A 144,179-nucleotide genomic window follows, 5' to 3' on the forward strand; every position below is an offset into this window, starting at 1 on the left:
GGACTCGCCAGTCTAGGGGGCCCGCTGGAGCCCATGAGACTCGTTCCTTCTCGATCCAGCTACCCTCGGGTTCCGCTGACCCGACAGAGGAAAGACGAAGGAGAGACGGCTAGAAAGAAGTTTATTTTAGAGGCTCTGAAAAATGAGGTTCCCGTGCATCTTCACACACTCGTTCGCGCTCCCGGGTTAGGTTTCAGAATCTCAAGAGCTTGGATTTAAAACCACGTTCCTCCCCGGGTCCTGTCCCGCGGAGGGTCTGCCTGGCCGCGCTCCCCTGTCATTATAAGGGCCTATCAAGTGGCGGGACTGTGTGTTGGTTTTGTCTAAGTGAATAATTGAATCCTTTTGGCGAGTTGACGGGAGCAATACTTTCAAGGTCCGGTGGTGTATTTGGAGCACTCGCAGCCGTACCCTCCTCAGGCTGGGCAGCAGTCGCCCTCCGACCTGGCGGGGGCCGCCCCTATCCGAGCCCCAGGCGGCATTCCGCCGCCTGCCCGCGAGCCCGTGTCCCCAGGGGGGTTCCCCGAGACTCAGCCCGCGCCGGAGGCCATCTGAGTCCGACTCCTTTCCGTGTGGAGAGGTAGAGCGGCCACTTAGTGAATGACGGATTGCCTACGAGAGGGAGGCTATGGCTTTCACGGTAACTGATGGCTAGAGTATGACACTCTGCCATCTCTGTGAAGCCCGTGATTTGTATGGTCACTGGTTCGCTGGAACACCCAGACCCTGATCGTGCGTACAGTGTTTCCTTATAAGCATCACTTGCCAATTTAAAACCAGGTCCCGGGTGCCCTTTTGCTAATCCCTTGTCCCATTAGTCTGATTAAATCCTCTTTTTATCTCCTCTGCCTTTCCTTTCCTTTCTTCCTTCTCTCTCTCCCTCCCTTCCTCTTCTGAGCCTTTCCAGTCCCAAAGCCCAGTCCCGGGATGGGGGTAATCCCCACCCCACCCATCTCGCCAGTACCGCTTGCTACTTGCAGAATTTGGAGAGCTCAACTTTGGCCATAAAGCACTTTTGAATACTGAAGTTTCCAATTCAGAGCCCTCTATAAACGCCCAAAATCGGTACACATGGATTTCCTAATCCTGTCAGAAAGCAGTTCCTTTAATTTAGAATCGTTTTGGTGGTATGTGTTTGCTCCAACAAGAGACATGATGATCAGTAAGCTTAGTTTGTGGATACAGAAAGGTTTGTGTTTGTAGGTTTGTTGGTTTGTTTTAAGCAGTTATCCAGTTGCAGGCAACTAGTTCTTGATTCCCTCTCCTACCAAGGGAGTTTGTCACTTTGTGTCACTGTGACACATTCCACATTTTTTAGTTATAGGCTGAAGTCTTCCCCCAGGTCAGAGAGGATGTCATTGCATTACAGCTTTTGAGAAAACTTTTGGGGGCTTAAACACTGTCTTCCTATCGTTAACCAGAGTGAGGCCACCTGAGAGATTTTTAACTTCCTTAAGGCTGGGATTGAATAGATTCAATTGAAAAGATGTGTAAGGTTTATTTACCTTCAGCCACCTTAGAGTGCTCACTAATGCCTTCCTATATTACTCACTTAGATTCAGCCCCTAACCTCTCCCTTGGTGGAAAGAGGACAAGCAGTTCAGATTCTTCTTTCAGTTCATTATGAAAAGGAAAATGCTTTTAACAGGTTGGGGCATCTTTATAAGATATTCAGGAAAAATATGACAAGGGAAGTGGAAAAGACCATTCGGTTATTTCAGTGGATTACTTTTGTAGTGCAAGGTTATGAAACACTGGATTAAACATTTTACATTTGCCCTCTCCCACTCTGCCTTTAGTTGGAGGAAGTATTTCTACTATTGACTTTCAATTTTGCATAATGCACCCCCACCTTTCCAACAGTGGGGAAAGTAACACACTCCTCAGTCTGTTCTGTTAAAGGTCGCTCTTGATTTACACTCTCCACTCCCTCCCTCTCCCAACACATACTTATACAGAAGGCACATTTTTCTTGATCCAGAGAGAGTTGGGATATGCATAACTTTTTTAGTATTGCCCTGACTTTCATGCTTTTCAAACTGATATTAAAGTGTTCATCTTGAGATATAAAATGAAGTATTGAGAAATAACCACGTGAAGTATTGCTTAATTTTGTTTTAGTGTTTGTTGTTCAAGTTTTGTAGGAAAGACTTTAATTGGCAATAGCCTCTAAGAATCCCTTACTAGATTACTTCAGACCAGTTGTAAACCAATGACATTGTTGTTTCCAAAAGGGAACATGGAAGCTAAGATCAGTTCTGTTAAGGGATTCATCTGAGTATTTATCTTTCTTTTATTTTGAATGGTTTGTGGGAAGAAAAGGAGGACTAATGGGACAGAAGGCAGAGTTAGAGAACCCAGTGAAAACTTGTTTTTAAGATTAAAGCCATTTTCCCAGACTATTGTCTTGCCACAAGTGACAACACACAGAGCAGAAGTCATGAAAGTGGATTACTGTCACTCTAAGCTATTGGAGGCCCAGAGTACCCTAGCATTAATTCCTAAAGAAAGGTAGAGAAACCTAGCCCTCTTCCCTGTGTTTGCCTTGCAGCACTCTCATTGCTTAAATGTTCAGGGCTCAAAGTTGATACAGACCTCAGCTGGGTCTAGGTGGCAGGGCTTCCCCTTTGAGGGGAAGCAGATGTTCTCTGTGGAACTGAGGGGGGAAGCCAGGTGGCTAAAAGAAGAAGCCTGAGGGGATGGGACACTGTAGCAGGAGAGCTGTGGCCACCAGTCCCCTGGCAGGATAGCAATCAATGAGTCAAAGTTAACAGTGAATGCAAGAGAACCAGGAGTAGGACCTCTTGGGTGCAAGAGACTAACCTTGTAACTTGTTCCACTCCTCCCCCTGGGCTTCCATCTTAGGTTTTCTGGGATTGGAACCTAAGCAGAGAAGGGGAGTGTGGTAAGGAAACATGCCTAACCTCAGTCCAACATGCATACATGAGTGGAGCTTGCAGAGATCAGGAGACACATCCCAAGTCCTCAGTGATCTGTGTATCTGGCTTGTGCATTTATGCATGGCCAACAGGGGCGGGGAGGAAAGCCTGGTTTTCTCCAGTCACTCTCTCTGGGGTTGGTGTGTTTCCTCTCCCCCTAACCCTCCACCTCACCCCTTCAAGACCAAAAAGAATTGAAACTCCATTGCCTTTGCCTGCTCTGAGCCTAAAAACTCAGGATTTGATAAGGTTACTGCACCATTGATACAATTGCAGATTTTTTAAACCCTTCTCAAAGAGACAGATGTTTGGGCTGATTAAGAATTGAGGAGGAAACCTGCAGCTGCACCAAGGAATAATCTATTGGACAAATATTTTAATAAAAAAAATATGAAGAGATCAGCCCGACCTTGCAAGGTCTTCTGCTTTAAAAAAATCTTTATCAAACCCCTATTCTATGGCTTCAATAAACAGAACCCATTACCTCACGGCATCTTTTGTTGGCCCCATACAAGAGAGAACAAAATGGTTATTCAGGGGAACGCTTTCGATTTTTATTGTGGGTAGCCTGCACAAAGAGCCGTGTTATTGTATTTAAAAGAACCATCTGTAGCAGAAACAATGGCATCAAATTATCTTTGAATACCCACTGAAAAAACATAAAGCTTTTTTTTTTTATTCTTCTTCTGTACGGTGGGGGGGATAGAGCAGTGTTAGGATAACTGACTTTTTTGTTGTTCTCTGGGTGCATTCTTCTCACTCCCCCTCTCTCTCCCCCTCACCCTCTCTCTCCTCTCTCTCTCCCTCTCCCTCTCTCTCTCTCTTTTAAAAAATCAGCCATTTGGGGTTTTAAGCCATAAACGATTTTTCTTGTTGCAGGGGATTGCAGTGGCAAAGCTAGGCTAGGTCTTGGAGGCTGGTGTAAGGCGAAGCGGGTGAAGGCAGGAGGCTGATGGAGAGACTGAGGGGAATAAAAGCCGAAATGGATTCACGGTGCCTTGGATGGAGGACGAGAGGGGAATTGCAAGCTCCTTCAACTCGTTCTGTCCGGTGAGAAGTGATCAAGCTTGGGCTGACAAGAGGCTCAGGGAGCCCTCACGTTCTTTCGCTTTTTTACCTGCCAATCAAACTGCTACAAGACAACACCCTGATCTGGCATGGACATGTAAGTAGCTTGCAACCCAACTTTGACATTCACTGCTAGCTCACTCCTCTCCGCCCACCCCCCAACTCACTTTCTTCCCCTCTCATTCTATTTTTTTTCTTTTGACCTTTAAGAGATCTGGAAATACATCCTGTGTAGCAGTCATTTAACACAGACAGATTTAAGTCTGAAAGCGTTAACTTTTGGAATTAAACACTAATTTTGATTTCTTTAACAAACGCAGAAATGAAATGACATTATTTTATTCTCTTCTGAACAGTTTTAGGGCTGAGCATAATCAGTTGCCTTGCAGTGGTGTGTGTGTTTCCTTTTCTATTAAAAAATTTTTTTAAATCCGTGAGCCCCCAGAGAGAAATGCAAAAATGAAAAATTCAGGCTTCCATTTCAAAAATATTAAATTCTAGCATTTCATCCCTGCAAAGAACCTTCTCCATACCAAGGTTACATGGAGTAGAGTGAGTTGAGTCAAAAGGTACATGTTAAGGGGTTGCTACTGTTTCATCTTGCATCTTACTATTTTGGTGGTGATTGAGGGAAGGGATGTGAAAAAAGAGAAGGAAAGGGACATGGCGACATTTTGTTCTTTATAAGAGATTGATATTGAGGGGGCCAGAAAGGCAAGAGGACAGGATAAGCAGGAAATATTACCTGAGAGAAGGAATTACAGAGCATGGCGATGCTGGAAGCTAGGAAGGCTTCTGCGGGAAGTTGTGCGAGGGGGAGATAGGGGATTGCTCTCTGGCGCCCTCTAATGGCAATTTGAACCCATATTTTTACTTTCTCAATTCAGTACTGGGAAAAGCAGCTGGGTTTTTGTTGTTGCTTTTGGTTTTTTCCTCCACAGACTTAGAAACTAGAGACTATTAGCGGAGTAAATTGATTGTTTTCAACCCCGAAACTTATGTATATGCCTTAAAATTATCAATGGTTTTTCTTCAAACATTCCTGTTCTCCTGAAATTCGTTAGAGTAATAGAAGTAAGGCTAATGGCAAATTGATTTATAGAGGATGGCCCATGCCCAATTAGTAATTTGGGGAAAGGGATTCCTTTCCCACCTGAACAGCATTCTGACTCTTCTAATATACTCGAGAGGTGTGGCGGGGTGGAGTGGGGAGGGATGATTTGGAAATTGCAGATTCTGACACTGGCTCATTATAATACAATTTAAAGGGGGCTCTTAGGAACCTCTGTTATTTCGACATGTGGTGGTAAGGGGGCTTTACTTCCCGCCTCCTTTCTCTTTTTTTCTTTTTCTTCTTTCTTTCGTTCTTTTTTTTTTTTTAAATTTGGTAGATAAAGGTTAATCTTGGGCTGAATGATAGAGCTATGATTGACAAGAGAAAAGGTGTTGAGGGCAGGTCGCGCTGTCTTATTTACAGCCCACTGCTTGCTGTAGAGTCTTTGTTAGGACTGGAAAGCTAATTTAGTGCTGATCAAAAGCACCACAGAGTTAAAGGACTGGTAATGACTGCTAATTTCATTTCAGCCTCATGCATCCCCAACTGCTGTAATTAAAGACATGCTATTTAAATACAGGTGAAGGGTGTTTTTTTTTTTTTTTAAGTTAGGGTGGGGGTGAGTGGATTACAATTTTATGTAGATTTCATCTTATACTTGGGTATTATGTAGTCCAGCATTAAAAAAAATTTTTGTAGAGTCGCTTCTTGTCATTTATACCTGGCTTTGCAGAATACGCAATGTGAAACGTGTCAATCACATAAAAGTCTCTGTTTAAAGAAAGAAAGGGGGGAAAGGGATGCAGAGGAGTAACTGTTTGGGGGGATTTAAATATTTGGGTCTCTTTTTTTTTTTTTTCCCCTTCAAATTAATAGAAAGACCTTCGAAATAGCTAAGGTATTTGAAACTTGGGGCAGGGTGAACAGGCCAAAGAGATCAATGTCAGCTTTTTAAGTACTTCTAAAAAGATCATGTGAACAGATGGAAAAATATATTTTTAATTAAATAATTTCCCTCACACTGTAGCTGCAGTGTTGGCTCAGAAACCATGTAATTCCTCAACCGATAGGAGTTTCTTTATGAGAACATCAAAGGATAAAAAGCTCTACATTTTCGTAGTTGGTTAAAATTGATACCCCCCCACACACACACGCACACGCACGCACACACACTTGCACACACCCCAAAAAAGAATTTAGCCTTTAATCTCTTTTTATCCAAGAAGACTAAAGCTCTGTACTCGACCCCGCAAGCGGCTCTCGCCTTCCGGGGCTGGAACCCGGCTCAGATGTGAAGCGACGCTGAGCCGCCGCGCAGGTTCGTGCCCAGCGCCCCCTGTTGGACTCAGTAGGAGCTGCGCAGCGCCAGTCCTAGAAATAGCTAGAACTTTGCTCTGGGGTTAAATAAAACTCTTTATTACCCTCCAAAAAAGAGATAGGGTAAAGAAGCAAATTGTTATATCCTTAAAAGATAATATAAGTTTAATTCAATAAAAAGTTAAAAGGAGATAACACAATTTTAATTCAGTAAAAAATAAAGAAGTCTCTATTCCACCTCCTCATATCCTGGCAGCCATCCATCTACCCCCCATTCAGTGATAGTAAAACAGGCAAAAGAGGCGTGATTTTAAGAGAAAGAGAAAGAAAATTTTCCTCTGTAGCAGTGGAGAACCAAACAAAAGTTTTTTCTCCCGTTCTGTCCAGATTTGGAAAAATAAAATGGAAGATGGGGCTGCGTGCTGTTTTGACGTTGTCAGCAGCATCTTGAATGCCCTCAGAAATCCTTCAAGTAGAGTAACTGAGTCTCTGAGTAAACGAAACAACTTGATCCTTTTAAAATTTATTTTCAGAGTGTAATTAAAAGGCCGGTTTCTTCTTTAAATGTTTCCCATCCCTCAAACCAATTTGATCAAACTTTTCCTTCCCTGGCTAGCGATTAAATTCCAGATATCTGAAATTTCTTAAACAGTATCTAGTACCTGACATACACACCCTCTTTTTTTCTGAGCCATAGGATTTCAGGAAAGGAGTGTCAATGGTAAAAAAATTTTAAAAAAAAGTATTCTCTTTTGAAATTCAGCATTTTCATTGATCAGGAATCCAAATTATCCTAGGGGTAGAGGAGCATTTTTACACTTTCAAAAACTACCTGTCTACATATGAAAGAGCTTTGGCTTTTTCTTTGGTCAGCGAGTGAGGGCAAAAGTACACTTTGAATTCGTTCAGAAAGGCAATTATAAAAATGACACATCCACTAAATTTAAAACAGTGGGAAAATAGGGGTTTGTTTATGTGCTTAAAATCAGACTGAAACAATATGTGTGCTAAATGAACACATGATCTCAACAAGGTGTTATGATTTCTATCTTGAGGAATGTACTTACAATTTTAACTTTTATATAAAAACCTTAAGAAGTTGAGAGCTTGCTTATTGTTTTTTAAAGTTTGCCTACTGAAGAAAACTAGCTTAATTTTCATAGCAGAATTACTTTTTAAAATGTATAACACTGTGGCTACCGAAATTGTTTTTAATGTTGATCTTCCCCACCTCCCACAGTCATCGGACCTGAGATTGTGTTTTCAAGGAAGTTTCTATTTGGTAAGATGAGAGACGCTTTCTCCATCTGATTCCAGAATCGAGTCTCAGCTTAAGCTTCTCAATAAATGAGTTTGGATACAGTGGTAGGAAGAGAATTAAGGCATTTAATCATTTTTTACCTGGAATTCTATCCAAATGATGGGCAAACAGGATTCCCTGCTACAGACAACCGTTCCCCTACCCTTTGCTTCACCAAAGATGATTGCCCATTACACAAATATTAAGTCCTGGCCAAGTTTGGTGCCAACCCTGTTAAGGTAACAGTGTTTCTGACAAACACGGTCCAAGACTGCCTGCAGCATGGGGAGGCCAAAGCCAGCAGAATCTTGGAGGCAACCAGGTAAAGGAGATATACTTGCTTGCTGTTCGGAAGTGATGTAGAATTTGCAAAAGCAGAGGCCAGAGGTTTCATACCGTCTTCTTCCCCAGGCGGTCCGGCCTGTATGGAGGGGGCAAGGGGAGGAGCCTGCACCTGGCTGCGGGAAGAAGGCAGGCAGTGAGCCTCCAAATTCCCAGGGCCCAAGGAGAAAGCACAACCCCTAGTTTAGAAAAAAAGAACTGAACAAGTGGGTGGCCTAGGTCTGGAAATACCACCCAGCTCTCCCAGCACAAAGTCATTTCTGTGGTTTCAGGCAGCCTCAGCCCCTGCTGGAAACTCACGCCCCTCTTTGGCCAGCAGGAAGGCAGCCCTTCCACCTTGGGGGCTGGGGAGGGGGCAGCGAGTGACTGACTCCTTAGTAGCAGGCAAAGCTGCAACGCTGGCAACCTGCCGAGTTTCCTCCGCAGCAGCGAAGCGCCCTTTAGGGGCGGGGCGGGCATTTTTGGTTTCTTTACCAGCTTCCATGCCTGAGCCCACAACTGTTGGTTGAGCTCCCTGCTTTGTAAGTAGTCAGTCTTGCCCAGTTCTGAGGGCGATCCAGGAGGATGAGCCAGCCTGGCTTTGGATCCATTGAGCGCTATGTCTTCAGCCCCTCTCCCTACCATTCCCTCACACCTTTCCTGGTGAACCCAAGCCTCACTCTGAAAGCCAGTATGTAGGGCTTTGAGTTTGGGAGCTATTTGGAAGAGGAGAAAATCGTTGATTATTAAAACCAAGATTCAAGGATAAACTCTCAATTATTATTATTTGCCCTTTTACATTATCTTTAAACTTTGAAGATCCTCTAGTCCCATTGATCCAACCCTGAAACAGACAAGGCATCAGGGAGAAAGCCTAGCCTAGCTTGAAGGAGCTGGGGTATAGACAGATACTCATCTCTCCACCATTCAGCAGGCAGATAAGCACTTCTAGGCTGTGGGTCCTAATCCAGGGCACAGCTGCTATGTGGGTTGCTGAAGGGTGTTGAAACTACAAGTACAACTTGACACCATTGAGCCCACAGTGCTTGTCAATAATCTGTGAATTAGGTGCAGAGATTGTCACTGTAGATCATAACAGTTTCTGGAGGACTCATTACAGCCTATCGTGTAAATGATCTTCAAATTAAGGGGGGGAGGGGAAAGGAGTAGGGAGAGCCTACAAAAAGGGAAGAAGGGTGGGAGGGGAGATAAAAGTCAGAGCCTCAGCTCCTTAGGAGCCTTTAAAGATTATCAGGCTAGCGATCTGAGAATTCCACTGGGATGGGTTTGGAAGGCCAACTCTGTCTGAGCCGGGGCTGCAAAGGGGGCACTAGGGGTTGAGCAGAAGTGGGCCCCTGGGAAGGCAGACTTCTCAGACATGTCTTTTGACAGCAGAAGAGCTTTGGGGAGAGGGCTCCAGATGTCAATGGGAGGCCTAGAGGATGCCAGCCCGCCCAGGATGGGTGTACACTTTCATTTAGAGTAGCCTCCAAAGCTAGGTGATGCTGCAAATCTTGGAGAAAAAGTGGCTAATAGTTTTGTTTAGAGCTGATGGTAATTGTAGGTGTTTTGTTTTTTTTTTAAATAGTTTGCATTCAGTACTTTTTCATGAAAACAGGTGAAAGTCTTTCTTCCTTTTTCTTTAATAGTATTCCTGTCCCTCAGGCACAGGTTAAGCAGATCTTTCTTTCCCCACCTTGCTTTTGGGGGTGCCAAACCTCTCTGCCTTCTGAGGTAGTTGAGTTGTCACTTTTTGTGAGTTTGTATTATGTCTGATTGTATTTCCAAAAGGGGATTTTGCAAGTAACACAGGAGCAGTATGCACCATGAGATCTCCAGAAGGAAGAAAACTAAATCCCATTGCTGTAGCTTGGAAGGGACCAGGCTAAGGGAAAGATGCTCTCTCTGCTTGGTGTATTGCCAATGCAGTGTGTGTGGAGCCCAGCATGCACTGAGGTGTCATTCATGTGTCATTTAAAATGGTCTAGAAAAAGCTTAAGGAATGTTTGTTTTCCACTCAAAAGTTGTGGTCACAACTAAATGAAATAATCAGAGAATTTGAAACAATGATCTTTTTCCTGAAATGAGGATAACAATCCTAGTCAGTGGAAAATTAGGATTCTGAAGAAACCTTTTTCTTTTGGTATGATTAATTGCACAAGATAGTGCGATCAGTCAGGGAGGTATGTAGTAAGACTCCCAAGCTGCAGCAATGGTTTAGAGGTATGAAAAGGCCCAAGAATTTTTTGGGCCATTTGCAGTTCCTGGGGATCTGTTTGCTGGGTTTTTATTTTTGTTTTTCATTCCCTTCTCCTAAATTTTAATATCAAAATCATAGGTTCATTTTTTTCAATACAAATGAAAACCACTGGTGGCAGCTTTTTAAGTTTTCAGTTTGTCTCTTTAAAAGGGGAGTTTATATTTAAATAGATTATTTAATGGGCACACTGAATTTTTTCCCCTGCACAACAGCTGCAGTGCAGAGATGGAATCTTATGTTAAAACTGCTTGATAATTCAAAAAAGGAAATGAAATTGTGAAGTATGAATCCCCTTTTCCAGAAAATATTTGAGCTGGAATATATGAAGGATATACATATATAATACTATTAGCAATATGATTGTTATTGTATATAACCCTAAAGACGTACATAAGTGATTACGTATTACTTTTGTTGCTGTAATTTGAAAGACAAAATATAGTTAGTTTTCTAACTATTGAATTCTTTTAAAAATGTATTTATTTCATCAGTGGGAATTAGATGAAAGAGAATGAGTATAAAAAGGAGCTAAATGCAGAGCAGCCCTGCATTCCTTAGGTTTCAAGGGTCCTTACAGCTCTTGAGTGAAATTATTTGGTGAAATTGGGTCTGGACTGAAATAGCATTTGTTATCCCCTTGTTCATTTGTTATGTGTAATACCACTTCTGGAAATTAAAGGCAAGGTGCTGAAGGGACAGACAAGAAGAAAAAACATGATTAAGCAATTTTAAATTGTCAATCTACCATGCATCCATATGCACATCTATGTCTTAGTAAATAAGAAAGGATAGAGGTATATGCTTGTTCTTTTTATCGTCTAGAAACATTTATTATTTCTGTTCCTGTCAATAATCCTTCATGCTTCCAAAATCTGACAAGTTTGGCAATAGAAAGAAAGTGGGGGAAATGTAGATGAAGGAGTCATGTTAAAAATTGCTTTATAAAAATTTAAGTGTCTCCTCTAGGATTTTTTTGTGGGAGATCCTTCACAGTCTAAAGCAAATGGAGTTTGATAACAGTACAGTTCTAGTCTAATTTTTGTTCTTACTTTCAATATTCTAACGGTTTCCTGCTTTTTTTCTTTTTTTGATTATTTTTGGGAAATATATGGTGCTTTTGTAAGGAAAACAATTCCTCTAATACTTTTATTTACCTTCATTTATCTGTATTTGTCTATAAATCTTGGAGAATCAGGTGTTGATCATCTGGAAGTCTTGTGGCATGATCCAACTTGAAATGATTGAGGTTTTTTGCAGTTTAGAGGGGAGAAGGAAACAATTTAAAAATTGGCTTATACCATTTCTTTAGTCTGGAATTCTCAGTTTTCTTTTTTCTTATATTGAAGGATAAATATCAATAAAATCTCATCTTACCAGATTACACCGGCATGATCCTAAATGTTGAAATCTTCTTTTATTCTTGGCTTTTAAAATCAGGAACTTTTCTCATGTTGCCGTACTTCTCTTTTTAGTTTTGTTTCCCTCTTACCATATTACTGGTATGATCTCTTTCACTGCAGTATGATCACTGCTATGGTCACTTTCACTGGAGCTGTTTGGAAGGTTAGGATCCGAAGGAAATAAGACAAAAAGGGGAGGGAAAAAAAAAAAAAAAGCCTTCATTTGGCCAACTCCAACTCCTAATATATTTAACCAGTTCCAGAATTAGAAATCCATTCTGTACATTTTCTTCTATTTTTCTGTCTTTTTCTCTTACATAATGAAATTAAAACTTTTGGAGCCCACAGTTGACATTTTTCAGAAAATTGAGTTATCAAGGCAGTAATTATTTCACGGGGAGATAAAACTCTCATAGCCCTAACTGTCAAATAGGGCCCTTTTCAGATTTTAATTACAAAATAAAATTAGTCTGCTCTTCCTCGGAATGGTTTGTGAGTGGTTAAACAGAGCTTTCCCCCCAATACTGGTGGTCGTCAAACTCTGCTAATTAGCAATGCTGAGAAATTCCAGTTAACAAGGACATTCTCCAAGACTCTGCAGGTTCCCTGCCGTTTGCCTTCATTTCCATAAGAAGATTAAGAGAGGAGGGGAACACACTCAAATGCAGATGCAGAAAAGAAGCGTTTTTTAACAAGCATCATAATAGTAAGATGCTTGGCTAGTTCTCACCTAATTACTGCAAGTTAAACCTCTATTTGCCACTAAGAAGAAAAAATAAGTCTACAGTCCCCTATCTCCACAAAATTGTTAGTTGGCTTCAGATTTAATACTTGAGGAGGGATGAGGGGAGTTTAGGAGGAAAATATCAATGCAAAAGATTTTTAAATAAAATTGAGTTACACTTGTTAAGGATTTGAGGTTGAAGCCTATAGTAAAACAAACTCAAATCAGAATATCCTGGGCATTATGCGTTTTTTCCTTAATTTCTAATCTTACTCTGAAAGTGCAGTTTTTGCTGCCTAAAAAAGGGAAATATTACAGAGTCTTTAGATTAAGCACTTTCAATTTTCATAAATTGTGCCAATGGCAACATTTTAAATTCTCGGAGGATGAAGCACCCTCTTCCAAGTCTTATTTTGATTCCCCAGTAGTCAATGATGTATTGTTATTAGTACTGTAGCCGTCTGTTATAAACCTAAAACAGTGCTGCTTCTGTCATCTATGATGATTGTTATAGTTATTATTATATTTAGGGCCCAGTAATGGTGCTGGATTGAAATAGAGTGGCCGGTGATCTGATTTTTTAATGTATATGTTCTTAAAAATCTAATGAGAAAATTGTTCCTGCTATCATCATCTTCTTTAATCTTATTTTCATAGCACATTATTATGCATAAACACCAGCCACAGTTAGTTTATTGCTTTGATAAGTACAGCAGACTTAATTAAAATAAAGCTGTAAATAAATGCAACCAATGATAACACAATTGTAATGTATTTCCATAGCTTATTTATATGATAAAAGCAATTAACAAAAGACCTAGCCAGCCCCTTTAACCTCTTAAATGCATTATTGTAGAGTTCAGACACAAACACATGCATCTGAGAATGTATAAAAGCTTTCATATATCATACCAAGGAAAAACTTGTGCCTCTTATTACTACCCTTTAGAGAGAGATTAATATTTGCTTCTATAACCATCTGTTATTAATATTTACTTTAATGTATATATACTACCATTATCCACACCAACCCCTTGGTTTTTTGTTTTTTGGGGTTTTTTTTCCCCCTCAAACTTAATTATCCATAAGCTTTTAAAAAGTTTTTGGAATAATGCTATTAAGCGCGGACCAATGCATACACAATCATAAAATGAATTCTTGGTCTGTCTTTCATGGTGTCTGGACAATCATAATTCATTCATATGTTGAATCTCATAATTTGTACCTATTTTTTCCCATGGTTTAACCTCCCACTTATCTCGAGGTTATATGTACATTTCTAAGTTAAGCGAATTAAATCCGATTCTTGTGATTTGATTCCATAGCTTATATGTTAACTTTTCTTTTGTTTAGATTACGTGTAATTAGTTTGATCTTCTTCCCATCCCCCTCATTTTTTTTCTTTAATTACTTCCAAACACCTTTTGAAGATAAAAGCAATAGTCTTTGGAAAAGAGAATCCACCAGTAGGGGGCGCACCAGCCACATCCCTGAAACCAAACGCGCTGAAAAGCCGGTGGCCGCCTTCTCTTCTCCAGCTCAACTCAACCTTTTCTCTTTCCTAATCTCCAGATCCATGTTTAGCTTAATATTACACCTTGAATAAACAGAAGACACTGCTTTATTTTGAAGAGTACCATATATTTATGAGTTTCCAGAAGGCTAGCTTCATCCCTCCCTAGTTCCTAATAAGTAAAAAACAAACGAAAGTAACTTCAGAGCAAAAAAGAGAATTGCAGGGGGAGAGGCTGATGGGAAATAGCAATTTTTTTAAGAAAAGTCTGCAAGATTCTTTTTCACAACTTTTCTGGGTTTCCAGTGAGCATACCTATCGAGTTTGACAAGAACTGAAACGCCTGTGAGGTCAGGGAATGGAAAAGTTGGGAGGGAGTGGGGAGGATGGTTATGGGAAGGTTAGTAAGGAACAAAACAATGCACAGTTTGTAAAGATAATAAATGGAACGTGGCCTACGGATACTATTCAGTACATTTTCTTAGGGTGAGTAAGGGTAGATCAGGGGAGGAGGGGGGCGGAGAAGAGGGTTACAGAAGAAAGAAAATAAGTAACCCTGATGGTTTAAGCCCTTTATAAAAAAATAAATAGCATCAGGTTTTTTTTTTTTCTCCCCCCCCAGCCCCCGGCTTTGTAGTCAAGTGCATTTTAGCCACAAAGATCCCAACAAGAGAGTGGAAGGAAACTTAGACGGGGCTTTGTTTGACTCCATGTAGCGACAACAAGAGAAACAAAACTACCTATTTGTAACGGACATGCTGCCATTGCTCCGCGCATTGAGCGCCTACCTATTGAAATCTTTACATCGGGACAATGGGAAAGCGGCTAAAATTACCCTCATGGGTCCTGGGAGGGCAAGATTCCTGAGCCCCTACTCCCGCCCCCATCCCTTCCTCCTCCAGCCCGAGCCTTGAGGGGGCTTCCCCCCTTCCCCAGTCCTGGTCGCCTTCCTCCAGCCAGCCCGGCCTGCACCTGTGCCTGAAGAACACTCCCAAGCCTGGAGCCCCCTCCGAGCGCAGCCCCAGCCCCTGGCGGCAGGGGCAATGCGGCCGTGGCCGTAGCCGTGGAACTCAGTGGGGGGAATGCCAGGGCTGATTCTGGGGAACTCTGCGTGGGAGGTAGTTTGTAAGCTCAAAAGCCACCTCCAAGCTGTGCCCTGGGATGCCAGGAAGTTATTACCCTCCCCCTAGTCTTCTGAGCGTCCTTCTGTTGCTCTTTCTTCCCTCAGCCCCCTTTGGAAACCGGCACCACTGAGATCCCTCCTTTAGGAAGGCTCAGCAGAATGGGGAGAGAGAACGAGCATCCCCTTTGCACTGACAGAGTGGAAAAAGATGGGTAGGAGATGTGGCTGGGGTGAAGGCAAACCTCCCGGTTTCCTGCCCGGAGGGCTGAACTGGGCAGGAAAGAGCAGGGATTCGGCTGCTCACCCAGGCCCGGCCTGGCCTCAGCTCCAGTCCGAGCAGGATTTAGTTTTAAAACAGAGCAAATTACGTGGAAGCAAGGAGGATTTTGAGGACAGAGCTTTCAGTCTCTTAACTTCTCGTCGGGACAGTGTGACAAGGGGGTGAGCGAATGTCGACACCCTTGGAAGAAGAGGGGCAACCGGAAGAGCTAGGTTAGGGAGAAGAGCTGGAGCGGCTGGAGTTGGGGGGAAGTGTGCGGAGGAGTGGGAGAACAATGACACACCATCTCCAGCTCAGCCGGTTTCCTGAAATACTAGTAGGACAGTCGCCCAGAGCCACCCTCTCTGCCCTGCCCCACCCCCACCCCAGCTTCTCGTGCCCCTGCCTCATTTCAGCAGCTCGCACCAAAAAGTAAATCAAGATTAAACTTAAAGAAGAAAAAAATCATACTCTTAGTGCTGTTTACCCACTTCCTTCGAAAAGGCGTGTGGTGTGACCTGTTGCTGTGAGGGGGGATACAAAGGTTTCTCAGTGGCTGGCAGGCTGGCTGTGGGAGCCGCCTCCCCCTCCCTCTTCGCCGCGCCTCCCCTCGCCTCCCCCGCGCGGCCCGCGGCGCGGCAGGCCCCGCCCCCTTTCATGCAAAACCCGGCCGCGAGGCTGGGCTCGAGTGGAGGAGCCGCCGCGCGCTGATTGGTCGCTGGAAACCCATTTATTCCCTGACAGCCCCCGTCACATGGATGGTTGTCTATTAACTTGTTCAAAAAAGTATCAGGAGTTGTCAAGGCAGAGAAGAGAGTGTTTGCAAAAGGGGGAAAGTAGTTTGCTGCCTCTTTAAGACTAGGACTGAGAGAAAGAAGAGAGAGAGAAAGAAAGGGAGAGAAGTTTGAGCCCCAGGCTTAAGCCTTTCCAAAAAATAATAATAACAATCATCGGCGGCGGCAGGATCGGCCAGAAGAGGAGGGAAGCGCTTTTTTGATCCCGATTCCAGTTTGCCTTTCTTTTCTTCCCCCAAATTATTCTTCGTCTGATTTTCCTCGCGGAGCTCTGCGCTCCCGACACCCCCGCCCGCCTCTCCTCCTCTCCCCCCGCCCGCGGGCCCCCCAAAGTCCCGGCCGGGCAGAGGGTCGGCTGCTGCCGGCGGGCCGGGCCCGCGCACAGCGCCCGCATGTACAACATGATGGAGACGGAGCTGAAGCCGCCCGGCCCGCAGCAAACTTCAGGGGGCGGCGGCGGCGGTGGCAACTCTACTGCTGCGGCGGCGGGCGGCAACCAGAAGAACAGCCCAGACCGAGTTAAGCGGCCCATGAACGCTTTCATGGTGTGGTCCCGAGGGCAGCGGCGCAAGATGGCCCAAGAGAACCCCAAGATGCACAACTCGGAGATCAGCAAACGGCTGGGCGCCGAGTGGAAACTTTTGTCGGAGACGGAGAAGCGGCCGTTCATCGACGAGGCCAAGCGGCTGCGAGCGCTGCACATGAAGGAGCACCCGGATTATAAATACCGGCCCCGGCGGAAAACCAAGACGCTCATGAAGAAGGATAAGTACACACTGCCCGGAGGGCTGCTGGCCCCGGGAGGCAACAGCATGGCGAGCGGGGTCGGGGTGGGCGCCGGCCTCGGCGCGGGCGTGAACCAGCGCATGGACAGCTACGCGCACATGAATGGCTGGAGCAACGGCAGCTACAGCATGATGCAGGACCAGCTGGGCTATCCGCAGCACCCGGGCCTCAATGCGCACAGCGCGGCTCAGATGCAGCCCATGCACCGCTACGACGTGAGCGCCCTGCAGTACAACTCCATGACCAGCTCGCAGACCTACATGAACGGCTCGCCCACCTACAGCATGTCCTACTCGCAGCAGGGCACCCCTGGCATGGCGCTCGGTTCCATGGGCTCAGTGGTCAAGTCCGAGGCGAGCTCCAGCCCCCCCGTGGTTACCTCTTCTTCCCACTCCAGGGCGCCCTGCCAGGCCGGGGACCTACGGGACATGATCAGCATGTACCTCCCCGGCGCTGAGGTGCCAGAGCCCGCCGCCCCCAGCAGACTTCACATGTCCCAGCACTACCAGAGCGGCCCGGTGCCCGGCACGGCCATCAACGGTACACTGCCTCTCTCTCACATGTGAGGGCCGGACAGTGAACTGGAGGGGGCGGGGGGAGAAAATTTTCAAAGAAAAAGAGGGAAATGGGAGGAGAGTAAGAAACAGTATGGAGAAAAACCCGGTACGCTTAAAAAAAAAAAAAATCATCACCCACAAAAAAAAATGACATCTGCAAAAGAGAACACCAATCCCATCCACACTCAAAAAACCGCGATGCCGGCAAGAAAACTTATGAGAGATCTTGGACTTCTTTTGGGGGGACTATTTTTGTACAGAGAAAACCAGGGGGTGGGGAGGGTGGGGAGGGCGAGGGAATGGACCTTGTATAGATCTGGAGGAAAGAAAACTACGCAAAACTTTTTAAAAGTTCTAGTGATACGGTAGGAGCTTTGCAGAAAGTTTGCAAAAGTCTTTACCAATAATATTTAGAGCTAGTCTCCAAGCGACGAAAAAAAAATGTTTTAATATTTGCAAGCAACTTTTGTACAGTATTTATCGAGATAAACATGGCAATCAAAATGTCCATTGTTTATAAGCTGAGAATTTGCCAATATTTTTCAAGGAGAGGCTTCTTGCTGAATTTTGATTCTGCAGCTGAAATTTAGGCCAGTTGCAAATGTGCAAAGAAGAAAATTATTCAGATTTGGACATTTTAATTGTTTAAAAATTGTACAAAAGGAAAAAACTAGAATAAGTACGGGCAAAACCATCTCCATGGTATTCTTTAAAGGGGCAAAAGTTTTAGATTGTACTAAATTTTTTAAACTTACTGTTAAAAGCAAAAATGGCCATGAGCAGGTTGACATCGTTGGTAATTTATAATAGCTTTTGTTTCCCAACTTTACATTTTGTTCAGATAAAAAGCAACATGAAATTACTGTGTTTGAAATATTTTCTTATGGTTTGTAATATTTCTGTAAATTTATTGTGATATTTTAAGGTTTTCCCCCTTTTATTTTCCGTAGTTGTATTTTAAAGATTCGGCTCTGTATTATTGAATCAGTCTGCCGAGAATCCATGTATATATTTGAACTAATACCATCCTTATAACAGGTACATTTTCAACTTAAGTTTTTACTCCATTATGCACAGTTTGAGATAAATAAATTTTTGAAATATGGACACTGAAATTATGCTTGAGTCTTTCATTTACTTGGATAACACTGTGTTTATACTCAACTCCTCGGGGAATATACTGTGCGCAGCCAAGAAAGCAAAGTACCTAAAACCTTGGTATTCTAGCCCAGTAGCATGTTTCAATGTGAAATGCAACAAATAAATGGCTAGATGATTAATTGAATAAGTACTCTTGAAAAATGGAAATGCTTATGTCATTTCCAAAATAGAAACGAGGGACATATATTGTAAATCCACCCCCTCCTTTTCTAAGCAGCATGAATAAGCATGATGGGGACTTAAACTGATTTATGCCACTTGTTGCCAGAAAGGAGTCAATTCTAAAAATTTTCATGTAGCTTAGCAGATGGGGTATTGAGCCAAATCAGAACCAGGTTGGCTGGTTTTGTTTTCATTTTCTTCACAGCACAATGGCCCTTTGGAACGTGGTTATAAGGGAAAATGATGCTTCTTGTATCGGAATAATTGCAAACTAGACTAGCAAAGTGCTCATCTGCTGGGTGGTTGTTTGGATTACTCTGGCCCTGCTATTGTCTGAGAAGAAATAAGTGGTTTGCTTTCTTTGTTCCTTGACTTCATAAACTTTCTCTTACATTTTTCTGTTTAGGGGCGAGGGAAATCAAAGAGCGTCTTGCAAATCTCCCTGACTTATCACGGCTATTATTACTATTATTATTATTTATTTTCTTTTTTCCTCTCTCTCCACGAATTCCATTTCTTAAATTGGCAGCGCGGTTCCAAGCCTGTAGCCCCAAATCGGATAATCTCTGCAGCTGATAACAAGCAAAAGAGAAGCCAGGCAACAGCCATAGTAAAGAAGAAAACAATCAACTCTGAGGTAGATATTTTACTTTGTCCGGTCTAATCACATTTGAAGATGATTGTGCTTTTGATCTGTTAACCATGTTTTACTACAGTGGTGGAGAAGTAGGGGGAGGAGGAAAGGGGTGGGGAAACAAGGTTGGATTTGTTTTCTTTTGCCCTAGGAAAGGTAAAGAAAGACTATAGTTGTCCTCAGTGGGAGCGGAAAAGTTGAGGAATCGACATGGTCTTTGAATTAGCGGTGTTTCTGTATCGCAACCGACGCGCACGCTTTGGCGCAGGCAGAGAATCTGTAAAACCGATTCTGAGACTTTTCTTTTTATTCGCTGCTTACCTCGCTCTTCTTCCCCCACCAACGGGGACCAGGAACCTAAAATCCGGCATTAAGAGCGTAGGTTTCCTTCCTACAATTTCAAGGGCTTGTTGTGTGAACTTGCTACAACTTTGGAGAAGTTGGAATCCAGCTGCACTTTCCACCTCTGAGTAAAGCACCGGCTGCAGCCACTAAGTTAGCTCATCCCGTTGGTTTGCATCTTCTCGTTTCCAAGAAATTATTTCTTTCTTGTGGTGTTGTTAATGTTAGTTTTGGACTCAACTGGGGATATATCGCATTTTCTGTATTTTTATTTCATGTGGATTACTTTATTTTAGGTGCTTGTTGGGTTTTATTTATTCCTTTTTTTAATCCTCATTTTTAGGGTAATATTGTACTGGGAAAGGACAATTATTATGCCAGTTCCCAATTCTAAGTGAGGCATTTCCCCCCCTAATTAATGCAGAGACTCTAAAAGAATTTCCCCCAGCCTGGCCAGCCATTGTAATGCATATACGGATTATTCACGTGGTAATGAGCACATTCGCCAGTTCTTGCTCACACATACGAATAAAAGAAACTTTGAATAAAGATCCAAGATCCAAATGATCTTGTTGGGGGGGTGGGGAGAATATTCCCGGAATTTAAGCCAATCAACTATATGGTGTGTATATATTTGAAAAATAAAAATAGAAATATATTAGAAATGTATATTGGTATTCAGAGTAATTGCACTGTGCTAACCTCCTAACCTCCTTTTTAAAAAAAAGAGCCCACAAAATCAGACTAAAAACAACAACTTTTTGGCAAAATACTCAGGTTCAAATATTTTGCAAGAGGAAAGAGCAATATCATGAAAAGTTGAACTAGTTTTGAATGATTATTACTGTCTGCATAGAATGAGAGAACTACTGTTCCCCTCCTAGTCTTCTATCTCCTAACCAAATGAAAGCCAAAATATTTTGTTTGCAAATATAAACCATTTTGATAAACTGCATTTGAGGAAAATCACTAATTTGATTGGGTTAAATGGTTCCCCAAGATGTGTAGTTTCATGTCAAGATTAATATTGAACATACAATATTTTAATTATGACATGATTTCCAAGAAGAGGGTAAACCTATAACATTGCCCAGAGATGATTATCTTCCAGTGCTGTTAGAGTGTTCAGTTCCTTCCTCGGAATATTATCCTGCTGACTAAAACCATTCAATTTGCAGTCAAAAGAGTGAATTTAATGTTTTGTTAACCTTATACACAGAATAGAAATGTGCAGAAAGATGAGATTATAGTTTGTTCCCTCTGCAATTTTTTTCTTTCCCTGCACCACCCCCTCCCATACTTTAAATAAAGAGTGTTAAAATATTTTGCTGAGCTGTAGTAGATTAGCAAGGTTTCTTGCCAATGCTGGGAAGCTGGTATTACAGACGGTCCCAGGGGAAAATGGCTCACATTAACCACTAAATGAATATTTGACAAGGGCTCATTCGGAGGTATTATTACTATAAACGTGTCCCTACTGGACTTTTCAAGGGTCAAAGAGCAACGCTTCAATTAATTATTTAGTCTGCTAGTAGATTTGGTTGTAATAGCTGTACTTATTTCTAGAACCGACACATTCTTACAGTAGGAAATCTCAGGAGAATCTTCTCCATCAGCAATGCCTTGGATTGAAATACACACAGAGCCCTGGAATTCTAAAGCTGACTTTTTCATAAAATCTTTTCCTGGACTGGGAGTGTGTGTGTGGGGGGGGGGGGGTATAGTCTCTTTTCCAATATTATTTACTGGTTTTGGCTTAAAAGAAAAAACAACATAATAAGTTATCTTAATTTTGACATCTTATCTGGTGTGGTCTTTTAGGGCCTTGTAATTTGGTGAGGGGAGGGATTTATTTATAACCTTTACCTTTTTAAAGTGGGGATGTCAGGATTTCAGAAATTCAGGCAGGCTTTGAATTTAGAAAGGGTACATCTTCCTGTTTCCCGGTAAACTTTGGGTTTTAAAACAGAAGGCTCATAGGCTGAGTACTAGCAGTCTGAGTAAACTGGGGTACAAAATAATCCCTCCTCCATTTCCTACCTATTGGGCTAAACACTTCCAGGTATAGTGGGGGCAAGTGTTCCATTTCTGCCATGTCATAAGTTCCTCCGTGGCCCCAGGTAAAATGGGAAGGGGATGATTTTGAGTTAGAGTCTTTGACAATAACACAAGGTGAATGAATAAGAGATAAGCTGAAAGGGGTGGGGGACGGGATGCAGTAATTACAAACCCAATTCATTCAGCTTTTCAGAACTTTTGTTGTGGGAGCTCCATTGACGGGTTTTGAGCTGCCACTTTTCTCACATTATAAAGAACTGATCAGCGCCTCAGGGGGACAAGAAATACCGCTTAACTGCATAGTGATGGGGTCTTCATTTAGAACCCTTACAAGAAGAAAATTAAACAGTGCCTTTGTGTGCACAAGGTTTACTTTTCAACTGCTAACAGTTTATAGCTAACTGCTCTGAGATTGAAGTTTGACTGTGGTTTGATCACCTGCTAGTTGGCACTGCTTATTTATTTATTTGTTGTAATTAAAAGAGGTTTTTTTATATTCCCCTCCCTTTTATTTATTGCTTTTGCAAAACAGGTGCTTATATTTTGCTTGGTGGAAGGAACTTCCTTTGCCATGAGCTTTAGCAGAGGCTTGCCTTAACATTCTCCAGCACTTCCCCCTCCCACTATTGCGTTAAAATAATTTGCATCTCACTGTTTTTTATGCTGCCTTTCCTTACTCTCAGAGCAAAGGCTGCTTTTCAGTACAGCCACAAGTGAGATTGAGAGTGGGTGTTGATTTATTTCTTTTTTGACCAAAGTAGGAAGATGACTGGATAAATTTCCTTAGGGACTTCATCTATGAAGTGACTCCCTTAAAGACTGGAGAAAGAGAAACTTCTTGACCTTTACTATGAAAATATGGATGAAGTCCAAAGGGACACAGCTTCCGGAGTTCTAGAGTAAGCAGCTGTGGAGGGAACTTTCCAAAGATAGGGAAATTGCCTAAACCAGAGAACTGGTTCTGGGTCTTTCATAGTTATTTTCTATTTAAAAAAAAAAACAAAACTTTCGTGGAAATATGACCTCTGATACCACCCAGGAAGACTTTATGACCTCTCTCACTTCTGCCAATGTGGTCCAGTTTTACACTTTTTGTTTTCAATTTTCGTATGTTTTGTTTATGCAGCCTTTAGGAAATAATGGGCTTGACTTTCTTATTTTGACTAAGAGACTTATCTTTGGGAGGGTGGGTTGCTAAGACAAGGTCAGGATTTCCTGTGGCATGGAGCTCTTTCTGTATATGGTTGTAGATGGATTTTACTTTCTAAATGGTGTAATGGTGATATTTCGGATTCCTTGAGCGGTGGACTCAGTTTTTCTTCAAAAACAAATAGACCGTCCTCCTCTCACTTCAGAATGCGAAGATATTTGCTACTTATGGGATTTTGGACATGAGATGCTTGCTCTACTTTGCAAAGAACTGTCAGGTGATTTAAAATCTACATAGAGTCACTCGTTTCGTTACCCTCGTCTGCCTGCATGTGTAGAATGAAGTGTGCACTGTTAGTAAAGATTTCGGTGCTTTGAACTATTTTTCGCCTCCCTCCCTGGGCTTCTGTGCTGGCGCAGCTCGGGGCTGGGAGCTTACCGGCCTCCCACCCTCCCGCCCCAGGGAGCGCTCCGCGCCCAGCGCCGGGAGCGGATGCGCGGGCAGATGGAAGCTGAGGCGGGCTAGCTCCTGGCCGGGGACTTGACGTCACCGCGGCACTGGCCACGGCCCCCGTGGGGCTCCTTGGGAAGTTGCCGCGTAGGGCTCGCGTTCTCCCTGCCCAGATTCTGCCCAAATGGCCCGATTTCCTCTCCCAGCCCTGGACACTGATGCGTGGGGCAAGTCTGAAAAGTCTCCGGAGGCGTCACAGGCCCTCGCCCCTCCAAAGTCCTCTACCTCCTGCACCCCAGCCTTCTCCACGTTGACTTCATGGTGCTGAAGATGGTTCAAGTCCCCAAACTTCCCAAATCAGAGGGTGACTGCCTCAAGTTCTGCCTTCCTCATGCCTCTTACCCCAGACCCTTACTTTAAAGGATTATTTGTCCCTGTTTGGTGCTGAGGCTCAGCATTATTTATCCCGCTCTTAGTGCTTCCCTAAGTCAGAGGCTTCGGATTGGCATGGCTGTGGGAAGCTACAGGAGCAATGTGGGCTCCCCGGAATATTGGGCCCCTCTAGGATCAGGGCAGGTAGGGATAGGATGCAGACATTTCACTTGTCCATTTGTAAAACAAGGATAATATATAGTTACCTCGTAGAAGGTGAGTACAAAGTCATCTTGACACAAAATACGATTAATTGATAGCTATTACTTTTCTCACTGTCCAGGGGAATTAGGTGATAAGAAAAGGCAAAGGGTTCTCATTTTAGACTCAGAGACCAATACAGAAATTTGGGGTCTTCCTCTCCTTTCTGTGAAATTATCCTTGTTCAAACCACACTTCTTCCTTTTCCAAGTGCCCTTCCTAGCTTAAGGTTCGCCTAGGAAGTTATCCTGCAAACTTGACGTCCCTGGGCATCTTCCTGAAGGGAGGGATACCAACATTCCAGGCAAGAACCGCCCCCACCCGCAGAAGGCAGAAAAATAATTACTGTATTAAAAGGAGCGGTGAATTCTTCCCGAGGGTTCTTATCGCTGGCGGCCAGGCCAGAAACGGGACTGCGCTCCCACCCCCACCTCGTGACGTCAGGGTCTGCAGGGCCTCGGGGATGGGATGATTCGTTTGAGTGTTCCAGAAAGGGCAATCCGAACACTTGGAGGGCGAGGCCAGTAGAGCTGGTCTCCCTCCCAGCACCCAGCTCCAGCGATTGAGGCTGCAGAGGCTCTTGCCCCTCAGAGCATAACTAAATACACAGATAGCCAGAATCTTTACCACACATACACCCAGGCACACAACACCAATCACTGTCGCTGTGGCACTCGAGCTTATATGTGTGCCCTTCATACATACACACATATATATAGTTATATATATTTATACATATAAAGTTACATAGTTATATAAAGTTACTTGATTTGCTAACTAGGTTTTTCTGAGGTCTGAATGAGTTGTTTTTGGTTTACATTTGCTTTGTTTTGAGATTCTCAATAATTTGCACCAAAGCCTTTACAAAGTACACCATAGCTTTATTTTATTTGGCTGTGTATAAGTTTCAGCAATGGATTAAGAATTAGCTTCCCAAAAGTTTTCTGGTTCTGATATGGAGCCATGGTTAGGGCGATTGCTTCTAGCTTCCATTTCCATTTTCTCCTTTCTTCTCTACTCCTAATTATATGTGTAGCTTCTAATATCTTTTTAGAATCAAGAAAGTATTGCCGAGAGAACTCCTTGGAACAGTGAATTAAACTGTAGACATTTGGACCATGCATCCATGTAAAATGGATAAAATTAGATGTTGGGTAAAAGCTCCTCTGCATTTCTCAACTTTTATTTAAAAACCAATTTAATTTATTGAATATCCTTGCGATGCAGGAGGGGTCTGGGAAACTAGGCCTTATGCTCTGATATTGGTTCAGACTAATGATTTTCTGAGAATTAGCCAATATTTCCCAGGCAGCCAATTTAGTATCAGCTCACATCCAGGTCGATTTGACTATCGCACTTAGCTTAAATCTGGGCTATTGCATAATATTACAGTTTAATAAGTCTGAAATACTAAATGGCAAATCTGTCTTCTGCTCAAAATCCTCTTCCCTTTCTTTGTCTCCCCTTTACCCCCACCTCCAAAGAAAACATCTTAAAATCAAGTTTCCCTTATGGGAATTTGTTTACTCCAACTTCTGTTAAACTAGACTAACACTTTCTCATCAGCTTTCTAAACACTCTCTCATCAGCTTTGTGAAATGGTGCAAAAACGTCTTGGAATCTAAAATGGCAAAATAAACCTGAGCATATGGGGGGAAGACTTCGTTGTTAGGAAATTAATTTAAATGTTTAGCTCACACTTCAGCCTTGATGCCTCCCTTACCACTTGCTTTGCTCACTGCCCACCCCTGGCTTTTGGGTAGCTCACCTCTATTAGCAAGCTGGTTCACCAGCATAAATTATGAATGCATTTCAAGCCACCCTCTGATAAGATAAATCAGGGGCTTTTCTCTTTTGCAAGTTTCTGTTTCCATTGCCTTTAAAACTCTTCTGTGTGCCATGCTGCAGTGTCTTTCTGCAAACTTACTATGCCCATGTAAACTATGGAGGTACATTTTCAATAGGAAAAATAAGGTAATCTTTTTTTCCAAGAAGCCTTACAAGTTAAGGATACAAAATATTTCACGGTTAGTTGTGTGAGCTTCCAAATTAGCTGCATATAAAGTATTTTAGGATTTTTTTGGCTGTCACTGGCTGGCAATACTCATTTTGTGTGTGTGTGTTGGTTTGAAAAGCAGGAAGAAATGTAATGAATTGAGTGCTGTCAGAGATGTCTTCTGTTTGAACAATCTGCGATGGGCTGAATGGCAGGGACTCCCTCATCCAGTGCAGGTGCAGTAGAGCTGGGGAAGGGGGGAGGGGGGCTCCCTCTGTTCAGTCAAAAAGCACCATTCTCCACAATAGACCACACACTGACAGCCAGCGTGACATCAACTCACACTTTCATACTTTTTCCCCCCATCCATAGTTCTGAGTTCACAAAGTGGCCATACAGTAGCCTTGGTTAGGTTCCTTTAATGAACATTTTGTGGCTACATGACCAACACTGAAATCTGCTGAGCCCTGGGAGGAACAAATAGATTTTTTAATCTCGAGTTCCAAATCAAAACGTATAGCCATAGATATTCAAAGTTAAGTTGGTTTCTCCACTCTCTCCCAATATCAATGCCTATGACAGCCCACAGATGATCTGAAAACTCTAAGTTAAAAGTTCTTCTACGACTTACTAGGTTCCAAGGCACTGTTTTCTGGTGTCTGGAGATAGACCAAACAGGAAAGGAGAGAAGGCACGAATTTCGTGTATTTATTTAAATTTAAAAGAACCTCTAGTATTTTATTATGCTTCGTGAGAGGGTTAATCCTGCAAATGAACGGACATTAATCTTGTGGAGTGGAGTCTGTCCCCCTTTGAATTGGTTTTACTAGGAGATAGAGAAGGGGGTTAGGAAAGGCGGCAACTGTTCGAAAACTCTCGACAAAGATGTGACCACCCTTTGGCTGCCCCACCGCTGTAAGGGCCGGACTTTCCGAAGATTTCATTTTCCATTTGTTTAAACTCAGGCCTTGTTGCCTCAAGTTTTAAATGGAATTATTCAAGGAGGGAATGCTACAAGGAAAGCTATTCTCCTCCACCCCTTTTCGCTGCCACCCCCTCCCGGTTCAAACTCCTCTCCGCCCCCACTCCCCCCCCCCCCCGCCACTTCTTAGTCTGGGATCCAAAAGAGTTTAGTAGAAAGAGGGAGGGGCGAGGAAAGGACCTTGCGGGCCAGGAAGGTTCCCCCACCGCCCCCGCCGCCGCTGCCGCCGCCGCACGGGGCGAGATCTCCACGGCCCTGCTACTGGCAGATTTCCCTCTGTGCCCGTACTTGCTGAAGCATCACGCCGAGGAAAACTGCTCTCCTTTTGCTTATTAAAAAAACCATGAAACCATATACATTTTTCATCACGGCAACAGAAATATCAACTTTCTAGCGCCTGGAGCAACACCTTTATCTTTCGCCTAAACATTGTTCATTGGATGGGGGCGGGAATAGGCAGACCTCTCGGGGCAGCGGACACAACTTTACCCAACTCCCGCCTTGGCGTGGAGGCAAGGAGTCGGGGGTCCGGCGAGGCAGGGCATAGGGCTAGGGGATTTGGTTGCAGGGTGAATAAGAGCCAAGTTCTTTACCTCAAAAAACACAGGAAGAGACGGGTCTTACATTTCTGTGGCACCCTCTGCTTGTAACTGCCATGAGTTCCTGGAGGACTGCATTAAGTATGCCTACGGCGCCTACTAAAGTCTGGGCCTTGGACGAGAGGCGTCTCCTTCCCCTCGACTCACTGCCCGCCGCTATTTGATAGCTGCCGCGTCTTCCGGCAGGTACACACCCACAATTAATCTTTCTTATTAAAGCTTCCATTCTGTACCCAAGGGGCGACTCAAACCTATTTAGATTTCCTTGGTTGGCTGCACAAATTTAAGTGGGCAAAGAGTTATAAACCTAATAACAGAGAGTGAAAGAGGGATTTGAGTGGAGAAGACGCAAGATTCACTAGGGGTGCAAGGATGCTGCAGGCCTTGCCGGCCCCGCCGCCTCGAGTGTACCCACAGACTCTGGGAAAGGCAGTGAACCTCCCGCGCACACACCGCACGCAACATCCGTACACACACCTACACTCCTACCATTCCCTTCGCGCACAGGTACACTTGCATTGAGATTGCGTCTTCCGGATTTCTTATAAACCCCTCCCAAAAAGGCGGCATTCTCAGAGCATCCCAAACCGGGGAACTTCCAGAGACCCAGGGAAGGTTTGCGCTGTTTGGGATTAATTGAGAATAATTAACACTGGAGACTGTTAATCACTACTTTGCTGCTCTCGTACTCCTTTCGGGTCTGCGGCGACTGCCTCTCTCGCTCCGGCAGCCGGCGCGGGTGGGTTCGCTGGTGAAAGTGAAGACGTAGCGGTAGCTGTCACCCAGTTCGGCTGTACTTTTTTAAACGCTTGCATATTGTTTGATTACTAATTCGAGTTAATATGATCTTTATGGCAACATAACAGTGGATAATTGGCCTTTTTTTCTGAACAACAATGTAAATCACAATCGCTTTATTATTTAATAACGTCAAACGCTTCGTTGGATTGGCCCCGACCGAGAAGACCTTTTCTTTCTAGACAGTGTTGTGGAGGAAGAACAATGAAGATCTAATTGTGGAGATTTCATAAGTTGGCTCCCGTAAATGAACAGCTTAGATATGGAAGTTCCAGCAGATGTGGGCACTATTCGCTGTGGAAACTCTACCCCCAACCCCCAATGCACACAGCCCAAACACTCTATTGGAGGTTTTTTGTGGCGGCGGTGGTGGTGGTGGTCCTCAGATCCTAGCAACCACCTAAATCTTGCAGTAACAATTAGAGCTTTTATCGGGCTTGCTCTTCAGCCCTTTATATTGCCGATTTAGCATTAAGGCATTGAGTCCACATACCAAATTAGCGCAACTCCCAAAGAGCCACAACCACTAATGCGCCCCTTAAGTTCCTGGTTGTTGGACACCTAGAGCACCGGCCTAGGGCTTTTTAAAAGTCTTACTTTGTTTTGATTTGATTTTTAAAACGGAATCACCCACGCAGTATCTAGGTCTAGTAATATACTTTTTCAGGAAGAGTTTTGCCAGGGGCACGAGCCATTATTTTTCTGACGCCTGTCAGAGCAGACACCTAGAGACCCCGCAAATGCAGACGGCAATGCTTGGAAGGAATAGGTCTCCGCTGCCCAAATGAAAGATGAATCACATTTGCCCCCAAAGCCTGAATTCTAACGGTTCTCTATGGCGGCTCTTGCCGTCGCTGGTGGACTGCTATCTCTGGGGTCTTAAGACTTCGGAGTTCTTCGCCAATGCGGAACCCTCAACACTTGGAATTCGGGTCAAGGAGAGAGACTCCGAGTCTACAGCAGGTTTTGTTTTTGCGTGTGCCCGCCTCTCCATTTTATTCAACTTCTCCTGCCCGTCGGGAGGCAGAACAATTCGCTCCCCCCAACCCCCCGCCTGCCTCACTTCAAAGATAAACACGAGGTGCGAAATGCTTCGCCTGCACACGCGTCCTCGGGGCCCCTCTCCCCTTACCCCTAGCGCACCGACTGTGCAGCTGTCCTCCGCCCAGACCTGGGTGGAGACACCCCCCTTCTCTTCCCACCCGCATTTTAAAGCCATCACATCGACGGTTCTAGAGTCACGTTCACATTTTCGGCTCCCTTCCAATTTCTTTCTGGCCCACTCTCCCCCTTTAAGACCTAAAAAGTCACAAGGGGGAAGAGTTGAGAAATTGAGAGGAAGGCAGTGGATTTTCAAAAGTTATCTCCACCCCACCTACATTCCCCCCCCCCCCCGCCCTGTTAAAAGTGTATTTTACCACAGGAGTGCATTAGGAAACTTTCCCTAACAGGACTTGGGCTCAGTGTTATTCTTCTCCAGGGGCCTGCTGGCCTCCCCGCCCCCGCTGGACAATGCGCGCTTTGAGGCTCGGTGGCCTGCAGGCAGCGGGAGACGAGGGGACTAGGCGGCCTTCCTCCAAGGGGCCCGCAGCTGGGGGAGCGTCGGGCAGGGAGCAGGGCCGGGGAGGCGGGCCACGCAGGAAGAAAAACCATAAAAGCACAATTTTCTTCCCCCTACCCCTCCACAGAGGCCGGCTTTGAGGATGTGGGGGGCAGGGCGGCTGGGGAGGGGGATGTGAGAGATTTTGCGTTTTGTTTCTTTCTTATCCTCCCCCCTCCCCAACCCAAATATTTTATTTCGACCTAGAATTATGCAGCCTAGGTTTGCCAACCCCCTCGCCTTCAGTCTTGGATACCTAGTCTCTGGTTAGTAGTATCTCACCCCGGGTCTTTAACGCTCACACAGACCCCGGCACTCACTTCTTGCCCAGCCTGGCTTCACAATTCCAACCAGCCCCTCCCTCCCCGCTCGGGGTGCCGAGCCCTAGACTGGGAAAAAACCCTGGCCAGGCACCCTGGGACGCTACTTTCTAGTTTGGGGGAGGGGGTAGGTTCTCCTAGAGAGAATATCACTACGCTCCCCTCCAGGCAGCCTCAGGGCAGGAGCTCTGGGATCAGCAGAAGCTCTCGGAGGGTCACCACACTGGTGGGAGCGTTTGTCTGATATTTTAAAACTTATACCAAAAGGGGCTCCAGGGCCACGTGCTGTGCCTTCGAAAAGCCGCCGCGGGCCCTGGCTTTCATAGCCACGGAAGCCGGGCTGGCCTGGAGCGGCTGCGGAAGTCACCGGCCGACGTTAGGGGCCCGCGCTGCGCCGCAGGTCTGGCCGTAGAGCTGAGTGAAGCGAATTATCTGGAGCGTGTTTGATCTCGGGCTGCGTAGTCAGCTTCCGCTTTATTTGTTTGTTTGTAATCTCATATTTAGCAAGCTGGGACTGTGGCAGCAACGGAGAAAGGAAGGGATGGAGGAGGGGGCTTCTCGGTAACCACACCCCTTCCTAATGAGTTAATTTCCATATTTGCGCCTCCCGCATCTAGCGCCCTCTTTTCCCCGACGCTACGGTGCTGTGGCGTCTTGCGCAGTGCGGACGCCTCCACTCTAGACTGAAGCGAAAAAGCTCGCAGTGGGAGCAGAAAATTGGTCTATTGATAACATTCGCTCTGAGTGTTGGTTGATCTTGGCATCACCGGCACGGGGTTGTTCCCCCCGCCCCAAATGGGGCGCACACGGATTGCCGAGGGCTCGAAGACACCCATGCAGGCAGCAAACAGAAAACGACTTTCCTGCCTTTTCCGCTGCTCCAGCTGTCCGATCCCCACTTCCCTTTCTTTTTACCCAACTCCAGGTTTTCTCCCTTCTCTCTCTCTCCTCTTCCTCGCTGGCGCGCGCGCGCGCTCGCTCTCTCTCTCTCTCTCTCTCTGTCTCGCGCGCGCGCGCTCTCTCTCTCTCGGTGAGGGCACTGAGGGTAGGGTCGCTTAGAAAGCGCGGGGGATGGGGAGGGGGCATGTAACCCCAAACGAATGAATCAAAAGTGGAAGTTTCAAAGTACATTCCCAGTCCTGAGAAATATAATGTTATCTTGCACTCGAGGGAGTGTGCCGGCCCGAGTATATGTACGTAAGAGAGAGAAGCAGAAAATCTGAGGTTGTGAGATTTGTCTGTAGTCTGAGTCGGTTAGAAGTTAGGGCGAAGACTGAACTTTTGGAGGACCCTCAGTAGAAAACTCCAGGCGGGTTTCAGCTGTTTCTAGCCTGGTTTCCTACACATTTCTGTGGTGATTCTGCTCAGGAAATTGGAGAAACAGGCTTTTACCATTGCTCACTCTCCCCTTACCCCTTCCACAACACCCTCCTCACTTTGCCGCGCGCGAACTAGGGTGTGGGCTCGGGCTTGAGCTCCAAAATAGCATGCTTGTCAATTGCGAGCTGAGGCAGTATCAAAGTGAACTGTCCCAAGTAACGCTTGTCTAGAAGCTGGGAAGAAGCTTAAGCAGCTCGCTTTAATGATGATTTGTAGCTCGGCGAGGGGCACGGACAGCAAACACCCCGCAGGTGTGTGCCGTAACACCACCATCCGGACTTGAATGTAGATTACTCTGGCGATCGTTTGATCGGCCCTTTGAAACCCTTTACAATTGCCTGTGACGAACGGCCAGTCTCAGTTTTTCTCTGAATAATGCCTGGAGGGTAAGTCCTCCGGGCTTTTAAAGAGCTCCAGTATTTTTTTTTTTTTTTTTTGTAGAAGAAAAAAAAGAAAAACGTTCGATTTTAGTTTAGACATTGTCAACTTTGAGTCGCTAACAGGCATCACTCAAGCTGTTCAGTACTTAATGACTGTTACCATTGCTGTCTTACATATGTGTAATAAAACACATATGAAAACAAAGTTATTAATTTCATTTTCTTTAGTTCCAAACTGCCCTGCCCATTTATGGATGTTTGTGTGTTTATTATAAACATGCGTCATCATTATTATTAATGTCATTGTTAATCTTTATGCCTTCTGTATTCTCTCTGAATTATATCTATTTGGGCAAGTGTGAGTTTAACTTAAACATTTAGGCTTTCCAAAGTAAAACTCTATAGTTTAACCCCCTCAACATGTTCCTACCAACCCCCACCACCAAAATGAAAAAGGTAGTGCTGTTGAACCTTTAATATTTACTTAGAATGTTTACATAAAGGGAGGAAAATGAACTTTTGTCTGAAATGTGCAACAAGCGGCACTTTGATTTCATAAAATAAGTGTCAACAATTGCAAGAGCTTATCAAACTAGGGCAGGGGGTGGAGGGTGGGAGTGCAGTTAAATTAAAGGCCCATTCCTGCCACTTCAGACTACAAAGGGTTACACATAAATAAGTACCACATTTGCCTACTGCAAAAGTTTTCTCCGTGCTTTCTAAGTCACAACAGGGGAGGGGGAAAGCTGTCGTTTATTATCCAGCTCTGGGCAGGAGCAGACCCCAGTACCACGAGGCTCTTAGCTTTGGCCAGCAGAAGAGGGGTAGCCTTTCAACAGCAGCCCCCTTTGTTCTCCCGATCTCTTTCCCAATTTCAAGCTTCACTTGCACATCCCAAGTTTGTGTGTTAATGACGCTATTACCATCTGGCTCGCCCTACTTTCCAAAAGATATAAATCTCCTAGCTCCATTGCCCGCATTATCATTTAAGTGCCACCATAGCCAGAAGAAAAAGATGCTTTCAAGACTCCAGATTCTCTTGCACTGACTACCCCTGGCATGACTCTTCCACTATATTTATAGACTATACATTGGGTGTGGGAGAGCTCCTTGAGAGACCTGATTTCTCAAGAGCTGTCCCTCCAAGCCAAGGAAGACATGCTACTGGGTGAAAGAAGGGCTTCAAATAAATTTTCCCTTAAAATATTTCTGTTTTGTTTGCAGCAGGCAGAGTGTATGCCTCAACATAGTTTTATGTGCCTGTGCCTTCCTTTCTCCCACTAAGCTTTGTAAAAAGTCATGGTGCAACTCCTAGACATTCAAGATGTGCCACTCTTCAAACCCTATTTTGAGCGGGAGAATAGATTGATCTCTTTATGGGAGTGGTGACAGGAGGGAAGGAGGGGAAAAAAAGCCCCTTGAGGCAACTTTTGGGAGCTGGGCCAACTGCATCCCTTCCCTAACCCCTCACTTTTATAGTGCCTGCATAGATGTGTAGGTGTTGTGGGATAGACACACTTTGAGCTCTAGCTCTAGATCCACCTCTTCTTTCCTGGGTAATTAGTGATTTGCGTGTTTTGAGCACAAAAGCTGAGAAACTATAACAAAAAGAGTTGGGCTGGCTTGTGAGTGGCTCTACAATGACTTCATTTATCTGGCCAGGTTTGAGTGAATAGAGCAGAGCAGAGTCTGCCTCTAAGCGTGTGGGGTTTATATTCAGGCCGCTAGCTGATTTGAATGGCTTATTTCCCTTTGAGGGCTTCTGCTATTTGTGGCCCTAGACGGCCACATCCAGGTGTATCTCTCTCCTTGCAACACTCTCTCCTTCCCAATGCTATCTTCACACGAGGCCAGTTCCACTAAGATAAACCAACCAACCCCACAGGTCGGAAGTGGAATTGGAAAGGTGAACTTCCCAGGTTCCTAAGACAAGTTCTTAAAATCATCAAGATTTAAGCAGACCCCTCTCTCTGACGCTTAAAAAAAAAAAAAAAAAAAAAAAAAAAAAAAATTTGTCAGAGATAGCATCTTTAATGAAATACATTCTTTTTAAGGGATGAAAAAAAATCACCTGTAGTATATTCCTAATACTTTGAGCCCAGAAGATGCCTAAAATAGTGATTAATTTATATCACACCAGTGTAGTTGTTCCTATGTAAAAGCCACTTTTTTAAAAAACCAGTTCACCTTCCTGCTTTTTCCCCCAAACTCAAAAAGATCTTGTTTAGAAATGTGTATCCCTATTTTTTCCTTTGAGAATATTATCAAGTTGATATGAACAAATTGCAGAGGATATACCATTTAAGTAAGATGCACTTTTAATCACTGATCATTAAAATGGTTATGTTAAATATACTCAATTACATGCATGACTTAACTCTAACAGTACTTTCTATTCTCCCAGCTGCTCACGTATTCCTTAACGATAGTCTGTGGTAGAAACTTGATTATGCTGAATTCATACATTTCGATGGATTTCATCAGCCTAATTAATGCCTCAGTGTGGTCCTGGGGTCTGAATGAACCTTTTACTATGTTTGAGGTTAAGGGCAGTGTTGGAATGTAGGTTTTTCTTTCTTAGTTACTCATGAGGTACTTTGGGATTCTACTAAGCAAGGTAGGTAGCAGTTCTTAAAGAGAAAGACAGCAAAACAAGAACACCTATCCTGATTGCGGTAAAACAAGGCTAATTCCTCATCCTTACTTCCACACCAGTATTTTTGAATTTGATAAACAATCTCCAAATATTTAGTAAAGAGGAAGTGACCACCCCTCTGGTATACCTTAAAAACTACACTAAAATGGAAACATTGAATGCAGATTTGTAACTGGCAGCTAAATAAATTTCCTTTAATTCATCAAGGCTTTCCCTGCTCCCAGTCCTTCTTCCTGCTCTCATAACTTTTAGACTACTTTCCCCCTCCATTTCAGCTTTCCCAAGGAAGCACTCAAGGCCCATGTTCATGAGAAACTCTAGTCACCCCCCATGTGGGTAACTGCATTCAATCTTTTCAGGTGTAAATTAACATTTGAATACATCTCAACCTTACTGACCCTTGCCACCACCACCACCATCCGCCTCAGCAGAGTCTCAGCTAATCTGCACCACCACAATTGGCAGGGCAGACTGAGGTCGGATTTCTCAACGCCCCCCCACAACAAAAGGACCAAAAAGTTCTTGTGTTGCCTATGAGAGCAGTACTGATATTTGTCCATGTCCAATGAGACACCTATGGAAGAATAGCATTTAAGACATATTTTCTTGGTGGTCAAGGAAAGAAGTATACAGAAGGAGAAAAAAGAGAGAGATGGAGGCATTTTTGTGTCCCAACTTGGGCAGGTGAAACTTGAAACTTTTACTTTTAGTTCATGACAGGAAAACTTCCCTACACGGAGTTCCCTGGTGGCACAGCAGGTTAAGGACCCAGTGCTGTCACTGCTACGGCTTGAGTTGGATCCCTGGCCCTAGAACAACTCTGCATGCTTTGGGCATGGCCAACAAAATAAAACAAACAACAAAACAAAACAAAAAACAGAAACAGAAGAAATTCCCTCCAGCAGGGGACTGACCCAGATCCCAGTGGCAGCAGGGTGACATCATACCTAAACATCAATCCGATGGAACAGGAAGGATTTGAGATCTATAACCAAATTACTACCTTGGAACTTTGTGCTTGTTATGCTAATATAAGGACTTCCGTACTACAAGTATGTTTTCAGAGCTGGAAATTAGCTTTTTAGAATGCTTTGTGTAATGACAGACATTGGACAGAGGAGACAAATGTGCCAGCAATGGTGGTACAATACTCCTGGCAAACACCCTGGACTATTTTAACAGATAAATGGACACCCAGATAGTATGTTCATAAAATTAATCTGAGAGCAAGCTCGGGGGACTGGGTGAGAAAACAGGTGCTGCCAGATCACTGCCGTGGTGAAGGTGCTCTTGCAACCCCCCACCTTTTCTTTCAGACTTAGTTGATTAGCACCATCCATTTCTTGTCCCTCCGGGTAGATAGATGCCTAGGGAGAAACATAAGAGAAAAGCATTTCTTTTTTCTTTCTCATGTGTCTTTTTAGGGCCGCACCTGTGGCATATGGAAGTTCCCAGGCTAGGGGTCAAATCTGAGCTGCAGCTGCCAGCCTGCACCACAGTCACAGTCACAGCCACAGCCACAGCCACAACAACACAGGATCAGAGTGAAGTCTGTGACCTACAGCACAGCTAATGTCAATGCAGGATCCTTAACCCACTGAGCTAGGCCAGGGATTGAGCCCGAAACCTCACAGATACTAGTCGGGTTCATTACTGCTGAGCCACATTGGGAACTAAATAGAGAAGTATTTCATAAATAGTACTGCAAACACACTGCTACCTCCAGCTAATGGTTTGTGTACTCTTAAACTTAGACTGAAGACAGTAAGGGAAAGAAATATTTTCAATGAGGGGTTGGAGGTGGAGTGGGGGGGTATGTAAGTATAGAGAGAAATTAACAACTTAAAATTTTAGAGCCGTGTATACATTGGGGTTGTCCAATATATCTCCTGTGTCCAGTGTATCATACTCTGCACTGTGATTAAGAATTCAGGCAAATCCTCAAAATTGTGGCATTGACCTCATGTGGTTTATGTCTTGAGAGTCAAGGCTAAGATATTGAAGGCACCATATTTCTAAATAATAATAATAATAATTATAACAATTAGTTCAGTGTATAAGGCTGGGATAAGAGCAATCATTTCTCATAATTGTAAATAAGGTAAATTCACACACTGAACAAGTACTCAAGAAGAGAACTCTTTTTTATCAGTTACCTGCTCTTTATAGACAGCTTGGTTATTGTGTGCCTATTTCTTCTCCTCCAGCTCCCCGCCTTCCCCCGCTGCTACCCACTATGACAGTTACTTTAGAAATAAGTGACTTGGTTCCTGGATGGATTTCCAGCCCTTCTGCATGACACAGGTTCCAAATGTCAAATTGCAACTATGGAGAAGCCTGTGAACTATGATAATGGATAAACTCGTGTGTGTTAACAGTCCTGTTTGGTGCTAGAGCAGGGTTGCCAAGACATAGTCTGAATGAGTTGGGGGTTTCTGAGATCTTGTAAAATGAGGCCAATTTGAAATGTTGGCACTGAATGCTGAGCTTTTTATAATAGCCCACGTTGTCCCATTTTCTTCTAGAGTTGAATAGGAACAAAATACCTGGCTTCATGCAGTGGTTCTCTGATGACAAATGAACTAATTAGAGGTGGTGTTTCTTAGTTCATCCCAAAGATCTTAGCCTAGCCGTGGAAGATGTGGGAAATGCAGGCTCTGATAGCTTTAGTTTTAGAAAAGACAACTTTTAACATCTGAAACTGTCTCCCCTAGCTCTCTACTATCTGATCCCCTCTAGCATTTTCTTTGTATAGATGGGTCCAGGTAGGCTAAGGGTAACTGTACTATTTAATACATTAACTCAATGACAGAGCAAATCTATTAAACAGATTACCTTTCACCTTTGGTGTGTAAAGAAGTCTTCGTATGCCAAGGTCATGAGGCCTCTTAGCAAAGTTCCTGTGAGAGAAATTAACATTTTTATCACATAATCTAATCTATCAAGTGGAGTAGATTCCAAGGTAAGTCCATCTAGTACTGCTTTTTTTTTTTTCCTTTAAAAAAGGCCAGCAGTGAAAGAAGTCATTGAATTAAAAGTGCTATATGAAAAATAAAAGGGGAGAGAATACAGATAAGGAAGGTTTACATCTTCATGCTCTTGTAGGATATGGCAGTATTTGTAGGTGGCAGATTGTAGAGAGAAGGCCATAAAGGCAACTACAGTGACATTGAGGCAGAGAAAAAGCTTGCTGGAGATTATGGGTTCCTGTTACTTATGATCAGATGCCTTTCAGTTACTTTTGAGGTGAAGGATTTATACACTGCAGAAATCCTGATCACATTGATGGGAATGATGTGGGACTTCAAAGGATAGGTTTTGAAGTTGTTGGACATTTAGTTTCAGATTTCCATCTCCAAAACTCAAATCTGAATTGCTCATTGGTTCAGAGAGGAAAATGCTTAATTTGAAATTCTGTCATAAACTCTGTGAGAGCAGACAAACTTAGATGAGCTTAGAAATAGCTTTGAATCCCAAATCTCAATACCGTTATACTACTTGATTATAGAAGAAAACGGGACCACCTGTCTCTAACAAGGAGAGACGCCTATTGGAAATATCTCAGCATGTGCGTTCTCAGCCCATCATAGAGAACATGACATTTAAGCCGTATGGATAGTTCTGGTCTCATGTCATCTAAACATCACATTTTTCAAACTCAGAAATGCCAGATCGTGTTATTTCTGCGGCAAGGCGTTGCTTAGGATCTGTGACAGATGAGTTTTCCCTATCGATTATGTGACAATGCAGTTCATTTATAGAGTTCAAGGAAATGAGAACAGCCTCCAGTTTAACAAGAAGACCCTTAATTCAAGGGCTGTGTTGTATTTAAATGCAGAAATCAAAATTCAAGTTGGAGAAAGTGGAAGAGTGAATTTAACTGTGAACGCGAACTTTTATAGCTCAGTCATCCTCCTTGGAGGGCTGCAACTGATCACTGAATCTGATGCCTTCTGATTAGGTGACTGATTTGTAAATAAACCATGCAAGAAATCATATCTTACATAGAGAATTCATCTTTACATCAATGTACACATTTAAAGTTGCTCCTAATGTAAAACATGTAGTGAATCCAAAATGTAAAAAACAAAGGGCACCCTAGCGAGTCTATGTGCATATGGGGAGGAGGGGCTGTTAATAGAGATACCAACCTGAAAACACTTTGAAAGAACTTTCCAGATTTATCTTAAATTCTGAAATGATTTAATATGCACATGTTCTTCCAATGTATCCACAGGTAAAAATATCATTATTATTTATCTTGAGCCTCAATTCCTAATATTTTCTCTGTCGCAGGGTACAGACAGGCATGCAGAAGTAACTAGACGTCCAACACATGCCAAGGTCTTGCGGGCCCAGGATTTCGAACAAAAGAAAACTCGGTAACGTGACTGTAAATCAAGGGCATTTGAGACCATAGACGCGCGCACCACTGCAAGGGTTAATTGGAGGAGAGGGAAGAGAGAGGCTCCACCTTGCAGTCTGTGTGAACTTCGGCCAGAAAAAGAGCTGGAGCTCCAGCCGCCGCCGGTGGGAGCCCTGCAGTCCGCGGCACGCGGTCCCTTGTTGTGGGGCAGGTGTGGCGCCGGGTAGAGGCGGGGCGCAACCTGGAAACTGCCGCCTGAGCTGTGGCCCGCGCCCTGCCTACCCTTTGGCGCATCTGTTTCTTTATTGCCTGAAAGCCATCCGACGCGTTGAAGGCGCGATTATCGACAATTTGTCAGCCCGATTTTGTCGCTTGCAATAACTTTTGGTGAAGTTTCACTCTCAGGCCCTTGAGTTTCGGGATGAGGAAATGTGGTATGAGAGCATTGTCCTGTGTTTGGCTTCTCATTTCCACAGGACCCAGGCAGGCAGAAGAAGGGAAAAGAAAGTTAATCCGACTGCAGTCACTCTGGCACACAAGCCATGGGGAAACGGGAGAGAAACTTGTTCCTTCTCCTACAAAACTCTCCCCTTCCCCCTCAAGCCCCTCCCCCCACCAGGTCCTTTTTAATAGATCAGTCCCTCATCTCCCCCCCCCTCCACACACGTATTCTTGGGCCCACAATTCTCTTGAGCAACCTAGGACTGAGTTTTTGTGTTTTGTTTGTTTTGCTTGCTTTTTCCTTTGTGTTTGTGGATGTGGATTGTTTTTCAGGGACCAGGGGCCAGGACCGCAGCTCTAAACCTGAACCGTTCACCTTCATGATCCCTTTCTTCCCCTCTTCTTGATTGGTGGCTGTCGTGGCCAAGACCATGCCCTTTCCTGAGCATGGAGCAGTGGGGCAGCTGCTCTGAAGCAGCTGCTGTGCCTTACCCCTCTTTTCTCAATCATTAAAATTCAATTTCAAAATTTCTGTCTTTAACAATTTCCTAAGGAGACTATGAAGAATGCCAAAAGAGTGGGCCTTTTTTCAAGTGGTCATGTTTCAGCAAAAGGCAGGCACAGTCCAAGTTGCCCTAGGTTGTGCCCTTATAGGAGCAGGGCAGTGGATGTTGTGTAAAATGGAGTGCTGTGCCCACCTTGAACGAGAGACGAGCTCTGGCAGGTCAAGAACCTGGGGAGAGCAACTCCAGCTTTTCCATCCACATCACCCCTGCAGCTTGATGGAGCACAGCACCAAGCAGGAAGTTCTCATTTTTTTTTTTTTTTTTAATGTCCACACCCATGACATACAGAAGTTTCTGGCCCAGGGATTGAATCTAAGTTTCAGCTATGACCTATGTGGCAGCTATAGCAATGCCAGATCCCTTAACCCGCTGCACCAAGCTGGGGATCAAACCCTCACCTCTGCAGCAACCCAAGCTGCTGCAGTTAGATTTTTAACCCACTGCACCACAGCTGGAACTCTGGGGAAGTTCTCTTTAATAGTTCCTCACTTTCTTCCTTGATCCAAAAAGAAAAATATTTGTATTCGGAAAGTTCTCTTCTGCTAAGAAGTTTCTATTAACATCTCTTTCTCCTTTCAGTGAAGTCTGTTTCTGGGTCAAGGGGAGTGTTTTAAGAAACAGAAAAATAGAGACACACACATAACTGCAATAGGTAGCTGAACTTCATCAGGAGCCTTGAGTAGCCAAGAAAACATTCTTCTGATGCAACTTCAGAGTTTCATCCCCTGCTCCAAAATTTATCATGTAATTAGTACCCAAAATGCCTCCTTTAACCAACACCCATTGCAACCTATGGAAAAGATGTAGCATTTTTTTTTTGAAATTCTAGATGGACCTAAGGATTACCTGACTCCTATTGCCATCACCTCTTAATCACACAAAACTGTTTTCCTAAACACCAACCTTTTTCCCTATAAAAACCACTGACCCCTCAGTATACCTAGTACCTTTTTTCCTCCCTTTAAATTATTATTCCTTACTCTTTTCCGTTCTGGGGCCCTGAGCCAGATTCTCAGAATTAATCCTGAGTTCTCCCAAATGCCATGACAAGTTAGAAGGGAAATTGGGGGACTGCACTGAAAATACATGGTATAGAGAGTAAATGTTACAGCTGTTGACAAGTGGCAGTTTGGGGTATCAGCAATGAATTCCACATTTTTCTATAGGCTTCTTTTTACTTCACTTTAGGATCCACTGATCCTAATAGAAACAAGTTAAAACTGCAGTTCCCTTCGTGGCGCAGTGGTTAACGAATCCGACTAGTAACCATGAGGTTGTGGGTTTGATCCCTGGCCTTGCTCAGTGGGTTAAGGATCCGGCGTTGCTGTGAGCTGTGGTGTAGGCCGGTGGCTGCAGCTCCGATTAGACCCCTAGCTTGGGAATCTCCATATGCCCCGGAGCAGCCATAGAAAAGGCAAAAAGACCAAAAAAAAAAAAAAAAGAGAAGAAAGAAACAAGTTAAAACTGAAGTAAATTAGAGAAATATTGAAGAAAGACCAGACTAAGCCCCTATGGACTGGCAGGCATTGTTTGGACAAACTTTCATACCACTGGAAGCTTAGACTAACACCCAAACCCTTGCTTTTCAATATTTAATTATAAACCTGGCAGAGTGGAGACTCTGTACCAATTAAAAGAAAATCAATCAGTGCCTATTAGCCAAAACAGTCAATAAAAACAATTGGCTGGAGAAATAATATAAACAACACACCTTTGTTACCATCAGATATAATAAGTTCCTGGGAATTTTGAAGCTTCCTATAGTACATATTACTGGATTTTTTCACTACCTGATTTTGCAGAATTTCTGCTTGTGTGGTACCTAAAACTGTCTCCTGGAAGTGTAACCTGAATGAGCTTTACAATTGTTTTATACCATGGCCCCAGAATAACTCTGTCTCCAAGGGCTCTGAATATGTCTCCTGGTATGGGCTTTCAGTATCCTTTCTGTCAGTGAAGAGGCTGCTCATTGCAGTGGAGAACACACCAGGGTAGAAATGCCAAATAGGATCTAAATTCCAGTTGAGGCATGTAACTAATAATGTGTATGTAAGACAGCAGTTCAGGTTCCTGGCTTCAGATTTTGCATATGGTAAAGAGGTAGGACTAGATAATCTCTTAAATCCCTCCCAGTTCCTGAATCCTGTAGTTCTAATGACAAATTGGTGAATTTTCAACATAAGAGAAAATCCAAGTCTATGAGTTACTGAATAAAATATCTATTTATCTCATTGTCATTTTAGTAGAAATTTATGCAGAAAACCAACAAATGATTTTTGGTTTTTTCTTGGGAGAGATATTAACTTTGACTTGAGGAAACCAAACTAAGACTTGGCACTGTTTTCCTGAGTACAAATGGTCCATTGTCTTACACTTTAACTTCTTTTCCTTTTCAGATCCAACTTAGAAATAATGTTTCACTCAAGATAAGGCTTGTGGTTTAGGAAGATTCTGGCCTGGCTTGCTTCACTTTAAGTCTTCTATCATCTCTTTTCAAAACCTGAGGAGGACCTCATTTCCTGTTTGATAGTTCTTCATGCTTTGCCAGCCTCCGGGTCTTTAAGGAAGCTTGCCAAGAGTTCCCGGCTGGGAAGGACAGTCTGAGTTCATCATAGAGAATGAGCTGGCACCAGAGTTGTAGTGACTCACCAACCTCATTGCCCACTCTGCAATAGCAAGCACCACACTCTCTAATTGAAAGACCTGTGTTTTAGTAAAGTGCAGTTGGATCACATGACAAAATCATCTCGAAATATATTGCCAGTCTTTCCTTTCACTGGGTGTTTTGAACACAAGACAAGAAAGGAAATTAAATTCTGAATTATATATATATATTTTTAAATTAAGATTAATTAACAGATACTTGGTTTTGTGTCCATTCTGTTCTAGGAATTTAGTGGTGATTACAAAGCAGTGAAAATAGGTCACAGCAAAGTGAACATTCAAGATTAGTTTAAAACATTCCTCTGAAATTTCAGTATTCATTTTTGGAGTGTCAGTTACTACATTTCTGTAATTCATCATTTTTCCTTACTTGGCTTAGAGTCAAGATGAGAAATGATATTTAGACCAAAGACATTGTTTTGTTATATAGCCACTGCTTTTTAAAATGCAAAACCACCCTCACCAGGGCTTAATTGTTTGTGAGTGCTTCTGTTCACACACACACACACACACACACACACACACACACACACACACACTCTGTATAAGGTCCTTTCAAGACTTCCAGGGCCTGGGTCATGTAAGAAGTAGATGAGAAAATTCAGGGAGGGCCAGAGTAGTAACAACACTACAAGTCAGAGATTTAACTTTACAAAAGGTTATACGTTACACAGGCATTTTTTTAAAGCAAGTATTAATATGATTAAAGAATATTTGACTTCTAAATTATTATGATTCTCATCTAATTTCAAGTCATATACAGGAGCCATTTAAAAGTATTTTGTATTACAATCTGTCACCAAAATTCAACTAGTGGAGTTTTATAATGTGATAGGTTTACCCCATGGGGAATTAAATTTTAATTCATAAGTCTTTCTATTGTTGTGGAACTTTAAGACAAGATAGCATTTGGTATTAACAGAAAAATATTCTGTGGCTTTTTTTTTTTTTTTTGAAGCTTTAAATTGCTCTAAAAAAAGTTGCACCTTGAATTTTTTCCTCTCAGCTTTCTTTTGTTAAGTGTATCTTCATGATATTGTTTTTAATGTACATATTATTTTACTAAGTCACTTGGTAAAAAAATTTAGAAACATGTAATAATGACCTCTTGCTTTTCTTCTAACTTTATTATTTCAAGTCAAGCAAAAATGGATACTTTTCTCCCAGAAAAAAAAATTGCATGTGTTTTTGATGCAAAAATGGTAATTTAGTTACACTATTTTAGATTAGCATTTATGATAGATCTTATTTCAAAGCTGATTCTCAAAGAAAATCATAGAGATATTAGAATATTCCAAGTACATTACATTGTTGAAAAAGTATTTTAATACATTATTCAAATTGTTGTCAGCTATTAATTTTTTAAAGTAGTATCTGCTCCAAATGTGAAATTTTGCTTTTTTGAAAGAACTTACAAATTCCAATTTTGTTAGGAACAGCAGTGGAAATTAATATAAAAGTCATAGACAATTTAGAGCTCCTTCAATTTCTCCCCCCCCCCCTTTTAAACTTTAACTGTGATAGGCATCTCTGCAAGGTAGGTTTTAACATATTTTTTCCTAATTTTTTTTTCCTCCTTTCAGTAAGAAGGATAAGCTTTTAGAGTACCCAGTCACCGTGGTAACTGCCAAAAAAATTCTCCTGAAGTTTGAAGAGGTCAGCTAGCAGGGTCAACAACTCTGGCCTCTCTCTGAGCTCGGTCTAGCATGCCCCAGCCTGCGGTTGGAGTGTCAGGCCAGATCTGACCCTGGGAGGTGGACTATTCCGGCTCTGATATAAATTTTTTGAGTCAGTTCATGGCCTGGACTCTCCAGGTGGCCTCTAAAATCGATTTTGACCCCCTGACCCTGTCTCACGGAGGCATAGCATCCACCCTAAGTAAGGATTTAGCCAGGAATGACAGCTTTCCACTGAGTGTTATTGGGGACAGTATAAACAGTTTGGAAAGCAAGGAAGGAGGTGTGAGTGCTAGAAATCATTAAAAGCACATTAAAAAACAATTAAATTTTTCTTTGCTTAAAATATTTAATATGTATATTTGTTATATAATTCTACGTGTTTTGTAAGATTTTTTAAATAAAAAAAGTGTTGAATATAAAAACTCAATGAACTACACATCTTCATCCTTTTATATACTTTGTTACAAATATGCAAATAAGATAGCCTGACTTGCAACAAAATAGGTTCAGCAGGGATGTAACATGTAGGGAAAAGAGAAGCTAGTTATTAAAATACATTAATAGATAAAGAGTTTCAAGTATTGTAAATATTACATTTCATGTGCTTCTGTCTTGAAATGTTTAAAATGGGAAAATATGGAATCTTAAAAAAAAAGTCTGGAATGAAGATAAACTTGCGCTTCACTTTAAGTGCCTTTCTACTTTGTAAAACAAATAGGCACTCATTTGGATACAATGAGATAAACATTATAAATAGAGGAAATAAGATCTTATAGAGCTAAAGAGGAAAAAGCAATAAATTAATAGTGTCTCCAAATCAACTTTAAGTATTTTCAATAGTTTAAGATATCAGAAGCTTGCAAAGTATAATAGTAATAATGTGTGTAAATCATCAGTGATTCTCCTCTTCCTTCTTCTTCTCCCTTGCCCCCTCCCCAAGATGCCAAACTGAAAGTTTTATTTTCTCCAGTAAAGTAGAGTTCCCTTTGAGCATGTACTCAGTATGTAAATGTGGTCATCAAGCAAGGCGGAACTGCCGAGAGGGAAGATTTTGAATGTTTCTTTCTCAAAACCTTTCACAGCATTCCTGCTTCCAGTGGTACTTTACGCAGTTTCCCCCATTTCCCAGCACTGTTGAAATGGCACTGAAGCAACGCTGCAGTAGATAAACCAATTGTACTGTGGAGTTGTTGAGATGACATTTCATCTGAATCCTTTGTAAAAGTTAGATTTTAAATAGGGGTGAATGTCCTTTCGGGAGAGGGGACAAGGGAGGGTGGAAGAAGAGGAGGAGGGGACTGAGCAGTTTATATACATATATACTCTTTGTGTTTGAAGGCCTCTGTGTCTTAGCTTCTCACTATGTTAAATCCCTATTATAAAACTTATCTTCACAAAGCCTATTATAGTATTCTGAGAACAAATTGGACCATGAATAACTTAGTTGGAAGTGTAGATTATTTTCTACTCAGGGAAAGTTAGAGATGACAACAGCTTAACTAAAAGAATAGTGATTAACCTTAAATAGATGGATTTCAAAGTTTCACTTTTGATAAAGAGTACCTTTGATATTTCCCCTCTTCAGATTCATATTTCCACTTTCTTTGTGTTAAGAATTGTCCTAGTGATTACACTGTCCACCTAATATAGCATGGCTCTAACTGTAGATCCTTTTCTTGCAGGTTGCTAATCTGAGAGGGGACCAGAAAGACACTCTACTTCCTATAGGTTAAATATATGGTTCTGAAGTGGTCCCGCGCTTAGACATCAAACTCACTGTTGGGAATGATATCTTGCATAAATCATAATTCCTCAGCTAGATAAAATTATTATTGAAAAACATCTTAGTTTTATTTAATGCCTTAGAGTTTACAAGGCACTTCTCAATTCATAATTTTGTTTGATCCATAGAATAATGTCATGAAATAAATATCATTAATGCCATTTTGCCAAGGAGACAGCTGAGTCATTTGCACACTCTGATCCACCTGATAAATGGAACTAGGATAGCTCTCTTTATGGCTTTCTATTTCAATTGATTAACCTATAGCAATAGGCTTTTTAATTTTTTAAAAGTTTTATTGGAGTATAGTTGATTTAGAATGTTGTGTTGTGTTATTTAGGCTTTTTTATTTTTATTTCTATATCTCTGAAAAATCAAGATTTTATATCAAAGAGCAAAGTTTTTATATGTCACAGACAAAAAGGTTAAAAGACCCAATTTTAAAAATTCTATTCACTGAGAAGTAAATTTTGCTAATTATTGTTTTTCTTTGTGTGTGTGTATCTGTCTGTCTATCTATCTACCTATCCATCTGTCAATGTATCGGTCTTTTAGAATGGAAAGTCTTAATCTTTAAAAATCAAACATGAACAGCCTTATATAAATTAAATAACTACCTTGAATTTTTTAAAATGTACAAGAAAACCGTAGATTGTATGTATATTTCAAAACAAAATGTAATAATAAATATGCTTTTAGAAGTAGGTTATGCATATTAAGTAATTATTTGAGAGCATACCATTGATTAAATTCTGCAGTGTTATAGGTAAGGTTTCCCTTCTAGATTTTTTTTTCAGCTCTATTGAAATATAATTTACAAAATTGTAAGATATTTAAAATGTACACCGTGATGATTTGATAGAAGCATACACTGTGAAAGTGTTTTTCCCATCTAGTTAATTAACACATCCATCACCTTCTGTATTTATCTTTTTTTTAAAAGAAGACATTTAAGTTCTGCTCTCTTAACAAATTTCGATTATTCATACAGTGTTATCAACTATAGTCACTATGTTACACATTACATTTTCAGACCTTATTCATCTTATAGCTGAAAGTTTGTACCATTTTATCAACCTCTCTCTAATTTCCTCACTCCCCAGCTCTGCCCTTTTTAGCATTTATAGACTGGTATCTTTTGATGTCTTAACAAGACTGAATAAACAAAGTTGTGAAGGGCTACTTTTTGCTTCTCTTGGATTTCTACTCTCCGTGTTAAAAAAAAAAAAAAGTTTACAAAATACTCTAAAAAACGACAAATAAAAAGTTTAGTTAATCGGATATTGATACAACCTCTCTAAACATACAGAAATTAAGGGGGAGTTCCCGATGTGGCACAGTGGTTAACGAATCTGACTAGGAACCAGAAAAAAAACCAAAACCCAAAAAAAAAACCAAAACCCCAAAAAATACAGAAATTAAGAAACACAAAAGGATTACACCATGTGACTCTAATTAGGTTATTAGTTAATTAAATTATTTTGTTTTAATTATGTAATGTATGCTTGTGGATGTTAACACGGAAATTTTTTTGGCGGTGGTGGGGGCACACCCGAGATATGAGGAAGTTCCCAGGCCAGAGATCAAACCCACCCCACAGCAGTGACCCAAGCTGCTGCAGTGACAATGCCAGATCCTTAAGCTGCTGAACCACAAGAGAACTCCCTGGAAATTATTATTTTTTATTTTTTTTTATTTATTTTATTTTTTTGTCTTTTTGCCATTTCTTTGGGCCGCTCCTGCGGCATATGGAGGTTCCCAGGCTAGGGGTCGGTCGAATTGGAGCTGTAGCCACCGGCCTACACCAGAGCCACAGCAACGCTGGATCCGAGCCGCGTCTGCGACCTACACCACAGCTCACGACAATGCCGGATCCTTAACCCACTGAGCAAGGGCAGGGATCGAACCCGAAACCTCATGGTTCCTAGTCAGATTCGTTAACCACTGCGCCACGACAGGAACTCCTATTTTTTAATTTCTTAAGTTGTATACACTTAAATTAGTAATTTTACATAAACTTAAATCAAGGCCTTTGCCCCTGAATTATGCAAGCATCCAAACAAATTCAGTCGTCTTTTTAGGATTAGAATACAATTTTAAATGTTTAAAAAAAAGGAGTTCCTGTCATGACTCAGTGGTTAACGAATCCGACTAGGCACCATGAGGTTGCGGGTTCGATCTCTGGCCTCCATCAGTGGGTTAATGATCCAGCGTTGCTGTGGCTGTGGCATAGGCCGGCAGCTATAGCTCCGATTAGACCCCTCACTTGGGAACCTCCATATGCCCCTGGAGCGGCCCTAGAAAAGGCAAAAAGACAAAAATAAATAAATAAATAAATAAATAAATACATTAAATAAAATAAATGTATATAAAAAAGAAAAGCTACTGTTTCTGGTTAGACGTTGCATATTGTATATAAAGAATGACGTATATTATAACCTTTCTTATGGCAAGGTTTTTCAATTAAAACATGACAGTTAGGAGTTCCCGTCGTGGCGCAGTGGTTAACGAATCCGACTAGGAACCATGAGGTTGCGGGTTCGGTCCCTGCCCTTGCTCAGTGGGTTAACGATCTGGCGTTGCCGTGAGCTGTGGTGTAGGTTGCAGACGCGGCTCGGATCCCGCGTTGCTGTGGCTCTGGCGTAGGCCGGTGGCTACAGCTCCGATTCAACCCCTAGCCTGGGAACCTCCATATGCCGCGGGAGCGGCCCAAGAAATAGCAACAACAACAACAGACGAAAGACAAAAAAAAAAAACAACAAAAACAAAAAAAAAAACATGACAGTTAAACTGAGAATTGTTTATTTTGATTTGGAAGTAGATGCTCAAGCCCCCAAAGTCAAACTTGGAGTGTCTTTTCTACAATTTGCAAATTAAGAAATGCAAAAATAAAGACTCATATTAACATTGAAATGTTTGTTTAGATACTCTGAAAAAAAATTTTTTTTTTCCTTTTTAGGGCTATACCTGCTCCATATGGAAGTTCCCAGGCTAGAGGTTGAATAAGAGCTGCAGCTGCAGGCCGATGCTACAGCCACAGCAACACAGGATCCTAGTGAGTCTGTGACCTATACTACAGCTCATGGCAACACCGGATCCTTGACCCACTGAGCAAGGCCAGGGATCGAACCTACATCCTCATGGATGCTAGGCAGATTTGTTTTCGCTGAGCCATGACGGGAAGTCTGGGAATCAACTTTTAGTATTATAGATTCTGGTAATGTCCCTCTTGCTGTCTTCGTAGTATTTCTAAGTAATCTAAGCTGTTGGTACACTTTCATGTAAACTTCCCATGTTGCAAAAGAAGAAGATGAAGAAGGAGGAGGAGAAGAAATTATTTTAGGAATACCAAAAGAAAATTTGTCAATTGCTACATAAAGTTTGCACATAGAAGGTACATAGAAGCACCACACACCACACGAGCACTGGGAAGCATAAATAAAGGTCAGAGATTCTTCATTTTTCTTTTAAATTACTCCTGCCCAACATATTGTGATATCAAAAATACATTTTCTTTCTCCCCACCTCCTTTTTCTTCTTTTTCTTTTCCTTCTCCTTTGCCTCCTCTTCCTCCTTTCCCTCTCTCCTGAAGCTGTTATCATTCTGGACAAATTCACATAATTTTGGCAAAATAGGATTTCCTTTTAAAATTTAAAAATATCCTAATGAGGTTTTTAAGCAAGTCAACCAGTCATAAAAATGTTTTGTATTCTTCCAAAAGGAATATTTTATATCTATGTAGTAGAAGATCACAATGTATAGTGAAAAATTCAGTCAATTATTTGAGTGTTTGTTTAATATCAGATTTTTTTCTCTCTCTCAAATTTGTGAATATATCTATACTTGAGTGCTGATAGATACAATTCCTGATTATGGAACTTAATTTAGTGGAGAAATCTATTTCAGTTGACTATCCTTGGGTGCCTGCTACCCACTGAATAAATGCCGTTGACTTCCTCTACAGTAGGTATAAGGTATTCCTCCAAGTTATTCAAAGATAACAAAAGACTAAATAAACTCCTGCCATCGTGAAATTTTGTGGAAATACGGATTATAATTTAAAAATACCAAAAAAGGTTGGGATTTGGGCCCAGCTATCGATCCAGGAAAAAGAAATTGGATACGTTTCCTCAGAATAAGTCACAGTAAAGGTATGAACTGCTATGAAAACAGAATATCCTGGAGAAGTTTGATAGAGAGCATGGGACTTGAAGAGTGGGCGGGCTGTGATAGACAGATATGGGACCATATTCTAGGTGGGGGGAAATGTATAGAAATGAAATTGTACAGTGTACAATAAAAATTATTTAATTGGTTTCAAATAAAGTTTTGAGAATAACACAAAGTGAGACCAAATGTTATCTGTTTTAATGGGCCATTTTATACCTTATTCATTCAGGAAATACTGTCATCATAAGTGCCATGAAAACATTTTACAGGTATTAAAAACATTTATTTTAAAGAGAGTTAAAATTCAGTGGTGAGGAATAAGTGTGAGAAATCTAGTGCTTGTCACACTAGCTCATCCCTGGATCTAGGTGCCTCTATGTTCCTCAGTATCCTCATGTAGATATGTATTTCTCATATTTGTGAAATAACATTTCAAAGAATAAATTGAAGACTCATGGAAAATCAATCATTCTTTCTCAAAGAAATTATGTGGGTCACTTCTTATGTGCCACTTGCTCTCAAAGTTTCATTATAGTTACGGATAAACACTGCATCTTTTTTTTTTTTTTTTTGTCTTTTTGCCTTTTCTAGGGCTGCTCCCCCAGCATGTGGAGGTTCCCAGGCTAGGGGGTCTAATCGGAGCTGTAGCCGCCGGCCTTTGCCAGAGCCACAGCAACTCGGGATCCAAGCCACGTCTGCGACCTAAACCACAGTCACGGCAATGCCAGATCCTTAACCCATTGAGCAAGGCTAGGGATTGAACCCACAACCTCGTGGTTCCTAATCAGATTCATTAACCACTGAGCCACGACAGGATCTCCTACACTGCATCTTAAAATGTGGTTTTTGTTTTTTGTGTTTTTTTTGTTTTTTAAGGCCTCACCCGTGACACATGGTGGTGTTCCCACCTAGCTGCTGGCCTAGGCCACAGCCACAGCAATGTCAGATCCGAGCCATGCTTTCACGCTACACCACAGCTCATGGCAATGCTGGATCCTTAACCCACTGAGCGAGGCCAGGGATCGAACCTGCATCCAAGTGGATACTAGTCAAATTCGTTTCCACTGAGCCACGATGGGAACTCCTTAACATGTGTTTTTAAGTGAACAAATCTTTAGCTTAAGAAAGGAAAAAATAATTTTTTAAATTCTGCCACCCAGATGTTCTTCATTTACACCTATGCAAGTGAATGAAAGTTTAGAAATACACTCAAATACATTTAAAAGGCCACAGGGATATCTTATAATCAGGAAGTATCAGCCAATTGTATGATCAACCTCAAAATCTTTGATAAAAAGATACTAACAGGCAAAGAAGCAAGGAATAAAGACACACTAAATACATTCTAGCAATATCATAATCATCTTGAAATCAAAATAGTAAACTAATACAAGTTTTTTAGTGAAGTAATGCACAACAGTCCAGTAATGTAATGTTTGTTATGTGTCGATCTTACTAATATGAAACTCAAGTAGAAACTAAGTCTCAGTTTAGTTTTCAAACTAAATTAACTAAAGCTTCCAGGCCCAAGAAATATTTTATAGGGGAAATGGTTTGAAACATATGGAACATCAAATTAGAATCAAATATGAGGCAAACAATGTGGATGGGTGCAAGGGTTTGTGACAGTAAAAGAAACACCCATTTTTATCTGTTGCTGGTTAATCATGTTGAATAAAGCACTGGTTAATTGTCTAGAATCATATATTTAATTTTGATTTGACTTTGCCCTGCCACATACCCTCAAATTATAACCCTCCTCTAACAGAAGTCTTTTACTTATAGGCTCCTTTCAGTCAGTACAAAACTTCTGAATGTTCATAGGGGAAACAAGGTGTTATGTAGGTGCTCTTGAATGAAAAAAATGTTGCAGTTAAAAGCAAAAGGTGTCAGAGTTCCCATTGTTGCTCAGCAGAAATGAATCTGACTAGTAACCATGAGGTTGCTGATTTGATCCCTGGACTCGCCCAGTGGGTTAAGGATCCAGTGTTGCTGTGAGCTGTAGTGTAGGTTGTAGATGCAATTCGGATATGGCATTTCTTTGGTTGTGGTGTAGGCTGGTAGCTGTAGCTCCGATTAGACCTCTAGCCTGGGAACCTCCAAACGCCAAGGGTGTGGCCCTAAAAAGAAAAAAAATGTAAAAGATGTCATACCACTTGCCCTAAAAGATACAGAACAATTTTCATATTTAAGGGGTGACTCAAAGAAAATTGTTAACATTGCTTTTAATACCCACTTAAGGACCACTTGTTTGTAAAGCTTTTCCTTAATAATTACTGCAACTTTTAATCAAATATACCCGGTATTATGCTTCTAAATTTTACTATGGCATGGCCAACAATACAGAAATTTATAGAAATGAAAGTGATAATGTAGAAAAAAGTGAAAGTGCCCTTCATCACTTCTCCAAGAGTGTGCATCCTTCCATATCTCAGGTATAAAGATGGATGGATGATGGATGAATGGTTGGAAAGATAGGCAGACAAATGATAGGTAGTTGATGGATAGATAGATAGATAGGTAGCCAGACAGATAGATAATAGTGAAGAACACAGACTCTGGATCTAGAGAATCAAGTTTTGGGTCCCAGCTCTATTGTTTACCACATGTATGATCTCAGTTTCCTCATCTGTAAAAGCGGGGATAGCAACAATACTATCACATTGAGTTATTATAAGGATTAAGTAAATTTTTATGTGAACTGCTTAGAACAGTGTTTGGCACACAGTAAGCATTATATAAGGGTTAGATACCCTTGTTCTTATGAATGCACACATATACTAAGCTTTTTTTTTAAACAAATGAGATTTTATTATGTGTTTTTCTCACTTCATAATATGTCAGGGAAGACCTTTTTTTTTGTCTTCTTATGGCCGCACCCACGGTATATGGAAGTTCCCAGGCTAGGAGTCGAATCAGAATTGGAACTGTAGCTGCTGGCCTACACCATAGCCACAGCAACACAGGATCCAAGCCGAGTCTATGACCCATACCACAACTCACAGCAACGCCATACCCTTAACCCACTGAGCGAGCCGAGGGATCAAACCTATGTCCTTGTGGATACTAGTTGGGTTTGTTACTGCTGAGCCATGATGGGAACTGCAGGGAAGACATTATTATAACACAGACATTGCTATAAAACATTTCACTCTTTGTAACTGTTGCCTAATATCCCACAGTACCCGAATTTCTTTAACCATTATCTTATTGATGGTCATTTAGGTTGTTTCCAGTTATTTCTGCTTTAAAGCAGCTACTTGTCCTTGAATATATAACAAGGAATGCAGAAGGGTCAAGTATATAAGATATCCCCATAGAATAAATGATCAAAGTGAGGCTTAGAGAAGTTTAGTAAATTGCATAAGGTCAAATAGCTAAAGTAACAGAGTTCAGAGGAGAACTAGTTTAACACAGTTTCACACTGTCTTACCTCACAATTTCCCATTTGATTTAGAATAGCTTCACACATACAGTGGTCACAAAAGACATTTCTGCTTTCTAAGACAAGTACCAGACTACTATAAGTTACTGTGCTGCCAAAGTGGACGTGAGCAGAGAGATATAAGGGAATATATTAAAAGACTGAATAAAATAGTAAGCCGGGCAATGTCCTAAGTAAATATTAAAGATAATATTAAATTTATGACACCAATTTTAAAAGCTCAAATGGTTTGATCAGGATAAATAAAACATGGTGGTGGGAGGCGGGGCTGAGAGGATGACTTGCTACTTGAACTATTTGAAGGATATTATTTGAAAAACTGCTACATTTACTTCTAATCTCAGATTGTAATCCTCAATTAACACTGATCTGACATTATTGTGATTGACCCCAGTACCCTCACACACAAACTCTATAACTTATAACACTCTATTAAATAATATTAAGATAATCAAACTTCATTAACTACAAATACATATTAAAGTCAATTGAAATGACTTTAATTCATTGTGATCCTAGAACATATAGTCCATTTGTAATACAATGAAGTCTCAGCCAAGTATAGTCCTCTCTTGCAGACAAGAGACTATTGTACAGTGACTTCAAAATATGCAGGGCTCATTGTGGAAATACCCTTCTAATAGCTTACTTTTCCTTTTTTTTTTTTTTTTTTTTTCTTTTGGCCACTCCTGCAGCATGTGTAAATTCCCAGGCCAGGGATTGAACTTGCACCATGGCAGTGACCCAGGCTGCTACAGTGACAAAACCAGATCCTCGACCTGCTGCACCACTACAGAACTCCATAGCCCACATTTCTAATTCCGGTAGTATTTAACTTTAGAATTTTATTCTAGGCTAAGTCATTCAATGTCTTTAGAACTGGGGCAAATGACTTCTCCAAATTGAAATTTCCTCTGATATAAAACAGGATTACTGTGTTTGTTTTGTTGGGAAATAGATGAATTTATTTTATTGATGTTTATCTGAAAGTTTGAGAAAGTCTAGGAGATGGCAACTGTGATGTTTCACTGCAGTAAAAACAATGCCAAAAGTTAGAAATGTGAAGAACAGGGTTCCCGTCGTGGTGCAGTGGTTAACGAATTTGACTAGGAACCATGAGGTTGCAGGTTCTGTCCCTGCCCTTGCTCAGTGGGTTAACGATCCGGCGTTGCCGTGAGCTGTGGTGTAGGTTGCAGATGCGGCTCGGATCCCACGTTGCTGTGGCTCTGGCGTAGGCCGGTGGCTACAGCTCCGATTCAACCCCTAGCCTGGGAACCTCCATAAGCCGAGGGAGCGGCCCAAGAAATAGCAACAACAACAACGACAAAAGACAAAAAAAAAAAAAAAAAAAAAAAAAAAAGAAATGTGAAGAACATAGTGTGACTTATGGTAGAGAATGGGGAAAAAATGAAGCACTATGGCCCTTTCCAGATATATTTCTTAGATAGCACTACATCAGTTTAATTAACAGTCTGTTGTTTACCTTCTGCCTCTGTTTCTGAGTTATGATAACACGTAAGAAGCTTCCAAAAATACTTATCAAAATCAGTTGGACACAATGCAACAATTTAAGTCCTAATGACAGCCACCTCTAACTATGAATGACGTATAATAAATTATGTTTGAACTGGATTTTCAGCTGCAGTTCCTTATTCTGCCACCCAGACAGCCCTATAAAGTTGCACTTGTGGCCTTAATCCCACTTGGATGTGTGCCCTACTGCCTCTACTTTCCATCATTCTGGTGCTTTAGTCTTCTTGAATAAGTGAACAATCTTTGTTTCTGTACCTTATTAGGCCAAAGACCATAACAGCTAGTGATGGCATCGGCAAGCCCTGCGGGCAGGATTCTCTGCAGACCCAGCCAACCTCCAACAAACCCCTTTTTATACTCCTGTTTCTAGGAAGAATTATGATGGCGGTGCCCTGCTGTTGATCAGTCAAATCTGTGGTGGGCCTAGAGATAAGTCCTGTAAGTGTGGTGTACTGTAAAACAGCGGCTCCCATTCATTAGTAGCTTGTGTGTAATAAACCACCAAACAAGGGGGGTGGGGTGGGGTGGCAGCTGCAGTGTGCAAGAGCAAACAACGCATCTCATTCTTGGGAGCCAAAACTTTGTAATTTGCTACTGGGCAGCCTGCTCTGGCTGACATTCTTTCTGATAACATAGTAGTGCCCTATCTATATTTATAGCTTGACTACTAACCTGAGAGATTCTGTTTGGTAACTACATGTACATATTATAATGATTGTTATTAAGGAAGAGATGAAGAATGCTATCAAACTGCCTCTGGCAAACAAAATTACTGGGTTAAAGGGACGTTTTCCTCTACCAGCTGAGATCCTTAAAGACATGTATGTTAGCCATTGTTTCATAGTATAGTTTTATAAGGATCACACTACAAAAGATACCAGCTGAAACGGACACAGAAGGGTTATTCCTTGGGAATGAGTTATGTTTCTTTGGTAATATATTTTTTAGACATAAAAATGCTCAATGAAAAAAAAAATCATCAAATAGAAAGGTATTTGTGGAGTTCCCGTTCGTGGCACAGTGGAAACGAATCCGACTAGGAACCATGAGTTTTCGGGTTTGATCCCTGGCCTCACTCAGTGGATTAAGGATTCGGTGTTGCTGTGAGCTGTGGTGTAAGTCACAGATGCATTTTGGATCCCAAGTTGCTGTGGTTGTGGTGTAGGCTGGCAGCTGTAGCTCTGATTTGACCGCTAGCTTGGGGACCTCCATATGCCTTGGGTGCAGCCCTAAAAAGCAAAATAAATAAGTAAATTAAGTAAGTAAATAAATAAATAAATAAATAAATAAAAGGTATTTGTGGGATGCTTGTCCTTTTAATATTTAAAAAATGTCTATAAAAGTGTAAACTACATTTTTTTGTTGTTGTGTCTAAGAAACACTGTTTTGCAACAGTACTACAAATGACTCATCTGCCCAAACCAAAAGGTAGGAGGCAATTTAATTGTGAAAGGAAGACAATATACCTGTTGGGGAAGAAAAGGAAAAAAAAACCTCTCAATAAGCCCTTTTAATTCAGGATGGGTTAACCTAATAAATGGGAGACACACTTGAATTTGCTCATGTCTACTTAATGAGAAGATGAAAAAAACGCTGCAGTTTCTGTAATAAACTCTTTCTTTTTACATCCAAAGCAGGTGCATGGCATTGTGACATCAACACTGTACTAGTTCCTCATCAGCCCCCCACTGCTCTTCCAAATAGGGTTGGAAGACTGTACATTCTAGGCATTTTTTCTTTACCACCCCGAACTCAGGGTCAAGAGAGTGGCTATGGCAGAGTGGAAGGCATGCCAGTTGTTTTGGAATCCTTGCAGGTGTTTAAAAAGCAAAGGATTCTTTTCAGAGGCACATCTGCATTTGTCATATGCCATTTGCACTAAAGCCTGTGGTGTTTTTGTTTGTTGGTTTGACAGATTGACATGTAATGGCCAGGACTGTTGGGTGGCTGCTCCCGACAAAGTCATTCTGATAGCTGGAGTTCTCTAGAAATCAACTGGCCCGAATTACCCATGATTTTTCTCTGCTCTTCAAAGGAAAATGTGTTGTTCTAATGTTCTTTTGGTTTTGTGTTTGCTTTGACAGTTCTTTCTTTCTTTTTTCTCGGTTTCATTGTTTTAAATTCTAAATTAAGATGAAATAAGGATTTCGATAGGATAATAATATCTAAAAAAAGTTTAACATTTACTTAGAAATGATTAAAGAGGTTTACGGACTTTAAATAAATATTGGGATATCATAAAATTGTAAAAATTAAGAGAACATCTGTATCAGTGATGGATAAGGGAACTTAAAGCAAAAACTGCAACTTTCAATTTTTTTGGCTGCACCTGCAGCATGTGGAAGTTCCCAGGCCAGGGTTCAAACCTGCATCTTAGTTTTGACCTGCGACACAGCTGTGGCAACACTGGATCCTTAACCTGCTGTGCCATGAGGGGACTTTCTTGAAATTTTTAAAAACATTTTTAAACACTAAAATAAAGTTATTTTTTTATTATTTATTTATTTTTTTTTTTTTTGTCTTTTTTTTTGCCATTTCTTGGGCCGCTCCCGCGGCATATGGAGACTCCCAGGCTAGGGGTCCAATCGGAGCTGTAGCCACCAGCCTACGCCAGAGCCACAGCAACGCAGGATCTGAGCCGCGTCTGCAGCCTACACCACAGCTCATGGCAACGCCAGATCGTTAACCCACTGAGCAAGGGCAGGGACCGAACCTACAACCTCATGGTTCCTAGTCAGATTCGTTAACCACTGCGCCACGATGGGAACTCCATAAAGTTATTTTTGAACCTTTTTTCATTTTTCATGTCAGTGGATAATATACCTGAATTTGTATGTAAGTATGTGTTTTATCAACCATGTTAATTAACCATGAAGCCAAGTAAATACATATGAAAGCAAAACTTAATATAGTGTCTTTTGTCAACAAAATTAAACCAGAAATCCTTATTACTACTCTCTGCACATAGGTAGTGTCTCACAGAATTTAGAGTACAAAGCTCATGCTTCAAGTATTAACTTCATTGTTGATGAAAGTTTCTGAATTCATTAAACTGTTGTAGGCCTTCACCCTGTCACCTTTTTGCAAAACATAAACTAACAAAGGAACACCAGGTGTTAATCTAGGAAATGCAAAATGTCATAGATATGTTCATAACATCCTTTTACATTTACTCCATTGATGTAAACATTTCCTGGACCTACATCTTCCCCTCCCTACATAGTACCACTTGACTGGAAAGGATCATTCCTTTTGACAAAGCATCTCAGTCTGGGTGTCTTATTTGTCAGTTTACTCTCAGCTCCACAGGTCTCTCTGCATAAGCAAGTTTCCATGGAGCCCAGCACTGGAGAAAGAGGAAAGGCAAAACAAAACAAAATTCAGAACTGGCCAAGGGAACCTAGAAACAGCACATTGCCATGGTTTAGGTGAGAGATTATTAAAAACCAAAAGCCACTTGCTAAACTCTAAAATGGAAAAACAGACATTGTTTCTCTTAATTGATAAGTTCTGAAAATTTGAAAAGTTTTAATTGTATAAATTTCATTTTTTAAATTTTTTTGACTTTCTGAAATAAGGTTTCCTTTCCTGGTACCTCTGCAGGGACATGGGCTAAAAAGTAGGAATTAAACAAACTAGGTCTCTACTGTTTGCAGTTAGGTTGCCACATTTGTTGAATAAAAAAAACAGGACAATCAGTTATATTTGAATTTTAGCTGAACAACAGGCAATATTTTAGTATAATAGTGCATGGGACATTCTTATACTAAAAATATCTGTTGTTCTGATACTAAAATTTAAGTGGGTGTGTTTTTTATCTGGAAACCCTGTTTGTAGCAAAGTTTGATTAATGACAATTTCATAATCAGAAGCTTCATGGAGTTCTGGTCATGGCACAGCAGAAACAAATCCGACTAGGAAACATGAGGTTGTGAGTTCGATCCTTGGCCTCACTCAGTGGTTTGAGGATCTGGCATTGCCGTGAGCTGTGGTGTAAGTCAAAGACAAGTCTCAGATCCAGCGTTGCTGTGGCTGTGGCATAGGCCGGCAGCTGTAGCTCCGATTGGACCCTTAGCCTGGGAACCTCCATATGCTGTGGGTGTGGCCCTAAAAAGCAAAATAAATAAATAAATAAAAATTAAAAATCGTTGCAATTATCAAAAAAAAAAAAAAAACAAAAAAAAACCCAAAACTCAGAAGCTTCATTGGTTTGAAGGGCTGAGTTTTCGTTTTTGTTTTTAATTAGGTTTTATTTCTCTGGGCTTCCTAATTTCCTTAAGACTTTCCGTTACCTATTTAGAGTAATGGGGTGAATGATAGTAGCTATTTTGATTGGGCACCTGCTCAAATAAATGCTTTCCATTTATTATCTTCTTTAATTCTCACAGAAACCTAGGTATGAAATGTTATACCCATTTTACAGATGAGAAAACTGAGGCCCAGAGGCATTGCTAGTCATCTGTGTATATGTGTTTGCCTTTCTTGCTTATCTCAAGGGCAGTGTCAGTGTCTCATACTCCCTTAGACAAGCAGTCATATAATTTTATGTCAGATTAAAAGAACATAATGTGGAGTTCCTGTTGTGGCTCAGCTGTAATGAGCTGGAATAGTATCCATGAGGACGCTGGTTCGATCCCTGATCTCCTTCAGTGGGTTAAGGATCCAGCGTTGCTGTGAGCTGTGGTGTAGATTGCAGCCGTGGCTCAGATCCTGCATTGCTGTGGCGTTGGGTGTAGGCAGGCAGCTACATCTCCGATTCGACCCCATGCCTGAGAACTTTAATACGCTTCAGGTAAGACCCTAAAAAAAAAAAAAAGGAATGTCATGCTATTTAAGATAATCAGAAATTTGGGAGTTCCCGTCGTGGCGCAGTGGTTAACGAATCCGACTAGGAACCATGAGATTGCGGGTTTGATCCCTGCCCTTGCTCAGTGGGTTAATGATCCGGCGTTGCCGTGAGCTGTGGTGTAGGTTGCAGACGCGGCTCGGATCCTGCGTTGCTGTGGCTCTGGTGTAGGCCGGTGGCCACAGCTCCGATTCAACCCCTAGCCTGGGAACCTCCATATGCGCGGGAGTGGCCCAAAGAAATAGCAAAAAGACAAAAAGACAAAAAAAAAAAAAAAAGAAATTTGTCTTTGTTTAAACCAAGAGTAATTTCATTACTATATAAAATTTAGAGCATCTTGTCCCAATACTCTCATCTAGTATACAACTTCTGATTCAGTTTGCCAATCGTTGGTATATTCTGTTGTTGCACTTCCAAAGTTTTAACTTGCTTTATAAACTGCTCACAAAACCTCAAAAAAAAAAAAAAAAAAAAAAAGAAAAAAGAAAAAAGAAAAGAAAAACAGCATTTCTCTTGCTAAAATACCAAAGTAGAAACAATTATTGGATTCAATTTTGGGCTCTAGTTCTGCAAATACTTCAACCCCTGGTTTACCTTTGCCTGCCGTGTCCTCTATGATGTAAATACTATTATACAATGATGTCCCTCCCCCTGGTCCTTTTCTGGGTCTTTGATATTACTTAGAAGGTGATTACATAGCTTCATTTATTTCTTTGAATGCACAGGTTTCATGGTCATTAAAATAATCACAGACTCATCAGTTTTCCCCAAGCTTAAATAAGATCAGTACAAACCAGAACAAGAGGCTTCACTCCTCCATTCATCAAGATTTCTCTTTTCCTTCTTTCTTTCACTTTCCCTCTTACCTCTATTTCTCTAATCCTTTCCCTTCTTTCCTACCTTCAAACAAGGCGTATAGGAGAATACAATGGTTTTTAAAATCATTCTCTCTATAATGAGTCAGAACATTTATTCAGATGTTATCCAAGACATAGTGAAGTATTGTATTTATATAAAAGGGTCAGAGGCAGCTGTAGCAATTTTAGTGTTTGCTAGGGAGAAAAACCCTGCTGGCCTAGTCTTAAAAACCAGTTCAGCACCGAAATGGTTAGTAGGATGAGTAAAGGCTATTTTTAAGTCTGGCTCCCCTTTCTGATACACTCTTGAAAATTCACCCTGTACTGCAGAAATCCTAAATTACAGTGCCCTGCACCCCACTGAAACTCTTCAGTCTGCTGTAAGTAAGCCTCAGCATGGGCAAGATTGGGGGTGAACAGCTGGAGGAGGGGCTCAAGCCCTGGGCCTTTGTAATGGAGGGGCGCTACACTGAGATCCCGTGGAGAAGGAACACAGAAACCCTCAAGGCCTAGAGAAATAGACCCAGACAAAAGCCCCGTTACATGGTTGCAAATCACCCCACTGCTGTTATTTTATTTACTGTGGTCTGCAGGAGGATTGTTTTCTCTTTGCAAAAATTTTAAGCTTCATGGGCTTTTCTCCTCTACAACAGCGGTCACTTATACCACAGTGCCACATAGAGACAGGCTTCACCTTCAGCTTTCTTAAGGAAAAGAAAAAAAAAAAAATCTTGCGTAGTCAGGAAGCAGGATTTCTAGTCTTCCAGTTCTTTTCCAGGGATAAAAAATTGAAGTATGTGTATTTAAAATCTTGACTTATATTGGTTCTGTTGATGTGGTTTTGTCCCACATTTTTCTGGCTTAATTTGATTATTTTTCTTAAAGATGACACCTACATTTATGTTTTCGGACATACATTTGCTTAGATGTGGGAAGGAAAGAAAAGATGCCATAATTTTGTATTGAATCAATTAGAGATATAGAAATGAATAAACATTTTCCCCCAGTCAATTTTTTTTCCAGTTTCAAAACTGGTAGAAATGTCATCCTATTACATGGACAAGACGTGTGTATATATACTATGAGTTTGAGGTTTTTTCGCTGGAGGGTTAGGAGAGGAAGAAGGCTGACAGAAACAGTTATTTAAAAATCTAAAGAGAAAGAACTGTGAGAGCAAGTCTCTTTAGTACTAGTTTCTTTGGATATTTGTGAAAAGGGGCTCTTGCCTCATTGCGGAGGGAGGGAGAGAGGCCAGGGGAGGTAAGAGCAGCTTACTGCTCTGTATAGAAATATGCTGCTGACTTGGGTAAACATTTCTCTACAATAGAGTCAGAGCTGCAAACTATGCCTTGGGGTAGCTGAGGAGGAGTGAGAGTCACTTCACAGTAACCAGAGCAGCAGAAGGCTCTTCCACTCAGAAGGCTTGTATTGTCATGACTAGGAAGTTGAAAGGGGAACTTGCAATAAGTGTGCTCAATTTAAGAAAAATAAAAAAGTGAAAATTTCCTATGACAAATTCATGGAGGTATTTACAAGGTGTTTGAGCAGGTAATTAGCACCCAAACCAGGTTTCAGGAAATAGTTCTAGTCACCTCAAATGAAGAATATATAATGAGCTGAAGAGCTTGATTTTCAATGGATGATTTACCCGGGACAATAGCCCAAACAGAACCGGGTAAAGGGTTTACAAACGGTAACTTGAGAAGCAGTGGGCTTCCTTCCCGGGAGCTTAATTCTGTCCCCTCTCCTACTCCCCTGTCCCTTCTCTTCAACCTCTCTCCTCTCTTCTAACATCAGTTTCAGAAAGTACATGCCTAACATGACTTTTCTTGAAAACTTGAACATAGTCTTTAAAAAAAAAAAAAAAAATTCTATCACAGAAACATAGGGAGAGTGCAAAGAAACAGAGTAAATGTGCCTGTTGGCATCTAGACCTAACTAGTTCTGGGTTATTTCAGGCTGAAACTTTTTTTGCTTACTTGCTGAGGCTCATTGTGGAGTCTTTCCTTATCAGAGTTTCTTGCACTGGATAACAAGCAATGCTGAAAAGATTACCCATTCTTTTTAAAGCCTATTCCAGAAGACTGACAACACAGAGAACCAAAGATGACTATATAAAAAATAGTTCAACATTTCCTAACTGACAATGTTACATGATTTTGTTGATTTAAGAAAGGATCCTTATCCATAGGCAGGATGGTTTGCTCTGCTGCAAGCATTAATAATTCCAGTAAAATAATATCCTCTGCCATAGTAATTCTAGTAGCAAAATGAATCACAGCAGTCAACGTTTAACTTTGCAGCCTCTTGTATTGAAAGATGGATTTTAGTTTATTATAATCTAAAATGCTTGAGTGATTCTTATTTTGCTCATTTATGGCTAAAGTCCTCCCCATTCTCCAACTGCTTTGGGTACACATTTAAAGCTAAGAGAAGGTAACTTAGACATCATTTTATAGACAAGGAAACAGGTTCAGAAAATTCAAATTACTGCGCAAGGTCACCTAGTGTCAGAGCTAAGACCAAACCTAAGATTTCCTAATTCCTAATTTTGACTGCTTTTCCTAGGGCATTAGACCATCTTCCTATGTAGTTAATAATATATGAATGCTGCCTAAGAATACCGATTTCTACTGAGGCATGCTCTCTGTCATTAAGTGCTCCAGCGAACTGTTAATTAAGATTGTTTTGAGCTGTTTACCAATTTAAGTGATGTCAGATACTTCTCTTGGATTCTGTTAGCCTCTTGGGAATGGCAGAAAATTCTGTGGATTCTGTTGCCTGTGGTTTGACCATCTGTTCTAAATCATGATTGTGGCTGCCATTTGGAAATCCATAATCTGACACTGTTACCAGAATTGTTCATTTAAAATGCATTAAGCTCTCTGTGGGTCACAGGCCCTTTATAAGCTCTCCTTAATTTTATAGGATATCCACAGAGAACACTAAATTTTGGAGCTGAAGGGTGTACATTAAAAGAGTGAAGCGGTACAATCCTTCCTCTCTTCCCTGGCATTATAGAACATATTTTGTTAAAGTCTGAGATAGGTGATAAAACACTGGAAGGTACATCTGATGACCAATCACAAAACAGGAAGTTTGGAAGTAGGAATGAAGTTGTAGATATTTCCAGTCATTCTTGCAAAGTCCCCCTGTGAGTCACACTGGGTGCTCACCTGGGAAATGATCAACACTACTTGTGTACATAGGACTACAGAAGACTTTCAAGAGGTATTCCATCTTAAAATAAATGTTAACTTAAAAAATTTAATTTGGAAGTTCCCTGGTGGCTCAGCGGGTAAAAGATCCATCATTGTCACTGCTATGGTCTGGGTCATTGCTATGGCATGGATTTGATCCCTGGCCCTGGAACCTCCACAAGCCATGGGTGCTGCAAAAAAAAAAAAAAAAAAAAATTACTTTGGCACCTTCCAGAGTTAATTCTTTGTATCTCATCTCCTTAGTATCCTTTAGCATTCAGGCTATTAGGCCCCTAGGGGTTAAATTTTTTTCTGAAATAAGGAGTTAATACACAAAAACCACATAGAACAATTCCTTGTCCATTGTAAGAGCTCTGTAAATGTTTGCCATCATCATTCGTGTGTTGATGTATCGTCACTGAATGCTGGCTCCAGCAATAAGTGTGAGGGTCACAGGTTCTGCCCTTAAGGATTTTACAGTCATATGAAGGAAACAGGTAAGTTGGTCATAACAGAGGTACCTGTAGAAGTATGCAGAAGATGTTGTGGGAATAGGAGGGGCCAACAGATTTCCTGGGCCCCACCCATTCCAGCATTAGGTGGCCCAGAAATCTGTATTTTCCAAAAGCTCCTCAGGCAATTCCAAAGTAGCCCTGCAGTGTTTGCCTCATCTAAATTAGTCTGGAGGAAACTTCTGGAGGGAAAGTCTTTTTGGAGGAGCTGATATTAGAGTTGGAATTTGAAAGAATGAAGGCTATACTAGGCTGAAGAAACACTGCTCAAAGAAAGGTATGAAAGAGCCTCTGCAGAGCTCCCACTGTGGCACAGCATATTATGATTCTGACTGCAGCAGCTCAGTTTGCTGCACAGGTTCGGGTTCGATCCCCAGTCCTGTGAAGTGGGTTAAGGATCTGGCGATGCTGTTAGCTGTGGTATAGGTCATGTTCAATCCCTGGCCCAGGAACTTCCATATGCCATGGGTGCATCCATTAGAAAAAAAGAAAAGAAAAGCTACATTCCCAAAGATAGAAGAATTATATCTCCTGTTATAGGCTGAATTGTGCCCCCTAAAAAAGAAAGAAATAAAGAAAGAGCGAGCCTCTGCTTTTAGGAGACCAAACAGTAGATGGGTCTGGTTGGAGTGAAGGTCTTGCAGAAAAGGTTTGTATAGGTAGGATGAACATATATATCATTACTCAAAACAGGACACTTTTGAGAGTGAAAGGAGAGGTTATGAATAATGATGTGGGGGAACAGGAGATGACGCTTAGGGAGCAGCAAGAGCTCTGAAGAGATTCGGAGGGTCTTTCTGCATGGAGGTCTTTAGGTATCGCTTAGGGCAATGGCAGCCTTTGAAGAATAAAGCAGACTGGTGACAAGATTAGACCTACATTTCGAATTTCCCCAGCTATGTTTTCTTTTTTTTTTTTGTCTTTTTTATGCTTTTTAGGACTGCACCTTCGGCATATGGAGGCTAGGGGTCGAATTGGAGCTATGGCTGCCGACCTACACCACAGCAACATGGGATCCAAGCCGTGTCTTAGACCTATACCACAGCTCACAGCAACGCTGGATCCCCAACCCACTGAGTGAGACCAGGGATCAAACCTGAGTCTTCATGGATACTAGTTGAATTCATTTCCACTGCACCAGGACGGTAACTCCCTACCCAGCTGTCTTGACCTTGGAACATTATTATAAGCGAAACGTGCCAATTTTAGAGAATGGAAATTTTCTATAGTTTCTCTGAGTATGTTATTTAGCTTCAATCTTTAAAAGAATCCTAATGTAATGCTGAAAATGAACTTAGTGATTAAAATCAGATTACATCAGATTAAAAAATAATCTGTCTGAGGAATCCAAAGTGCTAACAACTGGTCCGAGAATAACATTATTTCATTTATATAACAATATCATGTACATTCATTCATTATTTATTAAATAACTAAGGTTAACAATTTATTCCTCTGGGTACAGGGGAAACAGTGAATGAGGCAATGAGGTCCCTCTTTTTATGAGCACAATTTCTAGCAGGAGAGAGACAACAATTAAACAATTGTGCAATGTAATTTCAAGTATTGGTTAAGTGCTGAGGAAAAATCCAATGAAGATAATGGGTTGGGGGGTTGAAGAGTGAGTAGCAGGTAGGAAAACGTATTTTATTTTATTTTATTTTATATTTATGTATTTATGTATTTGTTTATTTATCTATCTATCTTTTTAGGGCTGTACCCATGGCATATGGAAGTTCCCAGGCCTAGGGGTCAAGTCAGAGCTACAGCAATACCAAATCTCAGCCACATCTGCGATCTATATCATGGCTCAAGGCAACGCTGGATCCTTAACCTACTGAGTAAGGCTAGGGATTGAACCTGTGTCCTCATGGATACTAGTTAGGTTCTTTGCCACTGAGACACCTTGGGAACTCCTATTTTTTTTTTTTCTGTTTTTTGGACATTTCTTGGGCCACTCCCACAGCATATGGAGGTTCCCAGGCTAGGGGTCTAATCAGAGCTATAGCCGCCGGCCTACACCAGAGCCACAGCAACTTGGGATCCAAGCTGTATGCAACCTACACCATAGCTCACGGCAACGCTGGATCCTCAACTCACTGAGCAAGGCCAGGGATCGAACCCACAACCTCGTGGTTCCTAGTCGGATTCATTAACCTCTGAGCCACAACGGGAACTCCTGAACTCCTATTTTTTTTTTTTGTCTTTTTTTTTGCTATTTCTTTGGGCCGCTCCCGCGGCATATGGAGGTTCCCAGGCTAGGGGTTGAATCGGAGCTGTAGCCGACAGCCTACACCAGAGCCATAGCAACGAGGGATCCGAGCCGCGTCAGCAACCTACACCACAGCTCACGGAAACGCCGGATCCTTAACCCACTGAGCAAGGGCAGGGACCGAACCCGCAACCTCATGGTTCCTAGTCGGATTCGTTAACCACTGCGCCACGACGGGAACTCCCTGAACTCCTATTTTTTAATTTTTATTATTTATTTATTTATTTATTTTTTTTGTGGTTGTGTCCACAGCATGCAGAAGTTCCCAGGCCAGGGACTGAATCTGAGCCACAGCAGTGACAATGCCAGGTCCTTAACTGCTAGGCCACCAGGGAACTCTAGGAAAATGATATTTTAATTAAGTCTGATAGAGGTAGCTTCCTTAAAGGAGTGGCATTGGATGCATTGAATGAGTGACCATCAGAGGTTCAAATGAAGAAACAGGAAATGCAAAGGCCCAGAAATAGGAACAAGCTTGGTGAGTTGGAGGAATAGAAAGAACCTCAAACTGCTTTCTGATCAGGCCACTCCTAACTCCATACCTTGGCCTGAAGGGCTTCACATGATCTAGTCTTTACCTATCTATGCTGCCTTCTATCTGGAGTTTTACAATTTGGGAGGAAGCTATGATTGGCTAGTGGAGTGTCCTTGAGGAGGGTGAGGGAAACCTAAGCTTTCCTTAATCTTCCTAACTGCTACTCTGACAGCTCTTCTCCAAGAAAAAAAATTCTAACATGTATTAATAACTACAATGTGTTTATTGAATATCTACAATTGACTAGTGGAGGGTTTTATAAATGTCATATTTTAAAGCCTTCTACCAGAGCTAGGAGATTGGCAATATTGTCACCATTTTGCAGGTAAAGAAACTAACTTGGGTTAAATAACTCTTTCATGATTATATTGTATTAAGAAGTGATCTCAGGGAGTTTCCGTTGTGGCTCAGCGGTTAACAAACCTGACTAGCATCCATGAGGACGTGAGTTCAATCCCTAGCCTTGCTCAGTGGGTTAAGGATCCGGCGTTGCCATGAGCCATGGTGTAGGTTGCAGACGCCAATCCAATCTTGGACAAGTCTTGGATCCCATGTTGCTGTGGCTGTGGCGTAGGCCGGCAGCTACAACTCTGATTGGACTTCTGCTTGGGACCTCCTTGTGTTATGGGCGCGGCCCTTAAAGAAAAAAAAAGAAAGAAGTGATTTCAGGTCTTTTCTCCAGAAGATGTCTTTCAATGCCTGGGAGCCGTAAGTCATGTTAAATAGGGTATGCCAATAGTACATTTTACTTAAAAGTCAGTTCCTGGAGTTCCTGTCATGGCGCAGTGGTTAATGAATCTGACTAGGAACCATGAGGTTTCGGGTTCGATCCCTGCTCTTGCTCAGTGGGTTACTGATCCGGCGTTGCCGTGAGCTGTGGTATAGGTCGCAGACGCAGCTCAGATCCTGCCTTGCTGTGGCTCCAATTGGACTCCTAGCCTGGGAACCTCCATATGGGCGGGAGTGGCCCAAGAAATGGCAAAAAGACAAAAAAAAAAAAAAAAAAGCCAGTTCCTGACAGCCGCTGCATGCACAATTTGTGGAATAGTACTTTTTTTTTCATGAAGAAATTAAACTTTGTATATAGTGTAATACCAAGAAAAAAAAAAAAGTCCGCAATAAAGAAAACCAGAATTCTGCTTATGGAAGTTCCCAGGCCTGGGGTCAAATTGGAGTTATAGCTGCTAGCCTACCCCACAGCCACAGCAACTCAGTATCCAAGCTGCGTCTATGGCCTACACCACTGCTCACTGCAATTCAGATCCCCAACCCACTGAACGAGGCCAGGGATGGAACCCGAATCCTCATGGGTACTAGTCAGATTCATTTCCCCTGAGCCATGACAGGAACTCCCGAAAACCAGGATTCTAATTCTGATGCTATAATTAATTAGCTCTTGGCATGCCCCTTGGTCCAACTGAGTCACATTTCCTGATCTGCAAAATGGATGTTATAATTTGAGTCTAGCTCAGGTACATGTGAAAGTGCTTTGAAAAGGAAAATGATATACATATAAAAGAAATTACTAAATTCCCAGATGATTTTTTTTTCTTTTTTTTTTTTAGGGCCTCACCCACAGCATATGGAGTTTCCCAGGCTAGGGGTCAAATTGGAGCTACAGCTGACAGCCTACACCACAGCCACAGCAATGCCAGATCCGAGCCACATCTGCGATCTACACCACAGCTCACTGCAACGCCGGATCCTTAACCCATTGAGTGAGGCCAGGGATCGAACCCGCAACCTCATGGTTCCTAGTCAGATTCGTTTCCCCTGTGCCATGATGGGAACTCCCAAATTCCCAGAGGTTTTTAATAAATATATTTATTTGGTCATTAGCAAAATGCCCTGGTAATGATTGGGTTCATTTTCTGAGGTTTGGAATATTAAAACACACACACGCAAACACACACATAAAACTATCAGAGTGACAAATAACTATAAACTCTGTTAGCTAAATAGGGTATATTCACCTTTCAGTCTTTTTCATCCTTGAACTTTAAAGACTACACTGAGAGGATAAGAAGCTGTTCAGGCTACTGCCAAGTAAGATGAACTGTGGGGTGCCTTCTTTTCAAGCACTAGAAAAAGAACAATTATTTCTAGAAACTGAAAAAGAGAGAAGGAAAGGAAGGAAAACTGGAGAGCAGGTAAGAAAGAAAAATTTCTATTTATGTATGCCATTTGGCCTTCTGTGGAGTGACATAGTTTTAATTAGCTGGTTTTGACCACTGTGGTCTAGCCATGCTATAGTTGAGGGTAGGCATGAAATAGAAGAACCCAACTCCTTAATACCCTTAAAGTCCTAAGAAACTGTCTATTGAGGCCTGCCTAGCAGAGAAGTCTTTAGCCTCTGTAGGCAGTTGGCCTCCTGAGTTGAGCTTGGTATAGGCCATCACTGGTGTTCCTACCGTCCAGGGAGGGGGGCCGACTGAGAGCCTGAAAAGTTCATTTAGGAAGAGCAGATGAAGAGCTGGTGTGGAAAGAGATCAGTTAACCTAGGGGGTGGCAATAGCCTTTCAAAACAGGGTCAATATGGTGTAACCTTCTTTCCTAACTTTTCCATTCACACTTTTAAACTTTTGTATGGTTTTCTTCCCCAGAAAAGCAGAAGTGCTATTGAAAGAAAGGAGAGGAGAATCAAAGTCTTCAAACATGTCCCTGTGAACAGTAATCTTTTAGAATTGAAAAAAAGGAAGGTTCTACCTAGAAGAGTTTAAATGGAAAGGAAGGAATCTCACTCTAACACTACTAGTCAGAAGATTGAGCAAGAAATTAATTATTGTAACATTTTTTCTTTTCTTTTCTTTTCTTTTCCTTTCTTTTCTTTTCCTTTCCTTTCCTTTCCTTTCCTTTCCTTTCCTTTCCTTTCCTTTCCTTTCCTTTCCTTTCCTTTCCTTTCCTTTCTTTTCTTTTCTTTTCTTTTCTTTTCTTTTTTGTCTTTTTGCCTTTTCTAGGGCTGCTCCTGTGGTTTATGGAGGTTCCCAGGCTAGGGGTCTAATCGGAGCTGTAGCCGCCATCCTACGCCAGAGCCACAGCAACGCAGGATCTGGGATCCGAGCTGTGTGTGCGACCTACACTACAGCTCACAATAACGCTGGATCCTTAACCCACTGAGCAAGGCTAGGGATCGAACCCGCAACCTCATGGTTCCTAGTCGGATTCGGTAACCACCGAGCCACGACGGGAACTCCAACATTTTTTCTTCTTGAAAATTCCCCCTACTACTTTAAGAAGGTCCCAAATAGCTCTTTTGTTTTCAGATAAGGATTCAAGATGACTCTCCTGGGCCTAGCGTGGAGAGGCAGCTGGCAATGCTAACTGAGAGCATGGGCTCTGAAATCTCATTTCCTAGTTTGAATTCCATCCTCTCCCTTCCTAGCTCTGTGACCATAGGGAGGTTCCTGATTCTCCTGGAGCCTCAATATCCCCACCTAGGCCATGAAACTATTCATGACTATCTATTAATTAGGATTTAATAAGATTTCAATGGGAAAAAAAAGATGCAAAATCATTGTGATCTCACATTTAGTGAGTCAGTAAGTGTTAATTCCTTTTCCCTTTCTTCCAAGTTTGGTAAAGCACCCACCTTTTTTAGTAAATTTTTCTAAAGGGCAATTGGTAGGAAAGTATTCTTTTTGTCTTTTCTAGGGCCGTACCCGCGGCATATGAAGGTTCCCAGGCTACGAGTCTGATCAGAGCTGTAGCCACCAGCCTAAGCCAGAGCCACAGGAACGCGGGATGCAAGCCACATCTGCGACCTACACCACAGCTCACGGCAACACTGGATCCTTAACCCACTGAGCAAGGCCAGGGATCGAACCCGAAACCTCGTGGTTCATAGTTGGATTCGGTAACCACTGAGCCACGATGGGAACTCTCCTGTAGGGAAGTATTTTGATCTGAGATTTGCATAGCTGAATCTTTGAAGCGTCCCAAACTTTAGGGTCAAAGACAAAAGAGAGAAGTTTTGAATAATAATTCATTAGACTGTAAATCCCTTAGCATTTGGGAATACTTCTTTCATATTTTCATATAAAGCTATTCATTCAATATTTATTATGTGCTAAGAACTGGTTTTAAGTGATTTGTATTTACTTTTCCACTTAATTATCACACACCCTGAAATAAAGAATTTCCATTTCCATTTTAGAGTGTGAAAACTAAAGCTTAAGCTCTTAAAAGCACTGTATGGTCTCCTTGGAACCTGATGCATAGTAAATACTCAATAACTAATTGATGGTTGAATGAATAAATTGGCCTGTTACATTTGTAGAGCCCTTTCAACTTATATATTCTCTTCACATACTGGATCTTATCCTTTTTTTCAGGCAATCAAATCATTCTCCCTTTCTCTTCTGAATTGGAAGGGACCTAACCATTTTTCAATACAACTTAAGTATCTTAAAGAATTGATGGTTTTGGGAGTTCCCGTCGTGGCTCAGTGGTTAACGAGCCTGACTAGCATCCATGAGGATGCAGGTTCGAGCCCTAGTCTCTCTCAGTGGGTTAAGGATCTGGCGTTGCCTTGATCTGTGGTGTAGGTTGCAGCCGAGGCTTGGATCCCATGTTACTGTTGCTGTGGCATAGGCCGGTGGCTACAGTTCCCATTGGATCCCTAGCTTGGGAACCTTCATATGCCTCGGGTGCTGCCCTAAAAAGACAAAAAAAAAAAAAAAAAAAAGAAAGAAAAAGAAATTGATGGTTTTGAATCAAGGAAGAAGCGTTTTCCATTTCAGTCATTCTGATTGGTAAAGCTTTCCAAAGGGAGGAGGAAGAAATCAGCTGGAGCAAGCCCAATTCTAAATAGCACAAACCCGCTGCTTACTATGCTCTATTCCTTGCTATGAGTGGAAAACCAAATGACAAGACAAAAGATGAAAGTCAGTTTTTGATGTTCAAGTCAGCTTTGGTGTCCTTGTAATCTTGTCATAGATCACTTATGTTAACATAATTACTTTAATAGTGGTGTGTATTATAAGTAGACTAATCATCTTGAGTGCAAACTGTAGAAATTAAACAAATTAAGTGTTTAACTCAAAGGTTTTTTTTTTTTCTTCTTCTCCTTATTCTCTTCTTCTTCCTCTCCTTCTGTGCCTCTTCCTGAACACAGGCAGCCAGAGAGCCAGAGATTCAGGCCCCCAGATTTCTCTCTGCAGAGTGTACTTTACCTTTTGGATGGGACTTTAAAGACTTTAAACAGCTTGAGACTTATAGTTTGCCACAGGAGCATATAGCAAATTCCTGTTTCTACTTTTTGAACCAGGAGCTGGAGTATAAGAGCCCTGAGCAGGAAGTCGCAGGTGGTGGGAAAGGGGAAACAAGGTCATTTTCAACCATGTACATTGAGGTTGTACCTTTAAAGTCAATTCTAAATTTAATTGAAAGCCGAGGGCAGAAAAGCCAAGATCGGAGCAATGTGGTGATTTATTCTGAAGCCTGTAAGAAGTCATGCGGCTGAATGTGGGATGAGCTGGAGCTTTAATAAAAATGGCACTGGGGAAGCCAGCGGGAAGAGGCACAAGAATGGAACTGGGTTAGATGAAGGATCTCCAGGCCTAAAAGGGAGCGGGGGTCTGAGAGAGCAGTGTTTGCCCAAACTCTGCTGTTTTTACCAGGATGGATACACGTAAGTAATTCGCATCAAAAGGAAAAACCAGGATCAGACAGAAGCCACCAAGACTTTTTACTTTTTAGACAGTGAATTTTGCATGAAATCATTAAGGTGTCCAAATTGCAGAAAGGCTATGGAATGAATGGCAATGAGAGCTCATCTAATATTATTTCTAGCTGAAATTTAGCTGAAGAAAAATGACATGTTCCTTTATTAAAACACTATGGGACTTGACAGCAAAGCTCCCACACATTTCTATGGGTGTTATTGTCTAGTAAATTATATTGGACCATTGCTACAGAAAATCCATAACATGTTCTCAAAATCAAATCTTCTCTGTTGACAAATGGTTTAGGAACAATCTTTCCAAGCTAAAAAAAAAAAAAAAAAAAAAAAAAAACCCAAACAGAAACAAGTTTGTTAGCAAATGCTGCATTAGAAAGAGAACTGGACTAGAAATCGTACTTCCTGGGTTCTAAGCTTTCTGATCTGAGGGAGGGGCTGGTTGTCCCTCCAGTGGTAGGAACTATATTTTCTGTATTCTTTTATACTTGCTTCTAATTTTTATACCCTCTTTTCTTTAGATCACATATTTTTCTGCATCACTATTACCTTCCATTTTAATCTTATTTAAAGCACAATGTATGTTCATTGCAGAAAGTTCAGATAATGCAAAAAAGATTCAAGATGAAAATAAACATCACTTGTAATCTCACCGTCCAGAGATAACCACTGTTAACATTTTGGTCAATATCATTCTGATTAAGGTAACATTCAAAGGACCAGGAAGGTTTTTACCTTAGAGAACCAGGCATTGCTTTCTGTTGAGGGATGATTGTCATAATCAGAATCTGGATCTGGTAGTGGTAGCTGTTTTAAAAATCCTTAGGAGTTCCCATTGTGGCTCAGTGGGTTAAGAAGCCAACTAGTATCCATGAGGATATGGGTTTGATCCCTGGCCTCAATCAGTGAGTTAAAGGATCTGGTGTTGCTATGAGCTGCCATGTAGGTCACAGACAAGGCTTGATCTGGCGGTTGCCATGGCTGTGGCTGTGACTAGGCTGGCAGCTGCAGCTCCGATTTGACCCCTAGCCCCGGGAACTTATGTGTGCCGCAGGTGCGGCCCTAAAAAGCAGAAAATAATAATAATAATAAATAAAAATCTTTAGATGAATGGTCACTAACTTTAAGTAAGCCCTTTCCTCATTGCTATCTCTTTCTTCTAGCTGCCTGCTTCATTATATGAAGATCTGTGTCATCTCAGAGGAAACTACGTGTAAGTCTCTCTCTGGATTCTGTGAATCACGTGCTTGTGACCACCAACTTATAGCCACCACCAAGTTTCAGATTTCCTAGAGGATCTTAAATATTTGCATGTATGTGTGTGTGTGTGTGCATGCACACTTTTTTGTGATATTTGCATAAGACTACATAGCAATAATAGAAATCTAAAAATAATGGATATTTTCGGGGTACTGAAATTATGAGTAAACTTCCTTCTATTTATTTCCCTTATTCTTATTACAGTATTTATGCAACAACTGAAAATAGTAAGGAAAAAAGGCGATAGTAGAAACAGGCGGGTAAGGAAGAGGAAGTGGGCATGAGCCAAATCTAGACACAAGCAATTCTGTAGGTGACAGATTTTCAACTCTCTAGTTCAAAAAACTCACAATAAAAATGCTTTTGCACTTTAATAGGTTAGAAGTTTAAGACCTGGGGTTGAATCCCTTTGCTACCTGTTGCTTAGATTCCCTGAGCTTTGATCTCCTCATCTATAAGTGGGATCATAATACTGCTCTTACCTACTGGACACCCTCCATCTGTCCCTCCAAATTCACCCTTCACTCACCCCATCTGCTCACGACTTAGGGGCTAACTGGTTATGTATCACATCCACAGGCTCCCTTGCCCTCCGGCTTCCAGTAGGCTTTGGTCAAGGGGGACACAGGGAAGGAATCTAAAGGAAGAAGACTAAGACTGGAGTATTTATTCCCTTGATAGAAGATCACAGTGTCTGTTGGGTGGCCTTCTCACACAGCTGTCTCTTCCTGGGGCGGGTGAGCACTCCCACAGAGACAAGGTGAAAGCACCTCACTGATACTGGCACCCAGGTATGTAACCATCTCTTATTCTTTAGAAAATATCCTTTCATTAAATCTCCCTAAATTAACCAACTTGAGGTACCAGGTGTTTCTGGCCAGGCCCCTGACTGGTACATGGCTTAAGTAATAAAAACTATGTGGGAGTTCCTGCTGTGGTGCAGTAGGTTGAGAATCTGACTGCAATGGCTTGGGTTGCTGGGGAGGATTGGGTTTGATCCCTGAGTGGCGCAGTGGGTTAAAGGATCCAGTGTTGCCACAGCTGTGGCTCAGATTCAGTCCCTGGCCTGGAAACTTCCATGTGCCATGGGGGAGCCATAAAAAAACCCCCAAAACCAATGTCTTTGTGGGGGAGGGCTAGGTCAGAGAGATCATGGTACCAAGGCCAAAAGACACGAAGTTCCAGAACAAATGATTTATATAAAGAGCAATGGTTTGTCCAGTTTTCTTTTGTGGTGCTAGTCTTGAACCACATGGTGACGTGGCATGTCTTCTTGGAGGGTGTTCTTAGGCTTGCCTTGTGACGTGATTGAGGGTGACACTTGATTGATGTTCCCAATCTCCATGGTGGACTGATTTCCAGAGGAAAGCCTTGAAATGAGCTGTTTCACATCAAGATTTCTCTTCTTATTTGGGTAGTTATGGAGATCAGAAGTGGGAATGGTTGTGGGTGACCTATGTGGCAGACTTATGGAAAAAGCTCCCTTTTTTGGCCTGTTTTTCCTTTGCAAGGAGTCAACAGAGTTTCTATTCACCATCCCCGCTCCTCATTTTACCCCAGGTATGTAGGAATCATCTACTCTCTCTCCTCCTACTCCTGTCCATCCTGTGCTCTGGGAAGCACCATTTAATTTTTACAGCTCTCCTCAGGGGGGTTGAATTTTGAAACTCGGTCTTAATTATGTAATGAAAAATATGTTTCCCATTACAAGAATTTTAGACAGCAGTGAGGAGGAGGAAGAGGGGGTGAGGCTGTGAGGAGAGAGAGGACTAAGTGACTTCCACTGAGCAGTAATTACAGTGGAGAGTAGAAGACCATTCTCAGCCCTCTGAGGCATAGCTGGAAACATTTCCTTCAACAGCCATTTAGTGTTGAGAGCCATGCCTGCAGGCCACTGCTAAGCTTTGGAGAAACACAAAGTGGAGTGGAGTAGAGATAGTGTGGGGAAAGGGATGGGACCTGTACACATATAGGTAAGTAGATGAAGGGACTGTGATGGGGCTTAGAAGTCAAAGAGACAAGTTAGGTTGTGGGAACTGGATCCTAGAGATAGAATTTGAATTGGATCTTGAAAAATGGGCAGAGGAGTTGCCAGTGTGGCATCTCTGGGGCACCAGGACACAGGTGCAATCCGGCACAATGGGTTAAGGATTGCCACAACCAATCCAGCTGTGGCAACACTGGATCCTTTAACCCCCTGAACCACTCAGGGATCGAACCCAAGTCTCCCCTAGCTGTGCCTTGTGTCACAACTGTGGCCAGGGAACTCCATATGCTGCAGGATGGGGAAAAAAAAGATGGGCAGATATGGAAGTAGCAGGAATTTCTGTGCCCTTCTTCCCCATTCTTGCCACCTCCCTTACCCCGCCCCCTCCAAGTACAGAATCTGCCTCAATGGATGTAGAGAACAATTTTAAATATTTGATGAATTATTAACATAGATAAAATTTACCCAGGATATGCTTCAGGGTGTTTATGGTCTAGGACAAATCTTATTTTGCATAGGTTACCTTCATCAACTCAACCACCTTAGCAATAAATAAATATTTGTTTCTGAAGTTCCCATCTTGGTGCAGCAGAAACAAATCCTACTAGGAACCATGAGGTTGAGGGTTCAATCCCTGGCTTCACTCAGTGGGTTAAGGATCCAGCGTTGCCGTGAGCTGTGGTGTAGGTCTCAGACGAGCCTTGGATCTGGTGTTGCTGTGGTTGTGGTGTAGGTCAGCAGCTACAGCTCTGACTAGACCCCTAGCCTGGGAACCTCCACATGCAGTGGGGGCAACCCTAAAAAGACAAAAGACAAAAAAATTAAAATAAAAATAAATATTTGTCTCTAATTACAGAATTAAAACACAAATAATTTTTGATTATAAAAAAGTTCAAACATTACAGAAATTCCCTTTGAAATCAACACTCCCAAACTCATATTTACTTCTAGAAATATATTTTTTCTGTATGTGGGTCTGTGGTTATGTAATAGTATCATACTGTGTGTTCATTCTATAGTTTGCATTTATCACTTGATATATCTTGGAGCTCCTTCTGAGTTGCTTTGCAGAGATCTACCCTCATTCTTTTTCAATCCTGCCAAGTATTTGCTTCCTTCTAGCTATAGTTTTGGTAGCACTTTTCATAATTCTTTTGAAAACTTTCCCAATCATAAAAATCACCTAGAAATATTCATGATCCTCCTCAAAAGAGTCTATTACCATAATAGAACTAGAAAGAGGGTTGGAGAAATTACTTTCAATCAATATTCCAGGTTATTTTATTTTTATCTTATTTTATTTTTTATCTCTTAGGGTTGCACCTGCAGCATATGGAGGTTCCCAGGCTAGTGGTAGAATCAGAGCTGTAGTTGCTGGCCTACACCACAGCCATAGCAACACAGGATCCGAGCCCTATCTGTGACCTATACCACAGTTCATGGCAATGCTGGATCCTTAACCCACTGAGCAAGGCCAGGGATCGAATCTGTGTCCTCATGGATGCTAGCAAGATTCATTTCTGCTGAGCCACGACGGGAATACCCCAGGTGATTTTATCATTCAGCAAATCTGGAAACAGTAACTTGGTCTATTTACCATTTCCCTGCGAAAGGACGTTTAAGTAATTTGGATTTTTTGTATCACAAAAAATGCTGTGATGCACATCCTTTTATTCCTAGTGCAAGTGTGTTTTTCTAAGGGTGATCCTGAGAAGTGGAATTGATGGGTCATGTGGTATGTGCATTTTAATATTATATTATATACTGCCACAATGCCTTGTATTATGAGTGTAGCAATGTATGGTGCCATCACTGTTTCAATATTATTTATCTGAGGAGTTCCTGTCGTGGCTCAGAGGAAACGAATCTGACTAGCATCCATGAGGACACAGGTTTGATCCTTGTCCTTAGTGGGTTAAGGGTATGGCATTGAGGTGAGCTGTAGTGTAGGATGCAGATGCAGCTTGATCCCCAGTTGATGTGGCTGTGGTGTAGGCTGGCAGCTACAGCTCTGATTTGACCCCTAGTCTGGGAACCTCCTTATTATGTCACTGGTTCGGTCCTAAAAAGACAAAAAAAAAAACCAAAAAACAAAACAAACTACTCTTCTGATATTAAAAAGATGAATTACATCTAATCTGTCATTATATCTCAACATCAAGTTCTACCAAAACTCATCATCATATTCTCCCTCTCTCAATCTACTCTTTACTATTCTTTTTTTTTTAAATTGTCTTTTTGCCTTTTCTAGGGCTGCTCCTGCAGCCTATGGAGGTTCCCAGTCTAGGGGTCTAATTGGAGCTGTAGCCACCAGCCTATGCCAGAGCCACAGCAAGGCAGGATCCGAGCTGCATCTGTGACCCACACCACAGCTCATGGCAACGCCGGATCCTTAACCCACCGAGCAAGGCCAGGGATCAAGCCCAAGTCCTCGTAGATATTAGTTGGGTTTGTAATCCGCTGAGCCACCACGAGAACTCCCTGTCTTGTTTCATTATTTTTTTTCATCTTAGACAATGTAATATACTCCCTGCTAAAATTTTTACATATTAATTGTATCAGCTCACTGATTACACCTCTTCAATGCCTATCAAGTGCCATGAAAATCAACTTCAGACAAGAATTTACATAGACTATAAAATCAATCACTTTTGCCCGTTTCTGTCCTGCCTGATAGAAATGTTATCTATGAAGGAATTGCTGGAAGGACATGCAGCCTCTCCATTCTTCTAGCTATTCTAGATTTTCTTCACTGAAAAACCATAACCAATATTTGGTCAATACTATTGTGATTCCAGAGTTCCCGTCTTGGCTCAGTGGAAATGGATCTGACTAGTATCTATGAGGACAAAGTTTCGATCCCTGGCCTCATTCAATGGGTTAAGGATCCAGCTGTGAGCTGTGGTGCAGCTCCATTCAACCCCTAGCCTGGGAACTTCCATAAGCCTCAGATGCGCCCCCCCAAAAAGGCAAAAAAGAAATACTATTGTGATTCCCTCTAGAATTGATTTCTGTGAGTTATTGTTTGCTTTGTGTATCTTCCTTTTAAGAAGCACTGCAAAAAACTCTCTCTCTATCCCCCAAATCTAGAACAATATTTTATTTACACAAATATTGTCATATATATGTGTATGCACATACACTCATATATCAGCCACACGTAGAAATACACACATACATCAAATCAAAAACAATAGGAAAAATCCAGATTTAATTATCTATCCAAGGATGTCTTTTCTGGCTTTTTTAAGAGCTACTATATATGCATTATGTGACCCTAGACCTACCTATTCTTCCCTGCATGTGCCAAGCTTCATTATGTCTCTGTGTGGTAGTCTCTGCCTGGACTCCTTCCCTGCCCCTCTTATTTTAAATTTATTTAAATTTATTTTTTGTTAAAGAAGAGTTGATTTGCAATGTTGTGCCAATTTCTGCTATACAGAAAAGTGACTCAATCATACATATTTATACATTCTTTTTAAAAACATATTATTTTCCTCCACCCTCTTCTTGTTGAGCTGAGGAACTCTTAACTTAGCCAGAAGACCAACTCAGGTGTTCCTGTTGTGGCTCAGCAGAAATGAATTCAACTAGTATCCACGAGGATATGAGTTGATCTCTTTCCTTGCTCAATAAGTTAAGGATCTGTGGTGTAGGTCACAGACGTGGCTTGGATCCTGCATTGTTGTGGCTGTGGCTGTATGGGCAGCTGTAGCTCTGATTCGACCCCTTGCCTGCAGCTCCGCCCCACCACAAAAAAAATCAACTGAGTCACTCCAGGCAAGCTGAGCTGCTTCTTCCTGTGCTCCTTAGTGTATTATCTATCAGTCTTATCCTGTTTTGTGGTTATTTATTTTTGAGCCTATCCCTCCTCTAGATGATATGTTTCTGTAGGACAGGGTAGATGTCTTCATCATCTTTATATCCTTCACATTGCCTAATAGAAACATGGAAGCCCACATAGCAGTTGTTTAATTGAACAACTGAATTTATAGCCCTAGGTCTTTCTGGCAACTTTGAACCTTCCTTCTATTCACTGCAGCAACCTGGAGCCCCTGAAATGGCCATGACGGCCCAAACATGCCCTAATTTTATGGACAGCTTGTGAAACAAAAAAGGGAAATCCTGAACAGTAAAGGACATTTCACCACAGCCTCTGGCACAGAACACATGTGTCTGGAAGGAGGTATGTGAACAGAGGACACAGCCTGTCATGTCTGAGGTTATCCTTCTGTCTCACAGCCTGGGTCGTGGGGTAAGAGCAGAGGCTGGATTAGAGAAGTTTGAATATGCTATATCTTTTTTTTCTTTTAACAGCACCACCTCTTTTTAGGAAAGTCTCCAAAACCTTGGAAATCAGGTTATTCTGCAAAGGAACAGTTTGCTGAGTTTGTGGGGTTTTTAAAATTGAATTATAGTTGATTTATATAATATTATATTCGTTTCAGGTGTACAACATTGTGATTCAATATTTTTACAGATTATAGTCTATTTGAAGTTATAATAAAATATTGACTATATTTTCAGTGCTGTAGAATATATCCTTGTAGCTTATTTATTTTACACGTGGTTGTTTGTACCTCACTGAGTTTGTTTTTAATACGTCAGAAACATATGTATTAAATTCCGTTAAAATACAGATTTTAAAAAATTTATTTGTTTGTTTATTTATTTATTTTGGCTACACTCATGGTGTGCAGAATTCTGGGGCCAGGGGTTAAACCTGTACCACAGCAGTGACCCAGACCACAGCAGTGGCAACGCTGGATCCTTAACCTGCCGAGCCATGTTAAGGCATCCTAGGAGATCTTAATTAACCACCAAGGAGTTTCACTCAAGGATTTTCTAGTTTTCCATGATGATTTTATTTTTATTTTTATTATTTTACTTTTTTTTAATAAGAGCCGAACCTACGGCATATCGAAGTTCCCAGGTTAGGATCTGAGCTATAGCTGCTGGCCTATGCCAGGGCCACAGCAACTCGGGATCCGAGCCACGTCTGCAACCTACACCACAGCTCACAGCAATGCCGGATCCTTAACTCACTGAGTAAGGCTAGGGATCAAACCCTCGTTCTCATGAATGCTAGTCAGGTTCGTTAACCTCTGAGACACGAAGGGAATGCCCCACGATGATTTTAAATTTAGAGTTTCTCTCTATCTGTGAGCCTGAGTTTATGTTTATGATTGAATTGGTGCCGAACTGTGTTACTTTCATTGTACCTGGTTAATAAAAAAAGATTACATAAGAGACACACTAGTACCAGGCAAAGCCTGAGGAGTTCCCCAGCCAGTTGTGGAAGGACTCACAGAAAAGCAGGGAGAAGTTGGGTCACTGGCCTGCTGGCCTACACCACAGCCACAGCAACACAGGATCCGAGCCGCGTCTGTCACCTACACCACAGCTCACCCCAATGCTGGATCCTTAACCCACTGAACGAAGCCAGGGATCGAACCTGCAACCTCATGGTTCCTAGTCCAATTCGTTTCTGCTGCACCATGACAGGAACTCCTTCTCATTGTATAATCTTTGATTTAAATTCTTATTTTCCACCCACTTGTTTTACACTCTTTTAACCTTAGAGGTCTTTTTGTCAATCTTGCCTGTCTGCTTGTATCTAAGTGATTGGGGGCTTGTAGACTGAGTTTCACTGAGAGGCCAAGTGGCTAAACCTTCTACTTGGGGAGACTCTAAGGTCAGTATCTTTAGATTTTTTTCCTTTTAGATTGTCAGAGAAGATGCTTCCATTTTTTGGTTAGTGGGTGAAGGCGTGGCAGGAGTTCAGTGTAGAAAGAACATGAGCTGGTATGATGTGCATGTGGGGTGCCTCGGTATCTTCACCCTTTGATCCACTACAGTATTTCTGTCCTCAGCTGCACCTGGTCTCTCCAGCCCAAAGACCCTCCGTTTTACAGAGAATAAGTCTCCAGCCTTTTGAAGGGATGGGGAGGAGTTGACACCCAGCTATGCAGAGTGGAGGGAGGAATATCCCTAGGAGATGTCCCCTAGGAGAAACAAAGCAGTCTTAAATGTATTTTAAAAAAATAACACTGAGGAGTTCCCGTTGTGACTCAGTGGTAACAAACCTAATATCCATAGGATGTGGGTTTGATCCCTGGCCTCACTCAGTGGGTTAAGGATCCGGCTTTGCCTTGAGCTGTGGTGTAGTTTGCAGATGTGGCTCAGATTCCGAGTTGCTGTGGCTGTGATGTAGGCCAGCAGCTACAGCTCCGATTTGACCCCTAGCCTGGGAACTTCCATATCCAACGGGTGCAGCCCTAAAAAAATTTAAAAAATAAAATAAAATAACACTGAGTGCTTGTTTCAGCAGCACATATACTAAAATTGGAATAATATAGAGAAGATTAGCACACCCTCTGAGCAAGAATGACATGCAAATGTGTGAAGTATTCCACATTTTTCTAAATATCCATCAACAGAGGAATGAATACAGATGTGTTGGAGTTCCAGTTGTGGCATAGCCAAAACAAATCCGACTAGTATCTATGAGGATGCGGGTTTGATCCGTGGCCTCCATCAATGGGTCGGGGATCTGGCATTGCCATGAGCTGTGGTGTAGGTCGTAGATGTGGCTCAGATCCTGAGTTGCTGTGGCTGTGGTGCAGGCTGGCAGCTATAGCTCTGATTTGATCCCTATCTTGGGAACCTACATATGCTTCAGGTGTGGCACTAAAAAAAAAAAAAAAAAAAAAAAAGTGTACATATATACAATGGAATATTACTCAGACACAAAAAAGAATGGAGTTCCTGTCGTGGCTCAGTGGTTAATGAATCCAACTAGGAACAATGAGCCTGCAGGTTCGATCCCTGGCCTCGATCAGTGGTTTAAGGATCCGGCGTTGCTGTGAGCTGTGGTGTAGGTCGCAGATGCGGCTTGGATCCCGTGTTGCTGTGGCTCTGGTGTAGGCCAGCGGCTACAGCTCTGATTAGACCCCTAGCTTGGGAACCTCCATATGCCACAGGAGCGGCCCTAGAAATGGCAAAGAAGAAAATACAATGTTGTAAGTCAACTATATGCCCATAAAATTTAAAAGAAAGAAAAAATAATGAGTATTTTTCCTTAAAAAGGCAAATATTTATTAAAAGCAGAAAAATTATAAGGTAGACCCAAGCAAAAAAGAAGAAAATAAAACTCTTCCAAATCTCAACACCCAAAGATAATCATTGCTAATTTTTGGTGTATTTCCTTCTAGTCTTTTTACCTGTGTATGCATTTACATGAATTTGCTTGTTTTATTTTTCTAAGCAAAATTGTGGTGATACAATGAATATTACTTCCTGTTGTTTTCTACTCACTAATATATGGTAGAAGACGTTTCAGGAATGGCTTTTAAAGAAGGTTATCATCTTTCTGTTGGTAAATGCCTCCTGGAATCTAATAGCAAACATGACTGAATTAGTAAGCCAGACCCTGAATTGAGAGGTCAAATTCTGTCCATGCCCCAAGTACACATTTTATCCTCTTAAGTTAGTAGGGAAATGGAAACATTCAGTGAAAAGAAGTAAAATGTCCTTAACTCCACCAGAGTTTTAGGAAATGCACCTGGTTGCATCTTTAATTCAACCCTCTTCACTAGTAAAAGCAATAGTCGAAAGTGTCAGGAACTATGAGAGGAAAAAAAGAATTAATTTGTTATCAAAAGTAATAGGATGACGCCTTGCTAACTCAACTCCATTGTTCTGCAGAATTAACTTCAGCAGGTCACATGCCACTTGCATTGAACAAAAGTCAAACAGGGTCAGAACAGATTGGGCATAAAAGAAATGCCTGCTTCCTAATACAAGGGCTCGGGGGGTGGGTTTTGACTTCTTTTTTGATTTGGCGAATTCTCTTTCTTCATTTAGGACTTCCCTCCCAACCTTGCACACCCCAAAAAGAACAAAACCTTATCTTGCTAATATGTCAGTAGAAGAAATCATTAAAATAAACCTTGCAGGTTAAAAATTCTTCTGGATGTTAGTCACATGAGCACAGCTACCCATTTGGGGGAAGTCTGCAGAACGAACTCACTTTTGAGGTGCTACTGTGGGGCAGTTGGCAGTACAATGCTAACATTCTTTGCTTTGTTACTGGGCCTTCTTCTTGCCATAGGACCATCCCTCCCTCTGTCTGGGATTTAAGAAAGTGAAGTTGTCCCCTGTCCTGCCTTTTACATGCTTCCTTTTCCTGGGCTGTGCATCACATACCACAGTGCACCACAGCCTTCCCCTGTGACCACCGGCTAGGCATGGAGAACCATCTACATCCTGGATGCTAGGCTTTTTCCCCATTGCCTCCACTGGACCAACCCCCTTCTCACCCTTGTATGTGGGTTTCCTCCACTCACTTCAGATGATTCCACACCTAATTGTGGGGCAATTATCCTGGCTCTGAAGAAAGGATTTTGTAGGAGGATAGCCAAAGAGAAGACATACTGAAGTGAAAAGGCTGCAAGTGAGCAGGTGGGGAAGGACAAGGGAAAACCATAGACGGAGGTAAGGCGGGAGACAAAGCTTCCACCAGTTCACATAGAAAAGTTAAAACAAAACAATGTTTGGAACTTTTAAAATTTAATTGAATTTAATTTTTAATTTTTATGTTTTAATTTTTTTGCTTTTTTAGGGCCACACCCTTGGCATAGGGAAGTTCCCAGGCTAAGTGTCGAATCAGAGCTGCAGCTGCTGGCCTACACCACAGCCACAGCAATGAGGGATCTGAGCTGCATCTGCAACCTACACCACAGCTCACAACAACGCTGGATCCTTAACCCACTGAGCAAGGCCAAGGATGGAACCCCCATCCTCATGGATACTAGTAGGATTCATTTCCACTGTGCCACACGGGAACTCCTGGCGCTCTTCATAAAGTTAAATGTATTTAATTATTTTATTCTGAGATTATGAACTCTCCATGGTTTTTGTGTTAGCATGTTCTTTTTTTTTTTTTTTTGTCTTTTTGTTGTTGTTGTTGTTGTTGTTGTTGCTATTTCTTGGGCCGCTCCCGCAGCATATGGAGGTTCCCAGGCTAGGGGTCGAATCGGAGCTGTAGCCACCGGCCTACGCCAGAGCCACAGCAACGCGGGATCCGAGCCGCGTCTGCAACCTACATCACAGCTCACGGCAACGCCGGATCGTTAACCCACTGAGCAAGGGCAGGGACCGAACCCGCAACCTCATGGTTCCTAGTCGGATTCGTTAACCACTGCGCCATGACGGGAACTCCAGCATGTTCTTTATTTTGAGTTAATGGCAGTGAAATAAAGAGTTGGTAAATTGGTTCATAATTTTATTATTATTTTTTAAATGAAATTGTATTGGTCTGGGAAATCCCAATTCAAGGCAGAGAGGTTAAAAACCCTTAATGGCTTTGAAGTCTAGGCTTAAACACTACTTTGTGTCCTTGGACAAGTGACTTAATTTTCTGGGTTTCAGTTTTCTCATCTGAAAATTATAATCTGTGCTTCACAGAGATTAAAGTCAATGAAAGGCATGTGCTTAACACAACATAGAAAATATAGAGCTCAACAGTATTAGCTTTCATTATTATTATTTGTGTTTTTGTCTTTTAGGGCTGCCCCCACGGCATATGCAGGTTCCTAGAGGTCCAATTGGAACTGTAGCCGCTGGCCTATACCACAGTTCACAATAACGCCAGATCCTTAACCCACCAAGAGAGGCCGGGGATCAAATCTGCATCCTCTTGGATACTGGTTGAGTTTGTTAACCACTGAGCCATGACGGGAACTCCACTTTTACTGTTATTAGTACAATGATAATAAGAGTTTACTTGCTTTTGGATACTTGTTAAGGTGACCAGAGCTGGCTTAATGTGTGGGAAAGTGTTTTAAGTGTTGGTGATCTGAAAAACATCTGGGAAGACTGGGTTGAATTTTCTCTACTATAATTGGAACAGCAATGGGCTTGGTGGAAGATGTGTATTCACGTCCCAGTTCTAAGGTGTACTAGCAAAGTGGCCATGGGCAGTTGATATCACAGCCTCACTGGCTCCTCGTCTATAAGATGAGGATATGATGCTTAACTCTGCAGTGTTCCTAAAGGGCACTGTGCTCAATCATTGGTAGTAGTAATGGCCCAGCAGAGTATGTAGTTGTTGGCATAAATAATCCCTATAACAACCCTTTAAGGCAGGTCCTATTATAAGAAAATAAGAAAACTTAGAATAAGAAGGTCAAGTAACTTGCTCAAGGTCACCTTAGGTGGCAGAGCTCAAATTTGGACCCACACTGGCTTTCAAGGCCACTCTCTTAACCACTAAGCAACACTCTAAGGATAAAGGTGCTGAGTAGAGATGTTCTGATCTATTCAGAGAGGGAAATATTTTTTCCTAGTGTGTATTTTCCTCATTTATATGTCAGAGGAACTGTAATTTGAATGTTAAAATTTTATATATACACATAGTAAGCATTTAATAAACATTTGCTTGCCGAGTCAGAATCCAATTTGGGATTAACATACACTCCTAAAATAAGGACTAAGGCACGATCTCTGCCCTTAGGAGGTGGGCAGCTACTAGGGGAGAGACAAATGATCCCACTGTAGGAAGATAAGCTTTGGAGGTGTGTGTCAGCACCCAGAGTTGGAGCACAAGACTAGGGGTAAAGGACAGGCTGAGGAGGAGGCGCCAAGAAACTTTTCCCCAAAGAACTGTCTCCAGAAGTGAGTATTGAAAGCTGAGTAAGAGTTAGCCTCATGAAGGTGAGATGATAAGATGAAGAGCCTTCCAGGCCAGAGATTGCAATCTGGCAGCTCGATTTTGGTTGGCAGGTGTGTTTCGATTATCACAATTGAATTACTTGCCAACATTTAGAAACTGGAAGATTTCACATAAATACAAAGATTCCTGGCTTCTCTTGAAAAATGGGAAGACCTAGACACCCTGGGCCCCCATTCCTGCCAGACCACAATCTCTGGACCTGGGTAAGGGATGTTCCTCTGAAAAGGACAGTTTACCAGTATTGTACCTGGCAAGACTTTCTAGCAAGAGGGCCCGAGAAACAAAGAATCAAGGTGTTTGTACTGATAGCTGTTCACAGTGGCTTAGATGTAAATTTTCTGACAGAGCCTCTGAAAAGGGGCCAAGTAAACTGATTAATCATCTTAATGGATTTATAGGTGGCCAGTTGATTATGTTAAATGACAATAGGCTAATTATGAGGAACACTGTAGTAAAAACTGTTTCCTCTTGTATTTTTTGGTGTTTTTTTTTGGAGTCATTTCGAGCTCAGATGAGGGGAAGCTTTTTTACCTTAATTTATCTGAGGGCTAAATGTGAAAATTGCATACTCTGAAACAGTAATCCTTAAGCTTTATTGCTTTTAAAAATACTGATGCTGGGGGGGGGGCGATAAAGCGTTCCTTGGTGGTGCAGTGGGTTAATTAAGTACCTCCATTGTTACTACTGTGGTGCTATCCCTGGTCCAGGAACTTCCACATGCTGAAGGCACGGCCAAAAATAAAAAAAAAAAAAAAAAGAAAAACTGAGGCTAATTATATCAAACCCAGGCATCCGAATAGCTTTTAAAAACTTGCCAGGTGACTCTGTTGAGCAGCTAATTTTGAGAACCAGAGGTCTAGTGTCTGCCTTTTCCTCTCAGTCTCCCTGAAGCCCTGGCTCACCTCCAAGGAGTGGCAGGTCAGTGACAGTGTTGTCTTTCACAATGTCCATTTCCAGATGGCAGGGAAGAAGCTCCAGCTTGAATTCTAAGTGTGTTTGTCCCTCTGATTCAGAAGAAAGCCCAGCTCTCAATCCTGGGGAGAAACAACTTTTCCACATGCTGAATAGACTTGCTGCTTTTTGGCACCTGAAGCTTTTTTACCTGAGGGTTCTGACAATTTAAATAATTGGTATGCTAACTATTCTAGCTGACAGAGTGTGGTTTAATGCTGATGAGTCTAAAACTGTGTAACAAACAGCCTTCAGGCTAAAGATATTTGAATTAAAAAAAAAGGAAAAGGAAAAGACAGAGGAAGGTGGAAGGAAGAAAGGAAGGGAGGAAGGAAAAGGAAAGGAAGCTTGGTCACTCATTTTATTCCACGGACTTTTTTAAACATTTTAATCAGGTCTCTTTCTTCAGGAAGAAACTTAATGAACATGGCCACGTTTCCAGATATCCCAGTTCTTTTGGATGACTAACTTATATAAAAGACTCGGTGTATACAATAAATTGTTTCAGCATAAACTAAAACAATTTTTCATAGCAGTATTTCTTTCTTTTTCCTTTTTTTTTTTTTTTTTGTCTTTTTGCCTTTTCTAGGGCCGCTCCCGCAGCATATGGAGGTTCCCAGGCTAGGGGTCAAATCGGAGCTGTAGCTGCCAGCCTACGCCAGAGCCACAGCAACATGGGATCCAAGCCGCATCTGCGACCTACACCACAGCTCACAGCAACGCCGGATCCTTAACCCGCTGAGCAAGGACAGGGATTGAACCCGCAACCTCATGGTTCCTAGTCAGATTCGTTAACCACTGAGCCACGATGAGAACTCCGCATAACAGCATTTCTGTGAAAAAGAATTCTTGAAAAATGCTCCCAATTATCTAAACACAATCTATATTTTGACCAAAGCACTGACTTCTCTAGTCCCTAAGAGGAAATATCAGTGAAAGTTGCAGCCTCTGCTTACATGCAGCAATTCACTGTAGCAATACTTTTTTGGCCAACATACAAGTGGATCATTGACTGAGAATGATGAAAAATGAAGACTTCTGAACTTTTTTTCCCCCCTCTTAATCATTTCATATCTTGGAGGTAAGGTATCTTTCTGTGAGATTTAAAATGAAAAATATATGAGTCACAAATTTAGCAGCTCTAAACAACTGATTTCAAGGGCAGATCACACACACTTGTTTGATCCTTGAAGAAAATGAGTGAGGATAATGGGCTTACACTGGGGAAACTTGGCAGTCGCTGCAGAACTTTTGGCACTAATCAGAATGTTGAATTGTCTTCAGCTTTAAAAATGATTTTGTTTTAACATATGTTAGCTGAAGCAAAAAATAATACAGTAGGGGCTATGCGTCTATCAGAGTGACTGACAGATTGAAATTCTCTAGAAAAATAGATTATTTTCCCTCAAAGAGAGTAAAGTTTTGGTTTTCAAAGTCAATCAGAAAACTAACAATTTGGACAGGAGAGGAATCAGCTTCTCTCTTTGAGACAGTATATTTCTAATGATTTTTATGGAGACTATAATAAGGATCAAGAAACAAAAGCTTGATATGGACATGTTTTTAGCTAGTAGATTGAAAAGAAATAATGGCATGAAATAAAGTGGATTTTTAGTACTGACAAAGTTCTCATTCTTTTATATTGTCTGAAATAAAATTGATAAGTGGAAAAAAATTTGTAACAGTTCAGTTCTCCAATACTAACTCTATTTTTCATGGTTAAAATTTTATCACAGATACAGTCCTATGTGTTTTTTCTTTTCTGTTTTAAAATTTTTATTACAGTTGATTTACAATGTTCCATCAATTTCTGCTGTACAGCAAAGTGTTCTAGTCATATACATATATATGTATATAGAGATATTCTTGTTCTCTCATTAACCTCCATTATGTTCAATCACAAGTGACTAGATATAGTTCCCTGTGCTATACAGCAGGATTCTTTCCTATGTATTTTTTTAAAATTTTGGGAAGATTCAAGTTTATATAGCCATTTTCCAAATATTCAGCATATATGATATATATGCACAATATTAAAATTAAATTTCAATGATAAACCTTCCTGATATTCAGATTTAAACAAATCTGATATTCAGATTCAAGTTTTTTTTTGTCTTTTTTTTGGCATTTCTTGGGCCACTCCCACGGCATATGGAGGTTCCCAGGCTAGGGGTCTAATCAGAGTTGTAGCCACCAGCCTATGCCAGAGGCACAGCAACGCAGTATCCGAGCCGCATCTGCAACCTACACCACAGCTCACGGCAACGCCGGATCGTTAACCCACTGAGCAAGGGCAGGGATCGAACCTGCAACCTCATGGTTCCTAGTTGGATTCGTTAACCACTGCGCCACGACAGGAACTCCAGATTCAAGTTTTTAAATTCACACACATAAATTTTTTTTTTCTTTTTAGGGTATGTGGAAGTTCCCAGGCCAGCATTCAAATCAGAACTGCAGCTGCTGGCCTATGCCAGATCCAAGCCACATCCATGACCCATGACGCAGCTCACCATAGCTGGTGGCAATGCCAGATCCTTAACCCACTGATTGGGGTCAGGGATTGAACCCTTGTCCTCAAGGGTACTAGTTGGGCCTGTTGCCACTGAGCTACAATGGGAACTCCCAAATTCACCCCAAATTTAAAGCATGATAGTTTATCTTAGCAATGTTATTTCCAAGACCACAGGGGCAAACATACTTAAGAAGATATTTTAAACACTTAGTATATTTGCAGAAATATCATCATTTTTCAATAAGGAATGGAAAAACTCCCTTACCTACCTGACTGCCTCCTAGTCTTTAATTCCCTTTCTATAAATAGACATTTATGGGCTTGAGTCAAAAATAGGTCAGCATGTGAAAGAAAGTTTCAAATGCAAACAGCACTGTTTCTCCTTCCTCCTCTAAGTGTCTAATCTCACCTGGATGTTCTCTGAAACACCAGCATACTTTTTATGTAGTTTCTATAGCATCCTTTCTTAAAGTCCTGTCTGTCTTCTCTGACATCCTCCATAGGAACACGACTTTTCTAAGCAATGATGCTGTTACCCTCATTTGCAAAATTCTTGTCCAGTCAAGCCTTAAGCCTTCCCATCCCTTCTCCAGCTAGCTCACTCCAGGCTCAATTCAGGCGTCATGGACTCCTTTTCAGAGGCGCATTCCCTGATCACCCCTCCACAGACAAAGTCTGGATTAGCACCTCTTCTGGCTCCCCTGGCACCTGCATCTAGTTGGTGTCACAGTCTGCACTGGCAAATGTTAATTCTTCACGCCTCGCCTTTCTGTCTAGATCTTCTGTGAAGGCTGTTTTGTTCACTGCTGTGTTCACGGTGCCCCAAACTGTGCCTGGCAATAGTAGCACTGAATTAACATTAGTGGAGTGAATAAATAAATGAAAAGTCTAAAAAAGAATTATCAAATGATAGAAGTGTAACAGAGCCACAGATCAGGAAAACCTAAGTGAAATTTGGTTAGCAGGTTGGTTAGCAATGCCAGTTGACCACACAGCTCTCTTTCATGGGAGATGGGAAAGTAGACACCAGTGGTAGCTTTGGAAGCGACTTCCTTGAAATCTGTCTCTCCCTTTCATCTCCATTAAAGAGCCTCCCTGGATCTATAATAGACAAGAATATAAAAGCATCATTCTCTTTCTCATCCCATCCTGTTTACTCAGCAACCCCAGCCCCCCCGCCTTTGCCTCAGCCCACATGTTCTCTATTAATAAGCCTTAGGAGAGGCCAACCTCACCCAGCACAGTTTCCCCTTTTTCTTTTCTCCTCAGGGAGGCCTCAGCCAACTGCCAGAACTCATGAGTGAAAGGTCTTGCCTGCTCTTGGGAGCTTCTGGGGGGAGGGTGAAGACAAAAGTGACGTCTGGGCCTCCAGTGTCTCTGAGACCCAAGTGGCCTCAAGTGTTTTCAAATCAGCAAGCAGCTCTCTTAAAATTTGGTGATAAGCCATGGCCTTCATTTGGGGGACATTTAGAGGCACATTTTAAGGAGTAAACATATTTACTATAACTGGAAATACGGCCAAATTCTGTGCCTTCTGAAAAGTCAGTAAAGCAGACACACCCTTGTGCCTTCTAAGTGAATTAATGTACTGTATTCTGTTGGAGAGCCATTTCTCTCTTCATCTTTAATTCCTGCCCCGAGGAGCCATCTGTACTTGGAGGGTATGTGCTCAGGATAACTCACTGTGGACTGAGGACTTTCTCGCTCAGCCCTTGATGAATGACCCTTTCATACACTGGGTGTGTGTGGGGGTTCCTTCTGATTTTCTGATTAACCAGAACTTAGCTGGGCCTACAAATTTCTGACAGCAGAAAGGTTCACACAAATGTAAAAAGAAAAGGCAATGGGTGAATTTTCTACTTTTGTAGTTGGTATGGTGGCTGTTTTAATTTAATCCATAAATGCTGTGTATTAGGAGTTCTCAGAGTGTTACGAACCTGACCAGTATCCATTAGGATTCAGATTCAATCTCTGACCCCACTCAGTGGAATAAGGATACAGTGTTGCCATGAGCTTTAGTATAGGTTGTTGTGGCTGTGTTGTAGGCTGGCAGCTGTAGCTCTGCTTCGACTCCCAGCCTGGGAACCTCCATATGCCACAGGTGCGGCCCTAAAAAGCAAACCAACAAACAAAACAACTGTGTATTAATCCACAATACAATATTATTCTCCACAGGGTCTCATGCTTACCTTTGATAAAAACAGATTAAAAGTTGAAGATATTTGAGAGCTTTGAGGGAGGGGTAGTGCATGAATTCTTCTTCTAGTAGAGCAACGTCCTGGAGTCCAGGAAGAGTTAATACCTTCATAAGGTGAATGGTATACTTCTTACCAAAGGCTGAGGCTGAATGCTTGATTTAGAGAAAACAATCAATTAAATAGCTGGAGTCCTGCTGTCCATCATTATGATTGGCAGTCAACTATACCAATCGATGGACTTATTTACATTTGAATCGCTTCCTTGTTTTGTATAGTCTTTAGGAGACTCTTTTTTTCTTTTAAGATTTTTACTTTATTATTTTCTGTTTATACATTATATATATGCCTATTGTAGAAAAAAATTAGAAAGTATAAAAAAAGCATAATGAAGGGGAAAAAAAACCCCCCACAATGTAACCATCCAGAGGCAAATAGTAACTATTAACATAATGGCCTGTTTCCTTGGAGAATTTTTTCAAGCCTACTTTTTGATTCCTGCTTGCCCTGTTTTGGAAATGCTTTTTTCTTTCCCCAGTATTTTTGCCAACAAAAGAGAATCCTTGTTGCGGCCCATCTGAATGTGAATGAAACTGTCCAGCTGCTGATTCTCATGTGGCACATAGTAGGCACACAGGAAAAGTTTCCTAAATATGACTGATTATTTCCAGAGCCCCAGTGAACTAATTCTTGACTAACCTGTGCTATTCATCAGCTAGACCACATGAGATATGAAATTGAATGCATGTTAGAAAGAACAACATGCTATAGAAATGTTAATAAGTATGTGTTTTAATAGTTGCTCAGCAGTTGGGATGAAGAAACAAAATTAAAGAATACCAAAGTTATTGAACTCCTCTTTTCTCACCAGAACACTTGTAAAGGGTGAACTCTGGGAAGCCATGGGATCCCAGACTATTCTGAAATCCAAGCCTGTACATTTGGTTTCCACATTATATGTCACCTAAACTTACTCAAAGTCTCCATTAAGGACTGAGAAAATAGCCCTTATTTTATATAGAATAAAATCTGAGGTTCTGAATTTCTAATTCATGCCTCTTATTTAAGTTCCCACACAAAACACAGCACTCAATTCTTGCAGCACCTCCACTGTGTTTCAGCATATCCTTTTCAGATCATTCACCAGACAGCATCCTACAGCTCTCATTCATAAAGTCCAATTATAAGACAAGAAATGTCAGGAATATACACTTTGAGAGTGGGAGGCAAACAGAACAGTACATTGTGACTTTGTAAGAACAGCCATGCATTTCCTCTGGGCTTGTTTTCAGTTCCTTTGTCAGCTGATTACATGGTCTTTTATAATTTCTCATCTACAGAATGGAGCTATTTGCTTGTGGATTATTTGAAAGACACAGGCTTATGCAAAAGAAAAACGAAGTCATCGTGAGGTAGAATGATATTTTTGGTTAGATGTTTTTGCTTTTCTTTTTTAACATAATTATGAGAATATAATTTATAATAGTGACTCTGGATGTATGAAACCACTAAATATTCTATTAATTCAGTCAATGCATATGTAATTCTAGATAGGCATTTGTTATTATATAATTGCTTTTATTGGTAATTACATTTATTTTTATATAAAGAAATGTTATCTTACATGTATTTTGTTTTCAAAGCACACAAATTTTCAAAACATACAGATTGTGTCTTTTGATTCCTACAACGTTTTTTTTAGTTTAGACAGTAGTTGATAGTTAATGCTTTCATGATTAATATTATGTTACTTAATTCTCATAACACTCCCCAAATGTAAACTTGGTCAAATTAATGGAGTTCCTGTGGTGGCTTAACAAACCCAATTAATATCCATGAGGACTCGAGTTTGATCCCTGGCCTCGCTCAGTGGGTTAAGGATCCAGCGTTGCTGTGAGCTGCTGTATAGGTGGGCAGATACAGATAGGATCTGATGTTGCTGTGGCTGTGGTGTAGGCCGGCAGCTGCAGCTTCTATTCAACCCCTAGCCTGGGAACATCCATATGCCACAGGTGTGGCCCTAAAAAGACCAAAAAACAAAAAACAAAAGCCCCCAAAACAAACAAAAAAAAACCCTGGTCAAATTACTTTGGACTTTAAATCCTCATCTATGGCTTTACTCTTCCATTTAGGACCATAGATAAATCTCTTTTCTCTGCCTTATATCCCTTTACTTGTTAACTTTTTGAGAGAGTTCAGGGTTGCCTCCTCCATGAAAATTTCCCCAGTAAATGAAGTTGAAATGACTTCCTCTTCTCACTGTGTCCCTTCTCTACTCTATGTATTTAATTTTCATGGGGAATTTTTTTAAAAAATTGAGTTGCTTAAAAATTTCAATTGCATATAACTACATTCTTGTAAAACTATTATGAAAATCTCATCACCTTATGAGTCTATAACCACTTACATAAAAAATTAAAAACAGAAGTTTCCATTGCGGCTCATTGGAAATGCATCTGACTAGTATTGACGAGGATGCAGGTTCCATCTCTGGCCTCGCTCAGTGGGTTAAGGATCCGGTGTTGCCAGGAGCTGTGTTGTAGGTCGCAGATGCGGCTCAGATCTGGCATTGCTGTGGCTGTGGTGTAGGCTGGAGGCTAAAGCTCCATTTCGATCACTAACCTGAGTACCTCCATATGCCTCGGGTTCGGCCCTAAAAAAAAAAAATTAAAAACAAGCTAAAAACTTGTATCTTCTCATATCAGTATATATAAGTCTTCTGGATTCCTTTACAATATTGTGTAGTAGGAGTCTCCTGGTAGCTTAGTAGGTTAAAGATCTGGCGTTGTCACTACTGTGGTGCTGGTTTGATCCTTGGCCTAGGAAATTCTGCATGTGGCAGGAGCAGCCACACACACAAAAAGGAATAAAATGTTGTGTAGTATTTTGTAGTATAAATGTTCTTTACCAGCACTGTTTCAATAAAAATGTTCTGTGATGATGGAAATGTTTTATATTTGCCCTAGCCAATGTGGTCATTATGAGCCAATGTGGCAACTGAGCAATTAAAATATGGCTCAGTGAAATCAAGGAATTGAATTTTAAATTTTATTTAATTTAAATTTATATAGTCATATGTGGCTGGTGGTTGCTATATTTGACAATGAAGGTTAATACTCTATATTAACATTTTTGTCATTTAGATTTTTCCCCATTTCCCCTTAAAACTAAGTGTTGTCAACTAAGTAAAGCATTAGATCATAAAGGACTTATTTTTGCCTTCTTACATATATTAACTCTTGAGAAGCTTATATTCACTTTAATTCAGCCTTCTTTGAAGTTCATAAGAAATTATTGCATCAGTAGGTAAAGGACACATAATAAAGACATTTTCTCCGTGAAAGAATGTTTTAAAACATGGAGTGGAGTTCCCTTTGCGGTTCAGGGGTAATGAACACAACTAGTAACCATGAAGTTTCAGGTTTGATCCCTGGCCTCACTCAAGGAGGCCTGGTGTTTCAGTGAGCTCTGGTGTAGGTTGCAGATGCAGCTCAGATCTGGCATTGCTGTGGCTGTGGTGTAGGCTGTCAGCTGCAGTTTCGATTGGACCCCTATCCTGGGAACTTACATATGCCACAGATGCAGCCCTTAAAAAAAAATGCAGCAAATAAAAATATTTGTCATTTTTATTATAATAGTAAAATATTGAAATTAGTCCTATATCTAAGAGTGGAGGATTGGTTTTAATGCTTTATGATCCTCTATGTATAATTAATGGCAAGGTAGTCAAGAGAAGTGATGATATAATTATAATTTATTATAATAAAAATAAGTCTATGATGTATTTTCAAGTTAAAAAAAAGTTACCAAATAATACACATGATTCCTTTTTCATACATATACATGCACATGGTTTAGTTGCCAGTCAGTATACCTGGCTGAGAACATGGTCTTTGGGGTCAGAATGATTTGGGTTTGAATTCAGGCTGAGTCACATGTCATCTATGTGACTTTGGACATTTCTTACTTCTCTGAACTTTAGTTTCCTCATTGCTAAAATGGGAGTCTAATATTTTTATCTTGGGGTGGGTGTGTTAAATAACACATGTAAAGCATCTAGTACATATGTAGCATTTAATAAATGGTGGTCATTTTTCTAAGACTAGTACATATAGGCATAGAAAGAAATCAGAAATGATATTGCAAGATGTTGAAAGTGATAATCTCTCAGTTTTAAAGTTATGATTGAAGTTCTTGTTTAATTAATTGGATGGAACATTGACTTGAATGTAAAAAAATGAAAAAGTCCATTAAATTATGTATATATGAAGCAAAAAAAAGAGGTGAATAAATTCTACATGTAATGTAGAAATATGCCAAGATAATAAATTGCAGAATAGTATAGGGAATGCGATCCCATTTGTCTTTGAAAAAAATTTTTTTTCTTTCTTTCCTTTTTTTGAGGGCTGCACCTGTGGCAGCTGGTAGTTCCCAGGCTAGGGGTTGAATCAGAGCTGCAGCTGCTGGCCTGCACCACAACAACACCAGATCCAAGCCACATCTGCAACTTACACCACAGCTTGTGGCAATGCAGGATCCTTAACGCACTAAGCAAGGCCATGGCTCGAACCTGAATCATCATGGATACTCGTTGGGTTCTTAACCCACTGAGCCACAACAGGAACTCTGAAAAAAAATTTTTTTTAAAGAAATATAAGTCACTTTTGGTAAGTGACTATGGATCACCTAGCAAGGAGGGGCAGAGAAATCTTCTTTTACTTTATGCCTTTTGATTCTGTTTTTAAGTTTTCACGCAATTTTATTTAAAATTTTTGTTAATTGTTAAAATAATAAGTGCTCAGAGATCTTTCAACAAAAAGAAAAAGAGAAAGAAAAAAATTGCTTTTCCTTCAAGGTCTACCTTTGCCTAGTCGGAAGAAACATAATTTTCAAAGCCATAAAATGGACTTTGAAATGACTTCAACATTAGCAGCTTTCCAATTCAGATGAAAACTGTAACAATTCTGTCATTGTGTCATAGCATTTGTGTAATGTTTTATTTTTCTACTAAAAAAAATACTAATATTTATTAAGCCCTTGAGATAAAAATGAGAAAGATGAGAAAAGTTACCTTTCTTAAGAAAGAGAACTAACGTTTCACCATTTCCTTGTATTAAAAAACATTACAGAAAAACAGATATGGCACTTTACATGTGTCATTTTGGCCTTGTCCCATAATTTTCTGCCTTTTCCCTTTAATATGACATTATACAGACCAAACTCAGTAGATTAAAAATTTTTTTTTTTAAACAGAGGAGTAATAGGTGTTCACTATGGGAAAAAAAAAGAGACAATTTTAGGGCCACCCCAAAGGCAATTATTGTTAACATATTGGTATGAAATCACATTGGTCTTTTTATTTATTTATTTATTTTTGTTTTATTTATTTTTTTTGCATTTTAAAATTATAGTTGATTTACAATGTTCTGCCAATTTCTGCTGTACAACAATGTGACCCATTATACATTCTTCCTCTCACATTATCCTCCTTTCTGATCCAGCACAACTGTTGGAAATAGTTACCTGTGCTATATAGCAAGATCCATTGCCCACATTTGTATTTTTATATGTATATGATATTATTTTATGCATCATCTTTAATGGCTGTATGGTATTACTTTTCATGAATTTATGAAGATTTACATAACTAATCCCCTATTAATGGACATCTAGATTGTCTCCAGCCTTTTGTCTTTGTGAGAAACAATTTTGTAATTGACTATTTTTGTACAACTATGACTATTTCCTTGGAATAATTTCCCAATAATGTAACTGCTGAGTCAAAGTTCAAACAAAAGTTTCCGATTTTCATGTGTCTCAATAAGTAGTTGATAAAAAGGAACAATGAAAGTTTGTGAGCTTATGGCAAAAAAGGAGACATCTGGGAGTTCCTGTTGTGGTGCAGTGGAAACAAATCTGACTAGGAACCATGAGGTTGCGGGTTCGATCCCTGGCCCCCCTCAGTGGGTTAAGGATTCGGCTTGGCTGTGAGCTGTGGTGTAGGTTGCAGATGCGTTGGGATCCTGAGTCTCTGTGGCGGTGGTGTAGGCCAGCGGCTGTAGCTCTGATTTGACCCCTAGTGTGAGAACCTCCACATGCCATGAGCGTGGCCCTAAAACCGAAAAAAAAAAAAAACGGAGGCATCTGTGGAGGAGGCATCTGCAGTCGGGCTCAGAAGCCGAGTTGGTGGATAAGATAACTGGAAGTTCCCAGGCTAGTGGTTGAAACACAGCTACAGCTGCCTGCCTACACCACAGCCAAAGTGACGCCAGATCCCAGCTGCATCTGCGACCCACAACACAGCTCATGGCAACACTGGATCCTTGACCCACTGAGTGAGGCCAGGGATGGAACCTGAGTCCTCATGGATACTAGTCAGGTTCATTACCATTGAGCCATGACAGGAAATCCCTGGAGAAGTTCTTAAGCCATTTTTGGGTCAGGAGAGTGAAAATGGTGGAAGAATCTCCACATTCTTATGAACACAGTGCACTGTTTATGAAGGGAAGCCTAAACTGCTTATTACAGCCAGTTTCTTGAGCTGCTCTACAGTGTATTTCGTAAAAGAATATTTAAAACACAGAAAAAGAGCAAGTCTTTATCTAGCCTTTCTTTTGCAATTGTGACTGTCCAGAACCTACTCATCTTTCAAGGAGTAATTTAAGTCCTACCTTTTTCATGAAGCATCCCTGACTCTCAAGGATTTCTTCCTTTATTGATGCATAGCATTTCTTATCTTCATTCCCATATTCAAGAATCATTTTTGAAACTGCTTTGTGCCAGGCACTCTGCTTGTTTATCACTTTAATCTTTACAAATATCATGTGAGGTGGTTATTATTCATTCTTAGTTTACAGATGGGACACTGGAGCTGGGCTAGATTAAGTAACTTGCCACTGTGATACAAAGAAGAGGGTAACTCAGAATGAAACCAGGGTCCTTCACCCTTTCCAGCTTTTGAAATATATTTTTCCTAAGAAGTGGGAAAAGGCAGAAGGGGAAGCATATACAAAAGTAGGGGGAGAATGGAAGTGAAAAGAGCGAGTAGTGGTTTAATGCATTGCTGGGAAGTGTTTGGCATATTTGGCACAGAGGGTCCTGGATGAAGTTGGGAAGGAAAGTTGGGACTGAAATTGTAGAAGCTATGGAAACACAGTGAAATTCAATAACTGCAGCTGAATTGTACAATATGTTGAAGATTCAAACTATCTTTCTTCAAAGGTTTCTCTTCCTAGCTAGACTGTGAGCACTAAGAGGTCAGTGGTTGTTTTCATGGAATTCCTCTTCATATCTGTAGTGTCCAACACAGTGCCTAACAGATGGTTGTGCCACATAAATCTTTACTGAACACATTAATTGACTTGTAAACATTCTCTCGGGAGGAGTTCCCTTTGTGGCTCAGCGGTTAACGAACCCACTAGGATCCATGAGGATGTGGGTTCGATCCGTGGCCTTGTTCAGTTGGTTAAGGGTCCAGCGTTGCCATGAGCTGTGGTGTAGGTCTCAGATGTGGCTTGGATCCTGTGTTGCTGTGGCTGTGGCTGTGGTGTAGGCTGGCAGCTACAGCTCTAATTTGACCCCTAGCCTGGGAACCTCCATATGCCGCAGGTCCGGCCCTAAAATAGCAAAAACCAAACCAAACCAAACCAAACCAAACCAAAACATTCTTTTTGGGAACCAGCAGAGAAGACCAAACCTAAAACAAAGCAAAACACAGCTTTTAGAAACAGAAGACCTGTACCTTCTGACAAGTACCTAGCTTACAGTTTGTGTGACTTTGGGTAAGTTACAACCTCTTTGAATAACTTATTCATCTGATGATATTGCTCACCTTAAAGTGTTCTTGTGAAGATTAAATGAGATCATACTTTTGAATTACTTAGCATAGTACTTGACAAATTACAGACATTCAATAAATGTCAGTTTCCTGCTTCCACCTTCCCACCGTCCTGTGTTGAATCATGCAGTAGGAGAGCTATATCCAGATTTAAGAAATAGCCTCAATATCTAATATTTGATGCTGTTGTCAGATTGTGGGTGTCAATGTTTTAAAAAGATGGCTACTGTTTAAAGCATGTATTATAAAGTGTCACATACAGGTTCTCAATAGATGTGTTGGGTAAATGAATGAATGAAAAATAAATTGAATACTCAGCATTTCGTCAGAGTATCCAACACTCTCAGGATGTAAGATATCGAACTACATCAGTTATTAGTTGATTAGGTTGTTTTTAAAGGATTTGAAAAACTTTTTAAAATCATCAAACTCTTTTTTTTTAAAATTCTGTCCTTACCAAACGAGCTTGTGATGACCAGTTTCCAAGCTACCTTGATACCAGAATAAGAGGATCTTGGAATCAACAAAAAGGAAAAAACATCTATTAAAAAATAGCTTGTTGTCATGTGGCTTAAATATGTTTCTTTCCTTTTTAAAAACAGCTTTATTAAGATAAAATTCACATACTGTAGGATTCACACATTTAAAGTGTAAGTTTTGGAGTTCCCAATGTGGCACAGTGGTTAATGAATCCGACTAGGAACCATGAGGTTTCGGGTTCGATCCCTGGCCTCGATCAGTGGGTTAAGGATCGGGCGTTGCTGTGAGCTGTTGTGTAGGTTGCAAACATGGCTCGGATCTGGTGTAGCTGTGGCTGTGACTGTGGCGTAGGTCAGTGGCTACAACTCCGATTGGACCCCTAACCTGGGAGCCTCCACATGCCATAAGTGTGGCCCTAAAAAGCAAAAAATGAATAAACAAACAAACAAAAAACCTCCACTAGATCAAGGTTTTTGCATGTGTTTTTCCCTTTTCCGAAACACCACCACCTCTTTATCTACCCACATTTTCTCTTCCCTGTATAGTGCATTCCAATGCGTACTTCTTATTTGGATACAAATATTTTTTGAGAAGTATTTTCTGAAATTGATTTCCTTGTCACTTTACCCACCCCACCCCTCACCTGGCATAGGTTCTCTTTTATTTTCTTAGTTCCCTTTTGCTTTTTTCAAAACATTTATCTCAGTTTATAATTATGCTTACATATGTATGATCATTTAATAAATGTCTATTTCTTCAGGTAAATTGGTGGTGAAATTGGTTTTGTCCCTGTTGCATGTCTAACAATAAACAGTACCTAGTCACTAGTAGATAATAAATAGATAATAGTCACTGGCAGATAACAAATAAATCCTGGCTGACAATATAAATAAAGACCACCAGATTTCTGACTTGGATAACTCATGTATCCTGAGACCGGTAATTAAGTTAAGGAATGAGAGATGAGAAATATTCCTGAATGGGGCCAGGAAAAGGGAGAAGTTAGGTATTAAGAAAGTTGCTGTTGAGGAAGGCCAGCGGGCAGTTTGACTCTGAGTTTAGAACTGTGAGAGATCTGGAATGGAAACAGATTCAGAGGTTATCAGCAAGCATACAGCTTTTGGGGAAGATCTTGGGAGTGGTTGAGCTTGCCAAGGAAGAAAATGTAGCAAAAAAAGTCACACTAAACTCTAGAAACCCCCATTTTGAGAAAAAAGCAAAGAAGATTTAGAATGAAGTTGGAATGCAGTATCAGATATGAGAGAAATCTTGTCACATGCCTGAGGGGACTTCTGAATTTGATCTCCTCTCTCTTTCCCTTTCTTCCTTTCTTCCTTCATTCCTTTCTCCCCTCCTTCCTTCATTTACCTTCCTTCACCCAGAGTTCCCTCACAAACTCCTTCCTTTAAGCTCCTCACGTCCTCCACTTCCTCGGAGCTCCCTCACCCGTCCCTCCCTCTCTCCCTCCCTCCCTCAGAGCTCCCTCCCTCCGTCATTCAGAGATCCTCACTCCCAGATCCCTCACACCCTCACTCAGAGCTCCCTCTCTCCTTCCATGGCTCACAGCTCCCTCACCTCCTCCCTCCCTCACAGCCCCTCAACCCCTCCCTTACTCTCTCCCTCACCCCCTCCTTCAGTAGGAGCTCCCTCACCCCCTTCCTCACTCAGAATCCTTTATTGCCAACATTTAATCCAGGACCTCGATATAACGGAGACTCAAAAAAAAAAAAAATGTACTGGATGAATGAAGGATTGGAGGGACTACTGTATCTGGGAAGTGTAAGTAGCACTCCGGGGCTGCCAAGTGAGGAAGGCTCTGAGTGATTGCTGAGTAGGCTTCCCAAGGGAACTGGATTTTGCTGGGAAGGCACAGGAGAGCCCTGGGGCCCTTGGAACAGTAATTAGGCTTCTACTGGATTGTTATTCAGAAAGATATCATTTAATCCTCTTAACAACTTGATGAGATCATTATTCCTATCTCCATTTTGCTGATAAGGAAATTGGCCTCAGAGAAATTAAGTAACTTGTTCAAGGGCAACCCACTAGGAAGCAAGTGGAATCAAAAAATGTCAAGTCCATCCTTTTTCTATGTCACCAGCCTGCCTCTCATCTTTTGTAGGAGTTAGAATAGATTCAATAGCAGACCAGGGCATAGAACAAATTTGTTAGGACTTTGCCAGGCTAAATTATAGCCTGGCTCATCAGGACTCATTTCCATTAGTGGGTCAGAGGTGAAAAACCAGAAACATATATTTGCTTCACATGATGTACTTGCTTGGGTCATTTGGCTGTTCATTTAAAATGTTTTCAATATTTGCATCTTGCTGCACCTTCTCTGTCTGAGATCACAAGATATAAGTAAAGTTTATGTGAGGTCAGAGGCAAAGGTCTGTGAGGGAATTTCTGAGGCACAAACTTTAAAATTTTTATTCCTATATTTTTTTAATGTGTCACGGGAGATGTTGAGTGTTGTGCCATTAAACCCCATTTCCCCCTAAGTTTACACAGTTTTTCATAGCGTGGTGGTTTTTTAAGGATATCTATGTCTATTTAGAGAAGAACTGGGAAAACACCCAATGGAGAGACAACTTGGTTCGTCTGGATAACTGGAAATGGTTCAGCATTGCTAGAGCTTCTTGCAGAAGCTCAGATTAGAGCTAAGGGTCTGTGAGTTCTTGCTGTGTTTCAGGCAGTGCTGGAAGCACTTGTCACACACATTAACTCAATTAATCTTTATGATAACATTTGGAGGTAGGTCCCATTTAAAAATATTTTATGTAACAGAACTGAAGTGCAAAGGTTTGAGGGAAACTCCTCAAGGTCACACAGTGGTAACCGTTAGAGATAGTATCTGAACCCAAGCTGCTCCAGAGTGTATGTTCTGGGCTAGACCCCAAGATAGAAAGTTGTTTTCACTTTTCTTTCTTTTTCTAAACATTGTGCTGGGAAAACAAACAATTCCCTCCCCAAACCTAAAAGAACAAAAACTGTTCTCTTGCCATCTCTTTTACCTTTTCTTACCAAATCTTTTCTACTTATCTTCCAATTATGGCTGGAAAAAAATTGATAATTCTATATGCTGGACAAGAGGCTGCTTAGCTTAGTGGGATTCTAATGCCTGGTACCTCTACACCCGTTTTTCAGCCTCAGTTTCTTTTTCTATCACTTTGTTGTTTCCTAATCTGTGATAGCTTCTCTTGGATGTCTAGAGCAGAACACTTGATTCCTAGTATCATCCACAGTCTACTTTACGAAACCAAGTCCTCAAACTTCCTCACTAATTCAATTCAATTCGATTCAATTCAATTCACATCACCAAGTTCCACCTTGACACTCAAAACAAAACCTCAGGATTATCCTTGATTTCCTCATTTCCATTACCTCTCTCTAGCTGCACACACATTCAATCCATTGCTAACACCTTCTGATTTGAACTCCTAATGACATCTCTGACAAGTCTACTTCTTGCCACCCCTACCTTTGCTCTCCTGCCCTCCATCTAAGCAATCATAATCTCTGGCTTGGAGTCCTGGAATCACCCCATCTGTTTCCTGATCTCTTGCTCTTTTTAAATTGATTCTTTACAGGACTAGAGTAAATGTCTTAAGACTTTATTCTGACCTAGGTAACTCCTCTGCTTAAAACACTTCAAAGACTTTTAGAGTAAAATCTAAACTCCTTACTCTACCCTAGTGAAGTCCTACCTACTGGGGCCTGGTTTTCCAACTTCATTTCATACACTCAGCCCTGATCACTATGCAAAAAAACAGCCTTATTTTTCTTTGAACAGACTGGGCTCTTTCCCTCTCTGCTCTTCCTATCTCCCCTTCAGCTCTCAACTCAAGCGTCATCTCCTCAGAGAGGATGATCCTGATCTTCCTATGATTGATGGCCTCCCCTAGGCAGGCTCTGTCTCATCAGTCTGTTTAGATCCTGGCAATGATCTCAATGATCGCAGTAATTATCTTGTTTGTTTATTTACTTGTTTTTGTTTATCACCCCATGTGTTTGTTTTCTGTTTTCTGTAGTGTAAGCTCAGTGATGGCTGTGACCTTGTTTATCTTAGTCATCACTAAATCTTGAGAGCTTGGCACATGGTAGTCCCCAGTGATAGGAAGAATGAATACAAAAATGTCTCAACCTATAATATGGACATAAACAGTTGAGTGTCTCCTGTGTATGGGATGCAATAGCAGTTGCTGGGATAGATAATTAAGATTCATAAAGAATCTTGGTTTTGAATGGAAATGCAGAACCAAAACAGGTAAACTAACAACTATATGAAATATTTGCATATAAAGTGAGAAGACAATGTAGGTAATTTTTATTTCTCTTTTGGCCTCCCCATGGCTATGGAGTTCCCAGGCCAGGGGTCAGATCCAAGCCACAGTTGCAACCTTACACCACAGCTGCAGCAACACTGGATCCTTTAACCTGCTGTGCCAGGCTAGGGACAGAACCTGTGTCCTGGCACTGCAGAGATTCTACTAATACTTTTTTTTTTTTTGGTCTTTTTTGCTATTTCTTGGGCCGCTCCCGTGGCATATGGAGGTTCCCAGGCTAGGGGTCTAATCGGAGCTGTAGCCACCGGCCTATGCCACAGCCACAGCAATGCGGGATCCAAGCTGCGTCTGCAACCTACACCACAGCTCACGGCAACGCCAGATCGTTAACCCACTGAGCAAGGGCAGGGACCGAACCTGCAACCTCATGGTTCCTAGTCGGATTCGTTAACCACTGCGCCACGACGGCAACTCCAGATTCTACTAATTCTGATGTGCACAGCAAGAACTCTGACAATGCAGATAAAAGAATAATTTTTTTCCACTATCTATGGATTTTTTTTGCTTTTAATGATTTAATTTTTTTCCATTGTAGCTGGTTTACAGCATTCTGTCAATTTTCTACTGTACAGCATGGTGACCCAGTCACACATACATGCATACATTCTTTTTTCTCACATTATCATGCTCCATCATAAGTGGCTAGACATAGTTCCCAGTGTTACACAGCAGGATCTCATTGCTTATCCATTCCAAAGGCAATAGTCTGCATTTATTAACCCCAAATTCCCAGTCCATCCCACTCCCTCCCCCTCCCCCTTGGCAACCACAAGCCTATTCTCCAAGTCTGTGAGTTTCTTTTCTGTGGAAAGGTTCATTTGTGTAGTATATTAGATTCCAGATATAGGTGATATCATATGGTATTTGTCTTTCTCTTTCTGACGTACTTCACTAAGTATGAGAGTCTCCAGTTCCATCCATGTTGCTGCAAATGGCATTATTTCATTCTTTTTTATGGCTGAGTAGTATTCCATTGTGTATATGTACCACATCTTCTTAATCTGTTCATCTGTCAATGGACATTTAGGTTGTTTCCATGTCTTGGCTATTGTGAATAGTGCTGCAATGAACGTATGGGTGCAAGTGTCTTTTTCAAGGAAAGTTTTGTCTGGATATGTGCCCAAGAGTGGGATGGCTGGGTCATATGGTAGTTCTATATATAGTTTTCTAAGGTACCTCCATACTGTTTTCCATAGTGGTTTTATTAATTTACATTCCCACCAAAAGTGCAGGAGGGTTCCCTCTTCTCCACACCCTCTCCACCATTTGTTATTTGTGGACTTATTAATGATGGCCATTCTGACTGGTGTGAAGTGGTACCTCATGGTAGTTTTGATTTGCATTTCTCTAATAATAAGTGATGTTGAGCATTTTTTCATGTACTTCTTGGCCACTTGTATATCTTCTTTGGAGAAATGTCTATTCAGGTCTTTTGCCCATTTTTCCATTGGGTTGTTGGCTTTTTTGCTGTTTGGTTGTATAAGTTATTTTTATATTTTAGAGATTAAGCCCTTCTCAGTTGCATCCTTTGAAACTATTTTCTCCCATTGTATGAGCTGTCTTTTATTTATTTATTTTTTTTATGGTTTCCTTTGCTGTGCAAATCTTGTTAGTTTGATTAGATCCCAATGGGTTATTTTTGCTTTTATTTCTGTTACCTTGGGATATTGACCTGAGAAAAAACATTTGTAAGGTTGATGCCAGAGAATGTTTTGCCTGTGTTCTCTTCCAAGAGTTTGATGGTGTCTTGGCTTACATTTAAGTCTTTAAGCCATTTTGAATTTATGTTTGTGCATGGTGTGAGGGTGTGTTCCAGTTTCATTGATTTACATGTGGCTGTCCAGTTTTCCCAGCACTACTTGCTGAAAAAGATTTTTTCCCATTTTATATTCTTGCCTCCTTTGTTGAAGATTTTTTAAAAAATCTTTTTTTGTTTGTTTTTTTTTTTTGTTTTTTCTAGGGCCACACCTGCGGCATATGGAGGTTCCCAGACTAGGGGTCTAATCGGAGCTGTATCTGCTGGCCTACGCCAGAGTCACAGCAATGAGGGATCTGAACTGCGTCTGTGATCTATACCACGGCTTACAGGAATGCCAGATCTTTAACCCACTGAGTGAGGCCAGGGATTGAACCCTCAACCCTGTGGTTCCTAGTTGGATTTGTTAACCACTGAGCCATGATGGGAACTCCATTTGTTGAAGATTAATTGACCATAGGTATCTGGGTTTATTTCTGGGTTCTCTATTCTGTTACATTGGTCTGTATGTCCATTTTGGTACCAGTACCACACTGTCTTGAGGACTGTAGCTTTGTAGTATTGTCTGAAGTCTGGGACAATTGTGTCTCTGGCTTGGTTTTTGTTCCTCAGGATTGCTTTGGCAATTCTGGGTCTTTTGTGGTTCCATATAAATTTTTGGATTGTTTGTTCTAGTTCTGTGAAAAATGTCATGGGTAATTTGATAGGGATTGCTTTGAATCTGCAGATTGCTTAGGGCAGTATGGCCGTTTTTACAATATTAATTTTTCCAACCCACGAGCATGGAATATCTTTCCATTTCTTTGAATCCTCTTTAATTTCCTTTATTGATGTTTTATAGTTCTCAGCATATAAGTATTTCACTTCCTTGGTCAAGTTTATTCCCAGGTATTTGATTTTTGGGGGTGCAATTTTAAAAGGTATTGTATTTTTGTATCCCTTTTCTAATAGTTCATTGTTAGTATACAGAAATGTGACTGATTTCTGAATGTTAATCTTATGTCCTGCTACTTTGCTGAATTTGTTGATCAGTTCGAGTAGTTTTGGGGTTGAGTCCTTAGGATTTTCTATATATAGTATCATGTCATCTGCATACAGTGACAATTCTACCTCTTCTCTTCCTATTTGGATGCCTTTTATTTCTTTCATTTGTCTGATTGCTATGGCTAGGACTTCCAATACTATGTTGAATAACAGTGGTGAGAGTGGGCATCCTTGTCTTGTTCCAGATTTTAGCAGGAAGACTATCAGCTTTTCTCCATTAAGTGTTATATTTGCTGTGGGTTTGTCATAAATGGTTATTATGTTAAGGTGTGTCCTCTCGATACCCACTTTGGTAAGAATTTTTATCATGAATGGATGTTGGGCTTTGTCAAATGCTTTTTCTGCCTCTATTGAGATGATCATGTGGTTTTTGACTTTTCTTTTGTTAATGTGGTGTGTGACGTTGATAGATTTGCATACGTTGAACCATCCTTGTGAACCCGGGATGAATCCCACTTTGGTTGAGGTGTATGATCTTTTTTATATGTTGTTGGATTCAGTTGGCTAAAACTTTATTAAGAATTTTAGCGTCTGGGAGTTCCCGTCGTGGCTCAGTGGTTAACGAATCCGACTAGGAACCTTGAGGTTGTGGGTTCGATCCCTGGCCTTGCTCAGTGGGTTAAGGATCTGGCGTTGCCGTGAGCTGTGGTGTAGGTCACAGATGCGGCTTGGATCCCACGTTGCTGTTGCTGTGGCTGTGGCATAGGCCGGTGGCTGCAGCTCTGATTAGACCCCTAGCCTGGGAACCTCCATATGCCATGGGAGCTGCCCAAGAAATGGCAAAAAGACAAAAAAAAAAAAAAAAAAAGAAAAAAAAAAGAACTTTTGCGTCTATATTCATCAAAGATACAGTTTTGTTTTTTGGTAGTATCTTTGTTTTGGTTTTGGTATTGGAGTGATGTGACATCATAGAATGTCTCTGGGAGTGTTCTTTCTTCTTCAATCTCAGATAAAAGAATAATTTTAACTGGTAGAAGAAGAAGGATGCCAGAGAAAATACAGAGAGAAAATGACATGATCTGAGCTTTGAAGAATGAAAGTGCCAGGTAGATGTGAAAGGAGAGGCATTTCAGGGCAGAGGTGACAGTATGAACCAAGGTGGAAGTGAAGTGTAACAAGGGTCTGAGGAGCAGAAAGGAGCTCAGAGTGGTTGGGGCTTAGGGTGGTTTGGGGAGGATGACTGGAGATGAGGCCACAAAGGCAGTACAGAGCCAGTTACCAATTGCTTAGGAGATTCAGCAAAGTTTGTAATGTGTTGTTCATGGCAACAAGGCATTCCCCTGGAAGAAGGAGAATGACATCTGTATTTGGGAAAGGTCCCTCTAACAACAATATGGCAAGAGCCAAACCTGGAGACAGGACGCCTGGTTTGAAGGAGACCTAATGTCATAGAAGGAAGATCAAGGAGGTACGAGGTGCATTTTAAGGATAGAATCCATAGGACTTTGTCCAATTGGATATGTTTAAAGGGGGGAAAATTAAAGAACAGTCTGTAGATTTTAGCCAGGGTAGATGGTGATGCTGTTAGTCAAGGAGGTATGGTTCAGGTCTAATGTCCACTCCCTACAACCATCCCATCATAGATGTGCCCTTGTACCCTCTTGAGAGAAAGTGAATTGTCTGTACAGATATTTGATGAAAGAGCAAAGGCTGGAGCCCAGGACGCCCAAATTCTGTCTAGTGCTCCTTTATCTAACAGTGATTCTCCATCAGTCTGTGGGGAATCCAGATTTTTTTCCCTTAGTATCTAATCCTCAGTTGATTTATACTTTTAAAAAAATGGAATGCTTCACAAATTTGCATGTCATGCTTGCTCAGGGTCCATGCTAATCTTCTCTATATCATTCCCTTTTTTTTTTTTCTTTGTATATATGGTGCCAAAGCAAGCATTGATGTATACTTTTATAAAATAAAAATGAATTATTAGAAAAATGATATCTAACTTTTAAATTATTAGGTACAAAAACTGCCCTCTTAAATTGCTGTAAATATTTCTAAAGGATTATTCCCAATTCCCATACTTAGGGCTAAGCCAGAGGTCAATCAGATGGCAAACATGCACTTGTCTCCAGACCAACCTGATGTCTCTGGTCCACACAGATCTGAAGGAGCAGTGGGAGCTGAGTTTACAAGAATGAGGAGACTAAACATAGTTGAAATTGGATCTGCCTGGCTACCACCGAAAAAGATGCCACCTGTCCAGTTTACCAATTACCAACCCCCAGTGAAAGTGTTCTTTGTACTGCTCCCCCTAGTGCAGTGGTGGTCCTACTGTCACAACTTCACTGAAAGAGGCCCCTTAAAGAATTTTCTTCATAAAGAAATCATTTCCAGTAAATCTGCCAGAACAGTTAGTGGCCATCCTGATTTTCAGTCTCTAGGTTATTGGACACATTCCATTCTTGGACTGGCAGTTTGGCAGGCTTCTTGGTTCCGTTCCCTACTCCTGCCTGCCAAGGAAAAGAAAGGTATGACTCTTTGCTTGCTCATTCTATCCCTCTGCAAGGAAGAAAAAAAAAAAAAAAAAAAAAAGCACTCAAACACTGCTTGCTATATTAACACTGGAGGGAAAGAACTAATATTCACTTACACAATCCAGCTTACACTTGCACAATCTACTGAAGGAAACGGCAGAGTGACATTTGCACCTAATCCTTCCATAGGACTGTGACTAAGACTGCAAACAGCAGAGGGAAAGCACAGAGTTGCTTGGTGCATGGGGGGTAAATGAAAGTTATTTGATAGGCAAGGGGCACCTGCAATAAGAGGAACAGATTTTTTTTTTTTTTAAGGGACTTTTGCCTTTGTAATCCTCAGATAGAAACACAATAAACAACCCAATTGGTGAGAGAGCTGTGATGTGAGGAATAGGGTCCAGGGCTCTAGGGGAGATGTAGGGTGATGGGAAGAAGAAGTTAGAGGCCAGAAAGTCACAAGGCCTACAAGACCACATCGACCTGGCAGAATAGGGTTGTGTTTATCTTACACAAGAGATTCTGAGGCTTCTCTACTGGCACCCTGTCACGTCATATATGTGATATTTCCTTCTTCCTTGTTAGATGAGAAAGTAGGAGGGCAGTGGCCTGCGTGTAACCATTCTCAGCTCTGTGAAATGCAGATGTGAAGGGAGAACATAGTAACCACACTGGTGTCCTTATTCTGCTTTTGGCTGTTTTGAGTCTGAGTTGTCGTGGCCTTCTTTTTTTTTGCTGGTCTCTTGAATGCTCCTGTGTTTGAATGGTGGCATGATAGCGTTCTGGGGGCAAACATAGAGATTTTGGCTTTCCTGGTATTTGCCATCAGTGTCCATGTGGATTCTAGTATTTGAGTATTTCCTGTGTAAACCCATGCTACTAGCTGTCACTCACCAGTTCTTCTTACTGGAAGAAACCTCAGAAGGACTCCCCTTGTGTACTTGTCTCCCTTTACCACCCTAGGCACACCCAAATGGATGGATCACCACCATTTCCTTGACTCTCCCAATCTATTTCTTCAAACAAAAATGCTCTCACACCAACCTCCCACCCGTACCCCCACCTTCCCTACCTGGAGAGCCAAGTTAGAAACATAGCAGACCCTGATGGACGACTTCCTTTTCATTTCTGCCTCCATTGCCGTATTCAATCAATTGCAAAATCCTGTGTTTCTGTGGCTGTGGTGTAGGCCAGCAGCTGTAGCTCCAATCTGATCCCTAGACAGGGAACTTCCATATGCCTCTGGTGCAACCCTAAAAACCAAAATATATGTATTGCTGTGTTCAATCAATTGCAAAGTCTTATCGATTTTATCCTTTATAAAAATGTATATATTTTTTGGAGTTCCTGTTTTGGCTCAGCGGATATGAATCCGACTAGTACCCATGAGGATGCAAGTTTGATCCGTGGCCTTGCTCAGTGGGTCAGGGTTCCAGCCTTGCCATGAGTTATGGTGAAGGTCACAGAGGCTCGGATCCTGCGGTGCTATGGCTGTGGTGTAGGCCAGCAGCTGTAGCTCTGATTCTACCCCTGGCTTTGGAACTTCCATATGCCTTGGATGAAGTCCTAAAAAGCAAAATTATATATATATATATATATAACTTTTTTTTTTTTTGGCTACACCTGAGGCATTCAGGCCAGGGATTGAATCCACACCACAGTTGTAACCAGAGCCACAACAGTGACAATGTGGGATCCTTAATCAGCTGAGCCATGAGGGGGCTTCAACTTTATCCTTTACATATTTTTCACTGCTGTTACCTGTTTTCTTTTCTTCATTATTTCTTGTCCCCCTAGATCTCTTATCTTCACTGTCACTAAGAAATCCACCTAAAGCACAGCTCTGACCGTGTCGCTCTCAAGGTTAAAAACTCTCTGATGGCGCCTCGTAGTTAAGAGAGTGAAACAACAACAACAACAAAAGACAAAAAAAATAAAAAAAATAAAAAAAATTAAAAAAAAAAAAAGGAGTTCCCATTGTGGCGCAGTGGTTAACGAATCCGACTTGGAACCATGAGGTTGTGGGTTCGGTCCCTGCCCTTGCTCAGTGGGTTAACGATCTGGCGTTGCCGTGAGCTGTGGTGTAGGTCGCAGACGCGGCTCAGATCCTGAGTTGCTGTGGCTCTGGCGTAGGCTGGCGGCTACAGCTCCGATTCGACCCCTAGGCTGGGAACCTCCATATGCCGTGGGAGCGGCCCAAGAAATAGCAACAACAACAACAACAACAACAAAAGACAGAAATAGCAACAACAACAACAACAAAAGACAAAAAAAAAAAAAAAAAAAAAAAAAAAAAAAAAAAAGAGAGAGTGAAGCCCTGCTTTCAGCATGATAAACAAAGGGTTTTTTGACCTGTTTTCTGTTCACCTCTGTGGAGTCTTCTCTTCAGAATCTTTGCTGGTACTTAGGGAGACAGGGGATCAGAAGGTGCCTGGTGCACCATGCTACCTCATGCTACCACTCCTTTGCCTGTCTTGTCCCCTTCCCACTAGGTTGCCCTGGCTCAGGTGTCTTCCCTGACATTCCAGAAGGGGTGAGGATTTTTGTGTTCCTCTGTCACACTTTATAGAAATTAGTTGTACACTGCTTCATTTCCTCTCCTAGGCGGGGACTGTGTTTTCTTCAGCTCTATATCCTTAAAGCATTGTATGATAGTAAATATACTCAATTAGTATTCACTAAAGTGAGGGGAATATACATTCTTCAGTTTTTTCTCATTTCCTTATTTTACATTTATTCCCCTGCATGAGTCAAATAAACCAAGACTTGTTTTCTTATATTAATATCTTTTTTTTTTTTTTGGTAAGAAATGATGATAAAGAAGAGAAGCAGTGAAAGTAATGTGTGTTGTGGTATGTGTGTGTGTGTATGAGAGAGAGAGAGAGAAATGCTGACAGAATGAGATTCCAGGGAACCTGTGTGCCCTTAACACACTTAGACATCACCAGAGCCTTTAATTATACTATTTTTTTAATTTATTAATAACAAATAACAATTACGTAAACTTTAAAACTGTACTTTCCCCTTCATTATTGTATTTTTACCTCACAATAGCTCTGTAATGTCACTCTCCTTGTTTTCATGATGAGGAAGCAGAAAGCTTGAATGATTTGCTCTTGGCTAGTTGGCTGAATATCTAAAGCAAGATCTACTGCTTCATGATGCTGAACTCTCTTAGAGCTAGGGGCTGCAATGATAAGACTTCTGCTGCTTGGCATCCACAAAAGTCACAGGCAAGTAGAGGGAGTGAACATGTTTATCTTATTTATTTTTTGACTGGTATTAACAAGGGGAGACCTTGACAGCACGCATTTATAGATTGCCTAGCACAGTGTTTGGCACATGGAATAATCTTGTTTATATCTGCAATAGTATCTTGCTGGTATTATGACAAGAATTGTGTTAAGCTTGTAAATCAGTTTGAGAGAATCAACATCTTTACTATGTTGAGTTTTGTCAGTCCGTCAGCATAATATGTCTCTTCATTTGTTTAGAATGTCTTTGTTTTATCAATATTTTATAATCTTCAGTATACAAATCTTATGCATAATTTTTAGATTGACACAAATTTTTTTTTGGTTTCCATATGTCTGGTGCTAGTATAAATAAGTACAATTAATTTTTATAGTTTATCTTATATCTTGTGATCTTGCTGAACTCAATTATTCTAGGAGGATTTCTTGTGTTTTTTTTTTTTTTTGATTTTCAATAAGGATGATCATGTTCTCTTTATTTTTTTAATTTTTTGTCTTTTTAGGGGTGCATCTGCAGCATATGGAGATTCCCAGGCTAGGGGTCTAATCGGAGCTGTAGCCGCCGGCCTACGCCAGAGCCATAGCAATAGCAATGTCAGATCCGAGCCACGTCTTCGACCTACACCACAGCTCATGGCAACGCCGGATCCTTAACCCATTGAGTGAAGCCAGGGATCTAACCTGCAACCTCATGGTTCCTAGTCGGATTCTTTCCCACTGCACCATGACAGGAACTCCAAGGATGATCATGTTCTCTTTAAATAGGGACTATTTTACTTTTTCCTTTCTTATCTCTATGCCTTTTATTTACATTTCTTGACTCTTCAAACTGGCTAAATTTCTAGTACTACGTTGATTAAGAGTGGTAAGAGTAAATGTCCCTTTCTTTTTTCCCCATCTTCAAAGAAAAGCACTTAGTCTTTCTCCATTAAGTATAATGTTACCTGTAGGTCTCTGTAGATGTTCTTCGTTAAGTTGAGGAAGCTCCCTTTTAATTCTCTTTTTCTGAAAGTTTTTTTTTTTAATCAAATATAGGTGTCGAATTTTGTCAAATGATTTTTCTGTATCCATTGGAATAGTCATGGGATTATTGGCATTTTTTTCCCCCTCAAGATTGGTCTTCTTTCCCCAATCTGTATGTCACCTCTTGGCACCTTCTTTCTGAACAATTCAAGGCTACAGACAAATTCTTTAGCACTGTCTGAAATCAGACCTGTTTTGGGATCCAGACGGGTCTCAGCAAGGAATGGGGTTCCCAATATTACTCATGTATAAAATGTGTATAGATATTTTACCTTAAACCATGTTCCTTTGGCTTCTTTTGTGTCTATGCAGCCTTGAGACTATAGCAGAGGAGGAGAAGATGCAACCTGATGAATTGTACAAGAGCAGAATTCCTGGTGATTGGCGAGACCAGTTCTTCAACTGTTTCTTCATAGTTTCTGAAACACACAAGATAATTGTTGTTCTGTCTTAATTCTGATCATTTTCACATTGAATCTTCCATTACGTGGCTTGGTCTTGTGGTGAGCAGACTGCAAGGCAACCTGTTCAGATACCTGCCTCTGCTGCTGAGTATCACCTAGAGAGAAACCTTTGCCTCCATGAGAAAAAAGCTCAATGTGTATCTCTTCCATTTTTTGTCTACAGTGTCTACAGTTTTTTTTTTTGAGCAATTTCCTGTCTTCTATAATAGATTTTGGAGATCCTGTCGTGGCTTAGCGGTTAATGAACCCGACTGGTATCCGTGAGGACGTGGGTTCAATCCCTGGCCTTGCTCAGTAGGTTAAGGATCTGGCGTTGCCTCAAACTGTGGCATAGCCCCCAGCTGTAGCTCCAATTCGACCCCTAGCCTGGGAACCTCCATATGCTGCGGGTACAACCCTAAAAAGACAAAATAATAGTAATAATAATATAATAGACAGATTTTCAGTCCTCAATAAGGAAAGACCAAAAGGAAGATAAATGAGCAATTACTGAGGTCCTACTATGTGACAAGTGCCATCACATAAATCATTTATTGGTTCAATAAATAGTATATGCACAATCTGATTAAATAAATGGTGGATACATGGATGATGAGGATAAGGTCCATGCATAAAAGGAGCTCGTAGTCTACTGAGAGACAGACAATTTCTAAGGAGAAAGAATAGAATTAGTAATACTGAATAAGGCTTAGCACTTCTTGGAGGTATTTTTATTCCCCGAGTTTACAAATTTAGAAACTGAGGCCACCAGAGGTTAAGTGATGAATTCATGATCACAGAGTTAGAACTAGAATTTAAATTCAGATCTGAATCAATTAGGAAAAAAAACTCTACCAGAAAAATACATTTTAAAATTTATTTCAGGGAGTTCCTCTCATGGCTCAATGGTGATGAACCCAATGAGTATCCATGAGGCTAGGGTTTGATCCCTAGCTCTGCTCAGTGGGTTAAAGATCCAGCACTGCTGTGAGCTGAGGTGTAGGTTGCAGATGCAGTTCGGATCTGGCATTGCTGTGGCTGTGGCGTAGGCCATGGGTTACAGCTCTGATTTGACCCCTAGCCTGGGAAGTTCCATATGCCCCAGGTGCAGCCCTAAAAAGACCAAAAAAAAAAAAAAAAAAAAAAAAAAAAACCCAAAAGTCATTTCAGGAATTCTTGTTGTGGCTTGGAAGGTTACGAGCCCAACGAGCATCCATGAGGATGAGGGTTTGATCCCTGGCCTTACTCAGTGGCTTAAGGATTCAGCGTTGCTGTGAACCACGGTATAGGTCACAGATATAGTTTGGATCTGGTGTTGGTGTTGTTGTGGCTGTAGCTTTGGCCTGCAGCTGCAGCTCTAGTTCGACCCCTAGCCCAGGAACTTTCATATGCCATGGGTGCAGCCCTAAAAAAAAAAAAGTATTAGGCTTAGAAATATAGTGTAATTAACATATATGGTTATAAATGTTTTGTTATTGTGCCCTAAAAAATTATCAGCTTTGACCTGATCAATCTTTAAAAGACACAGGAGCTGGACTCTTGTAAAATGAGCACCAGAACGAAGTCAGGCAGAAAGTCACTGAAATTCACTCCTGGCTTCTGGACATTCTAGTTGTATGAACATGGACTTGACATATAATGCCTTTTTCTAAATTTGTGCTCCCATATCTTTAAGGCACAGGTAATTAATACTTCAAGGTGAGGATTATACAAGATACATAGTAGTATACACAGTAAATGTACTATATGTACTACTGCATGTAGTAGACATATAGTAAATATTGGATAATTTCGAATCAAACTGAAATACTTTAATACTTTATTGTTTCATTGTTTTGTCTTTCCCCCAGGGCTTTATTTTACTTTATTTATTTATTTTTTACTTGTTTAAAAAGTTAAGGAGATGGGCAGAGGGATGAAACAGAAGTGTTCAGAAAGAAATCTGGCGCATTCATGCTGTCAAGGGGATTGTGGGTATGCAATTTCTAAAACTTAAGTTTTAGCTTTAGGACTGCAAAATGAACTCTGCTTGAGGGTGGAGCTCAGTGGTGCTTCATATACTGACTCCCTAAGGATTTATAGACTTAACAAATTCAAACCACTGTTACCTCTAATGTCATTTCTCTTTCTTTCTTTTCTTTCTCTCTCTCTTTTTTTTTTTTTGTCTTTTTACCCTTTTTAGGGCCACACCTGAGGCACATGGAAGTTCACAGGTTAGGTGTCTAATTGGAACTCTAGCCACCGGCCTACGCCACAGCCACAGCAACTCGGGATCTGAAACGGCATCTGTGACCTACACCACAGCCCACAGCAATGCCAGATCTTTAACCCACTGAGCAAGGACAGTGATTGAACCCGCAACCTCATGGTTCCTAGTTGGATTTGTTAACCACTGAGCCATGACGGGAACTCCTCTAATGTCATTTCTAACTGGTATATCCTACGTGATAATATGAGGCCTTTATGCCTGGAACCTCTGGATGAGCTACAAATTGATGTAAATTAGTTGACCCAATTTTGGATGAACCAAGGTGACCTAGCAAAATGCAAACTCATCCTAACAGTAGGGCTGTTTGTTCATTTCCCTTTGGGAGGCCTGAATGCAATGGGATATACAACACTGTCCAAAGACATCTCTAGATATGCTGCTCCCCAAGTTGATGCTTCCCTGAATGATAAAGCAGCACCAGAAAGTACTGAATGGCCAACCCTAGCAAGCCATTCTACAAATTACTGTCTCCAGAAAGTGCTGGCTTCTCAAGGATGCCAAACATAGCAAGGACACTTTGGGGGGGGGGCTGCCTGCAGATATTTAGGTAACTTGAGAACACCAGAGTCTTCCCAAAAGCATTAGGGGAAGCCACCAACCTCCCATGTCTATAGTCATTTGGGCTCACACAAGCATGGCCTTGAGGGGCACTCAAACCTCAGTCCTGGTACTGGGATGACTTCTGTGCTGGAAAATTGCATCCATAGCAATCCCGTGTGGGACTTGACCTCTCCATCCCAGTTGACTATGGAAGGAAGCCAAAGAAGGGAGAGGGGGTGTTGGTGCATATATTTGCATTTGCCATTTTTATTTGCCTCTGGGACATTAGACTGCAGGTCTCCTTAAGCATGAACTGTTTGTTAAAGTCTGGTGTTGGCTTTTGTGGACCGGTCTAGCCAAGAGTTGTTTTAGCCCAAATGGGGAGATGGGGGTGGGGATGGGGTGGGGTAAGACATCTGCAGAGCCCAACAACCGTTACCAAGGCCTACCTTAGCTCTGCCTCTACCTGCCAAATGGTAAACAAAGCCCCTGGGAGAACTCGGGCGAGCTGAACACCTTGGTCAAACACTAAGCAAACCACCACCAGGTGTGCTTGCAGAACAGACTCTCCATCAGCGTCCTGTCATGCAGAAAATGTTTATCCAATTTGTCAAGATAATCTTTCCTCAAATAAGCCGTGGGCATACTCCTTGGAACAGCCTGAATTTAGTAGGTATAATGTAACTCTATTTTTTTCACCCATTTTTCCTTTAATCGCTGTGTCAACTTTTCCCCGGCTTTAAGCAAACTGAAAGTAATTATATCATTCTTAAGTGAGTAATCTTTTGACTGGGTTAGCTGATTCGTGAGTTACTCTGAAATTCTTCTAAACTGTGCAGTCCTTTTCCAAACACATTTTCTTAGATGTTTCACAAAGTTCGGCTCATCGATGACCCATGGATGTGTTTATTCTGTCACGTTTTGTGGCTCCGCCATGACTATATTAGGACATCTGAAAAGAAGTTGAGTGTAGAAATTTGAGAGAAGGGAAAAAAGGTAACTTCACCTACTAATTTAGGTATTCCTGGGAAATATGACTGTCATTGTAAATAACTTGCAGCTTCAAGCATGAAGAATGTTTGATTAGTGCTTTGAATCACAGTGTAGTATTAAAGGCTGGGCTTCACGGACTTAAAAGCATTCACTTCTTTCATTTCATTCTATAATTTCCTTGCTGTTTGGTACCCGGTGTGATATTGTTTTGTTTAAAAAACAGAAACGCTCAAGGTTACCACATTTTTCTTAGTTCTACTCATTGACATACTCCCACAGAACTCATGAAAAATTTAAAAATAGAAAGCTCAGCCATCTGGCTATTTGATGGTTTCTATTTTGGTTTCTTTTTGCATTCACAAACTCTGTTGAGTCTGAAATTCCCTCTGTTCTGCCCTATATATAATTGTGTATATGTACACACACAGTTTCTCATTTAAAATTAGCCATTATCAATCTGGGTTTGTTTTACCGGCCACAGTGGCACTTTTGTGAGGTTGCTAACCTTGTTTCATCTATGAATTAGTCAAATATGCAATAAATCCTGACTTTGAAGATTGTTACCCACAGTATAAGGGATGCCAAGTCAAAAGCATTTCTTATTAATATGTACACACCCATGTTTACTCAGAAGTTTTGTTGCTAGTAATATGTTCCTTGCCTTGGCTCTGATGGAAAAGACGGAACCTACAGGCCAGAGGGAAATTTAAAGCTCATCTAATTCATGCCTCCATTTTATACCTGAGGAAGTTGGGGTCTAGAGATGGATAGAGATTTGTGCAAGGTCATAAAGCTAATTAGTAGTTAAATTACTTTTAGAACCCAGGTCTCTTGATTTTTTTCTGTGCTCTGTTTTCATAAAACTGGATAAGAACTATTAAAAATACTTTTGGGAATGTTCACAAAGGTACATTTGAATTACATTCATTCTATTTTTATAACTTCCAGTATTTATAAGATTGTGTTTAAAGGGAAAATTAAAGGATATTACTATGGTTTGATGGCTGAAGGAAAGATTTTCCCACTCCTCTGTTTGAGCAGAAAGTACAGAGCATGAATTTTATTGCATATATGGTTAAAAAGCCCTCTTCAAGAGAATGAGAAGACAAGCCGCAGACTGGGATAAAACATTTACAAAAAGACATGTCTGATAAAGGACTGTTTTCCAAAATATACAAAGAACGCCAAAAATTCAACAGTAAGAAAATGAGCAACAGAATTAAAAAGTGGGAAAAAGACCTGAACAAGCACCTCATCGAAGAAAATAAACATTTGATAAATAAGCTTATGAAAAGATGCCCCACATCTTATGTCACTAGGGAATAGCATATTAAAACAATGACATAGCTTTGTATACATATTATAACGGCCCAAATCCAAAACACTAACACCATTAAATGCTGGCAAGGATATGGAGCAACAGAACTCCCATTCACTGCTGATAGGAATGTAAAATGGTACAGCCACTTTGGAAGACAGTTTGGCTGTTTTTTTACAAAACTGAAAATACTTTTACCATACAATCTAGCAGTCATGCTCCTAAATATTTACCCAAATGAATTGAAAACTTATGTTCCCACAAAGACTTATACATGGTTGTTTACAGTAGCTTTATTTATAATTGCCACAACCTGGAAGCAACTAAGATGCCGTTCTGTAGGTGAATGGATAAACAAACTGTGCTATATACAGGCAATGGGACATTATTTAATGCTAAAAACAAATGAGCTATCAAGTCATGAAAAGATATGGAGGAATCATCGCACCAAAAAAAAAAAAGAAAAAAAAAGAAAAAAAAAGAAAATTAAATACGTAGGAATTAACCTGACCAAGGAGGTGAAAGATTTATACCTGAGAACTACAAAACATTAATCAAGGAAATTAAAAAGGATTCAAAGAAATGGAAAGATATTCCATGTTCCTGATGAGAAGAATTAATATTGTAAAAATGTCCATACTGCCTAAAGCAATCTACAGATTTAGTGCTATCCCTATCAAATTACCCAGGACATTTTTCACAGAACTAGAAAAAATAATCCCAAAATTTATATGGAACCATAAAAAACCCAGAATTTCCAAAGAAATTTGAGGGGAAAAAAAACAAAGCAGGAGGCATAACTCTCCAGACTTCAAAAAATATCACAAAGCTACAGTAATCAAGACAGTGTGGTAATGATACAAAAACAAATATACAGGCGTTCCCGTTGTGGCACAGTGGAAATGAATTCCGGAATTCCAACAAGGAACCATGAGGTTTTGGGTTTGATTCCCTGGCCTCGCTCAGTGGTTAAGGATCTGGTGATGCCGAGAGCTGTGGTGTAGGTCGCAGAGAAGGCCTGGATCTGGTGTTGCTGTGGCTGTGGCATGGGCCGGTGGCTACAGCTCCAATTCGACCCCTAGCCTGGGAACCTCCATATGCTGAGGGTGCGGCCCAAGAAATAGCAACAACAACAACAACAACAAAAAGACAAAAAACAAAAAACAAAAAAAACCAAAACAAAACAACAACAACAACAAAAAAAGATGTGGTACATATATATACACTGGAATACTACTCAGCCATAAAAAGAACAAAATAATGCCATTCAGAGGAACATGGATGCAACTAGAGATTATACTAAGTGAACTAAGTATAAGATAAAGGCAAGTATCATATGATATCACTTACATGTGGAATCTAAAATATGGCACAAAACAGAAACAGACTCACAGACATAGAGAAAAGACTCATGGTTGCCAAGGGGGAGGGGGGAGGGAATGGGATGGACTGGGAGTTTGGGATTAGTAGATGCAAACTATTACATTTAGAATGGATAAGCAATGAGGTCCTATTGTAAAGCACAATGAACTATATTCAATCTCATGGGGTAGACTATGATGACAATATAAGAAAAGGAATGTATATATATATATATATATGTATGACTGGGTCACTTTGCTGTACAGCAGAAATTGGCACAACATTGTAAGTCAACTACACTCTAATCCAAAAAAATGTGGAAGTCTGTAAATTCACGAAATATGGAGAATATATCAAGACCTGATGAGAAACTGACTTAAAGAGAAATTATTTTTTTTTATAAAAGGTATGGAAGAATCTTAAATGCATATTACTAAGTGGAAGAAGCCAATGTAAAAAGATAATATGCTCCACGATTCCAACTATCCAACATTCTGGAAAAGGCAAAACAATGAAAAGAGTAAAAAAAGATCAGTGTCAGAAGTTATGGGGGTGGGGAGGAAGGGATAAATAGGCATTGCACAAAAGATTTTCAGGGCAGTAAAACTACCCTATATGCTACTATAATGGTGGGTACATATCTTATACATTTGCCCAAACTCATAGAATGCGTATCAGGACTGAACCCTAATGTAATCCATGGACTCTGGGGGATAATGGTGTGTCAAGGTAGGTTTGCTGATTGTTATAAATGACCTGCTGTGGTGGGGGAAGGTGGTCAGTGGTGGTCAGTGTGTGGGGACAAGAGGTATTTGGGAACTCTACATTCTGCTTAGTTTTGCTGTAAACCTAAAACTGGTCTAAAAATAAATTTCATTAATTAATGAAAAAAGAGCAGATTCCTGCTCGGCTTCACCTCATCACCTTACTCCTCCACCTCCTCATTTCCATTTTAGCCCCCTCACCACTTCCACCCACCCCTCCCCCACCAATGAGGATTTAGCTGTTCAGAAGTGAGGCTCTGGAATCTGCATTTTCAGTAATTTTGATGAGGGGTGGAAAACTGTGCTTTCGGAAATCCTAGTCTCTGCCTTCAAGCCTATTGAGGATATGGTTCATCTTTGAAGAGACACAGTTTATTTCGGTCTAAAGACAAGGTTTTCTTTCTTTTTTTAAATTTTTTTTTATTTTTTATTTTTTAGGGCCACGGCATATGGAAGTTCCTAGGCTAGGGGTCGAATCCAAGATACAGCTGCCTGCCTAAACCACAGCCACAGCAACCAGCAACATGGGATCCGAGCCGTGTCTGCCACCTATACCACAAGTCATGGCAACGCCAGATCCTTAACCCACTGAGTGAGGCCAGAGATGGAATCTGCGTCCTCATGGATACTAGTTGGATTCACTTCTGTGGCACCACAGTGGGAACTCCAGGGCTTGATTTCAACATGCACTTGTTAAACACCACCTCCTGAAGTAATCTACTGCTTGGGATTAGATTCCCTACTTTGCAACGAAGCTGGTTAAACCAGAGGTCAAACTGCTTTGGAAGGAGGCCGCACACTAGGTAGGGCTACCGGGTGGTTATTTCCCTGTTTCTGCCAGAAGTGAGGACTGGAGGGAGCTTTTCCAACAACTAGACTGTTCAGCCTGCCCTGGTTGGTTGCACCTGCTTCTAGCCTTTGCTTTCCTGTCCTGTGATAAGAGAACAAAGCTTCCATCTAAGGAAGTGCCTGCCAGGCAAAGGAGGAGCAAAGCATTCCTCAAAGGGTTCCGGGTCAGGAGTTCCTGTTGTGGTTCATCGGTAATGAACCTGACTAGTATCCATGAGGATGAGGGTTTGATCCCTGGCTTCATTCAATGGGTTAAAGATCTGGCATTGTGGTGGCTGTGCTGTAGGCTGGCAGCTGCAGCTCCAGTTGGACACTTAGCTCCGGGGAACTTAACATATGCCATGGGTGTGGCCCCTAAAAAGAAAAAAAAAAAAAAAAATTCGGGGTCTGACGAGTTCGCTCAGCCAAATGCAAACAAAAGCAAACCAAGTAGGAAATTATACATCTGTTGGATATTTTGAGGCCTTTCTGATTTCTTAGCATTTCTGTGTTGTTTTTTGGGGGTATGATTGTTTATAATGTGCAGAGGTATAAATCAGGGAGCAAAATCATTGCCCTCATCGAGCTTGCATTCTATCAATAAAAGCTAATATTTACATAGTGCTATGTGCCTGACAGTCTACATGTATTAATTCATTTAACTCTTACAATGCTATGGTATCATTATTCCTGTTTACAAATGCAGAGACTGATGCTCAGTGAGGTTAAGGAGTTTGCCCAAGGCCCCATACATCCTGATCTCAAAGAAGGCTGTGGTTGAGTGCCTTCCACTGGGCATTGCTCTCCTTTGGATCTTTAGGCACCGATTAGTCTACCACAGTAGACTTTAATCATTCATAAGGAAGGAAAGGGGACTAACGTTGATGAAATATAGGCCATACACCAGAGACTCAGAGACGCTCTATTCTGTTCTTATTTAATGCTCACAGCAACCTAGGTAAAAATTGCAGAGCTGAAAAGAGGTGGAATTTTTCTTATTCCAACATCCGTATAGTGCTAGGAAACTGTATGTGATTGACCTTATGCAAACTCACTGCCCCCCAAAGAGAAAAATGGCAAACACATAACTTGTGTTCTTAACTCAGAGTGTGTGGATGGCCTTCAGAGGTCTGTAAAGTGCCTTCCAGTGAATTTGATGGAGAGCAGGATCTTTGTTTCCTTACAGATTGTCAGTTATAGTTGCGAAACCGAACAAAGCACAGCAAATGTACAGTGGAGAAATTGGGCAACAATGAACCACACCGGTGAGGAGTGGATGGACATATCTAGTGCAGAACATGGCATCCCCTGCACAGTTTACCAGCCAAGAATGTAAAGCCTCAATCCAACCACGAAGACACTGCAGACAAACACAGAAGGAAGAATGTTCTAATTAATTAATTTTTTTTTTTGTCTTTTTTTTTGCTATTTCTTGGGCCGCTCCCTCAGCATATAGAGGTTCCCAGGCTAGGGGTCTAACCAGAGCTGTAGCCACTGGCCTATGCCAGAGCCACAGAAATGAGGGATCCCAGCCGTGTCTGCGACCTACACCACAGCTCACGGCAACGCCAGATCGTTAACCCACTGACGTTAACCCACTGAGCAAGGGCAGGGACCGAACCTGCAACCTCATGGTTCCTAGTCGGATTCGTTAACCACTGCGCCACGACGGGAACGCCTTAATTAATTAATTAATTAATTAATTTTTTGCTCTTTTAGACCCACACCCATGGCATATGGAGGTTCCCAGGCTAGGGGGTCAAATTGGAGCTGTAGCTGCCAGCCTACACCACAACCACAGCAATGCCATATCCAAGCTGCCTCTGTGACCTACACCACAGCTCATGGCAGCGCCAGATCCTTAACCCACTGAGCGAGGCCAGAGATTGAACCCATGACCTCATTGTTCCTAGTTGGATTTGTTTCCACTGTGCCATTATGGGAACTCCTGTTCTATTTAATTAAAAAAAGAAAGAAAGAAAGAAGGTGAGAGATCTTTATTTAAAAATGTCACTATCAACTGAGACAAAGAAAGGCTGTGGAAATGTTTCAGATTAAAGGAGACTAACGAGACATGGCAATTAAATGCAATACCTGACCCTGGATTTGATACTGTACTAGAAGAAAAAAGCAGTGTAATAAAGGATAGCATTAGAGTAACTGACACAATTGGATTAGGGGTGGTGAATTAGATAAAAACATACCAATTCATAAAGTTGAAACAGTTCCATGATTACATAAAAGGATATTTGTATTCTTAGGAAATACATACTGAAGAATTTGGGGGTAAAGGGCTTTGATGTATGTGAGTAATTTTCAAATTGTTTAGAAAAAAATTCAGGGAGTTCCCATTGTGGCTCAGTGTGTTAGAAACCCAGCTAGTATCCATGAAGATGCAAGTTCGATCCCTGGCCTCGATCAGTGGGTTAAGGATGTGGTGTTGCTAAAAATTGCAGCATAGGTAGCAGATGTAATTAGAATCTGGTGTTGTCATGGTTGCAGCCTAGGCCTCAGCTGTAGCTCCGATTAGACCCCTACCCTGGGAACTTCCATATGCTGCAGGTGCAGCCTTAAAAAATTCACACACACACACACACACACACACACACACACACACACTTGCACAAACACACACATATACAGAGCGAGAATGAATGAGCTAGAGAGAGCAAATGAGAAAACAACTGGTGGCAACAGGTGAATTTGGATAAATTACATATGGATATTTCTATGCTATTTTTATTTTTTAATTGTTTAATTTTGAAGTTATTACCAATGAAAAATTTTAGAATTGTGCATGAATTTTTGTCTGTATGTGTACATATACATTTTTTGCAAGGAGAACGTCTATTAGTTTTCTTAGTTTCTCGTGAGAATCTGTGATAGAAAAAAAGTGGCTGAGATACAGCATCTTGTTTTGTGAAAAACAGTTTGTCCTTCATTGGAAAGAAATGTGTTCTTTAAGAGAAAGAAAGATGTATAGTGGTCCCTTTTTTTCTGTGGCTTTGCTTTTCTCAGTTTAGGTTACCTGCAGTCAGAAAATATTAGATGGAAAATTCTAGAAATAAACAGTTCATAAGTTTCAAATTGCATACCATTCTGAGTAGCATGATGAAATTTCTCGTCATTTTACTGTCCCAGCTGGGAGGTGAATCATCCTTTTGTCCGGCATACGCTGTCAGTTAGTTACTTAGTAGCCGTCTCTGTTATCAGATCGACTCTCCAGGTATCACAGCACTTGTGTTCAAATCGCCATTATTTTACTTCATGATGGTCCCAGAATGCAAGACTAAAGCTCAGATCTGCCAAAGAGAAGCCATAAAGTGCTTGCTTTAGGTGACATGGTGAACGTTAATAAGGAAAGAAAAAAGTTGTATGCTGAGGTTGCTAAGATCTACAGTGAAGAATGAATCTTCTATCTGTGAAATTATAAAGAAAAAGAAATTTGTGTTAGTGTTGCTGTTGCACCTCAAATTGCAGAAGTTATGGCCATTGTGTGTGATAAGTGCTTGGTTAAGATGGAAGAGGCATTATATTTGCATAAGATATTTTGAGAATGATAGACCATATTCACTTAACAGTTATTACGTTTATACAGTTATAACAATTATATTGCTATACTTGTCCTATTTTATTATTAGGCATTGTTGTTAATCTCTTTCTGTGCCTAATTTATAAATTAAACTCAATCATATGTATGTACATATGGGGAAAAACCATAGCATGTACAGGGTTCAGAATTTCTTGCAGTTTTAGGAATCCTCTGCAGGTCTGTGTGGATAAGGGGGAACTACTATATTTCCAAATTATGGATTCTAATTTATGGTACTCAGACTTGCTTTTCGCCTTAGCAACCCAGAAGTGTGTAATAATGAGGCTATAATATATGGTTGATCTCTACTTTTGGTTCACTGAGCATTCATTGAGAACCTACCATGTTGCGTATAGTCTGCTACAGATATACAAAGATAAAAAGGTTTTAATTGTTAGTAAGTCTTTATTCCTTAAAAAGCATGCTCTAATTTTAACTAGAAAGTCTTAAGTGTCTCCAAACAGGTATGGATCAGAAAGTTACGGGAGTTCAGAAATTTTAGGCTGAGAGATGCTAGGCAGGCTTCCCAATGGAAGAGACATTTAAGCTGGACTTTGCAGGATGAGTGAGCTCTGCAAAGGTGGTGTGTGTGTGTATGTGTGTGTAGAGTAGGCAAGATGTGCAGATGAGTAAGTCTGGGCTGCTTTGGGGAGATTTTCCATTTGAGTTGGAATGCCTGACATGTATTAGGGAAAATTTGGTAAAAAGAACATTGAAGGTTAGACTGGAAAATTTGGATTTAGTTTACAAGGGAGTACGTGATACAGAATTTTTTTTTTTTTTTAGGGCCACACCCACGGCATATGGAGGGTCCCAGGCTAGGAGTCCAGTCGGAGCTGCAGCTGCCTGCCTACACCAGAGCCACAGCAATGCGGGATCTGAGCTGTGTCTGTGACCTACACCACAGCTCACGGAAATGCCAGATCCTTAACCCACTGAGCAAGGCCAGGGATAGAACCCTCGTCTCATGGATGCTAGTTGGGTTCGATAACCTCTGAGCCATAACGGGAACTCTGATACTGGATTTTTTGAACTGGTGATTTCATGTGATGCTTTGGGAAGATGGACCCAGTATTAGTGTATAAGTAAGACTGGATGCAGGGAAGAGGTGGGAAGGAGAAACAGGGCCTGACTCGAGGGCTTCCCTCTGAATTCTGAGGTACCGGAAGTGACAGCAGAGTGCAGAACGCATGGAGTCAGCACCCTCAAGGAAGGCTGAGGGAGGGATTTGGCTCCCACCAGAGGAAGTATGTGTAGAGATGAGGCCTAAGCAGACATCAAGAAACCCTCTCCAACCTGGAGACAAAGGAGACTGTCATGCGGTTCCTGGGCGGGAGTAGGGGAGGACAGCTGCTTGCTCCTCCCTACCACGGATCTGTGCCACCCCCTATGAGAACACCTGGCAGAGGACGGGACCTTTGAGTGGGGATAAGTGAAGACAAAGCTGGAGCTTGCCGCTTGCCCCAAGCACTGGATGACATTCCAGCAGCCCTAGACTAGGTCTCTGTGTGGAATGTTCTCAAGGTTACCAAAATCCAAGAGTTCACAGGACCAATCCTTTTGATATTCAGCTGTCAGTGCCTCCTAATTATTCATGAACACTTCCCCATGGCACAGCTATGAGCCTGGAAATAAAAACACAGCTCCAACCATCCAGGAGAAAGACAAATGCCTACTCACCTGATGCATCCAGGCCTTTGATTCTGAGGAGTGTTTAAGAGTGTTGAACCTGGAATTCCCATTGTGGTGCAGTGGTTAACAAATCCTACTAGGAACCATGAGGTTGCGGGTTCGATCCCTGGCCTTGCTCAGTGGGTTGAGGATCCGGTGTTGCCATGAGCTGTGGTGTAGGTGGCAGATCAGGCTTGGATCCCGTATTGCTGTGGCTCTGGTGTAGGCCGGCGGCTACAGCTCCGATTAGACCCCTAGCCTGAGAACCTCCATATGCTGCGGGAGCGGCCCTAGAAAAGGCAAAAAGGCAAAAAAAAAAAAGAAAAAAGTGTTGAACCTATACTCTTATTTCCCAGTAGAGCTGCATGGGAATATCTCATGTTTCTGCTGAGACCTAGATCCCATCAGTCCATCCTGGGCCTTCCGGTGACTGACCTTCATGAGGGATTTCTTCTGAGTCAGAGAACTTTAGAACTGAAACAGACTCTATTTATTTATTTATTTTTTTGTCTTTTTACTATTTCTTTGGGCCTCTCCCACGGCATATGGAGGTTCCCAGGCTAGGGGTCGAATCGGAGCTGTAGCCACCGGCCTACGCCAGAGCCACAGCAATGCGGGATCCGAGCCGTGTCTGCCACCTACACCACAGCTCACGGCAACGCCGGATCGTTAACCCACTGAGCAAGGCCACAGACCGAACCCGCAACCTCATGGTTCCTAGTCGGATTCGTTAACCACTGCGCCACGACGGGAACTCCTGAAACAGACTTTAGAGCTTACCTACTTCAATTGTTCTTGTACAAAGAGGAAATGGAGGTCTCTAAAAGTTGGATTACCTGTCCAAGTCTGGATCTCCTGGCTAACTAGTTATGGGTCCCTCAAAAGTTCCTTATGAACTCTTAGAGCTCGTCTTTTTTTTTTTTTTTTTTCTGGAATTTTCTCTAGAAGGGTCTCATAGATAGCAGACCCCAGGGGAGATTCTCGAAGGTATTATTACACTTGAGGGATTGGAGAAGTTTATGTGTGATGACGTGGCCTGCATCTCTAAAAGCCTTAAAGGAACTGGAAGGATCTGGTATTTTACAAGAACTGGAACAGGTGTCTTGTTTACTTACAGAATCTTTTCAGAGAAAGCCATAATGCATCCTAAAAGAAAAGAGAGAATCATAAATTTTTAAGCAGATTAGATAGCTGCGATTAGCTTTTTGTGATCTTGCAACGTTTTCATTTCTTCCCAAATCATATAACTGAGCTGAGCGTGTTGAGCAATCAGGTAAAAATCACAAGCAAACAGAGTCTAAGTACTGATAAGAATCCTAAAGGTAAACACAGAATTCCTACTAATGGCTAAGTCACTAAGGTAAGATTCAGTCTAAATACACACCCTTGGTTAAATAGAGTTTCATTAGCTCAGGTTACAGTGCTCAGGGAAATTTTTTCTTTATGCTTGTCAAGTGAAATTAATTATATATCATCCATCAATCATTCCTGCCATAGAAGGTCTATGGGACTATTACGGATTCCACGGAGGTCCCCCTATCCGGCCCCACCCCCACTCCTCACCCCACCAGCAGCACTCTGGATGTATTTTGGTGCTCATAGCTAAAAGTTCATGGGATTTTCTGGAAAGTCACAACTATAGTTTGCACTGATAACCTGCAAAAGTTTCTTTTTTCAAAATTTGACACTCGGTGTGTGCTTCGAGTTACTGACAAATATTTGACTTTGCAGTGTATATCTCAGAGTGCATAGCAAATTATATTCCTGCTTGTTTCTGATAATTTTGTTAAGTAATGCAAACAATTAAAAAACATTTAAAGAAAAAGAAATATTTTCTAAAGTATAACCCATATTTTCACCACCACATTAAACCATTGTTAGAATTTTAATATTTTTCTTACCACCTATTTTTCTTTTCTCTTTTTCCTCCTTATTACAAGAACAATGTATGTGTAATACAAAAAATTCAGAAGATGGGGTAAGAAAACAGGACATAAAAATTGGCCATTAACTCATTCATCTTGAAATACTCAAGCTTTCTAATCTTTTTTTTACATTTATGTATTTTATTTTACTTAGTTTTTTCTGAGGGCCGTACCTGTGGCCTACAGAGGGAGCTGAATCAGAGCTGCAGCTGCCTGCTGGTCTACACCATAGCCAGAGCAATGTAGGATCTGAGCCGTGTCTGCGACCTATACCACAGCTCAGCTCATGGCAACACCAGATACTTAAACCACTGAGCAAGGCCAGGGATTGAACCTGCACCTTCATAGATACTAGCTGGGTTCCTTACTGCTGAGCCAGAACAGGAACTCCTATTTTTCTTAGTTCTAATCATATTGTAAAATTACCTTTTCCTCACCTTTTGAGAAAAACATGTATCTAATTTTAAAATCAATTTTGTATCAAAGAAATATATATTCTTAAAAATCAAATGGCACAGGAAAGTTCCTGTTGTGGCTCAGTGGTTAATGAATCCGACTAGGAACCATGAGGTTGTGGGTTCGATCCTGGCCTTGCTCAGTGGGTTAAGGATCCCGGTGTTGCTGTGGCTGTGATGTAGGCCAGCATCTACAGCTCCTATTAGACCCTTAGCCTGGGAACCTCCATGTGCCGTGGGAGGGGCCCCAGAAAAGGCACAAAGCCAAAAAAAAAAAAAAAAAATCAAATAGCACATAGTTGTTTTATTGATGGTTTAGTAGTCTCTAGCGGATGTTTAATAATTATTCTATTATGGATGAGGTAATTTGACTTTATTGGCTTTAATATTTAAGGTCTTTTCCCACTTCTCTTATATAGTTCATTTATCACACACTTAGTAACCGTATTTCTGGTCCGGACACTAGATTTGGCATTAAAGATGAACATGTATTTGTTTATTTAAAAAAAATTACTGAGTGTTTAATATGTGCTAGGCATTTGGGATATAGCAATCAACAAACCAGACAAATATTTCTGCCTTCTCAGAGTTTAAGCTCTTGTAGAGATGAATAATAGTCCTTGCTGAGATTAAAATATAGCATCTTGGAGTTCCCATCGTGGCTCAGTGGTTAACGAATCTGACTAGGAACCATGAGGTTGCGGGTTCGGTCCCTGGCCTTGCTCAGTGGGTTAAGGATCCAGTGTTGCCATGACTGTGGTGTAGGTTGCAGACGAGGCTCCTATCTCTTGTTGCTGTGGCTCTGGCGTAGGCTGACGTCTACAGCTCCAATTAGACCCCTAGCCTGGGAACCCCCATATGCCGCGGGAATGGCCCTAGAAAAGGCAAAAAGACCAAAAAAAAAAAAAAAAAAGGAAATGAGTAGCAAAAATTAGTACCCATATTTAATTCTTATAAATATCTACTCTTGTGAGTACATGCATATGAGTATATCTATTCTAGCTGATTAGGACACAACAGTGAGCAAGACATCCGCCCCTATTCTCAATGTGTATGTAATTTGGTGTCCCTTAAGAAGGCATTTGGGGGCCCTGGTAAATGAGCATCCCCAAGTGGCTTTAGTGATATGTGTCCCACTACCTCACCGGATGAGTGTGAAACCAAATGAATCAGCAAGTGCTTTGAAAGCATTAAAGTAAGATACTTGATGGAAGAGTTGGTATTAGGGTTCTCAGCAATGGAGAGACCTGTAACATATCTGAAAAAAGGAGACGACAGTATCTAAGAGTGATTGCTAAGGGCCAGGTGGGCAAACCACCTACTGGAGTGGCTTTTCCCAATGCAGGAGGCATTTTTACCAGTTGGTAAAGACTGACCACAATTAAGAATTTATCTACCCATAAGTAAAGTCATTCAGTAAATAGGATTCCTATTTACTGAATATGATAAAAATGATATTTTAGTAGCACTTAACACCTTACTGTTTCACCCTACTAATTCTCACAATAGCTGTATAATTTTTTAAAACTCTGCTCTGACTCTCATCCTTTCTCTAATTCAGTGGTTTTCAAACTTTGAGGAGTATGAGAATTCCTCAGAATCTTGATAAGCCTTCCAGGGCCATGTCCTACCCAGTGCTCTTTCTTTACTGGCTCTCAAGATTGATCTATTGATCTGATACACACCAGCCCTGAGAATCAGTAACTTTTAGCTTACTTACAATCTGACAGTTTTCAGAGCTGAAAAATACTTTGGAAAGCATCCTATGGATGACTTTACCCTACAAGGAAGGGGACAGAAGTTTAGCTATGTTAAGTGGTTTGTCCAGGGTTGCAGAGCCAGCCATTTGTCTAAGCCATCACCCAAGCACAGGCCCTTCCACTGGGTTGACCAACTTCTGGTACCCTTTCTGCTATTTTAGGGCCTCTAGGTGCAGGAGTGTCCATGTGACTGTTGAGTGTAGGTGGCACATAGCCACCAGCTTTTGTGTTTGAAGCAAGTGTGATTTCCCAGAGAAAATCCGCCCTTTAGAGTTTTTAGCACTGCCTTACCTAACCACAAAAGTACTTATTTTGTCTGATAACAATGTATTCTATGTAGTGGCCCCCCAAGATAAGTTTTTAAGGCACTGTAAAATTTCCAGCTGAATACTAGAGATTTCCAAATTAATCTATCCAAACTGAAATGATATCCTTTCCCATAGAAAAGCATTTCTCCATCTATTAAGTCTTTCACTTCAATCTCCTGCTTAAAACTAAAGGGCTTTATCAATCTGCCCTTGTTCATGCTAAGTTTGATGTCTGGATTCTGACTCATATTTTCACAGTCTGAATCTAAGCACTGTAAATGATACAGCTGCAAGGTGGCATTTATTAATATGCTGTTTCTGTTTCTGTTTTTACTTTTACTGGGAGACAAAAAGGGTAAGTAGTGATGTGTTTTCTTGTCCTACGAAAATGTGCTGTTGATTTTATAAAATTTTTGGCCTCTTGGGGCCATAGCAATAAAAATATTCCCACAATGTGCCCTTACCTTTTGTTTTTCATTTCAGTTAAAAATGATTCATTAGAGAATGGGGCAACAATATTGGTGTGGTGAGGTGGTGGAGAAGTAGGCATTTTCATCTACGTAGAGTTGTTTCAATATTGAGTCACATAAAAATGGATTTTTGAGGAGTTCCCGTCGTGGGGCACAGCAGAAACGAATCGGACTAGGAACCATAAGCTTGCAGATTCGATCCCTGGTCTTACTCAGTGGCTTAAGGATCTGGTGTTGCCGTAAGCTCTGGTGTAGATTGCAGATGTGGCTTGGATCCTGCGTTACTGTGGCTGTGGTGTAGGCCGGCAGCTACAGCTCTGATTTGATCCCTAGCCTGGGAACCTCCATGTGCTGTGAGTGCGGCCCTAAAAACCAAAGAAATTGTTCTTCAGTATTAGCATACCTGAGCAAGCATATATGTATAAGGATGTTAAACACAGCATTTTTGTAATAGCAATGAATAAATAAGTAAATGCATAAATAAACAAGGAAAATCTGTTATCTACGGATATGAGATTATAGAAGAAAAATAGGGTTTGTATATGCTGGAATACTTTATAGCATTAGAAATGAGTGAAAGTTATATTGGTGATAAAAAGATGCAAAATGTTCATAAGAAAAGATGCAATATCACTAATCATCAGAAAAATGCAAATCAAAACCACGAGATAACACTTCACACCTGTCAGAATGGTCTCATCAAAAAGACAACAAATAGGAGTTCCTTCATGGCTCAGCGATTAACCAACCCGATTAGCATCCATGAGGATGTGGGTTCAATCCCTGGCCTTGCTCATTGGGTTAAGGATCTGGCGTTGCTGTGATTGTGGCATAGGTCAGATTCAACCCCTAGCCTGCGAACCTCCATATGGCATGAGTGTGGACCTAAAAGGCAGAAAGAAAAAAAAAAAAAGACAACAAATATCTAGTGTTGGAGAGGATGTGGAGAAAAGGGAGCCCTCTGTGCATTGCTGCTGGGAATGTAAATTGGTACAGCCACCATGTAAAATACTATGGAGATTCCTCAAAATATTAAAAATATAACTAACATATTATCCCGTAATTTCACTCCTGGGTATTTTTTTCAGGAAGAAAACAAAAACACTAACTGGAAAAGATGTATGCACCCTGATATTCACTGCAGCACTATTTACAATAGCCAAGATAACGCAACAGCTTAAGTGTCCATTGATTGATGAATGGATAAAGAAGATGTGGTATATATATACATACACACACACATATACAATAGAATATTAGAGGATTAAGAGGTACAAACTTTCTTTTCTTTTTTCTTTTTTTTTGTCTTTTTAGGGCTGCATCAGTGGCATATGGAGGTTGGCTGAGGAGAAGCTGTAGCTGCTGGCCACAGCCACAGCAATGCGGGATCTGAGCAGCATCTTCGACCTACACCATAGCTCACAGCAACGCCAGATCCTTAACCCACTGAGCGAGGCCAGGGATCAAACCTGCTGTGTCATGGATACTAGTTGGGTTGGTTACTGCTGAGGCATGATGGCTACTCCCAAGAGGTACAAACTTTCAGTTACAAAATAAATACGTCATGAGGATGTATTATACAGCATAAGAATAGGTCAGTAATGTAATAATTTTGTATAGTGACAGATGGTTGCTGGATTTATCATGGCGATCGTTTCATAATGTATTTAAACGTTGAATCACTATGTTGTCCACCTGAAACTTAATTTTGTACATCAATTATACTTCAATAAATGAAAAGAAAGCTCCAAAAATATGTAAAACAGCATTTCTTGCTTATTTGTTTATTATGCATGGGTGGATTCATGTTATCTATCTGCCTATCTATTTCTTATCTAGTAGTCTAAAAATTAATCAGAAGTCAGAGGTGACACATACTGCATTGGTTATCTCTGAGAGGGTGGGGTCATGGAGGATTTAGGTTCTGTAGTATTCTTTACAGCTATTCAGTGCATTTATAACTTTTGTAATCAGGTGAAAAGTAAAACATGGGAAGCAGATTTTTTCTAATTTTTTTTTTGTTTGTTTGTTTGCGTTTTGGGGCCTCACCTGCAGCATATGGAGGTTCCCAGGCTAGGGGTCGAATTGGAGACAGCTGCCTGCCTACAACACAGCCACAGCAATGCAGGATCCGAGCCACATCTGCGACCTACAACCACAGCTCATGGCAATGCCAGGGATCAAACCCGCAACTTCATGGTTACTAGTCGGATTCCCTTCTGCGGCGCCACAAAGGGATCTCCAAGACCATTTCTTCTGTCCAGTTTTCATACCCAAGCAATGCCATGGAAGTTTTCTCTTTCTTAACCTTTTGCAGATGACAATTACATTAGTGCCACCAGAATCTGGGGGAGGCCAGCCTAAAGTAGTTAGGGTTAATTTAATGCAAAAGACTAGGTTGGTTTGAGGGGAAAGTTAGGAACTAGAGTTTTCTGGTTCTCAGGAGATGTTAGTATGAATAGGAATGCAGATTTCTGGTGAGGAGGTGATAAAGGCCTTCATTATCTTCAATTAGCCTTTAGCTAAGGGACCAAAAGAGGAGCCTCAGGGCTGGGAACTGAATCCTTCAGCTCCTGGCCTCCAAGACCTTCTCCTTTCTGCCTACCAGTGGGAATGTGATGGTTTTCTGTGGGGCTTGTTTGGCTCTCCTTCCCAGTGGGCAGGACTAATCACTATTTATTCATTTATTTATTTTTGTCTTTTTGCCTTTTCTAAGGCCGCACCTGCAGCATATGGAGGTTCCCAGGCTAGGGGTCTAATCGGAGCTGGAGCCACTGGCCTATGCCAGAGCCACAGCAATTTGCGATCCAAGCTGCGTCTGTGACCTACACCACAGCTCACGGTAATGCTGGATCCTTAAGCCACTGGGCAAGGCCAGGGATCGAACCCGCAACCTCATGTTTCCTGGTCGGATTCGTTAACCACTGAGCCACGGCAGGAACTCCACTAATCACCATTTAGATGTATGTGACTCTTACATTGCCAAGTACCTACCTGGAGCAGTGCTTTCCTAGAAGAGGTGCCTAATAAATACTTAACCAGTTGTGTCAATACTTCTTTGTTCAACTCCCTTGGGTCCTCATTTGCTACCAAGGAAAGAGCAATTTCCTGAGATCAGGTTCCAACTAACTTCCCAGTTTTCTCTTGATTTCTCTCTCTAAATGTACCCTGTGCTCTGTAAACATGTGACTGGGATCCAACCCCTGAATAGAGTCAGGATCCTCCCTCTAAGCTACAGCCTGACTCATCAGCCTTCAGAATAAAATCCAAATTTTGGATTCAATGCCTTCATTGACCCTTTGCTGCCAGAACTGAGAAAATGGTGGAGTGGTTAATCATGTGGCCTCTGGGGCAGTCCCAGCTCCCCTACTAGGAACTCCGACCTTGAGTAAATTACTCACATAGGACAGTGAAAATAATGCCCACCCTTAGGTTGTTAATGAGTAATTTGCTTTAGCATAGTTCTGAGGAATGGGCTAATGCTGGATATTGTTATTATTATTTATGTAAAGCCTTTATGTTAATGTTTATTTCCCCCCACCACCACCCAAGTCCCTTGAGTTTGCCACTTAAACTAGGAGGAATGAAATTGTTGGCTCTATGGGGGTAGGGATCAGGGAAGAAGAGCAGCCTGTAGTAAATGGACCTTGGGCTTCTTACAAGTTAGGTTGGAATTAAACAATGAAGGACTTTGAAAACCTTGTTGGAGTTCCCTTGTGGTGCAGTGGGTTAAGGACATGACATTGTCACTGCAGGGGCTCAGGTCACTGCTGTGGCTCAGGTTTGATCCCTCTGGGCTGGGAACTTTCACATGCTGTGGCCAAGGGGAAAAAAAAAAAAAAAAACAAACTTGCTAAAAGATTTTAAGCTTATGGCATAGTCAATGAACTCTGAGAAGTAATGGTACATATATATTTTTTATATTTTTATTTTTTAATCATTTGTTTATATATATATTTTTTTCTACTGTACAGCAAGGTGACCCAGTTATACATACATGTATACATTCTTTTTTCTCACATTAAGTGTTCCATCATAAGTGACTAGACAGAGTACCTGGTTCTACACAGCAGGATCCCATTGCCAATCCATCCTCAAGGCAACATTCTGCATCTATTTACTCCAAGCTCCTAGTGCTTCTCACTACCTCCTCTTCCCCCTTGGCAACCACAGTCTATTCTCCAAGTCCATGAGTTTCTTTTCTGTGGAAAAGTTCCTTTGTGCCATATATTAGATTCCAGATATGTGATATCATATGGTATTTGTCTTTCTCTTTCTGACTTACTTCACTCAGGATGAGAGTCTCTAGTTCCATCCATGTTGCTGCAAATGGCATTATTTTGTTATTTTTTTTTCATGGCCTAGTGTATATATATCACATCTTCCTAATCCAATCATCTATCAGTGGACATTTGGGTTGATTCCTTGTCTTGGCTATTGTGAATAGAGCTGCAATGAATATGCAGGTGCATGTGTCTTTTTTAAGTAGAGTTTTGTCCGGATATATGCCCAAGAGTGGGATTGCTGGGTCATATGGTAGTTCTATGTATAGTTTTCTAAGATAGTAATGGTATATTTTAAACAAGATTTTTTTTTCTTTTTTCTTTTTTTTTTTTTAAGACTGCTCCTACGGCATAAGAAAGTTCCCAGACTAGGCATCCAATCAAGCTGCAGCTGCTGGCCAACACCACAGTCACAGCAACGTAAGATCTGAGCCATGTCTGTGACCTACACCAGAGCTCATGGCAATGCCAGATCCTTAACCCTCTGAGCAAGGCCAGGGATCAAACCCGAGTCCTCATGAACACTGGTTGGATTAGTTACTGCTGAGTCATGACAAGACTCCTAAACAAGATACTTTCCCATGACACACTCACGATCATCATATCCTCCAGTGCCACAGAACTACTTTCTGGACTTTTCTGTCTTTATGTCTCTGTTTACACAGTTCCCTCTAACAAAATATGCTATTTTTTGCTTTTTGAAGGTTCTATGCATTCTTCACCACCTGTTTCAAATATCGCCTCCTTCAGGAACTTGTTTGGTTCTCCTATTTGGGATTAGCTCCTCCTTCCTGTATGCTTCAGGGTTAGTGTTGAGACTTCTACCATTTACCTCACCCCGAATATTCAATATGATTCTTTGTACACACTGGTTACCTACTTTCCTTCTCTACCGGACTGTCAGCTCCTTGTTTCCTATCTCTTTTACCTCATGTTTTGCCTATATTAATTCAACTGGTCTTGAGGAGCCAGATGTGCTCTTCTACAGTCAACTTTTTTAAACCAGGGATCCTAAATTTTTTCCCCCTTTTTTTTCTCCAATTGATCCCATCCAGATATCTGAGAATAGCTGCTGACAGAGCAATCTTTCCGAAAGCCAAGTCTGCAAATTTCACTGTCTTACTTAAAACGTATCACGGAGTTCCCGTCGTGGCACAGCGGAAACAAATCCGACTAGGACCCATGAGGTTGTGGTTCGATAACCCTCGCTCAGTGGGTTAATGATCTGGCGTTGCCATGCACTGTGGCGTAGGTCGCAGCCATGGCTCGGATCCCACGTTGCTGTGACTCTGGCGTAGGCCAGTTGCTACAGCTCTGATTAGACCCTAGCCTGGGAACTTCCATATCTTGCAGGTATGGCCCTCGAAAAAAGACAAAAAAAAAAAAAAAAAAAAAAAAACCAACAAAAAAATACATATCAGTTGTTCTCACATTTGCAATTAAAAAAAAAAAAATCCAAATCATGTGTCCAGGCACACACATGCTCTTTCATAACTGAGACTTGCTTAAACCTCCAGCCTCAGGTCTCACTGCCTTTCCCACTAGGTTCCAGCTCTACTCAGCTTCTTGCCATGATCTCTTTGGCCTCCAAACAGCAGTGACTTCTGCAGTATCCTCTGGTGGAAACCCTTTCCTAATTCCTGCTAGCATTATTCCAGGTCTCAATTTAGATGGCACTTCCTCCAGAAAGCCAGCCTTGATTTCTCCTAGGGCTCCTATATGCCCCATTAGGATCTAATGCTTACTCTTACTCAATGTGTTATTCCTTCTTATAATCACATGTTTAATGCTCTGTCTTCACTGCTAGACTATAAGTTTGACAAGGAAGCATTGCTGTTATTGTTGTTCACTATGTTATCTCTGGTGTCTAATTAGTACTTGATGCACAGTAGAATCCAAAAGAATATTTATTGGATGAGCTCTCTTTGTATCTCCAAAGTCCTCCTCCAACCTTTGGATGGTTTAAAAAAATATACAGAGTTCCCATTGTGGCCAGCGGTAATGAAACTGACTAGAATCCATGAGGTTGTGGGTTCTATTCCTGGCCTTGCTCAGTGGGTTAAGGATCCTGCATTGCTGTGAGCTGTGTTAGGGTTGGGGTTAGGGTTAGGGAAGACGAAGATGTGGCTCAGATCCCATGTTGCTGTAGCTGTGGTGTAGGCCAGCAATGGAAGCTCTGATTTGACCCTAGCCTGGGATTTTCCATGTGCTGCAGGTATGGCCCTAAAAAGAGAAAAAAAGAAAGAAAAAAGGAAAAAATATACACATCCAACATGATGACATGTTTATTGTAAAAGAAATCCAAACAAAACAATTTTTGAATGCAAATACAGGTTCCCTTTATCCTACCCCTAACTCTCTCTCCCCAGTTCTACTTTCATACCTGGGATGTTTATTGTGTATCTTTCTATTTCTTTATACTGCATGTATCCACATGCACACATACCTAATACCGTCCTGGCTTCCAAACCCACATGGAGTGTTTAAGTAAACAGAAACAGGATAATATTAGAGGTGATGTTCTACTCCTTATATCTATATTTTCATTCAACACATTTCAGAGATACTTTGCATTTCCTGGGTAGACTTAACCCTACTACCTCATTCTTTTAATAGCTATTTCTATTCCATAGTAAGGTTGTATCCTATTTGATTTGTTCATTCCCCATTGGTAGACTTTGTATGTTCATCTTGTGCACACAAATGCCAGTAGAGTTGCAGGACAGGTTTCTAGAAGTGGAATTGCTGGCTCATAGAATGTATGCATCTTAACAATTTTTTCAGTTGTCAGCTATTCTTCACGTAGTTCTTAGTGGGAGGATTACAAGTTCTCAAAATGTTTAATTTGTCAACCTAGCCCTTGGCAAAACTGTGAGAAGGGGGAACTTTATCTTTATATCACGTTTGACCCCTGTAGATTATACTCTTCTGCCCCGCCTTCCCTCTGTCCCTCCCATCCCACCCAGATGTGCCCTACCCCACACCATGTGACTGATAAACTTAGCAGTTTCTAGTAGCAGAAGAAATCCCTTCCGTCCACATAGTCCCTGTTTCAGTTAAAGGGGCCATCATACAGCCAAGGGAATAGCCCTCATGACCTAGAAACCCAGGTTTTCCTAGACTCCTCCCTCTTCGAAACCACCCTCAGGCAAGTACCAAATCCTTTTATTCTCTCTCCAGATTCTTCTGGAATCTAGCCTAGCCCCTATCACCATCGTCATCTCCAGCCAAAGTTTCATCCACAGAGTGGTCTTATAGGAGTGGGTTACAGCCAGAATGATATTTCATCTGTCATCCACTTATAAACTTTTAGAAGTTTCTTCAGGACATACTCCAGCTCCTTAACACTTGGAGGATCTCTCTCTGGTTCTAACCTTCTGTTTAGCCTCATCCGCGAAAAACATCTCTCATTATCCACTATCTACAGCATTGCAGGCACCTCTGCTGGTATAACCTGGGCTGCTGTTTCCTGAAAGGCACCGCAGCCTCTCTCTCTTTATATTTTCTTCTCTAACTGTCCGGAATGTGCTTCCCTCTGAACCACCTTTGCCTGTATATCTCCTACCCATCCTCTAGGTCTCAGCCCAGATGGCACCTCCTCCTTGACCCCCTCAGGTTGGCTTAGGTGCCTGTCCCAGTGTTCCCACCTGGGGCTAACATCCTCTCATGCTGGCCATTCACACCCTTGATCACACTTTTGGTGTAAATGCCTCTATACCTGCTGGATCCTCCTAGAATATAAACCCTCTGCGTGACAGAATGGTTATGCTCACTGCTGGACATCCTGTGCCTGGCACTGCTCTTCTCAAAATACAAGTTTGTGGCTTTGAGTGAAGGGACAAACAAGTGAGTGAGTGAGGGAATGAGATGTTTTCTGGCAGCCCGTAGGTTTAAACTCAGACTTACTAGTAATCATCTCAAGTTTCATCTTAAATATGTATTTGTGCCATGCTTAGAAGTTTGTATGCACTATGTAATTTAATTCTTATCATCATTCTGTGAAGGAGGTGTTGTTAGCATCCTTTCCTGGGGATGCTGAGGTGCGGAGAAGTTGAGCTCCTTGCCCTCAGTCACAAAGCCAGTGAATGGCATACTAGGCCTACAACATTGTCTGGTGCCAGAGTTTGTCCCCTAAATGAACTTGCCTGCCGCAGACTCTGCCTCTGCTCTTTCCAGTTGATCCTGACTCTAATGGAAGGTTTGGCTGACTCAATGGCTCATCATTCTGTCTAATGGAGATTCTGTGTCCTGCAAGCTGTGCCAAGTATGTGCTTGTCACCTTCTCCTTCAGAAGAGGCCTGGTCTGGATGGAGTATTTTTCTCAGTGGACCATAAGTCCACAGAGAGCATAGAGTACACTGGGTACACAGAGTACTTAGAATACTTTTGCTCAGTGGACCAGAATAAATATACAGAGTTTTTGTGTGTGTGTGTGTGTGTGTGTTTGTGTCTTTTTGCCTTTTCTAGGGCCGCACCTGCAGCATATGGGGGTTCCCAGGCTAGGGGTCTAATCAGAGCTGTAGCCACCGGCCTACACCAGAGCAACAGCAACTTGGGATCCGAGCCACGTCTGCGACCTACATCACAGCTCACAGCAACACCGGATCCTTAACCCACTGAGCAAGGCCAGGGATTGAGCCCGCAACCTCATGGTCCCTTGTTGGATTTGTTAACCACTAAGCCACAATGGGATTTCCCAGAATTTGGTTTTAAAAATATTTTAAACCTTTTATTTTGAAATAATTTCAACTTACGGAAGAGTCGCTAGACTCACAAAGAAAGCCTGCATCCTTTTCACCCAGATTCACCAATTGTTAATATTTTGCCAAATTTGTTTTATTTCTCTCTCCTTAAAAAAGTGTTTTTTTTTCCTGAACCATTCAAGAATAAACTCCCACCATTACATGCTTTTTTTCCTCTAAAAGCTTCAGCATTTATCTCCCAAGAACAAGGACACTTTCTTATGTAATGGGAGTTATCAAATTTAGGAAATGTAACATTTATTAAATATTATTATTGATTTATAAATTCTTTCAGTAATGTCTTTCATAGAATTTGCATCCAATATAGGATCTGGTCTAGTGCATTTACCTGTTGTGTTATCCTGTTTTTTAAAAGCCTCTAATGTTTCCCCTGGTCCCTTTAAACACAGCCTCTTGCATGAAGTGCAGGGAATTATTATTATTATGTGCTTATTGTGATCAGGGGCGGTAGATCCTGAGTTGCAGTCTGAGACCCCAGGCTTTGTTCTGCTCTTGATTTTGAAAAGTCCTTAGGGCCTCAGTTTCTTCACTTGTCAGAGGGGAAAAGGCAGAGTTGGGCTTAAGCATATTCCAAATCCTCTCCAACCCTTAGGGATCCATAAATAAACAACAAAAACATTATTTATTTAAATCCTTTTTTTCTTAGAAAAAAAATTTTAGGTAGGAAGAAGACTGCCTCCTTCAAAACCTGTCAGTTCTGAAAGCCTGCTAAATGATTTTATTTTCCGGATGTCTTACTTCTACGACGTTGTCTTTTCTTTACCATTATCTTCTTCAAATGCTTGGCTGACAGTCTTTTTCATCTTAGAAGTATTTTGAACATAATATGACTGTTTATTTAATGTCTTGTGCACTTCAGAAGATAATGACCAGGAGAAGGGACTATTTACCTATTTTTTTTCAAGCACTAGAGCTTACTCAGCCCCAGACTTTTCAGAGAGTCTACATTAATTTACCTTAAGTTTGTCAGTTTGGACTTAGCATTTGTGAGCTTGTATTCTTTCTCTTCTGAAATCCGATGTGGAGACATTGCTCAGATTTCTTCGCATTTACATTTTCCTTGCATGGGTTTCATAGCCCAGAGACAAATTTTTCGTGGGGAAATCCGTAAGGTAGTCAAAGAGTTGTAAAATAGTGGGAATGACATTTTGGCATTGGGATTTCAAAATAGTTTTTATTTGCTCCTCCTCCTTGCTATCCTTAACACCTATTTCAGAAGAGTTAGTGGCAGATTTTAAGGTGTCAGGTATTTGTTATTTCAAAAGTGGTTTTCCCTGGGGCAATTACATGCAGATGAAAACACCTGTACTGTGAGAGAGCGT

The 144,179-nt window shown here is 41.2% G+C and overlaps 1 protein-coding gene and 1 long non-coding RNA gene across 3 annotated transcripts; both read left to right on the forward strand.

Annotated features, from left to right (window-relative positions):
- Window positions 16,465-17,424, forward strand: SOX2 (SRY-box 2). The gene is given in 1 exon segment (NM_001123197.1): window positions 16,465-17,424. A coding segment is annotated over 1 exon segment (960 nt).
- LOC102159599 lies at window positions 72,217-120,515 on the forward strand. Of its 2 annotated transcripts, none has more exons than XR_307062.3 (3): window positions 72,217-74,475; window positions 75,102-75,313; window positions 115,426-120,515. It is a non-coding gene; the product is annotated as an uncharacterized LOC102159599 (long non-coding RNA). The 2 variants fall into 2 exon arrangements; XR_001300456.2 differs by lacking the exon at window positions 115,426-120,515 and adding an exon at window positions 80,552-81,448 and having other exon boundaries at window positions 74,258-74,475.

The sequence above is a fragment of the Sus scrofa genome, chromosome 13 (assembly GCF_000003025.6).
Source record: "Sus scrofa isolate TJ Tabasco breed Duroc chromosome 13, Sscrofa11.1, whole genome shotgun sequence".
NCBI lineage: Eukaryota > Metazoa > Chordata > Mammalia > Artiodactyla > Suidae > Sus > Sus scrofa.